The following is a 144,179-nucleotide window of genomic DNA, read 5'->3' on the forward strand; positions in this document are numbered from 1 at the left end:
AAATATGATGTTAGAATAGCCAGCCTTTCCTTTCTGCTGATACTGCTTATGGCCTGAAAATCCTTATGTATTAAATTCCTCCATCTTTGGTGTAGAGCCAGGCCTTTCCCTGGCAGGGGCCTCAGCCCCCTTTGGAGCACAGCTTGCACTAGGATGGCATATACCCAGAGTCCAAATCACCCTCCAGAGTATTGTAAAACTGGCTCCTGTGCTCTGGAAAGTGCTTGTTGAAGGTCCTTTGAACAACTTGTGCACTTCTGAACAAATGCTCAACCAGCATTGCAGGTATGCAGGTAGAAAAACCAGAGAATTACCTGCAGAACTACTTAAGTCTTAACATTCCCTCTACTGACAATTCACAGGCAGAAAATCTGTTAGCACCTTGACAAAGTCTAGCTTGTTTGATTTTGAGTGAAAATCCATGATAAATCTTTGCTAAAACAAATGAGATTTTAAAATATTCCCCAAGTGTTCAAGCAAAATGTTCATAAAGATATTTCCCCCTTCTTCATAATCTGTGAGTCCCAGAAGAAAAATGAAGAAAATATCATCTTACTGAAAGATTCCACTAAATTCGAGCCAGGGTTTGCAGGTGTACCTTCAAATTCAGCTTCATTATGGGCCAAGCAAGTGATTATTCTCATTCAACTTCACACAATTTTTAAAATTTAACTGTCAATATTATAAATGAGCATTGCAAAGATTTTCACACTTTCACACTCTGAGCTTTATTTTGTAACTTATATTGGGTATGGTATTAATCTACTTGGGCTGCCTCAATCAACTACCAGACTGGATTACTTAAACAACAAACATGTTTTCTCACAGTTCTGGAGACCAGAGGCCCAAAGTTTACATGCTCACAGGGTTGGTTTCTGGTGAGGCTTTTCTTCCTGCCTGACAGAGGACTACATTCTGTATCCTCATGAGCCCTCTTGTCTGTTTAAAAGTGGAAAAAGATGGCTTCCTCTTCTTATAAGGCTCCAGTCCTATTGGATTAGGGCCCCACCCCGATGACCTGATTTGTCCTCAGTTACTACTTTAATGACTTCATCTCAAAATACAGTCATATTGGGGGTTAGGGCTTCAACATACGAATTCTAGGAGAATTCAGTCCATAACTGACATTTTGTTTATAACTATGTTAGCTTTGTACTTGACAAAAATTATAAGCCTAGATTTCTCACAAGCATATTCACTCATCAGTCTTTGCTGGAACAAACAACAGGTTCTTTATAATGCTTGTGGCGGATAGAATGTCTTTAAAATCAAATTCATCACCTTTTGCCAGATTCCCTACAGAAACCATTACCTAATGGTTTCTATCTAATGAATCAATTGGCTTGTATCTCAGGAATAATTCTATACTTCAGGTCAGTTACTTAGAGGTAAATTTGCATTTAGTTAATCATGGAGAATTCATCAGGAAGCAAATAGATATTTCAGTGCATTTTCCCATGGCTATGGTGAGTGAATTTAATGTATGTTTAAATAAACAAACTAATTTTTATCATGCTCTATGATATCACGAGTCCTCACCCACCTATTTGTGTTAGACACAGGTTTTCTGAAGACAGTCAGGCTCTATTCATCCATAGTCCATAGCTCACCCAGCCCTGAGTTGTTGCTTTGCATCAAACGACCCTCCCCTTACCTTGAATGTCTGGTGGTCGCGCATGATCTAATTTGGCAGCAAAATGTATCAGGAAAAAACAACATCATTTGTAGAGTTTTATTGCCTTTTACTCCACAGCCTTTGCTGGGATATGTGTGAACAATGACGTTTGAACTCAGCATCAGCTTGAGACCATGTTTAGCTCCTCTACACATGCTCACCAGGGAACCTAACTCAGAACCCTCAGCTGCCCTATTCTCACATGAGCGGCTTAAAAAAAAAAGAGAATAAAGGAAAAATATGCAGAATATGTTGTCCACCCTTCCTGTTCTAAATGTTACTCCTTTTTCAAGACAGATCATTATCAACCTGGATACATTCATAGAACTGCTTTGAGTGGACTCTGCCTTGTACTGATTTTTGGGTTTTCAGGCTTGTCTCCAGCTAAGGCTCTGAGTCTCCTTAAGAAAAGTTCTGTGTTCTCTCCTGCCAGGACTTGGCATTGTACTTTGCACAAACCATGTCCTCTACATAGTAGCTCTTGACTTCACTTACTTTGTGTTTTGGTTACCCAGTGTGGAAATATAGAGAGCATTTGGCTGTGAATGAGGAGGCGTTAGTTCTAGAGACACAATCCTCCCTCCATCCTGCCCCAGTAACCAGCAGCACAAGCCTGGCCAAGGACTTGACCTGTTTCCAAATATGAAAACTATACTGAATGATCTTTAATGTCTTTTCAGTTTAATAGCTTTTAGTGGCCCCCAACATTGACTACCTGTCAATACTTTTAATGGATAGTTGAAATCTGTTGAAATCATTGGTGTTCCTCTATAAATAATACACTAATATTACTTTTGAAAAGACATTTTACCTTCTTAATAATACCCTGAAGTTTTAATTGCGTTTATTTTGAAGAGGACAAAAATGAATCTTAGCCTTGAAATGATCTGTCATCCAAGAGTAAGAAGCTCCAAGTTCACTATTTCAAAATGACTGAGATGTTTAATGACCTTGAATTTATTTAAATCTATCTCTACTGTGTTTCTACATTTATTCTTACTCTTAACAATTTTTTAAATTGGACATAGAAGTTAAAAATAGCCCAAAATGAATAAAAATACTCATTTTTTAACTTCATTTGTGTTTATAAATGGCAGGTGCCATGTTTTTTTTTAAATCAATAATCAGATAGATTTCACCTAAATAAACCACCAAGGAACATAGATGAGACATTCTGCATTTCACATAGTTGGCTTTGTGAATGATTATTAAGAAAAACAGTATATTATCAAGATTAGACCTTTGTCTAAATCTAAAGGTCACACTCCTTTGCCAGCCTTTCATATGTGACTCTCAAATGCCATGAGATCTGTGAATGTAGTTGAAAAATTGAGAAGTTCTCACTTCAGCAGTTTATTTCAGAACCAAGGATACAGAGCAGCCCACTCACTCCCCTTTCTAGCTTTCCTTATTTCTGCTTCATGTGCTGATTTCCACAGTGTTTTAATTACACAGGCCAGGCACAGAGAAGCTCTTAAGGAAAAATTGACTTGACTCATTCTTCAGCAGCAATTGATTTGACTCATTCTTCATTTCAGGGTGACACCACGTAGTTCAGCCACCCATTTCAGGGTACCTACAGTACATGGGAGCCTTGTTTTCAAACAGTGGTCTGTCTGGTGGCCCTTGTCCCTCTTTCACCTGAGAGTGTTATATATGCAGCACAGTAATCATGACTTTGTTGTATGCTCTCCTTTTTTAGCTGAACACCCACATCTTTTCTCTTCTTCCTCATTTGCCCTGGTTTCCTTCCATATCTCTTTCTGGTCACTTTGCTTGTATTACTTCTGGATTGTCTATTTCCCCCCTTTAAATATTTAACCCAGAGTTAAGTAGGGTTTCCTGAACTCTTTTTTTTCTTCTTTTTTTATTATTAGTTGTTGAAAGCATTACATAGCTCTTGACATATCATGTTTCATACATTTGATTCAAGTGTGTTATGAACTCCCATTTTTACCTCATATACAGACTGCAGAATCACATCGGTTACACATCCACATTTTTACATATTGCCATACTAGTGTCTGTCTGAACTCTTGTTCAATATGTTGAGTGAAGTGAGATTATCTACGTCCCTTGCTCTGGACCCTAAATCTGTCATCCGATCCCAAAATTACTTTTTTATGCTTTTCCTCCAAATGACTATTTGTCTCACCTTGGAGGAAAATATGAGATGCAACCAAATGAAACCTCTGATAATTTTTTGTTCACATAAACTTTTGTTAAACCAAGCGTCATCCATCCAGTAGATATATGCCTAATTTCTTAAAGCTGAACTGAAGAATTTATATTGATCTGCACTTTATCTTCTTGACATTAGTCTAAATTTTTAGGGTTTGGGGGATTTTTCTTTTTTCTTGCATTCATTCAGGTTATTTACTTTAAGGCCAATGATACAGAATAGCCTCCCACCTTTCCAACTTTTCTTATTTCCTCTTCATGTGCTGATTTCTATAGTGTGCTTTAGATACACATGGCAGGCCCAGAGAAGCCATTAGCGAAAAGTTGAATTGACTCATTATTATCAGCAAGGAGATTCATTATAAATAATCCTTTTAAACTATATTAATTAGACAAATTTGACAAGAATACATTCTGAGTACTTGATTGACTAAAATGCTGAAGAGGTCAACACCTGACAGATCAGTACCCTTATATATCTGCAGAACATTTTTTCCAAGTTGATCTCTATTTTAATCAAGATTTTTATTACAGTTTTTCAACCAACTATGGATTTACATAACCATTATCATCCAGCTCACATTTCTCAGTCCATAAGTTTGTCAAAGATTTTTATTGAATACTTCACTGAAACTATTCCCCTGGTCAAGGCTAATCAGTTCTACCAAAATGAGTCCAGAATGCCCTGTTGCTCCTTGCTCCTACTGACCATCGTTCCTTGCCTTCAGTGTCTTGATCCTTTCTAGTCTTTTTCCGGAAACTGATAGTCTGTTACATCTAGAATCTATCTTTCCAATTATTTAAAAGTTAGAAAAAAAATTAGCCAAGCTGAGCATGTTGGCACACACATGTAATCACAGCAGCTTAGTAAGCTAAGGCAAGAGGATCGAAAGTTCAAAGCTAGCCTCAGCCATTTAGTCAGGCCCTAAGCAAATTAGTGAGACCCTGGCTCCAACTAAAATATAAAAAAAGAGCTGGGGATAGAGGCTGAGGTTGTGGCTCAGCAGCAGAGTGCTCGCCTAGCACATATGAGGCTCTGTCACCTACCACATATGAGGCCCTGGGTTCAATCCTCAGCACCACATAAAAATAAATAAATAAACTATTGTGTCCAACTACAACTAAAAAATAATTAAAAAAAAAGAGTTGGGGATGTGGATCAGTGATTAGGCATCCCTGGGTTCAATCCCCAGTACCAATACCATTAACCATGATTCTTTAAGTATTATGCTATACCAACATACTACCTAATATTTATGTAATACTTTTCAAATATTGTATCCTATTTGAATCTCACTAGGATGCTATTGTGGTTTAGATATGAGATGTCCCCCCAAATCTCACATGAGACAATGCAAGAATGCTCATAATCTAATGAAATAATTAGATTATGATAGGTGTAATCTAATTGCAGATTTATCCATTAATATGAATTAACTCAGTAATAACTATAGTCAGGCTGTGGCTGGAGGAAGGAATCACTGGGGACATACATTTGGCGATTATATTTTGTCCCTGGTGAGCAGAGATTGCTCTCTGCTTCCTGTTGCCATGATCTGGTTTCCTCCATCAGGCCCTTCAGCCATAATGTTCTGCCTCAACTCCAGAGCTATGGAGTCAGCTGACCATGGACCTCTAAAACCATGAACCAAAATAAACTTTTCCTCCTCACTGATCCTCTTGTCAGGTCTATTGGTCACAGCAACACAAAGCCAACTAAAACAAATGCTTAGAAAGTTCATGCAAATAAAGATTAAAAATACATGAAATAAAGCATCCCCAAACATGGACATGATAATTAATATGAACTTGGAGTGGGTTTTGAGGGAGGAACCAGGAAGACCAATGAGTACAAAGCAGTAGACCCTAGAAAGAAGAGCAGTCTGGCAAGGGTAGAGAATGTGGCATGAGGATTTGTAATGAGGTTGCAAAGTTGAAGTAGATTATAAGGACAGAGCAGTAAAACCAACCATGGGGGTCCAAATCTGAAATTTGTAGATAAAAAGGGAGCACAGGTAGGTTTGTGGGAGAGGAAACATTCAGGATATTTGAGAGCTAGTAAGTGCTTTTTAACTATAGTTTCTAAGAGCTCAGACATGGTCAGAGAACATGGTAATGGAATAAATCTGTTGTAGAATATTTCATTGCACTTGGGGATAGTTTGAGTATAAGAGGCAAAAATAAAGAAAGGAAATTATGGGGCTGGGTTGTGGCTCAGTGGTAGAGTGCTTGCCTAGCATGTGCAAGGCCCTGGGTTCGATCCTCAGTACCACATAAAAATAAATAAATAAAATAAAGGCATTGTGTCCAACTACATCAAAAAAAAAAAAAAAGAAAGAAATAGAAACGAGAAATGAAATTATGAACTCCAGAGCAGAGCACCTAGAGATCTGAGAAGACACATGGTCACTGATGCAGGTGGGAAAGTGATGGAGAGGCAAAGTTGTAGAAAATAAGGAAATAAGATCAGCTTTTAGAATTAACCTTTCTTTCCAATTACACAAATGGTATAAAAAAGTGTAATTGAGCTTGGAAAAATTTTTTTAAAAAACTCATGTGTGGTCATAGGTCTGAACAGTTACTGTCATTTTGGTGTGTTTTCTTCAGAAACTTTGTAGGTGGTTCAGCTTGCATGCCCTTATGTTATGTTATATGTAAGATTGCACATATTTTTCATATATCAACATGGAAGTGAACTATTTCAATAATATTTTGGTATTTATTGAATCAATGTATCAGGAGTTACCTAACTCCCCTGTTATTGGTAATTTAGCTTCCCTTCAATTTTGGGAGGGAGACAACATTTATGCTTTTGGTTTTCCCATTTTGAATTATTTTCTTATGATGGATTCCTAAAATTAGAATGCCTGAGTCAATAAGTAGGAATATATTTCATGACTCTTAAGACATATTATTAATGTGCTTCCAAAAGAGGATACCAATTTCCACTCTCACTCTCAGTGGTCAACATTTAAGTCTGAATATTAATGGGATCTTTGTATTATAATGGCACCTTGATGGTTTAGAGTTGAGGAAAATTGGAACTAGCAATAAACATTTAGAACATTTTGTATGGAGATAATAAACAAAACAAACAGGCAAATTCTATAAGGGAATGAATACAGAGAATCATGTCAAAAGTTGGACCTTAAACGAATATTTGCCATCTTCTCATTTTGTAGATGAACACAGAGTTTAGTAATTGCAGAAGGTCTTGTAAATGATAGGTAAGGAGGTGGGGTGAGAAGTAGAGAAAGAAAGGGGAAGGAGGTAATGAAAGACAATGACAGAAGTATAGTGCTACAGAAGAGAAATTGAAAATCTTGTCCACCAGAAGATGACAGCACCATCATGTCAAGCAGCAAAGAGATTTATTTTTTCAACTGAGAGTGGAAGATGGACTCTTGGATTTGGGAGAGGGTGGTTTTTGACTTGCTGATTTTCCTCTGATCCTCCTTTAGCTCAGAGAACTGGTCAATACCCACCGTCACAGATGGACATGTAAATATTTACGAGCCCACAAACTTTATAAGCTGCCTAGTTCTGCCCCAGGTTATAGTCTCATGCAATAAAATAAATAAATAAATAAATAAATAAATAAATAAATAAATAAATAAATTTTCATGATTCTGTCTGCCTATAAATTATTGCTACCTCGGGTTTGTGAACTATTGGAAAAACTAGACCAATTCACTTTTTTTTTTATTTTTTTTATTTTTTTTTATTGGTCCTTCATAACATTACATAGTTCTTAATACATCATATTACACGGTTTGATTCAAGTGGATTATGAACTCCCGCTTTTACCCCGTATACAAATTGCTGTATCACATCAGTTACCCTTCCATTGATTGACATATTGCCTTTCTAGTGTCTGATGTATTCTGCTGTCTGTCCTATTGTCTACTATCCCCCCTCCCCTCCCCTCCCCTCCCCTCCCCTTCCCTTTTCTCTCTCTACCCCTTCTACTGTAAATCATGTCTTCCATTTGTATTCTCTTGACTTACCCCTCCTTACCTCTTATATGACATTTTGTATAACCCTGAGGATCGCCTTCCATTTCCATGCAATTTCCCTTCTCACTCCCTTTCCCTCCCACCTCTCATCCCTGTTTACTGTAAATATTCTTCTCAAGCTCTTCGTCCCTACCCTGTCCTTGTTTACACCCCTTATATCAAAGGAGTCATTTGGTATTTGTTTTTTAAAGATTGACTAGCTTCACTTAGCATAATCTGCTCTAATGCCATCCATTTCCCTCCAAATTCTATAATTTTGTCATTTTTTAATGCAGAGTAATACTCCATAGTGTATAAATGCCACATTTTTTTTATCCATTCATCTATTGAAGGGCATCTAGGCTGGTTCCACAGTCTTGCTATCGTGAATTGAGCTGCTATGAACATCGATGTAGCAGTGTCCCTGTAGCATGCTCTTGTTAGGGCTTTAGGGAATAGACCGAGAAGGGGAATAGCTGGGTCAAATGGTGGTTCCATTCCCAGCTTTCCGAGAAATCTCCATACTGCTTTCCAAATTGGCTGCACCAATTTGCAGTCCCACCAGCAATGAACAAGAGTGCCCTTTTCCCCGCATCCTCTCCAGCACTTATTGTTGTTTGACTTCCTAATGGCTGCCAGTCTTACTGGAGTGAGATGGTATCTTAGGGTAGTTTTGATTTGCATTTCTCTGACTGCTAGCGATGGTGAGCATTTTTCCATGTACTTGTTGATTGATTGTATGTCCTCCTCTGAGAAGTGTCTGTTCAGGTCCTTGGCCCATTTATTGATTGGGTTATTTGTTATCTTATTGTCTAATTTTTTGAGTTCTTTGTATATTCTGGTTATTAGGGCTCTATCTGAAGTGTGTGGAGTAAAGATTTGTTCCCAGGATGTAGGCTCCCTATTTATCTCTCTTATTGTTTCTTTTGCTGAGAAAAAACTTTTTAGTTTGAGTAAGTCCCATTTGTTGATTCTATTTGTTAACTCTAGCGCTATGGGTGTCCTATTGAGGAATTTGGAGCCCGATCCCACAGCGTGTAGATCATAACCAACTTTTTCTTCTATCAGATGCCGTGTCTCTGATTTAATATCAAGCTCCTTGATCCATTTTGAGTTAACTTTTGTGCACGGCGAGAGATAGGGATTCAGATTCATTTTGGTGCAAATGGATTTCCAGTTTTCCCAGCACCATTTGTTGAAGATGCTATCCTTCCTCCATTGCATGCTTTTAGCCCCTTTATCAAAAATAAGATAGTTGTAGTTTTGTGGATTGGTTACTGTGTCCTCTATTCTGTACCATTGGTCCACCCGCCTGTTTTGGTACCAGTACCATGCTGTTTTTGTTACTATTGCTCTGTAGTATAGTTTGAAGTCTGGTATCGCTATACCACCTGATTCACACTTCCTGCTTAGTATTGTTTTTGCTATTCTGGGTCTTTTATTATTCCATATGAATTTCATGATTCTTTTATCTATTTCTACAAGATATGCTGTTGGGATTTTGATTGGCATTGCATTGAACTTATAGAGAACTTTTGGTAATATCACCATTTTGATGATGTTAGTTCTGCCTATCCATGAGCAGGGTATGTTTTTCCATCTTCTAAGGTCTTCTTCTATGTCTTTCTTTAGGGTTCTGTAATTTTCATTGTATAAATCTTTCACCTCTTTTGTTAGGTTGATTCCCAAGTATTTTATTTTTTGGGGGGATATTGTGAATGGAGTAGTTGTCCTCATTTCCGTTTCAGAGGATTTGTCGCTCATATACAGGAATGCCTTTGATTTATGCGTGTTGATCTTATATCCTGCCACTTTGCTGAATTCATTTATTAGCTCTAATAGCTTCTTTGTAGACCCTTTTGGGTCTGCTAGGTATAGAATCATATCATCTGCAAATAGTGATAATTTAAGTTCTTCTTTTCCTATTTTTATGCCTTTAATTTCTTTCGTTTGTCTAATTGCTCTGGCCAGTGTTTCGAGGACTATGTTGAACAGAAGTGGTGAGAGAGGGCATCCCTGTCTTGTACCAGATCTTAGAGGGAATGCCTTCAATTTTTCTCCATTCAGAATGATGCTGGCCTGTGGCTTATCATAGATTGCTTTTACAATGTTGAGGTATGATCCTGTTATCCCTAATTTTTCTAGCGTTTTGAACATAAAGGGATGCTGTACTTTGTCGAATGCTTTTTCTGCATCTATTGAGATGATCATATGGTTCTTATTTTTAAGTCTATTGATGTGGTGAATAACATTTATTGATTTCCGTATATTGAACCAGCCTTGCATCCCAGGGATGAATCCTACTTGATCATGATGTATAATTTTTTTGATATGTATTTGAATCCGATTCGCCAGAATTTTATTGAGGATTTTTGCGTCAAGGTTCATTAGAGATATTGGTCTGTAGTTTTCCTTCTTTGATGTGTCTTTGTCTGGTTTCGGAATCAGGGTGATGTTGGCCTCGTAGAATGAATTTGGAAGTTCTCCCTCTTTTTCTATTTCCTGAAATAGCTTGAAAAGTATTGGTGTTAGTTCCTCTTTAAAGGTTTTGTAAAACTCTGCTGTACACCCATCCAGTCCTGGGCTTTTCTTAGTTGGTAGTCTTTTGATGGTTTCTTCTATTTCCTCTATTGTTATTGGTCTGTTTAGGTTGTCTATATCCTCCTGGCTCAATCTGGGCAGATCATAAGACTCAAGGAATTTATCTATGCCTTCACTATCTTCTATTTTATTGGAGTATAAGGATTCAAAGTAATTTCTGATTATCTTCTGTATTTCTGAAGTGTCTGTTGTGATATTGCCTTTTTCATCCCGTATGCTAGTAATTTGGGTTCTCTCTCTTCTTCTCTTCGTTAGCATGGCTAAGGGTCTGTCAATTTTATTTATTTTTTCAAAGAACCAGCTTTTAGTTTTGTCAATTTTTTCAATTGTTTCTTTTGTTTCAATTTCATTAATTTCAGCTCTGATTTTAATTATTTCTTGCCTTCTACTTCTTTTGCTGTTGTTTTGCTCTTCTTTTTCTAGGATTTTGAGATGAAGTATGAGATCATTTATTTGTTGGTTTTTTCTTTTTTTGAGGAATGAACTCCAAGCAATGAATTTTCCTCTTAGAACTGCTTTCAATGTGTCCCATAGATTCCGATATGTTGTGTCTGTGTTTTCATTTAACTCTAGGAATTTTTTAATTTCCTCCTTGATGTCTTCTAAAACCCATTGATCACTCAGCAACCTATTGTTCATTCTCCAGGTGATGCTTGCTTTTTCCTTTCTTCTTTTATCATTGATTTTCAGTTTCATTCCATTATGATCAGATAAGATGCATGGTATTATCTCTACCCCTTTGTATTGTCTAAGAGTTGCCCTGTGACATAGTATATGGTCTATTTTTGAGAAGGTTCCATGTGCTGCTGAGAAAAAAGTGTAGCTACTTGATGTTGGGTGGTATAGTCTATATATGTCAATTAAGTCTAGGTTGTTAATTGTGTTATTGAGTTCTATAGTTTCCTTATTTAACTTTTGTTTTGAAGATCTGTCCAGTGGTGAGAGAGGTGTGTTGAAGTCTCCCATGATTATTGTATGTTGGTCTATTAGTCTCTTGAACTTGAGAAGAGTTTGCTTGATGAATACAGCTGCACCATTATTTGGGGCATATATATTAATGATTGTTATGTCTTGTTGGTGTATGGTTCCCTTGAGCAGTATGAAGTGTCCTTCTATATCCCTTTTGATTAGCTTTGGCTTGAAATCTATTTTATTAGATATGAGTATGGCACTCCTGCTTGTTTCCGCGGTCCATATGAGTGATATGATTTTTCCCAACCTTTCACCTTCAGTCTATGTATATCTTTTCCTATCAGATGCGTCTCCTGTAGACAGCATATTGTTGGGTCTTGTTTTTTGATCCATTCTACTAGCCTGTGTCTCTTAATTGGTGAGTTTAAGCCATTAACATTTAGGGTTATTATTGAGATATGGTTTGTTCTTCTATCCATATTTGTTTATTGATGTTACTAAACCTGATTTGTTATCCTCTTTGACTACTTTCCCCCCTTTACTGTCCTACCTCCCATTGTTGGTTTTCAATGTTGTTTTCCATTTCCTCTTCCTGTAATGTTTTGCCAAGGATTTTTTGAAGAGATGGTTTTCTAGCTGCGAATTCTTTTAACTTTTGTTTATTGTGGAAGGTTTTAATTTCATCTTCTAACCTGAAGCTTAATTTTGCCGGATACACGATTCTTGGTTGGAGCCCATTGTCTTTCAGTGTTTGAAATATGTTATTCCAGGATCTTCTAGCTTTCAGAGTCTGTGTTGAGAGATCAGCTGTTATCCTGATTGGTTTACCCCTAAATGTAATCTGCTTTCTTTCTCTTGCAGCTTTTAAAATTCTCTCCTTATTCTGTATGTTGGACATCTTCATTATAATGTGTCTAGGTGTGGATCTCTTATGATTTTGCACATTCGGCGTCCTGTAGGCTTCTAGGATTTGGGATTCTGTCTCAATCTTCAATTCTGGGAAGTTTTCTCGTATTATTTCACTGAATAGACTGTTTATTCCTTTGGAATGGAGCTCTGTGCCTTCCTGTATCCCAATGACTCTTAAATTTGGTCTTTTGATATTGTCCCATAATTCTTGGATGTTCTGCTCATGGTTTCTTAGCAGACTTGCTGAGCTGTCTATGTTCTTTTCCAGTTGAAATACTTTGTCTTCATTGTCTGATGTTCTCTCTTCTAAGTGATCTACTCTGCTGGTAGTATTCTCAATTGAGTTTTTAAGTTGGTTTATTGTTTCCTGCATTTCTAGAATTTCAATTTGTTTGTTTTTTATTACCTCTATCTCCCTGTGAAATTGATCTTTTACTTCCTGGATTTGTTTGTCAATGTGATCTTTCATTGTCTGATTTTGCTGTCTCATGTCTTCCTTGAGACTCCAGATCATCTGAAGCATATATATCCTGAACTCTTTATCTGATATTCCATCTGTTGCAGCTATTACCTCTTCTAAAGTTGAGTTGACCTGCATTGCTTGTGGTCCTTTCTTTCCTTGTCTTTTCATACTGCTCGCGTTTCTTTCTGCTTGGTGCAACTGTTGTGTTTTGAAATTTACCCCCTATTTATTTATGTTGCTCTTGTATACTTGAAAAGTCTCCCTTGCAGGTGCGGGCGGCGGCTGTGCCCCTACTCCTATTGGGGTGACGTGTCTACCACGCTGGCGGCTCTCTGGGCCTGTTCCGGGAGTGGAAGGCGGCTCTGCTCTGTCCCTATTCCAATTGGGGTGTCGTGACTACAATGCTGGCAGGACGCTGGGCCTGTTCCGGGCGTGGGCGGTGGGCTTGGCTGGCGGGATTCCACCTAATGGCAGTCCCTAACCTCCCTGCTTGCTAATTAATGGCTTCTCTGAGGCGCCACGCCTTCTGTAGCTTCGGGGGAGGCCGCGCGAATCAGTTGGCCTTGATCTCCTGGGTCCTGCTGCTGGCTGTTTTGATGTTGCAAGCTATTAGAGAGTGGTGGTGTATTCTTCAGCTTTCCCGGATGGTGGCCGCTGACTGCCTCGGCGGAGTGTCCGCTGTGGGGGATGGGACTGTACCGCTTCCTTCCCCTTCTGAGAACCCGTGCTCGGCCCAAGGGTCCGTGTGGGCTTGGCTGGTGGGATTCCACCTAATGGCCTTCCCTAACCTCCCTGCTTGCCAATTAATGGCTTCACTGAGGCGCCACGCCTTCCGTAGCCGCAGGGCAGGCCACGCGAATCAGTTGGCCTGGGTCTCCGGGGCCCTGCTGCAGGCTGCTGGGATCCCTGGCACTCTATCCTAGACCAATTCACTTAATACCACATCTAATTAAATATTTTCTTTTCATGCATTTAGGTACATCCTTACCCAGCACACAAATAAAAAGAATATTGGACCAATAAAATATAAATTTGTGTTGGAGACATAGAGAATCCAACGTCAACTTCTCTTCTTCTGCAAGTCCAGCCCTTTAGATATTTTATCTCATGCCACTATATGTGCATGGAGAAGTCAAAATAAAGTACCTTACCTTAAGGATTTCAGGAATAGAAAGGTCAGTGTTCCTACAAGTGTGGATAATGCAGGCAAACATGGACGAGATGAGGGTGAGTCTGCAAAAATAGGAAGCTGTGACTAATTACCTGCTCTGCGGTTTTCTGCTTCTATATCTCCATCTTCATGGTCTCCTAACAGTGCGTACCTCTGTGCCTGTGGCTTATGACTCATGTCACACTTTTCTTTAACTTTGGGAATTCTTGGCATTTTCTCTTGAAGGCATATTTCTCTCTTGCTTAAATTGTCACTGTATTATGTTGATCTCATCCTGCTAGATGCTGAGAAAAACCCAAAATGTAGGGTTGGGGGTGTGAAGTGGGGGAGGGGGGAGGGACATTTGCTGGGTAGGTGGGTGGAGAGGATGCCAAATTTCAATTCTATGTGAAAGAGAGCAGGATGCTTTTTTCAATATCTATTTTATTATTACCCTTCCCACATCATGAAATTCTATTTTGTTTTTTGAGCTTATACAGACCTAGGTTCATGTTTTGCTGATCAGTTCTATTTTTTGACTATAGAGTTTTTAAACATTGCAATGGAGATTTCACTTGTAAAAAGTTATAAGGCCTTTACTATTATGTTATGTGTTGTATGTATTATATTATGTGTGCACACTTGTGTTTTATGTTGTGTGTTTGTATGTACATATGTCCATATATTATATATGATGAGCGCTCATGAAAAAATGGATCCAAATATTTTTTTTATTCACGTGATTTAAATGGTTTAATTTAAATTGGTTAAACAGCTGTTGAGGATTGTTTTAATATGTGAACGAAAAAGAAGGTTAACAGATCTGTTTGTTTACTTTCACCTTTCCTTTTCATTATATTTAATAATTCTGTTCAAGATAATGTAAATTGTTCAGAAAATTGTTTTCTTTTAGTGTCTTCTGGAATGTTACATAATTTTTTCTTTAGCCATTATTGCCAGAATTCCTATCTTCATCCCAGTGCTGGTGAAGACAAAGATAAAACCAATCTACAGCTTCTGCAATTGCTATCACTGAACTGCTTGCAGAACTTGTCTGGACTACGTATCACTTGTATGCATTGTGAACTCACTTATATGCATTGTGAACTATCTGTTGATGCAGTGACTTGTGGTATTGTTGGGGTATTTTTGCTGATGGTGTCATCGGTGGTACAATTTTTCCAAAAGGAGCCGTCAATTGGCTTGGTGTATCTTCCTCCCTTCTGCTTGTGATGGTCATTCAGCTAAAATTTGGGGGCCAACAGAGGTGAGACAAAGAACCTCACACCCCCGCTGGTACAAAGACCTATCCACAGGTGTGGCTGTATGCTGGACCGGTAGTCAATGAAGGGTAAGATCCAATTGCAATGGTACCAACCTAAGACAGTAGGCTGATGCCTTGAGGTCAGCTCATCCGGTTACGGGTAAGGACCATATGTAGTATTGGACAACCTAAGGCAGGCACAGTCCCTAAGCCACATGCTGTTGTTTAAACAGAGAGGGGGAGATGTTGAGAGCCACAGCCAAAGGGGCCCCAGCAAACTTCCAGCTGCCAGCAAACTTCCAGCTGCCAGCTGATGATTGGCTCACAGAGGCCCCAGCAAACTTCTAGCTGCCAACTGATTGGCTCCTCTGTGGTGATGCTCATTGGGCTGTTTCCCGGCCCTTTCAGACCACAGAGCTGCTCATTGGGGGACATTTTTGGCTCTGCCCACTCGACCCAGCCAATTAGCCTCAAGAGCAGGAGGAGTGGGGGAGGTTGCGAGGCTTGTGGGAAGCCGGTGGTGGCAGTTGGGCTCTGAGGGTTTTTCCTGAAGAGCTGTGTGGTGCGGTGTGTGTGTGTTCTAAAAATAAAGTTTGTTTCTTTTGACAAGTGGCTCCTGAATTGTGCCCAGCCAGACTGAGGTGAAAGTTCATTGCATTAAGCTCACTCACTAACACGATAGAGAGTCAACAAATAAACAACCTAACATTACATCTCAAAGCCCTAGAAAAAGAACAAATCAACACCAAAATGCTGCAACCTGCACAACCATTAATTCAGAAAGCCAACAAAGGGTGATGGTGGCCTGGAAAAGACAAACAGACATATAAAGAGAGAAAAAGCTGAAAACAGGTGGATCGTCACACTCTGATGGAGATATAATGACCCAGAGGTAGCTCAGCACGTTTATTATATAGGGTTTAATATCAAAAGGATTTTTTCTAGGAAAGTTTCTCCAAAGCAGGCAGGGTAAAGGATGAACGTCTGGACAGCCTAATTATAATTATCAACTTGCACTCATAATTCTTTACCCCCAGAAGCTGGTGTCTGAACTCAGTGTCAAGACTGATAGTCCCATGACTTGCATGAAACCTCCTTTGTACAGGGCATCACCATAGCAACTGGATAATCTCAATCTGTGCCTTTCCACAAGGAGTTCCCAGCAGAGGCATGCTCCTGTTGCCAGAGAACCAGAGAGTAATTCAAATCACCACTCCCAACGCCAAAAGCAGTAGAAGACAGGAAAAATAATTAAAATCAGAGCTAAAATCAATAAAATTGAAATGAAAAAATAATAAAAATATAGACAAAACAAAAAGCTGATTCTTCAAAAAAATAAATAAAATGGATAAACCTTTGCCAAGCTAATGAAAATAAACAGAGAGAAAAATCAGCAAAATTCATGATGAAAAAGGAAATATCACAACAGATACAGCTGAAATACAGACAATAATCAGAAACACTTTTGAAATTTTATTCTCTAATAAAATAGCAAATCTTGGGCTGGGGTTGTGGTTCAATGGCAAAGTACTTGCCTAGCATGTGTGAGGCACTGGGTTCAATCCTCAGCACCACATAAAAATAACTAAATAAATAAAATGTAGGCTGGGATTGCGGCTCAGTGATACAGTGCTTGCCTCGCAAGGGTGGGACCGGGGTCAAGCCTAGAACCACATAAAAATAAAGGCATTGTGTTGTGTCCATCTACACCTAAGAAATAAATAAATATTAAAAAATAAAATAAAATGTCTATCAACAACTAAAAAAATTTTTAAAAATAGAAAATCTTGAAGACTTTGACAAATTTCTAGAAACCTATGACCTACTAAAATTGCATCGGGAGGACATAGAAAATTTAAGCAGATAATTTTTAAGCAATTATATTGAAGATGCCATTAAAAGCCTACCAACAAAGAAAACCCCAGGCCCAGATGGATTCTCAGTCACATTCTACAAGACCTTCAAAGAAGAACTAACACTAATCCTCCTCAAATTATGCCATGAAATAGAAAAGGAGGGAACTCTTTGAAAATCATTCTCTGAAGCTAGTATCACGCTGACACCAAAATCATAAAGAGACACATCAAGGAAAGAAAATTTCAGAGTATCCCTGATGAACATAGATGCAAAAATTCTTAATTAAATACTGGCAAATTGCATACAAAAACATATTTAAAAGATAGTGCACCATGATTAAGTGGGGTTCATCCCAGGGATGCAAGGTTGGTTCGACATACAGAAATCAATAAATGTAATTCATCACATCCAGTGACATAAAGACAAGAATTACATTATTATCTCAATAGATGTAGAAAAGGCATTTGACAAAATACAGCATCCATCCATGTTCAAACAACTAGAAAAACTGGGAATAGTAAGAACATACCTCAACATTGTAAAAGCTACCTAAGTTAAACCCAAGGCCAACACTATATTAAATGGAGAAAAATCAAAAGCATTCCCTCTAAAACCTGGAACAAGACAGGGATACCCCCCTCTTTTACTTCTTTTATGAAACAATGCTGGAAACTCTAGCCACAGCAATTAGACATAAGAAAGAAATCAAATGGATACCAATAGGAAAAGAAGAACTCAAACTATCTCTATGACATGATTCTATATTTAGAAGACCCAAAACACTCCACCAGAAAACTTCTAGAACTCATATGTAAATTTAATAATGTAGCTGGATATAAAATTAACACCCATGAATCAATTGCATTCCTATATATCACTGATAAATCCAATGGAAGAAAAATTAGGAAAACTATCCCATTCACAAGAGCTTCAAAAAAATAAAATGTTTGGGAATCAATCTAACAAAAGAGGTAAAAGATCTGTATAATGAAAACTTCAGATCTCTTTAAAAAGAAATTTAAGAAAACCTTAGAAAATGGAAAGATCTCTCATGTTCTTGGATAGGCTGAATTAACACTGTCAAAATGGCCAAACTACCAAAAGCACTATACAGATTTAATGCAATTCCTATTAAGGGTCTAATGATGTTCTTCATATAAATAGAAAAAATTAGTCATGAAATTCATTTGGAAAAATAAGAGACCCACAATAGAAAAAGCAATCCTCTGCAGGAAAAGTGAAGCAAGAGGCATCAAAATTAACCAGAACTTAAATTAGACTACAGAGCTATCGTAACAAAAACAGCATGGTATTGGCACCAAAACAGACATGAACACCAATACTACAGAACAGAAAACACAGAGACAAACCCACATAAATACAGTGCTCAAATACACTGAAGAAGAAATAGTCTTCAGTAAATGTTGCTGGGCAAATTGGAAATCCATATGTAACAAAATGAAATTAAACTACTCTCTCTCACCCTGCACAGAACTCAGCTCAATGTGGATCAAGGACCTAGGCAATAGACCAGAGAACCTGTGCCTATTAGAAGAAAAAGTAGGCCCAAATTTCCATCATGAAGGGTTAGGAACTGATTCCTTAATAAGACTCCTAAAGTGCAAAAAATAAAATAAAAAATCAATAAATGGCATAGTATCAAATATCAACCTAAAAACTTCTTCACAGCAAAGGAAACAAGAACATGAAGAGAGAGCCTACAGAGTAGGAGAAAATCTTTGTCACCTGCACCTCAGATACAGCATTAATTTCCAAGATTTATAAAGAACTCAAAAAAGCCAGGCATGGTGGCACACACCTGTAATTCCAGAGGCTCAGGAGGATGAAGCAGGAGGATCGTGAGTTCAAATCCAGCCTCAGCAAAAGTGAGGCACTAAGCAATTCAGTGAGACCCTGTCTCTAAATAAAAGACAAAATGGGACTAGGGATGTGGCTCGGATGCCAAGTGCCCCTGAGTTCACTCCCTGGTACAAAAAAAAAAAAAAAAAAACACACAAACAAACTAAAAACTAAAAACTTAACACCAAAAAAAAATAAATAAATAAATAAATAAACCAAATAACCCAATCAATAAATGGGCCAAGAAACTGAACAGACACATCACAGAAGAAGAAAAACGATCACTCAACAAATATATAAAAAATATTGAACATCTCTACCAAATTAAAACAACACTGAGAATTCAAATATTGAACATCTCTAGCAAATTAAAACAACACTGAGAATTCATCTCACACTAGTCAGAATGGCAATGACCCAGAATACAGGTTAATACAATTAATGTTGGTGAGGATGTGGGGAAAAAGATTCACTCGCACATTGCCGGTGGGAATGCAAAATGGTGCAACCACTCTGGAAAGCAGTATGCAGATTCCTCAGAAAACTTGGAATGAAACCACCATTTGATCCAGTTATCCCACTCCTCGGTTATACCCAAAGAACTTAAAATCAGCATACTACAGTAAAAGAGTCACATCAATGTTTATAGCAGCTCAACTCATAATAGCTAAGCTATGGAACCAACCTAGGTACCCTTCAACAGATGGATGCATAAAGAAAATGTGGTACATATACACAATGGACTATTACTCAGCCATAAAGAATGAAATTATGGCATTTACTGGTAAATGGATGAAACTAGAGGCTATCATGCTAAGTAAAATAAGCTAATCCCCAAAATCTCTCTGTTATGCAGACACTGACTCACAATAAGCAGAGGTTGGGGAGCAGTTCACCAAATTGGAGGGCATATGGGCAAAAGAGGGGGAGAGAATGGGAACAGGAAAGACAGTAGAATGGATCAGACATAACTTTCTTATGTCCATATATGAATACACAACCATTGTAACTCCACATTGTGTACAACCATGAAAGTGGGAAGTTACACTCTATGTATGTGTGATATGTTAAAATATATTCTACTGTCATGTATAACTAAAAAGAACAAATTTTTAAAATTAGCTGGCTACAAATACGTGGGTTTATTTCTGGTTCTCTATCCTTTTCCACTATTTGTGTTTCATGCTGTTGCAGTTACTCTATCTTTGTATTGTGTTTTCAGTATTGTGATACCTCCAGCATTGTTCTTTTTGCTCAGAACTGCTTTGGTTCTTTGAAGTGTTTTGCAGTTTCAAACAAATTTTAGGATTGTTTTTTCTATTTTTGTAAAGAATATCATTGACATTTTGATAGGGAGTGTCATTAATCTATAGATCTCTTAAGGCACTATAGACATTTTAACAGTATTAATTCCTCCAATCCACAAACAGTGTTTGTGTGTGTGTCCTCTTCTGCTTCATTCATCAGCAATTTATAGTTTTCATTGTAGAGTTTTTTTAATCTCCTTGGTTAAATTTATTCCTAGGTTTTATTTTTGTAACTATTGTTAATGGAATTTTATCCTTGATTTCTTTTTCAGCTAATTCATTGTTGGTGAATTGAAATGTTAATTTTTGTATGTTTATCTTATGTCCACAAATCTCTAAATTTATCAGTTTAAAGTATTTTGATGAAGTCTTTAGGTTTCTCTATTTATAATGCCATTTGCAAACAAGGATAATTTGACTTCCCCTTTCTATTTGGAGGCCCTTTCTTTTTCTTGCCTAACTGCTCTGGCCATGACTTCTAAATTGTGTTAAATAAGAGTGACAAAACTGAGCTTCCTTGACTTGTTTCAGATTTTACAGAATGTTTTCAGCTCTTCCCCATTTTGTATGATGTTAGCTGTAATTCATCACAAAGAGCTAAGAAATTATATTCTGTCTATATCTGATAAGATTTTTTATCATAAAGGAATACTGAATTTTATCAAATACTCTTCATGTCTATTGAGATGATCATATGGTTTTTGTCCTTTTGATGTTTAATATGCATATGTTGAACCATCCTTGCATTCCTGAGATAAACCCACTTAGTCATGGTGTATAATCTTTTTTGATGTGCTGTTGGATTCAGTTTGCTAGTATTTTATTGGGAATTTTTGCACATATTCACCAGGGATATTATTGGTCCATAATTTTATTGTTATTCTTATCTGGTTCTGATAACAGGGCCATTCTGGCCTCATAGAAGGAGTTTGAAAGTACCCCCTTCTCCTTTAATTTTTTTGGGGGGAGATTTTGAGAATTGGTGTTAGTTGTGCTTTAAATTTTGGTAAAATTCAGCTATAAAGTCATCAAGAGAGATTTTCTTCACAGAAGAGGGCACATTACAAGCAATGCCACAGAAATTCTTTTAAAAGATCATAAGGGACTATTACAAACAATTATAGGCCACCAAATTTCACAACCTATAAGAAATGAATAAATTCATTTATTCATATAAGCTACCAAGATTAAATCAAGAAGAAACAGAAAGCCCAAACAGAACAAAAATAAATGGGAATGAGTTAGGAATTTTAAAACTTCCAACAAAGAAAAGGTCAGGAACCAATGAGAAAAAACACATGAACTAGAAACAGTGAAAACAGGCAGCTAAAGGCTACAGAGGGTGAGGAACAGCCAGATTACTTTGGACATTATACATCACATTAAAGATTTTCTCTTTATCCAAAAGCATTGAATAGGTCTTAGGTTTGTGACACCATCAAGAATAGGATTTTGAAAAATCACTCTGTCTACTCTGTGAACAATGGGAAAGGACAGTGAGGTGGGTCACAGGAGCAGGTAGATGATCTCAGGTTTGAGATATAGGAAGAAAAAAGTGATATAGGAAGAAGTAAACAGATTCAAAATATATTTCAAAGAAGGAATTAGTGAGACATTGTGTTTGCAGGGTGAGTGTGAAACAGTGGGAGTTATCAGGATGAACAAGCTTAGAAGTTACAAAAGATAATGACTCTATAAAGGTAAAAAAGAACATGTTGGAGTTAGGAGAAAGGAAACTCGAGAGGTATGAGAAAGAAAAAAATAGGGGGAGGAACCTATTTTGAACACTGTTCACTGCTGCACATAAAAACTGTGCACTGGGGGCTGTGGCTGTGGCTCAGTGGTAGCACAGTTGCCTGGCATGTGTGAGGCACTGGGTTCGATTCTCAGCACCACATATAAATAAATAAAGATCTATTAGCAGCTGAAAAAATATATTTAAGAAAATTGTGCACTGGGTGTAAGAAAGAACAAGAAGTACAGCCATAGTGATTCGCAAACATCTTGCTTTCACTGGCACAAGTCAACTTTTCTTATAAAGGAGCTGCTGCTGATACTGCATTTTTGTTTTCTCCTTCTAAAAGCCAGGTGCCTCCACAGGAACCTCTGTCTCAAAGCCCTTTTGTGTGGCCTCTGAGATGTTTCTAAGTTCCAAGCTCATTGGTAGAACCTCTAATATTCATTCATTCTATCAGCCATGCTTAGCCACCAGGTGCAGCACATCATAAATATGACAAGATGTTTTTGTTTTTATTTATTTATTTTATTTGTGGAGCTGGAATTGAACCCAGGGCCTTGTGCATGTAAGGCAAGCACTCTTACCAACTGGGCTATATCCCCAGCCCAAATAAGACAAAGCACTATATAAAGCAGTCTCCTCCCTCAAGCCTATCATCAATGGTGTAATCTAAGGCAAGGCAATGAAACACAAGTGACAGGAACAGAGTTCTAGTTCATTGCCATGCTTAAAGACATAAGACTAGTGGAGTTGGACTATATGGAAATTAGTAGGAGGGAAGACCCAGCTATAGAACAAGTCTCCAGGACAGAATGACTGGCAAGGAAAGGAAACTGAGGGCACTGTCCTCACCTTCTAGGCAGCAGAACTAGAGAATCATTCTAAGTTTACAAAAGCAGTGTATTTGATGCCGAGACACAGCTGAAAGGTACCCATGAGGCCTTGTGGGGAAGTTCCCATTCTTCCCAGGTTTTTCTTCCATGCCTAGATAGGTTCTTTGGAGGAAAAGTTTCCTGAAGATATTCTTCTCCGAATAGATCTTAGCTCCTGTGCATTCCAAATCATTGTGATAGTCTTGAAACACTGCCATCTACTTGCAAAATCTTTTTCAAGTTTGGCAACCTCCAAGATGAATTTCTTCTCATGTGTCCTGCTAGGAGCACGTGAACCCACTCCCTCTTCCTCCCTGATGGCACAGTTTGCATCCCCCCTCTCCGGAGCACACTCCTCTCCTTCCTCTACCAGCACTACTGTCTTGCCCAGCCTCTCCAAACACATGCTCTTGATTATATACTTCTGCTGTCTTAGCTACAGAATCAACTATTTGCCCTATGCTTCTTCCTCAAGCACAGTCCATGCATTAAAAGAGAAGCCACTCTCTTGATTTTGTAGACTTATCAGCAGAGTACCCAAAAGCTCACAACCCACCCAGAGTCAGCACTGTACACTAGTCCCAATGCAGACAATGGAATAAGGACAGGAAGGTTGTCATCTACAGCACACCTGAATGATTTTTAACAGATGACACATGTGTGCATGCACACAGAGATGGTTCCTAATACTAGGCCAAGTTCCCCTGGATTTTCAGTCCCCTTTACTGAAAACTATACTATATGTAATTCATTCTATCACTTAGAAAACAATTATTTAAAAATCGTCATTTATCTTAGAAACATTCACTAACTTCCAGTGTATTGGTTCAGTGTAGTCTTAAAATAACTTGGAGGTGAAGATTTTATTGTCAAGAAAGGGAAGCACTAAGAATATAAAGGCTAGCATATATCCAACCAGTTATGACCACTCTGAATTTGATAATAAGAATATTGTTCCATTTTAGTCACCTTTTCTCTTCCTTCCCTTTCACTTTCCCTTCCTGATGTAGGTAAATGACCTTGCTTTTCCAGAACTCTGTCACTCTCATTTGGATATGTGGCTGGGGCTTAGTGGTAGAGTACTTGCCTATCACTGTGTGGGGCACTGGGTTCAATTCTCAGCACCACATAAAATAAATAAATAAATAAATAAATAAATAAATAAATAAATAAATAAATAAATAAAGGTGTTGAGTCCATCTACAACAAAAAATATTTGAGAGAGAGAGAGAGAGAGAGAGAGAGAGAGAGAGAGAGATATTTTGCTGGCTTCCTACCACTCCCCATACTTTGGCTGTTCCTGCTGAGACCTTCTGTTGGCCCAGAGGAGTCCCTGGTACCTTCCAGACCAAGTCACCTTGCTGCAGGTATCAGAAAAAGGTACTGATACTTTGTTATCGTCTGCCTAAAGCGCCTGCACATTTTGGAAAACATTTCACACAGAAGAGTTCAGAATCCTGGGATTCAGTCCGCATTTTATTTTACACTACATTCATGTAAGTTCCTGCATTTCCAAGATAACCAGATCACATTCAGGTTAGCACTGCTGGTAACAAAATCATACAACTTCCCTGGCTTCAAATACAAGATAGGGCAATGCACATTAATACTTACTTCCCTTTAATACTGCAGAAGATAATACATCACACACACAAAAATCACATGCCTTTTACAATCCAGTGTGAAGGCATTTTATGTTAAAATTAAGCCATGTGGAACATGGGCACAATAAGAGTTCCAAAGTTCCCTAACATTTCCAACAATGCCATCTTTCTCTTAACTGACAAGGATAAGATTCAGCTTCAATGCCTTGGGAAGTAAGGGATGGGAAAGCAGAGGATTACTTAATTCTGAAACTCATGGCTTTTCAGGCTACTTCTGTGAAAATTATTTAAATAATCTAAAATTGTAAAGAGTTAATATGAATAAGGGATAGTAATATAGGAAGCACCTGGGAAAAAAATTCCACCAGTCACTGATGGGAAATTTAAACTGCAGACATTTCACAAAAATGGAAAATCTGTATCACATCCAGTAATATGTAAATTCTCAAGATACATTTTCATTTTACTGAATGAACACACTATGATCCATGTTCTGGTCTTGAACAGTTCAGAAAAATCCTCCATCTGCAATATTTACTAAAAGCCATCCTAGATCATTACCCATCTAAAAATACAACTGACCAATATACCCAACCCTTACAAACTGAGCTATAATAAAAACGAAAATAAGATATGTAGGAGAAAAATCAGAAGCGTAGGAAAGCAAGTTAGACTTGTTTAAGTCGTGTGACTAAATAAACAATTTCATTATAAAATGGTTCAGACCCTGGTCCAACACAGCTGGAATGATGAGTTACTGACGATACAAGCCCCCATCCAGAAAGACACTGTGCTATGCAGCATCTTTCTCCTAAAAGTTCAATGTGCTTTAGGTAAAATCATTACTTCACTGCATAATTAAGTACATGATTCAGAATATCTTCAGACTTGCTGTTAACTCCAGTGACTAATGAGCCTCTGCCACTTGCTTCCAAGAAGCTGCTGAGTCCTGAACGTATCAGGTTCTGAACAAAATCGATATGCATATTTGTTGATCCTGAAAGAAATCCCACCCCTTTCAAGGCAGAAAAATATGATGGAACAGGGAATAAGACATTTCTTAGGAAAGCCACAAAACAACTTATGAAAAACCAGAGCCAGTGCATATTTTACAACCCCTAAAGAAAGCCCCCATAGCAGGGTGGGCAAAGGGAGCAGTGATGTTTTTGAAACCAAGCTAATTGCCTAACAGTAAATTCACAGAGTAAAATGCAGAATAAGTCGACATATAACCAAGGTTTACATTATATCTAGAAATGTTTTATGCTTTAAAAAATTGCAATGCACTCCAAAAAAATTTTTCTGATAATTCATGTACAACAGAAGGCACTGTTATCCACATAAATCCATGGATTCTGCATGGCAAAAACCTGAGACCTGCAAGTCAATCCAATCCTCTAAAAACCACCATAGGCTGTCAGCCTTTGGAGCGTATGGTTTGTCCTTTTCAATGCAATGATTCTGTTTTTCTTTAATTTCATACATTACAGTAGCTGTTGAAAATATATATTTCAGGGTGAGAAAGGTCAAAGGTGAAAGGGAGAGTGGATAAAAGTACTGCCTAATGCCAGATGATAACTGGTGCAGCAGGAGGGCCCTGAAAAGCAGCCCCCTAATTTCTCCCCTTGACTCTCACACTCCCTTTGTGAAATTGTGAGATAAAACACAGCGAAGACGTCTGGTCAGCTGATGTCCTTCCTTCAGTTGTTGCCCGGCACAGTCCCAAAGTTAAAGGCAGAGAGAACTCCTTTGTTTTCAAACATGAAACCTCCCTGTTGTTCAATCTTCTTCTTTGCCTCTAGCATTTTCCAAAAAAAAAAAAAAAAAAAAAAAGAGGAAGAAAACAGAAGAATCCATAAGGCACAAAGTTGGAAAGAATCTCAAAAGGGCCAGATTCTTTACATACTTAGAACTGAAGAACCCTGACTTATGGTATTTGTTACCTGGCCAAATTGAATGCCAGCCTTTAGCAGGAGCACATCAATAAATAATTATGTTTACTATCACAGAAAAACATTACTACAGTAAGTGAAATGAAAACAAGTCTCAAGCTAGATTCCAATAGCTTCACTGTCTCTACTGCTGAAAAGGCACCAGACTTCTCATAGCAGGAGGGTCGATACCAAATCCGAAGACCTAAGTCTGTGCAGAAGAACCAGAGTTCTCAACTCTAGATGCCCGTCCACAATGTTTTCTACCAAAATATTTTTGTGATCACAAAGTCTTTTCCATTGTTAATCTAGGAGTGACCATAACGATCTCAACATAAAAATAAAATAATTTCTTTAGCTTAAAAACTGAAAATCAACATGAGTCACCAACACAAAAAGCCCAACAAATATAAATGGAGAGCATTTGTTACAGTTTGGATTGTAAATATCCCCCCAAAGCCTACATGCTGAAGGCTTGGTTGCCAGCCTTGGCACTCCTAGGGGGGGATGAAACCTTCAAGAGGTGGGGCCTAGTTATGGGAAGTTAGGTCAACAGGGGCATGCCCTTTAAGGGAACACTGGGCTTTGGCTCCTTCCTTCCTCTGTTTCCCAGCCACCTTGATGAGCAGGTTTCCTCCACCACAAACTCCTACATGATGTTCAGCCATACCTCAGGCCTAACAGCAACAGGGCCAAGTGACCATGGATTGAAGACTCTGAGACTAGAAGCCAAAATAAACTTTCCTTCCTTATAAGTTAATTTTCTCAGACATTTTGTCACAGCAACAGAGAGATGACTAATGTAGTATTTCATTTCCAGGAATACAAGTTCCTTGCAAGAATTCATAAAGAGACTTTGGTCTACCTGTGGTTAAGATGTTTAGGTAGGTGTCCATCTGATTAAGTCTCTCTCAGCAAGATTCATGCCTACCCTTACTTTTTACCTATACCTCCAAAATAACATAAGGATCTGAATGGGAATACCACTAACAAACACATAATGGACAGATTTTTGCAAATCTAAGATATTGGAAATGATTAAAAAGAACAACCATTCAATGATGACAACTCCTCATTATCATAAAGGGTTGGTCTCTAAAAATTTAAAAAGCATATTTAGGTGCCCCCTAGGACACTGAAAAAGTCTGGCTGCTGGCAGTCTAACACATGTGAAAGTGAGTGGCTGACCTGCCACCGTCCTTCGGTGCTCTGCCAATGTGTTCACCTCCTGCAGTGTTCTCTTCTGGTCCTCACTGAGAGGGACTAACAGCAACTGGTACCAGGCAGCATCCCGATTCTGCACAGCTGTTGCATTTCAGGGGTGTATAGGAAAAGGGGAAAAAGATAAGAGTCCAATAACAACTATTACCTCAGAGAAAAACGAGTGGCATGATCAAATTACAATGAAATTACTTCAGATAATAAGGGACAGGATGATGAAACTTAACCAAGGAATAAATTGTTCTTCTTTCTAAATTTTACCATCTATAAATGTTCCCTAAAATCCAGATCATGGGACATACACCTGTACTCACTTGTTACCATTTTCCTCTAGAGTTTTCTAGAGGAAAATGCAGCTTCAGCATTGTTTCCACAACAAGGACCCACATCTGTGTGCATTTAGGCAAAGTCTTCCCCTTAGCTACTGGACTTTCCCCCTTAGATAGCTCATCTCAAATTCTACACAATAAAACCAAATTCAGCACTTTCCTCCCAAACTCTGTTTATCTCCCTATTTCTATCACTGGTTCTATTAGTCTCCCAGGCACCCATCCCAAGCCCTTACCACCTCTGCCCACATTCTCTTCATGTCGAATCCTCTGAGACTTGATGTTTTCTACTCACATGATTCTTTCCATTAAATCCCATTCTCTACTCCAGGACCTTATTCCTCCTACTTTAACAAAATAATCTCAGAATGCTTGGCTCCCTCAGCTCTTTTTACACATTGAACACCTGGAAACTCCCTGAAGGTAAACTACCACATGCCCTTACAGAAAACACTCAACACTCTACTGGGGAATGGAGACCAGAACTCAAAGCCACTACAATCTCGTCCTGTTTCCTTCCTTCACTGAGGCTTTCAGCAGTGGTCATTACAAACTAGCCCAAAGCTGGGTACCTAACTATCACTTGAGGAGCATTTTAATAATACCATACGTGCTGGGCACAGAGGCACACACCTATAATTCCAGATACTCAGGAGGCTGAGGTAGGAGGATCACAAGTTTCAGGCCAGCCTCTGTAATTTAGCAAGACCCTATCTTAAAATAAAAAATCAAAATGACTAGAGATAGGGCTCAGTGGCTAAACACCCCTGAGTTCATTCTCCAGTACCTAAAAATAAAAAAGGGGTGGGAGTATAGCTCAGTGGTAAATCACCTCTAGAGTCAATCCTCATTACTGAAAAATTAAAAAATGAACTACATCTTTTGAGACTCCACTCAATACCTAAAAGTTTCATTGGTGACTAGGGTGCACACCCATGTCTGGAAAAAACTATCTTGGTACACATCATATTTCCATCTCCACATTTATGCTTTTATTTTCCTATTGCTTTGTAATGACATTCTGTGTACTCTCTTTAATTCCTGTGAAATTTCAATAAAAATATTTAGGTAGTTTTTAATCTTCATCAATGGTATTTGCAGCAACACTAAATGATGCCAATATTATGCTAATATTGTCCCTGTCAGTGAAAATATTTTATACAGAAGCATATCCACTTTAATATCACTTATAATAACAAAAAAGTAGAAATAATACTAAATGTCCAACAATAAAAATAAGTTGTATTATGATACAATCACAGAAATACCATCTAACCATAACAGAATGTACATTAGTGGGATTTTTCTTATAATTTCTTTAATAATTTTCTAAATATTATCATTAGTTCATCATTTCTTTTGCGGGAGGGACTGAACTCAGAGGCACCCAACCACTGAGCCACATCCCCAGCCCTATTTTGTATTTTATTTAGAAACAGGGTCTCACTGAGTTGCTTAATAACTCACTTTTGCTGAGTCTGATTTTGAGCTTGCAATCCTCCTGCCTCAGCCTCCAGAGCTACTAGGATTACAGGCGTGCACCACTATGCCTGGTTCATGTATTTTTATTCTGTAAAATTTCCATTTCCCATTTTTATACTAGTTCATTAGTCTTACTCATTTGTAGAAGGCTTTTGGATGTTGTGCATCATAAGCCTATGATACATTTAGGAAGTCTTCTCTCCCAATCTTCAATGAGTCTTTTAATTATATTTGTGTGTCTTGCTGTATAAAATTGGTAAACTGTTTATGAAGTAAAGAGCTACTCTTTGTTCCTTCCCTCAGGGACTGTGAATAACTAAAAGGTTTACACCATCATTTTTAAGTAATATACATCTGAAATACTTCATTCTTTTCTGTAAATGCTTGCTCAATTTTTGCCTAAAGGATCAACAACACAACCTGAAATTGCTTTCTGTGAGGATAACCTACAGGCTCACACTATTGCTTTAAAAATGATGAAAGATGCTAGGACTGGGTGATGAGAGTTTCTTTATGCTAATCCCTTTCATTTTGCATATGTATGGATATTTTTGTAACAAAAAATTAAAATTTTAAGTGTCTATACCGATTTTTAGTCAGATCCCAAAACAAGTAACAGAAAGGAATGAAAAAAAATTTCTAAGAAATAGCTCAAAATTCAGGGAGTAAAGACATACTTAACAGAGCTTGTGTAAAGAACTGATATTCATCCACATTATTGTCAAGGTCAAGTGGAGTGCTGAACCCCTCAAGGGCAGTTTCTTCCAGCACTTCTTCATCCCAGTCATCCTCCTCTTCCTCCTCGTCTCCACCTCTCCCGTTATTTGCCTGCATGGCTTGAGCAGCAACGTTTGTATCCTCCTCATCACTGGAAATCTCCTCTGTGGATCCATTAATTATTTAAAAGGAATCAAAATATGCAAGTGTAATAGATAAATTTCCATGAAAAAGACTATTTTAAAAATGTAGAAATGGTAAACAACAATTTTACATAAATACATAAAAATAAACCTTATGACTACTCTACAGTTTGATCAATTGAGAATGGCTTTATCCTTCTCCCTAGATCTGCGGGTTACCTGAACATTGCTAATGTTATACTATAGCTGACTCTTTAACTTGAGAATACTATTTAACTGCATTTTTCCCATAATTTTTGTTAAAAAAAAGACATTAAATGATTTTGTAATCAGTACATGTTTTAGATAACAATGACCTCCCATTGAGAATTCAGGTCTCTCATTGACTAAACAGATTACCAAGTGTTCAGAAGTACCAAAATGAGGAGGTCATTTCCTTTAACAGAAATAGTAAAAATGCAAAAAATGTAAATAATAATAAAGTAGTCAACTACATGTGGCTTGAAAAGTTATAAGCCAAGTTACATATGACCTATTTTCATTGCTGCTCTGTTCCAAGTGGTTAGATGAATATATAACTGGAATATTGTAACTAGAAGGCAGCAAATGCAGAATAAAAATCAACTTAAAAGGAAAAACCTAGAGTAAACCAGGCAACATCAATCTAAAACTAGTTCCATAAAACACACCACACTGAAACAGTTGGATTAAACTAAAAGACAGAGATAAAACAAGAAACCATAGTTTGGGACCAGACATGTAGTGGGGGAAAGTGGCAAAGATACAATTACAAAGATAGCAAGAAATACCTTTGCTAGTTAATAATTCTACACTTTGGTAGGAAATTCAACAAGTCTTGGAATATTACTAGAAAAATTTTTTTCAAGCCATATTATTTATAAGCCAAAACCCAGCAAAACATGAAGTTAGAAAGAGATCATAACAAAATGAAAAAAGAATTTGTAATTCTTGGCATATGCTTAGCCCCCTCCAAAAAAAAAATAATAAAGAGGAAAAAAAAGTAACTTCTAGAAAGAAACGATTTCAAAAGATTTAATCAGAAATCATAAAAATCAGAAACTTTTGTGGTAAGAGTGGTGAAGGGTAGCTTAAAATACCTTATATATGAACAAACTGGGATACCAGTTAAAACAAAAAGTGTTTTAAATCTATACCTGCTGAAATCACAAAGTTTAGCATCAAAAAATAGTTTGTTTTTTTATTTGTTTGTTTGTTTTTGTTTCCTGGCAAGAATTCTGATTTTTCTTAGCTAAAGATAAATGGCTGTTTTAACCAGAAAAGGAAAACCTCCACTCAGAATTAAATAGTGCTACTTCCTGGGCCCTAGCAAGTAGCTTTACAATCTCATTATTAAATGTCTAATATTCTTGATATTGACAATCTTATTCTGACTTTAGATTAAGCAAATCATCTTCATTTCTGAACTTTATTCTAAATGTATATTTAGACCACAAATACATCTCTCATTAATAATTTTGGAAAATGAATCACCTACCAATCCTTATTTTTTAAATCAATCTCCACTGTTCTTAATCTAGTGTTTCACTTAATTCATGGCTGCTGCCTTCATTGAGTCTATTTGTGGGAAGCCATTCTCACACGTGATCGGGTGCCTCCCATTGAGGGTCTGAGGCACTTTGGCATAAGTCGAAGTTTTTCCCGGCCCTCTCCTGATGAGAGAGCCCATCCGTGTGGGGGTGTGCCTGACCACTGACCCCGGGGACCCAATCGCTGACCCTGACTTTGGAGTACAGCCCCCCCTCAACCTTCATTGGATGGAATTCTCCCCTGAATCTCTGGTTCCCTAATAAAAGGCTACTCCTCGGCGTGCTCGCTCTCTCTCTCCTGCTAGCCCTGAGTAATCCTTGCTGCCCTGCTGGGCGGCTAGAGGAGCGAACCAAAGAGGGGAGCCGTCTCGGACCTAGCAATAGAATTAAGGTAATTGAGTCTTGTGTTTTTATTTCGATCTCGTCTAACTAACTTTATGCCTAGAACCTCATTAATGAAACCACTGCGAAGGCCGCGTGGTAGATCTATTAGCATTAACAAGAAAATAAAATACTAAGTTGTTAACATGTATCAAGACCATTCTGTTACAAATATATTTACCAGGTATAAAAACATCCATTAGGCTCAGGTTTAAAAATAATTCAGTTTACAGTTTCAAGAAGTACACAAATCTGTTATCCCACATGATACAATTAACAAGTCAATCAAGTCCAAGATATTTGTCAAATGTTCAGCAAGCCAAAGAATGTAAATCTGTTTAATGAAGCCAAACAGACTAAAAGTCAAAGAAAACAATGCTCAAATCACAATCAATTCTAGCACCGTATAAGACTTTACCATTTTCTTCTATGTCAACTTTCTCTGCTTTTGAGCGATCTTCCCGGTTTACCAGTTGCCTAGTGGCACAGACCTGCTTTAGGCCAAGGTAAAGGAAAAGTATAGAAGGGACAATCTGTCCCACCACAGCATCTACTGCAGGAGGTCGATTTTGCAATTCAAAAAGGATACTCAGTCCTATTATACACATCTTCCGATCATGATGCCTGCAAAATTTAAAGGGAAAAAAATGTAGACATGAGAAGTGCAATAAAGGACAAAACCCAGAGAAATTACAAAAAGAAATGTTCAAGGCAAACTCTAGGGTTTATTCATTGGGATTGTACAGAAATATCTCCAGTTTTCTGCTATATGAAATCTTACATTAAAAAAGTTTTATAAATCATTATCATTAAATACCCATGGGAGTCTGCAATTAGCATGGTGAATCTTGCTGTAATACCAACTTATGACTAATGTAAATGCTACATTTCAGTGTTGGCATAATGGGTTTTGTTAAAGCAGAAAATTCTTATACAATGGAAAACATGGAGAGTTCCCCAGACTCTTCCCATTAGTCTAGTCCTCAAGTTTTCTTGGCACAGGTATTGTACACTAACATCAGGTGCCAAAAGCTATTTCAAAAACTCGACATCCAATAAGCTAAGCTTAATAGATCTAAGTAAATCTACTAGCATCCTCTGCTATAACACGGATAAGGAACTCTTTTTATTAAATTATTTATTCTAATTTGTTATACACAATGGCAGAATGCAATTCATTTCATGTTACACATATGAAGCACAATTTTTCAAATCACTGATTGTACACAAAGTATTTTCACACCATTCATGTATTCATACGCGTACTGAGGGTAATGCTGTCTAACTCATTCCACCATCATTCCTACCCTCATGCCTCCTCCCTTCCCCTCCCTCCCTTTTGCCCTATCTAAAGTGCCTCCATTCCTCCCATCCTCCGCACCACACCAGGAAAATTTAATTCTAAAGGAAAAGATGTTTGACCAATTTATATTAGTCATATTTTTCTATATATTCCCTTTAAATTGTTTAAAACTAAAGATACTAAGAACTAAAAGACTATTATATTAGTATAACCACTTAAAATTGCAAGCATGAACAAAAAAAATCACTTGCAGTGGTTCAATTCATTTAAAATGAGATTATAATACAACAACCTCATGAATACTTTACAAGCTTCTGTTATTCCTCATTATTTGCATTGCTTGCTTCATTTGAGTTACTAATGGCCAAGTTGTATGACATAAGAGGAATTGTACTTGACCGAAGGCTTTCTCATTCTCATAGTATCAAACTAGTAGTGCATACCAGTCAAGTGGATCATAGCAGGAAAGACGATTAACCAGTGGGTCTCTAAATAATCTAAGGAAGCACTCTCCAAGGATGCCCAGTGTATGCAAAAGCTAAAAAAGACTGTCTTTGAAAAACTGCTTATTCATGTTGACAAAGATATAAGAATACCAACTACATAACTTTGCATGAACAAATCTCTATTCTAAATCTTTGTCAGAGATAACTTTAAGCACACTTTCTGTTTTTTTTTTTTTTTTGGGGGGGGTGGTGGGGGCGGCTACCAGGGATTGAACTCAGGGACACTCAAACACTGAGCCACATCCCCAGCCCTATTTTGTATTTTATTTAGAGACAGGGTCTCACTGAGTTGCTTAGCACCTTGCTGTTGTTGAGGCTAGCTTTGAAGAATGTTTTTCCCTTGAAAGTTTTATAAACAAATATAAGTGAGGGACAAATTCCAGGCTTCTACAAGTAGAAAACAGGCAGAGCATCCTGTAAGTGTGTTCACTCAGTCCTACTCTACCATCCTAACCCAGGCCTTCACCATCACCCACACACATGGTAGTGTACTGATCATTTCTACCCAAGTGTCTACTCCCTTCAGCAAACTTTTCTAAGTAATATCTTACAAAACTTAAAAAATGTTCCCAAATTAAGACAGCAAGCAAGCTCAAATTCTAATATAATATGGCCATCAACATGTGTTGGGTGACTTGAGATGGGCATATAACAACGTAGGACCTTATTTTTCCTGTGTTTGAACCATGCCCCCTGCCTTTTTTTTTTCTCGCAATACTGAGGATGGAACCCAAGGCCTCACGCATGCTACGCAAGCACTCTACCTTAGCTATATCCCCAGACATAATTTGTGTTTTTTTTTTTCTTTGTGGCACTAGGGAATGAACCCAAGACCTTGTACATGCCTTGCAAATGCTTTACCACTGAGCTCCATTTCCATCCCTATGTTTAAAAACTAGGAGAGTGAGTCACAGAAAGCCAACCTCCTCTACAGAGGCAATCTCTAAGCTAAAATTAATAATCTTTCTGACCACATTTGAGAACAGGCTCCTTTGAGAGCTGCAAAGAGCTAAACATCCCAGGACAGTATGTAACATCTTTGGCAGACTGGTATCCTCCTTAGAAACCTGATTGCCCCTAGAATGTCTGCCCACAGACACATAATAGTCATAGCATTTAGACCCTTAATTTTTGCTGCCTAAGATAACAATGACACACAATAATCAAAAACAAATGGGAAGGGGTTGGGGATATAGCTCAGTGGCAGAGCACTTGCCTAGCACATGTTGAGGCACTGGGTTTAATCCTTAGCCCACATAAAAATAAACAAAATAAAGGCTTTCTGTCTACCTACAAGTATTAAAAAAAACTTTTTAAAATGGGAAGAGGCTTGAATTCTTTTCACTAGATTGTACTGTTGAAACACATTCATAACACTCTAAAAATTAAATATCATGTTACTAATATACCAAAAATAGCTCCAATGATATGAAAATTGATTTTGTACATGGTATCCTACATATATATATATATATATATATATATGAAGTAAACTTTCCAGAAACAGAAAGTCAATATGAAGTCCAAAGGCACACATACCCAAGAAAATAATCTGTATCGTTCATCCACTGGTTTATAAACTGTACAGTGATAGGTCCAGGGTTGTGAGGCAACTGAATTCGCTCTAAAGTATGTAGCAGCAAATCAGGGTTATAGTACAAGGCAGCAATTGTAACCTGAAGACACATCGTACGGAGTTCACTAGTTTTGACCCCTCGAGTTAATCTCTCCAAAACAAGTTGAACAAAGAGAGGAATGCACTAAAGAGTAAAAAGAAAAGAAGAGTCAACCATACACAGAGCAACCAAGTAACTTACAGAAAGCTAATGCTGGCAAAGAGTAGTATCAAAAAGTCAATAAAATGACAATAAAATTTTTGCTTAAATTGTTTTTAGATATTTACAAGATTTACATGTTCATAAAATTCACAGAAATTAAGTAAACAAAACAACAGTCCTTCAGCAATGCCAGGAAATCTGCTTTCTTAAGTGAACACTGGAGTTCATGCAAGACTGTCCAGTAGAGTCCACACTCAAATGGTGACAATAACCCATGGGTAAACTCAGCTAGATAAAATGATGAAGGTGGACTTTTCTTTGATTAATCAAATTGAAAATAAATGATTGGGACTAAAAATAAGTATGATAGTCTCAGTATGTCTCTTGAAAACAATTTTACATGAAAGATGAAAAAGAAGTGGTGAACCCCACACATTAAAATAAAATGATCTAATTCCAATGCTAACTCTGTTTCTTACTCAGATGCAGAATATTCCTGGTTCTAATGTAATAGCACAACACATATGATTTTAAAATACATTAAAAATTATTACCCTGGCCAAATAACTGGTTGAGAATCAGTGAAGTCACAATGGAAAACAAACCTGAAGAGCTCTTTTTGAGAGGTTTTAAAAGTAAATTTTAATTTTAATTAAATTTTTTAAATTAATTTTTACTAATACATACAAAGCCAAGGGGAACCAAAGGAATCTAAGTTTTAAACTAGTAACACTAAAATTATCCCCTTTACAGTATATTAAGACAAAACTGATTATGGAGACAGGTTGGACAAGTTACACAAATCCACAAATAAAGCACGGTGCAACTACAAGAGCAGTGCAGGAGATCTGCGCGTACCACTGCGGAGGGTGGTCACCAAGAGAAGAACAGTGAAAAACATAGGTAGAGTGCACTGCTGTGTATCTAAGAAGCAAGGAAAGAATGAATTTAAAATGGAGGGAAATAGGGAATTGCAGTAAAGGTAAAAGGATCAGTGATGGAGGCTAGACTCCTCTGAATACACCTTGCTTATTAAGTTAGACTTTAAAACTGTGTATATGGTCTATATTCGTTAATTTTTTTAAAAAAAGCAATCCCTAAAAATTCAGATTAATTGAAGTAAATGAATAAGCCAAACAGGGATTATTTTAGTGACTTTAAATTTAATGATTTGACTGTATATTAACTACATGTATATATTTATATAGTCCTAGAGTATGGACATACCTTGGGTGAAAAGAGCTACCAAAAAATCTTGAACTGTTAATAGTAATCACATTTTTTTAAAAAAAGAGAGAAAGAGAGAGGGGAGAGAGAGAGAGAGAGAGAGAGAGAGAGAGAGAGAGAGAGAGAGAGAGAGATTTTTAACATTTATTTTTTAGTTTTTGGTGGACAAAACATCTTTATTTTATTTTTATGTGGTGCTGAGGATCGAACCCAGTGCCCCGCGCATGCCAGGCGAGCGTGCTACAGTGTGAGCCACATCCCCAGCCCAACAGTAATCACATATTGATGATAATAATGATAGAATTATTCTGAGACTATTGTTTATATTAGTGGAATAAAGCACATAAGTAATTATGATGATAACCTAATTGATCCTATCTCCTACACCAAAAATTATAGTTAACTAAAAATAAAGAAGCCCTGAATTTTCATTGGAAATTAGAAACATCTACATATCTATGTGTACTAATGATGCTCAGACTAAAAAAAAGAAAAAGGTATTTCAGCTCTTCTTCATAGAAACAATGACCAACTCAATATTGACGACTATACATAAATAGCAGTAAGATATATATTATATATGAATGTTAATATATAATTGATGCATATTACATCATCAACATACTAATATAATAATGATATACTACATCTACATAGAGAGAAAATGTCAGGACAAGAAATCTAAACAATGAGCCTGGAACAGCTAGTCCTACCTGATAATAGGAAATCTACCAACGACTATCAGAGTTAAGTTAAAAGGATTCACAAGGGCTGGGGTTACAGCTCAGTGATAGAGTGCCTGTCTAGTACGTGTGAGGCACTGGGTTTGATTCTCAGCACTGCATATAAATAAATAAAATAAAGTCCATCAACAACTTTTAAAAAAATAAAAAAAAAAAACAAAAACCAAAAAGGACTCATAAGACAAATTCAAGAGGTTCCCACTGGCCAAAGATGACACATCTTTGTATACTTGGAATATATTCAAATACCTCAACCAATTTGAATTCATAAGTTCATAATGATACAAATCAACAGAATGAAACAAAAACAACATAATAAAACACTTCATTGGTCATCTCTGGAAGACGTCAAGAAACAAATGTATTATCTTGCTGGGCACAGTGGCGCACACCTATAACCCCAGCAGCTGGGGAGACTGAGGCAGGAGGATCGTGAATTCAAAGCCAGCCTCAGAAACAGCAAGGCACTCTGTCTTTAAATAAACTACAAAATAGGGCCAGGGATGTGGCTCAGTGGTCAAGTGCCACAGTGAAAGTTCAATCCCTAGTACCCAAGATAAAAAGTATTATTTTGAATCATGGCAGAAGAGAGAATTAACACACTTAAATACTCAAACTTTCTCAGGATAATCTGATAATTTATGAGAAAACATTTCGTTTTATAGAAATATTTCATGTACTAAAGGAAGAAGGAATGGTAATTAGAATATCACTTTCAACACCACTAAACTCAGAGGATAGGAGACAACTAGACCTACTGTGCTTCCTAGGAGAAATACACATCATCACCCATGACTTGTTCTTGCCAAAAAAGTAAAACCTGAGTCTGACCCAATCTCTAAATTTAACTACCACGTGACAGGAAATTTAGAGAAATGGAATGCCAAAGTAATGTGTTCCTTAATAGATAGTGAATGCACTGTGTATTCGCAACCATTAGAAATCCTCTTAAGTCCTCAGCTTTCTGATTAAAAATTCTCTAATACTATCTTCCCAGATCCTTCTACCACCCAGTTTTAGGAGTAGAAATTGACTATATCACTTTAGAGATTTTTGGTTGCTGACTTTAAATGAACCTACACAGATAAAACAATCCTCTTATTCAACTCTTGATTACCTACCATACTGCTCCAAACCGAAATTTCAATTTTTTGCACTTTTACAAGTCTTCCTAATTTGCTGATAAACAAAGCCAAGATAGGCCAGTAGTTCAGCAGAGAAAGCCCTGGAAGGAGACAGCCAAGAACAACTTTCCTGGGGAACAAGAACAACCCTCATGGGGACAAGACAAACCTCAGAAGAACCTGAAAACAAAAACTCAGCCATTACAAATGCTTAAAGAATAAAGGAGGGCTGGGGTATAGATGAGTCTAGAGTGCTTGCCTAGCAGGGGAAGCCCCTGGGTTCAACCACCATGAAGGAAGATGAAAACATTCCTAAAGGAAACTTTGATTACAATACCTCAAATATAGAATAACAATAAAAACAGACATTTTTGTTTGGTTCATAAACCGGCACTGATGGGAATTTCAAAATAAGAGTTTCTAAACAATGTTGAGAACTGCAAAATGTATAGAGTTAAATTTGTGGCCAAGATAATTTCAAATGGCCTCTTTATTAAAATGACAGCCACAGTACTCAATCTTCAGAATATATACATACACACATAAATTTTGTGATCACTGAATCAAAATACTGAGAAGTATGTGTTCTCCTTTTTGCATTTTACAAGAAAGTCCTCCAAATGTGAACATACATTTCATTTTATTACATTTTTGGGAAAATCTGTTTGTCCCCCTTGGAGATTGGTGCACGGGGGTGGGGGCATATTAAATAAATAGTTTAAGATGGAAACTCAGTTTTGAATTCTTTACAGCGACTGTCAAACGGATCATCACCTAAAGCCAAAACTGAAGAAACAGTTCTCAATTGCGTGGATATTCGTACACACAGGGAAAACAGCTTATGGTGTTTCAGAACACATTGTAATGAAGATACGTTCTCAGAAAAAAGAAGGAAAAAAGAACCACCCCTCAAGATGGCATATGGGGATCTGAGATGAAGAGGACAGGAGAGGTGGGAAGGGGTGACTGCGAGTGGGCTGCACACAGGAAAGTGTGCCAGAAAGGAAAAAGAACCTACTCATGGATGACAGTGTTCTGCTTTGGCAGAGATGAGACAAATATAATAATTCAAAAGTATTCTCCGTCCATGAGCACGTTCTCATGTGAATCAATGACCTCAGTGCACACCTACTTTACTCTCTACAGAGAATGTTCAAATCGTTATTAGTTGTTGTGCTCAGGTCTTTTTCATTCCTACTGATACATTTACAAAGATATGACTGCGCTTTCAAAGCAAGACAACTTATTCTTTTTAAGAACTCTCCTTTCTCCTTCCTTTTCTATAATCATATGTTCATTTTATTCTTATTTCTTCCCTCAATATACTTTTCATTTCACTTTTTTTCCTCAACTCCTCAAAATCTTTTCCATCTCCTGTTGTGTGCTCTATGCCATTCTCAGAAAAAATACACACTCACACATACATACACTTAAGTCTTGAGGACCAATAAAATGAGTTATTCGCCGAAGTCCAACTCAACAGATTCCAAGGACATAATCAACATGATCAGTCACTGGTCAGGATGAAATAATCACTTCACACCCACTGATCAAGTCACAATAAAAAATAGATAATAAGATAGTAAAAATTACTAGTGAAGATGTAGAGTAAGTGGAACATTCCTATGTGACTGGTAGGATATATCGACTGGTACAGTCAGTAGGGGAAAGAGTTCAACAAAAGACAAATTTATGCTCTGTATGTAAGTTGGCATCCCTTCTCCCAAATTAAAGAACTTGTATGGGAATGTATATAGCAGAATTATTCATAATACCTTAAATTAAAACCACCCAAATGTCCATAAGTAAAACGTTTATAAACAAAAGACAAGAGAATACTACATAGCATTAAAAATAAATGAAAGTACTTACACATACAATAAGGAGAACAAACCTCAAAAACATTATGCTAAATTAATTCTGACACAAAAGAACACATACTTTATTATTACATTTATGTAAAATGTCTAGATGAGGCAAATCTACCAAGACAGAGAACGAATGGGTGGTTGCCTGGGGCTGAGATTGAAAGTGAGAAATGACTACAAATGCCCATAGGGGCCTTTGAGGGATGGCGGGAATGTTCGAAGACTCCAGTGTAGTAAAATATGCACAACTTTATAAATCTATTTTAAAACACTGTATTGTACATTTCAAATACAGATTATATAGCATATAAATTATACCTCAATAAAGTTTAAGAAAGAAGATATTCTATTAGTATCATTTTCATATGGTAGTGATAAATATTATCATGACAAGTTGTCTATTCAACAGATAACATTGTAAAGTTAGAGAAATATTTTCATGAAAGAAAAATCTGACAGCCTGGACAGAAAAGGGTTATTAAAATGCCCAGCCAGATTTATAGCATGTTAAGTGTTATACTTCTGTTCTCTTAGCACTCATACAGCAGACTGAAATATGCCCTTCATGTAGTTTGCTCCAGGTTAAAAATTCATCAAATTTAAATCTTTAGGATATTAATTATATCCTTTTTATATATTAATGGGTATACTAAAGTAGCTTATTTTACATAAATGCTTTAAAAGTATAAATCAAGAAATCCTGGCAGTTTAACACTGGCATTGCTAAGAAAAAGTGGCATTTTCCCCACATTCCCATTGTTTATATTTTTCTGTATACATTTAAAAGACCTTTTCACACTGTACCATAATGGTACCATCTCCATGTCTGACTCACTACATCTGTGTAAGGTTCTTGCAGGAAAAAGATATTTTCTCAATGACTTGTTCACAACTCTGATTGTTGTTCAGTGAATCTCTGTTGAGCCATACACACATTACTTTCCCATGTCTGCTATAATAAATTACTGCAAACATGGTGAACTAAAAACATAGCAATTATTTTCTGAAGTTTCTGAAAGCCAGTTCAGAAAAGCTCCAAGTTGGGGGGCCACACTCCCATTGAAGGCCCTAGAGAACACTCTTTCCTTGCTTCTTCCAGCTTCTGGTGTCTTTAGGCACTTCTTGGCTTCCTTGGTTTGTGGCCACATCACTCAGGCCTGTGCACTGCCTTCTCCTCTGTGTGTCTATCTTCTTCTCTTCAGTCTTTCAAAAGGACACTCTTTCTATTTATTTTTTAAGGTGTTAGATGGACGGGATGCCTTTATTTTATTTTAATGTGATGCTGATGATCAAACCCAGTGCCTCACACATGATAGGCAAGTGTTCTACCACTGAGCCACAACCCCAGTCCCAAAAGGACACTCTTGATTGGAGTTAGGGAACACTAAAGTAACCCAAGATGAGCTCATGTCAAGATCCTTCACTTAATTACACCTGCAAAAACCCTTTTCCCAATGAGGTTGCATTCACAAATCCCAGGATTTGGATGTGGTCCTGAATCCAGGTCTCAGGGTACACAGGCTCAACCTCCCCATCCATCCCAGCCACTTGGCTCCTGATACAGCTTCTGCCCTGAAAGCTCTTTTACCTTCCCACAGTGCACCCCACCTCCCTCAGTTACACTGTAAGCCTCTTTCTGCATCCCCAGTGTCCGTCCCCATGAGACTCACAATTCTGAAAGTGTCTGAGGATGACAACGATGATTGGGATAGAAGGTCTTCTCTAATATTTAAGGGCTATAATGTCTGAAGTGACTACCTTTTACAAGTGACCTAGTGTATTCACCAATGTTCTCCAGAGAAACAAAAGAGAACATGTGGGTACATACACAAGGAGATTTATTTTAAGGAATTCACTCATGTGGTTATGGAGGCTAACAAGCCCAAAAGATAAGGGAGTCAATGTCCCAATTTGGGTCTGAAGGCAGGATGATCTGATTTTGCAGATGAAGTACAAGGACCATCTGCTAGAAGGTAATTCCTTCTTGCTCCAGGGAGGCTGCCGCAGTCTGGCTGGGCACAAATCACGAGCCACTAAAGCAGGAACAAATTTTATTTTTTCTACTGCAAGAAAAAACCTCACACACGCTCCTGGGGAATCCTCCCGAAAAGCCACGAGGCTCCTCCAGCAACCCCCAGCCGGAAATATCTCTCCGGGAAAACCCTCCTCCTGCACTTCGCCAACCAATGGGAACTCCCGGGGAATCCCCGTGAGAACTAAAAATAGCGCGAGAACTCAAAATTAGCGCTAGAACTCAAAAGTAGCGGCAGAGGCGGATATTAACGCCTTGCCTGTCAATCAATACTGTTGGCAAAATGCCAGGGGCCATACAGACTCGGCTGTGGCTCTCAGCATCTCCCCCCTTCTGTTTAATTAAACAACAAGTAATGTGGCTTAGGGACCGTGCCTGTTAGGTAATCCAATTCAACATATGGTCCTTACCCGTCATCGGATGAACTGACCTCTAGGCGTCAGCCTCCTGTCTTAGGTTGGTACCACTGCAATCGGATCATACCCGTCACTGACTACCGGTCCAGCATACAGCCATACTTGTGGATAGGCCTTTGCACCAGTGGGGGGGTGAGGTTCTTTGCCTCACCTCTGTTGGCCCCCAAACTTGTCCTTGGTGCCAATGGGGGGGTGAGGTTCTTTGCCTCACCTCTGTTGGCCCCCAAATTTTAGACCATCACTAGCTGAAGGGAGGAGGATATAATAAATGCCACGACACTAAGCCAATTGATGGCTCCTTTGAAAAATTGTACCACCGGTGACACCATCAGCAAAGATGCCAGCATTACCACAATTCGCTGCACCAACAGATAGTTCACAATGCATACAAGTGATACATAGTCCAGGCAAGTTGTGCAAGCAGTTCAAAGTAGAGGAATCTGTCAATATGTCCATTTCCTCCCAAAGTAAATCTACTCCTTGATTGAGCATTACTTGTTGAGTTATTATTCACTGATGCATCAGTTTATACAGTTTGTTGATAGCTACCAAAGAAGCTGTAGTTTGGTTTTATCTTTGTCTTCACCGGCACTGGGATGAAGATAGGAATTCTGGCAATGATGCTAGGAAAAAAATTATGTAACATTCCAACAGGCATTAAGAAAACAATTTTTTGAACAATTTACATTATCCTGAACAGAATTATTAAATATAATGAGAAGGAAAGGTGAAAGCAAACAAACAGATCTGTTAACCTCCTTATTTGTTCACATATTAAAACAATTTTCAACAGCTGTTTACCCAATCTAAATTAAACCATTAAAATCACGTGAATAAAAAAAAATTCGGATCCATTTATTCATGAGCGCTCCTCATATAAGATATATGGACATACACACATACAGACACACAACACAAAACAGAAGTGTGCGCACATAACATACAACATATAAGACAATAATAAAGGCCTTGTAGCTTTACCTAGGTGAAATCTCCATTGCAATGTTTAAAAACTCCACAGTCAAAAAATAAAACACAGTCAAAAAACAAAACTGATCAGAAAAACATTAACCTAGGTTTGTATGAGCTCAAAAAATAAAATAGAACTTTATGATGTGGGAAAAATGCAATAATAAAATAGATATTGAAAAAAGGCACCGTGGTTAATCACTGTCGCAGATGTAAGAATAGCCAAGCTGGAGCTCTGGATATCAGCTGTTATGGATTTCAGTCAAATCATCTTCTTTTTCTGTAGAAATTGTTTTGGTTAACCTCTCTGGAATCCAAATCGGCTGCTGTTCTCCCTGTGGGAACACACAAACGGAACCCCGACTCCAGACAATAACTGGGTCGGGACCTTTCCATTGTCCTGTTAGAATATCTTTCCAAAGTACCTTAGGCTTATGTACATTTTTCGGATACATATGTCTTTCCGCAGCACTAAGTCCTGATGAATCCAAATTTAGAAAGTTTAGAGTAAAAAGGGTTATTTTAAGTTTATCTTTGGGGGATATATACCCCTTTCCAATTCCCTCTTTTTGCTTTAATAAGTACGTTTTAATAGTTTGATGAGCTCTTTCAACTATGCCTTGTCCCTGTGGATTGTATGGGATTCCTGTTATATGAGTAATACCAAAAGATGAGCAAAATTGTTTAAAAGAGTTAGAAGTGTAACCAGGACCATTATCAGTTTTTAACTGTTTAGGAACACCCACAGTGGCAAAATTTTGTAAGCAATGAGCTATAACATCTTTAGTTTTTTCTCCGGAATGAAGGGAGCCCATCAAAAATCCGGAAGAAGTATCAACTGTAACATGTAAATATTTTAATTTTCCAAATTCTGGCAAGTGTGTGACGTCCATCTGCCAAATATGGTTAGGTATCAGTCCTCTAGGATTGACTCCAAGATTAACTTGTGGTAAAAAGGTCACACAATTTTGACATTGTTTTATTATATGCCTGGCTTGTTCCTTAGTTATTTTAAAACGCTTTTGTAAAGTATTAGCATTAACATGAAACCTTTTATGAAAATTTGTAGCTTCTTCTACAGTAGAAAAAATATGTATATCATGTGTAGTTTTATCTGCTAAATCATTGCCCAAACTAAGGGCTCCAGGCAATCCTGTATGTGCCCTGATATGTCCTATAAAGAATGGGTCTTTTCTATCCCAGATTAGACTTTGTATAGTGGAAAACAAAGAGAAAACAGTAGAGGAAGGGGAAATCCTACCAGCATCTTCAAGGGATATTATAGCATTAACTATATACTGACTATCAGAAAATAAATTAAATACAGAATCTTTGAACATTACAAAAGCTTGTAAAACTGCATTGAGCTCTACCTTTTGAGCTGATTGTTTGGGAACTAAAAATGTAAAAGTTTGATCAGGGGTAACTACTGCTGCTGTACCATTATTAGACCCATCAGTGAATATATTTGGAGCATTCACGATAGGTGTTTTTCTTGTCATTTTAGGAAAAACTACAGGATGCTTAGACCAAAAAGACAACAAAGGATTAGATGGTAAATGATTATCAAATGAAACATTTGATTTACACATGATTATTGCCCATGTATTTAACTCATTAGCTAACTCATCAATTTGCTCCATAGTATATGGAGTAATAATTTTATTGGGAGAAATTCCAAACACTCCCTTTGCTGCTTTTATTCCTTTCAGTATTAATTGTCCTACAGCCTCAGGATACCTAGTAAGAATAGTGTTAGGAGAGTAAGATAAATGTATCCACAATAATGGACCTTCTTGCCAAAATACTCCTGTAGGAATATTTTTTGTTGGTATTACAATGAATAATAAAGGCAAACTTATATCAATTCTGTCCAAATGCATATTTTCCATATATGTTTCAATAATTTTTAATGCCTTTCTTGCTTCAGGAGTTAATATGCGGGGTGAATTTGGATCTGATGGACCTTTTAGGATATCAAATAAAGGTCCCAACTCTCCTGTTGGTATGCCTAGATAAGGCCTTATCCAATTTATATCTCCCAACAACTTTTGAAAGTCATTAAGCGATTTGAGTTGATCTACTCGTATTTGAATTTTAGGTGGACGGACCATGGTTGAGGATAATAGAACTCCTAAATAATTAATTGGAAAATTTAATTGTACTTTATCTATTGCTATCTCTAGATTATAATTTTTTAACAAATTTGTAAGTGTGGCATAACATTCCAACAATGTGTTTTTATCTTTGTGTGCTAACAATACATCATCCATATAGTGAAATATTTGTAGTTCAGGATTTTGATTTCTAAGTGGCTGGATTGCTTTATTAACATAAATTTGACACATAGTTGGGCTGTTAGCCATCCCTTGAGGGAGCACTTTCCATTCATATCTCTGATCAGGACCTTCATGATTCAGTGCAGGGATAGTAAATGCAAAATGTGGACTATCCTCAGGATGAATTGGAATTGAAAAGAAACAATCTTTAATATCTATAGCTAAAACATACCAGGTTTTTGGTAAAGCAGACAATTGAGGAATCCCTGATTGAGCAGGTCCCATAATAACCATCTCATTATTAATGGCTCTTAAATCTTGTAATAATCTCCATTTACCAGATTTCTTTTTAATGACAAAAATGGGAGTATTATAGGGAGATACAGAAGGTTGTATATGTCCCTCCGCTAATTGTTGTTTGACCAGGTCATGGGCTGCTTGTATCTTTTCTTTAGTCAGGGGCCACTGAGAAACCCATACTGGTCTATCTGATTTCCAAGTGATTTTTATTGCCTCAGTGACCCCTTCTGAAAACCCAGTCCATGTCTATTTATTCTTTGATCTATTTGTATTGGTGCTGCTATACCTTGTTCTTGTTTTTCTAATCTTTTTCCTTTCCTAAAACCTTGTCTAGCCATAATAGTGGGTGCATTTTGATTGATATTATTTGTTAATGTCAAACCTAATTGATCTAAGACATCTCGTCCCCATAAATTTACGGGAAGATGATCCAATACATATGGCTGTATAGTTCCTTCACATCCTTCAGGATCCTTCCAATCTAAGACCATTGCACTTCTATGGGGATTAGTTGCCACTCCTAGGCCTCGAAGCGTTTGAGTGGCTTGTTGTAATGGCCAATGTTTTGGCCATTCTTGACGAGATATGATGCTAAGGTCTGCACCTGTATCCAGTAGCCCATTAAATTCATGTCCTTGAATATTTAGTTTTAGCATTGGGCGAGAATCTAAATTCAAAGACAGCATAGCCCAATCTACACCTGTGGAGCCTAAACCCCTGGAACCTCTTTCCATAGTAGTACTGGAAAATTTATCATGTAGGCTGGATATTATTAATAACTGTGCTATTCTATCTCCTGGTGAAATTACTGATATACCCTTTGGAGAACTAGCTATAATTTTTATTTCACCTTCATAATCGGGATCAATTACCCCGGGACTTATCATAAGTCCTTTTAGCGTAGAAGAACTACGTCCTAACAATAAGCCTACTGTTCCTTGGGGAAGAGGTCCTTTTACTCCTGTGGGAATGATTTGAACTCCCATCTCTGGAGTTAGTACTGCTCTGGCGGAGGCGCAGATGTCCAACCCTGCGCTCCCTCTGGTTCGTCTGATGAGAGATCGGATGGATAATGTGTCCTGGGTACTACCCTGATGGGGTTGCTGGGTTCCTCCATGGTTTTTCTGGGTTCCTCCAGTGCCCCGTACATTTGTGGTCGTGGGCCCCGGAGCATTGGGCCCCCCTGTCCGTTTTTTGGCAATGGAGCCTGATGCCTTTCTCCACGATATCGTGGGTAACCACCTGGTCCTTGTCCATTTTTTGATAATGGAGTACCCTCTATGGTGGTTTGAGAACGGCATTCATTAGCCCAGTGTCTCCCTCTACGGCATCGTGGGCAAATATCTGGTGTTCTATTCCTTTGATACCTAACTTTGTTATACCTTCCTCCTATGGGGCAACTCCTTTTAAAATGTCCTGTTTGTTCACAATTGTAGCATGTTTTTGGCCTGGCATCTAAAGCCTGTTGTACTGCTGCCAAGACTTGTCCTTGTTCATTAATGTCTCTACATAATTTAATATATGTGTTTAAATCTTCATGTTTCCATGGTCTAATGACCTCTCTGCAGCAACGATTTCCTTGGTCATAAGCCAGTTGTTTTATAAATGGCATTGCTTGTTCTGTGTCACCAAAAATTTTGGAGGCTGTTTGAATAAGCCTATCTACAAAGTCAGCGTAAGGTTCATTAGGTCTCTGTATTACCTTAGATAGCTGACCTTGTAAATCTCCATGTCCTTGTAAAGTCTTCCATGCCCTAACTGCGTCTGCAGCAATCTGTGCATATACAGCAGGATCATATTGAATTTGTTGCCGCTGACCCTCATAAGGTCCTTTTCCTAGCAACATCTCTAGACTTCTTTGAGGGTAACCGGCTGCTGCATTTCGTCTAGCTGTCTCCCTGCAAAATTCCTCATTGGCAACCTTCCATAACAAATATTGTCCTCCATTTAGCACAGATCTACACATGCTAGCCCAATCTGCTGGAGTCATGTCCAAGTTAGTAATGGATTCGACCATGCTTACAGTGAAGGGTGCATGAGGACCATAGGTTGTTACAGCCTCCTTTAATTGCTTCACTGTTTTGAACTCTAACTCACGGTGAATTCGCTGCCCTCCTGCCTGCTCAAGTACAGGGCATGCTAATCTTTGAGGTCCTGTCTCAGGATCCCATCTATCAACTACGGGGGTTGAGGGGGTTGAGGGCCACTCAGCTATCTCCATAGGTGGAGCTGTTGGCTGAATTACGCCCTCTGGTGATAGATCGGTGTTAGTAGCAGCCTCCTGTTGTTGCTTCCCCCCTGATAGCTGTTTCTCCTCTAAGCTTTCTTCCTTTAAATTTTCTTCCTCTGTCTGACTAGCTTGAGAGACCTTCTCTTTTGCTTGATCTAAATTGTCTTTCTCCATGGTTTGAACCTCTAACAATTTATTTAACACTCTTTCAGTTTGTTTTTTACTAATTTCTAATCTGTTACAAAGATAACGCAACCCAAAAAGATAACACAAAACAAGACCGAAACAGAATGAAACAAAAATGGAACAAAAAATCGTTGTATCAATTTTCCTATTTTCTGGACATGTGCATTTGTGGTCTATTTCTATCTCTTCCTCAGGGGCAAACAACTTCAAACCTTGAGCCAACCATTTTTCCCAGTCTGCCTGAGAAAATTCTAGGGATAGGCAGCTTGAAACAAAACCAAAACAAATCAAAGCAAGAACATATTGTTTTTTAAAATGGTCACCCATTCTCTTGCCTTCCCTTAGGGGTAAGCAATTTCACTTACCCCGAAGCTTCAGACGTTCCCCGTCCGGGCCGCCAAATGCCGCAGTCTGGCTGGGCACAAATCACGAGCCACAAAACAGGAACAAATTTTATTTTTTCTACTGCAAGAAAAAACCTCACACACGCTCCTGGGGAATCCTCCCGAAAAGCCACGAGGCTCCTCCAGCAACCCCCAGCCGGAAATATCTCTCCGGGAAAACCCTCCTCCTGCACTTCGCCAACCAATGGGAACTCCCGGGGAATCCCCGTGAGAACTAAAAATAGCACGAGAACTCAAAATTAGCGCTAGAACTCAAAAGTAGCGGCAGAGGCGGATATTAACGCCTTGCCTGTCAATCAATACTGTTGGCAAAATGCCAGGGGCCATACAGACTCGGCTGTGGCTCTCAGCAGGAGGCCAGCCTTTTTCTTCTGTGCAGGCCTTCAACTGATTGGATGAGGTCCACACACATACAGACTGCTTGACTCAAATTCACAAGTTTAAAAATTAATAGTATCCAAAAACACCTGTTCAGAAACATCAAGAATAAGGTTTGATCAAATATTGTAGAGTACCCTGGGATAAGTCAAGTTAATAAACAAATTAACCATCATACTTAGTATATGAGTCTCATCATGTCTGCTCTGGAGATGTCTATAAATTAACTGAATCCATCATTTCCATGTTTCTAAGTGGCAGAATAACTTCCTAGGATAGCAATAAGAGACTTTTGTTCTTTAGTTGCTCCTGTAAACTATTTGACTGACACCCCCAAACGCAGGCACATTTCAGTACCTAATACTCTTGCCTGAAACAGGAACCCCTGGAATTACTCCTTTCTAAATCCAAGTCAATGTCTCACTAGTCTTTCTGCCTGACTTCTAGGCCAGGGGTGGGATTGACTATCTTTAGTGAACCCCAACAAACCAGGTCTGTCCACTTGCCCCAAACATCAAGTGAAAAAATAATGATGAAGTCGGAAAAGAATTTACTTAATATACCTATTTTGGGAAGACTATGGACTAGTGTCATCAGCCCTGTCTTTGTGGGTACTAACATTAGCTTCAAATTTAAATAGGGAAGAACTGGGGGAGGGGACAAAGGTCTGAAACAGTTTTGGTCAAACAGTGGACTGGCTGATCATTATCTCAGTTCTGGTTCTGAGACCATCCTTATCACTTAAATGAGCCATCCCATTCCCACTGTGAGATGACTATCACTGCTTAGCAGGGTCAGCTTCATCATGGGTTGATGTGTCTACAAGGTTCACTGTCTCTGGAAGGTTTAGGGCAATGGCTGAGGACTTCTAGGTGCTGTTCCAGGGGTCTGGGACAGAATGTTGTAAAAGATAGCAGTTGACAATCTGTTGATTATTATGTCCTGCAAATCCTGAATATAACTTAGTTACTCTTATTTTGGTGACTTGATCCTTGAAGGGAGAAGAGACAAGTCAGGTAAATATAGGAATAAACAACCTTGTCTTGTTGACAGACATTTCCTAAGTGATTTACTTGTTCACTGTGCAGAGCGGAGCAGGAATCTGACTAAAAGTTTAAGGTAATAAAGGAGATGCCAAGCTTTTATCCAAGCTTTTAGTCACCCATCAAGCATCAAGAGCCCAAGTCAGAGTCAATGCTTTCAGGAAAAGCAGCCTCTAAGTCTCTGTTTTGGTTTTGCCAGAGTATGAACAGATCTTCACAATGCTACAAATCTGAGTGCCTGCACAATTCTCTGGAGCCCAATTCTTATTTTTAAAGTCAAGCAAGAAATAGGGAAAGAGAGGGTTAACATCTCATTGCTGAAACCAACCCTCCACTCTCCAGCTGTGAACAATTAGGCTTGTCAGCATTCCCTCCAGGAAACTCCTGGTGCTTTATTAGGATGAATGGGAAACAGGATTTTGACTTTTTGATAGGTGAGGTTATAAATCTACTATCAAGACTGGGAAAAAAACAGCTAGGTTTATGTGCACAAGCTGAATCTTTAATGATGGACCCCACGAGATGTTCAACTTCAAAATGCCCTAATATGTTCCAAGGCAGAAGTGGAAAGAGATGGAGGGACCAAGTTTGTGTCTAAGGATTTACATTATTTTAATTGAATTATATAGAAGAGCAGGTAACAGCTGTGCAGAACAAGGTCCCTGAATATCCCTGGTGTGTCAACTTGGAATTATTTGCTACACACAATTCTTTTCATGCCTTTGCACAATTTTATAACTGTCTGAATTTCAAGTTTAATTTTACAATAATCTTTGATATAAAAATGGATAATCCAGTTCTGACAAAATAGTATGGGACAGGCAACTTAAAATTGAATTTTGGTGCATATTATTTAAAATACACACACACAAACACACACTATATTTTATATATATATATAATTTTTTAAAATAAAAAGTTCCACTAAGAAAAACAAAAATCTCTATGACTAATTTGAATGCCACTATGTAAGGATTCCAAATTTGATTGAAAAATATTAGAAAAACTTAACTGATTTCACATAAGGTAGAGCAGAAACCTTAGACAATAATGCTCAAACGGTTGTTTTTGAAGTCAGTCCTTTTACCAGCCTATATGACCTCCCTGCTCAATATAACTCATTTTTGGAATGTGTGATGAAAAGGTTTTAAATTAGTGAAATATTTGGTCAAAACCACTTCCAGTTGTTCATCTGGTGGCTTTGTTGCCTCTTCTTCAAGAGGCACACATTTGTGTTTAGTAAAATTCACTCTATATCTGACAGTGTTTTATCTGGTCTCCTTACATCCAGTTTGCCCCTCACCTTTCTAGTCAAAAAAGAAATGCAAAGATGATTAAACACTCAATTTTTTGTACATTTTGGATAAGAGCATTAGTACCGTATTCCTCACAGTACCCTGTTCACAGAAGTTTTCAAAAAGTGTTTACTGCATTAAATTCAAAGTCTCTCATTATACAGAATCCAGTGCCCACTGAGAAACTTAAGACATATCCTTTCTGTACCTCCTTTTTCTCTTCTGTAAAATGAGAATAAAGGTATTGGACCAAAATATGTGACTTATTAAACTCAATGCCAGGCACATAATCAGCACTCGGTAAAGGTATATATGTATGTATGTATTCAGGTACCAGGAATCAAACCCTAAGCCTTTCACATGCTAGGCAAGCACTCTACCTCCTTGTTACATTCCCAGCCCTTTTAAGTGTTTGCTTTTAAAGGACAGGGTCTTGCTATAATGCCCAAGCTGGTCTGAAACTCGAAATCCTCTTTCCTCAGCTTCCAAGTTGCTGACCTTATAGATAAGTGCCACCATGCCCAGTCTCTGTAAAGGTTATTTTTAAACAAAACTTTTACTATTCACTGTCATGAGGAGAAATTGATAAAATATACAATTGCATTAAGTAAGTAAGGCTCAGACACTTTACAAGAAAACTTCTAGAGCTAATAAATGAATTCAGCAAAGTAGCCAGATATAAAATCAACACCCATAAATCAAAGGCATTTCTGTACATCAGCGACAAATCCTCTGAAAGAGAAACAAGGAAAACTACCCTATTTATAATAGCCTAAAAAAAAAAAATAAGATACTTAGGAATCAACTTAACGAAAGAGGTGTGCCACAGTCTGGCTGGGCACAATTCAGGAGCCACTTATCAAGCAGAAACAAATTTATTTTTAGAACACACACACACACACACACACACACACACGCCACACCACAGGAGCTCTTCAGGAATTCCCTCAGAGCCCAACTGCCACCACTGCTTCCCATAAGCCTCTCCACCCCCCCACTCCTCCTGCTCTTGAGGCCGATTGGCTGGGTTGCTTGGGCGGAGCCAAAAGAGTCCCCCAATGAGCAGCTCCGTGGTCTGAAAGGGCGGGGAAACAGCCCAATGACCATCACCGCAGAGGAGCCAATCAGCTAGCAGCTGGAAGTTTGCTGGGGCCGCTGTGAGCCAATCACCTGCTGGCATCTGGAAGTTTGCTGGGGTAGCTGTGAGCCAATCATTAGCTGGCAGCTGGAAGTTTGCTGGCAGCTGGAAGTTTGCTGGGGCCCCTTCGGCTGTGGCTCTCAACAGAGGTGAAAAACCTCTACAATGTAAACTGCAGAACGCTAAATAAATTAAAGAAGACCTTAAAAGATGGAAAAATTTCCCTTGTTCTTGGATAGGCAGAATTAATATTAACAAAATGACCATACTACCAAAAGCACCATACAGATTCAGCACAACTCCAAATTCCCAATGATATTCCTCATAGAAATAGAAAATGCAATCATGAAATTCATCTGAGAAAATAAGAGACCCAGAATAGCCAAAGAAATTCTTAGTAAGAAGAGTGAAGGAAGTGGCATCATGATACCAGACCTTAAATGATACTACAGAGCAATAGTAACAAAATCAGCATGGTATTGGCACCAAAATAGACTGGTAGGCCAATGGTATAGAACAGAGGGCACAGAGACAAACACACATAAATATAGTTATCTCATACTAGACAAAGGCACCAAAAACATATATTGGAAAAAAGACAGCCTCTTCAACAAATGGTGCTGGGAAATCTGGAAATCCATATGCAGCCAAATGAAATTAAGCCCCATCTCTCACCATGCACAAAACTCAACTCAAAGTAGATCAAGGACCAAGGAATTAAACCAGAGACCCTGTGCCTAATACAAGAAAAAAAGTAGGCTCAAATCTTCACCATGTCAGATTAGGCGCTGACTTCCTTAAGAAGACTCCTATAACACATGAAATAAAATCAAGAATTCATAAATGGGATGGATTCAAATTGAAAATGGTATGCAAAGCTTCTTCTCAGCAAAAGAAACAATCAGTGAAATGAATAGAGAGCCCATAGAATGGGAGCAAATTTTTACCACACTCATATCAGATAGAGCACTAATTCTAGGATATATAAAGAATTCAAAAAACTTAACACTAAAAAAACAAACAATCCAATCAGTAAGTGGGTCAAGGAACTGAACAGACACTTCTCAGAAGATGATATACAATCAATCAATCACATATTTTCATAAATATGTGAAAAAATGTTCATGATCACTAGCAATTAGAGAAACACAAATCAAAACTACTCTAAGATTTCATCTCACTCCAGTCAGAATGGCAGCTATTAAGAATACAAACAATAATAAGTGTCAGTGAGGATGTGGGGAGAAAGGCACACTCATGCATTGCTGGTGGGACTGCAAATTTGTACAACCAATATGAAAGCAGTATGGAGATTCCTTGGAAAACTTGGAATGGAACCACTATTTGACCCAGCTATCCCCCTCCTTGGTTTATAACTAAAGGTCTTAAAAACAGAATACTACAAGGACACAGCCACATCAATGTTTACAGCAGGACAATTCACAATAGTTAAATTGTGGAACCAACCTAGATGCCTTCAATAGATGAATGGATAGAGAAACTGTGGTATATATACACAATGGACTATTAGTCAGCATTAAAAGAGAATAAAATCATGGCATTTTCAGGTAAATGGATGTAGCTGGAAAATAACATGCTAAGTGAAGTAAGCCAATCCCCCAAAACAGAGGCCAAATGTTTTCTTTGATAAGTGGATGCTGATGCATTATAGGGGTGGGGGGAGCATGGGAGGAATAAAGGAATGAACTTTGGATACAGCAAAAGAGAGGGAGGGGAAGGAACAGGGCATGGAGGTAGGAAAGATGGGAACATGAGATGGACACCATTACCCTAAGTACCTATATGAAGACATGAATGGTGTGACTCTACTTTGTGTACAACCAGAGACCTGAAAAATTGTTTTCTATATGTGTACTACAAATTGAAATACATTCTGCTGTCCTGCATAACAAATTAGAATGGATAAGTAAATAAAGAAATAAAATATGGTACAGGAGGACTGGGGTTGTAGCTCAGTGGTACAGCACTTGCCTGGCAGGTGTTAAGAACTAGGTTCGATTCTCAGCACCATATATAAATAAATAAATTAAATAAAGGTCCATTGACAACTAAAAAAAAAATTGTTTTAAATGAATAAGTAAAAATAAAACACCATAAAATACTGCATAGTGTGTGGCTCCGTAGTAGAGTTGCTCACTGAGCATGTGAAGGTTCTGGACTTAACCCCCAGCAGGGGAGGGAGGGATGCAAATAAAATACCAGCCCACCCAAATAATCTCATGCAGATCACATCTTGATTTGTATGTGTGTTTGTGTGCATGTGTGTTTTGTTTCTGTTTTTATTTAAAGGATTGCATGTGGCCCGGTAGTAGAACATTTGCTTGCCTAGCGTAAGGCCCTGAGTTTGATCCCCAGCATCCCCAAAATAGATAAAGAAATAAAACTATGCTCAAAAAGAACTGGGGAGGCCATGAAAATATGCCACTGAGACCTCCTACTTCCTCTGAGTGCATGACCTGGTTTTCCTTAATTAGGTTACATTTCCCATGGGGCTGTTCCCATTCAATAACTAAGCAAGACTTCAAAATTACAATGGGTCCATTCCTCTAAGAGGTGGGGCTTCCCTAACAGGCAATTTTGTCTCCAGCAATCACCATCAGCCTGGGCACAACACTGCTAGAACTGTATGGCCCTAGAGCCTGACACTCTTCCTAACTTACCCCATCCTCCCCTCTCTCCTTCACAGGGATCAGACAGGCATGGTCTTAAGGTTCTATCTACTTCCTCATTTCTATCCTCCCCTCAAAACTTTCCCCCAGGGGCTAAACCAGAGGTTAAACTTTCCACTCAGCGGTAGAGTGCTCACCTAGCATGTGTGAGGTGCTTAGCGCCACATAAAAATAAATAAATAAAATAAAGGCATTGTGTCCACTACAAGCAAAAACAAAACAAAACAAAACAAAAAACCCCACCTTTCCCCCAATATATAAATCTCTTTTATGTTTAATCCTATCTTGACATCCCAAACCAACACTAGAATTTTGAAGAGAAATGTCTTATTAAATGCTTGCACTCCTTGTCAACCAACTACAGGCTGTGGTAACCCCAGTAGTCAATGTGGAAACCCTTCTACACTCTGTGGTACATGACAGGAGAGAGGCCTTAATAGGGCCACATTACAATTGAATTCATCCCATCAATAACTTCAGGACAAGAAAATAAATTCTTAAGGCACCTAATTAGAAAATAAAGTAAAAAACGGCTCAGGAAAATTTTAATAATCCTAATGCCAGTTCTCTAACCGGGATAAACTATGTGCCATATTGAAGATGTTTTTCCCCTAATATAACTACAAGTTTTGTTTAGGATAATGTTGAGTTAACTATTTTCATCACATCCATTTTCAAAATAATATATTAAAAATGATATGAAAAATATATTTTACTTTCAATAGAAGAAGATGTGCCAGAAACCTAGATCAAACCATAGACTAATTACAAATCTTTTCTAATTTCTTCCTTCATTAAGTTAGTCCTGTTCCTTTTCTAACATGAATATCGTCTGTGTGATTTTTCTGATATGAGTATCACCCAAGAATCTTCTTTGGAATTTTAAAATCTGATTACTTCATAGCAGCAATATCCAGAGAAAAGAACATGTTATCCATTGAAAAAATTTATTAGTTATCTATTTGTGTATAACACATTACTCTAAAATGCTGGCTCAGAAAGGGAATGATGGGTTCTCAGCTTATTCATGTGGACCCCAGCTGAATTTAGTCCTTTGACACTGTTGGACTTGGGCCTCAGCTCCCTGCCAGCTGTTCACTGGAGGGCTCCCTCATTCCTTGTCACATGGGCCTCTCTTTAAGGCAGCTGCATCCAGCACAACAAGTGAGCAAGCAAAAGAGTAAAAGGATACCGAAGACAAAAGTTGCAGCCTTTATTACCTATTCTCAGAAATGACCTCTACCACTTCTTTCCACAGAACTAAAGACACTAAATCCAACCCACACTAAAGATGGCACAAGATCATGAATACTAAGAACAAAGACCATGGAGCAATCTTCAAGTGTGCCCACCACACCATGACTGTAAAAATTCATTTAGAAAATGTTTTCCTCAAAAGCTTACTGACCGGCTCATTGAAATAATAATAATAATAATAATAATAATAATAATAATAATAATAATAATAATAATAAACAACAATTGAGGATTATGGCCTTTTTTTCTGTAAAAAAATAATAATGAACTGAAAAAATGGCTAGTGTTCTGGAATGTACAGAATGAACAGGTGGGAGAGAAAAATCAAAGTAAGGATATCTTTTGAAAGCATGAAAGAGTCATGTTGGGAGCTCAGAAAAACAGTGCTTTGTTCATAGTATCAACCTAGAAAATCCTCCTTCAAAAGGGACGAATTTTAAATGATGAAGCTCAGAAAAAGTTTGAAGTATGTTAGTATCAAGAGAAGGGTTTAAAACAATAATTTATTTCACCACTGGTTTCCAAGATTGATTCAAAGCTTCTGACAGTAATTTATTCTGGCAGAATCTGATTCATCCTGCAAAATACTGTAAACTTTATCCATTACTGATTTAGAATAATTTTAAGGGAAATCTAATTGGTTTTTTTTTTTTCCCTGTGTGTGTATGTGTGCTTGTGTGTGTGTGGTGCTGGGGATTGAACCCAGGGGCTTGTGCACCTCTACCAACTGAGCTATAACCTCAGCACCTAATTGGTTTTTTTAAGATATTACTAGTTTATTAGAGTATGCCCAATGCCAAGCTGAGTTTTATTTATTTATTTATTTTTTGGAGAAAGACAACCACAATGTAACAGAACTATAAAATTATAGAAACTTAAGAAACTTATTCTGCTGAGAAGAATTTTAAAACACATCTAGTTCAACCCCCTTGTTGCTTTCACTCCTGGCTATCAATCTTTTTTATGAGAGGTTACCTGGGGTTGAACTCAGGGGCACTAAACCACTGAGCCACATCCCCAGCCCTGTTTTTTTTTTTTAATATTATTTTTTTAGTTTTAGGTGGACACAATATCTTTACTTTTTTATTTTTATGTGGTGCTGAGGATCGAACCCAGTGCCTCATGCATGGTAGGCGAACACTACTGCTGAGCCACAACCCCAAGCCCGACCCAAGCCCGACCCAAGCCCGACCCAAGCCCTATTTTGTATTTTATTTAGAGACAGGGAATCACTGAGTTGCTTAACACCTGGCTTTTTGCTGATGAGACGTTGAACTAGCAATCCTTCTGCCTCCTCCTCCGGACCTACTGTGATTACAGGTGTGGACCACTGCCACTGTGCCTGGCTCTGAGTATCAATCTTGAAGGTTACCTTAGCCTTATGTTGGTCCAACTACCCTTCCAACTTTCACAGTTCAAACATTTATAAATTTGTACAAACTAGTGATATGTTTTTTAAAATATAACAACATTATGCCAAGTACAGCTTTGTAGCATAAAAAATAACATGGCTCAATTTGAAGCCATGCACCTAGACGTTGTAATAAATAAATAAATATATGAAGTAATGATAGAAAATCATTCATTCTAGAGACACCTTCAGGATGTTCCTGTTAATCTTCCAAATCATGTGTTTTACTTCTTACATTACTGAAATATTTTAATCCCTAAGAATTAATCCCTTTTGCTTTGGGCTGTAGGGAGAAAAAAAGCACCATTATATAAACTAAAACAAGTTCTTTAAAAATAGCTCATGCCAGGAAAGCTGTGCCAGGTGCCCTGATACACACATATAATCCCAGCAACTCAGGTGGCTAAGACAAGAGGAGTGCAAGTTCAAGGTCAGTCTGGGCAACTTAAAGAATTTAAGAAAATCAATATGGAAAGGAATATCTGCGGCATGATGTCATTTCACAACGCTATGTGAACATCTGCAGCTGTTAGGGATGTTACAACTTTGGGGGTAGGAGGGGAGATGGCAGTAGTTAGTAGGATGAGGAACACAATCAAAACCCAAAGAGATCTCACACTGGAACAAGAGACCAAATCTGATACACCAAAATTGATTAGATAATTTTTTTGACATCAAAATTTAATATTTTCCATCTTTACAAGGTAGAAGGCAGAAGTAAAAGAAAATGAAGCTAAACATGAATATTAGATCTTGGGGAGTGTGCTGATGATACATTTACTGCAATACAAGGGTTAATCTGTCTGCTTCAAAAGATTTGACAAGGCTGCATGAACAGAACCCAGTCCATAAGAAGAAAAGTGCTGTTTCTACAGCCGAATCCAACTTCTTAGAGACACTGATTAATCACCTCATATCTAAGGAAGAAAAACCAAACTAAAAAGAAAACCCAAAACTGTGTCATACAAAGAAAAGCTAAAGAATGTGAAGGTGTTCATTGTAGACAAGAAATGTTTGAGGAGGACAAATGTTGCCTGAAAGTGTCTGCAGAACTACAGCTGCAAGAAGGGCAGGAAGGTATTCCTCATCCAAGAGCAATCAGCTCCCCAGGAAGCAGTGAGTGCCAGTCACTCAGAGTCAGAGTAAAGGCAAACACAGGTGTCAGCACTATGTTGGACAGAGTATAGTGGGGACAGTTAATGATGACCACCAGGGCCTCTTCAAATCCCGAGTATAAGCTGGCCCACTGCTCACATTCAGACAGCTTTTGGACTACCAGCAATTGCTAGTGCAGGAGACCAGGATGTGCCACTTCAAACTATGCCTCCTTGGCACAAGGATTATTTTAAGCTGATTAGTTTTAGAAACTGTAGACACTGGGGAGAACTCTAAAAATAGAAGAGAAATAACCCTTTTGTAAAGAAAATCTGTTTGTAAGGGTGTCTCCCTCTCTGTACCAGGAAAAGGAGGATGACTAAATCACTAGACTCTTATCGAAGGAGAAAGCACCCACTTGCGTCTGCAATGACAACCCTTAACCCTTGTTAACTGGCTTTTCCTGACCCTGTGTTCATTATCTGGCTTTCCCACACACTTCTTGATTCAATGGACTGTGGGATTTAAGCCTGAATTCAAAGCCACCTTTTTGAGATTCACTCATTTCTCAGAGTATTTCCTATATATACATATTATCCAACTTCTGTTTGTTTTTCTCTTGTTAATCTGCCTTTTGTTAAATAAGTCCGCTCCAGGATGAATTATAAAGAATAGAAAATAATTTTTCTTCCCCTACTCTAGGCCTAATTTATCTAGAGACACTTTCAGGATATGCAGGTTGAACTCCCAAATCATGTGTTTTATTTCTTACATTATTGAAGCTTTCTAATACCCAAGAAAGCTTTGCTTTGAGCTGGAAAGAAAAAAAAACCTAATTGTCTAAACTATAAATGATGCACACATATAATCCCAGCCCCCCAAGGGGCTGAGACAGGAATATTCCAAGCTGAAGGTCAGCCTGGGCAACTTAACAAAACCATGTCTCAAAATAAAATTGAAGGAGTTAGGGATGTAAGTCAGTAGTAGAGCTTTTGCTTAGCCTTTGCATGGCCATGGTTCAAACCAAATACAATCAATCAATACTATAATTCTAATTTATTTCTTACCCCATCAGCATGGATTCCTCCAGAATGTGCTTACTGGAAATAAAATAAATCTACTAAGGGTGTTAGTGGGTATAGCACATTGGTTCATAGGGAAACAAATTTTTGTCATGACACATATGAAATCAGTATATGGTGTCTAAACAACAATGCCACCATAGTTCAGAGAAAGATACACTAGAATACTCAGGTAAAGCATCAAGGAGAGGCTGAATTCTTACCAGAGTCAACAAAGAAGGGAAAGGTTTAGAGTGAAGTGTGCATTCCCAAAGGGCAAGGGTTTTAGCAGCAAAGAATCAAAGACAAAGATAAGAGCAAAAGCAATGAGATCCTCATCACTATCTCTGTGTGTTTAGACAGAAGAACTGCATTTTCCTTTGGCCCAACTACTGTACTCTCATTTTATCTCTGATCTAAACTAATTAAAAGTATATCTTGGCTTTTGAATGAACCACAATGCTAATGAGGTAGCACCATTAGCATCAGGGCTGGGAGGTAATTACTTCTATCTACATTTTGGCTTTTTTTTTTTTTTTTTTTTGCTGAATATGGCAATGTGAAGAGGTGATTATGGAAATATTCTAACAGGGTTTGGTGCAGATGCTTTCATCTGAACACTGACTCCAACAGTCTTCACCACTTGGGAACAGACATTTGTAGATACAAGTATTTTAATACTGAACAGCTAGACTCAGTTCCATGTTTACTGTTAATTTTATTGATAAGTTAGTACTTTTTAGTAAAATTTGCCTTCTGTGCTGCAATTTCTATGACAACATTTCATTGTCGGTGCTGATGGATTTGCGAGTGTTTAGGAGAAGGAGTAAGGTAAAATCAAGACTTAATAAACAGCTGTCAAGGTGAAGATGGCTGGCAAAGGAAAGAGAGGATGGAAAGCACCCAGTGGGAAAATGTGCTTTATTACAAGTGAGAAACATGGGATTCTGGTGATGGCAGAAGGTGAGAGTTTCAAACCTTAAAGAAGAGAATTAGTTCAGCCTGGAAACCTTAGGTCCTAAGGAACTGTCAGACCTCACAGCAAACAATGACTAGGTAGATGAGTAACTCCCAGCAGATTTGTTCCTTTTGACTTGGTGGATGCTGAGCAGTGGCTTGGGAATATGCTGAGACCCTCTCAGTTTTACAATCATGGTACTGGACCCTCTATATCAGCAGCCCACCCAAGCCCCCACAGTAGGCATCATCATGTCCCTTCCTTGAACCAGCTCCTATCACAGCTGTCATCACTGTGGTCTCCATTTGTCCCCAAGTCATGGAAGCAGCCAGGCTAAACTGTATTTACATTTCCTTCTAGAAAAGGGATTGCTTGGCTATATACAATTTATTTCCAAATCTTACCTTGTCCCACACTCGTTCCCATGCTCTGCAAACCTCTACCCCATCCTCTTACCCTCTTCTGCTCTCCAGCTCCAAACAGCCTTGCCAAAAGGCCACAATGTTCAGGGGACTCCAATGACCCCCAGCATTTCCCTTTCTCCCTTAGGAAAACTCCTTCCAGTTGGCTCTGACATGTTCTCTCTTCCATTCTCCTTCCCTCAAGTCCTCCCCCCATCTCTTTTCTATGAGGCTTTCCTGATTGCTGCCCGCTCCTTCTCTCTGGTTTTGACTTCCACAGCATTTACGATCAAGGTTTCCAATCTAGTTTGCTCAACCCTGCTGTGCTACAAACAAGGTCATTGAGGTTGGGGATCACACAGTACCTTCTGATTCTACCCCTCATCATTCAAAACCAAGTCGAACACTCAAACTCCCTCAGCGACTACTTGTTCACAACGCATGTGAAATGAGCCCCTTTTGAGACACTTGGCCCTCTAAGGAGACATGTGTTCATTCAATGAATACTGCCCATGATCCTCTCACATGCCAGGAAGTGTGCCCAGCCAGCACTGTGGGATCCATTAGGCAGGAAAACCCACACAAGCCCTGACATTCTCCTGAGGAGACAACAAACAATACATAATTACAAAACATGATGACAGTTAAATGGGAAGGCACTGGATCGCATAATGAGTGTATAATGAGGTGATCTGATTTACTCTGAGGAGACATGGCCTGCTTTAGGACTTGCCCAGAATAATACCAACTTAATAAGTAAATGAGTAAATGAATGAATACAGCTAAGGAGAAGAAATTAAAATTATAAAAGCGACCAAAAACTTAGCATACATTATTAAATAAATACATATGAACAGAGAAATAATATATGTATTCAATTAACTAATCCATGTAAACAGAGAATTATCCATGTAAACAGAGAAAAATGTAGTTAAAACAGGTAGAAAAAAATCATAGGAACAATTTGGTTGAACGCCACTATAGAGATCACCTAAAGACAGTTCTTAAACACTGAATCCCCTCTGGAAAAAAAAAAAAATTAAAGACAAAAACAAATGTTCCACACAGTTGTGGGGGGACTCACTAAAGCCTATGGACCCCAGGTTAAGGTCTTCTAATTTAGAGGCATCTTACCCATGAGGCTCACTTCTGGACAGCACTACATGAAACATTTCCACGCAGGTCATTTCCACGCAGGTCTCTAATAGACCCACCCTGGCAGGCCCTTTGGAAAACTTGGGTTTGTTCAGAGCATTCTAAAGACAAGGTAGTTTCCATGTCAAAAATACACAAACAAGCCCAAATATAAACCTGGCATGTGCTCTTTTGAGCCCTTAGACTAATACCTATTCTCAGGAGGCACCTAACAGAAGACAGAGCCTCTGCAACAACAGAGATCTCAAACTCTGGATTTCTGCAATTAAAATCTGCATCTTACACCAAGAGCCAAGTCCCAACAAAATTTTCCCTCCATTTTTCCCCAAGAAAGTGAAGGGATTTGTCTTGTAAACACAGGAATATAAGAGAGTATTGTTTTGCCAAGAGCATATCCCTTTCAGACTAGTTCTACAACTAGGGAAAAAGCATCAAGAAGAATATTGAACAAGTGTCAAAAGGCAATATGAGGAAAATGCATTTTTAAAAGTCATTTCCTTTTATTTATTTTTTATTAGTTGCTCATGACAGGACAATGATCTTGACATATCATACATTTGATTCAAAAGGGGTATGAATTCTCATTTTTCCATGTGTACAGGTTGCAGGATAAATGTCATTTCTGTTTCTTTTTGCACCATTAGAAAATAAAAATTTCTATTCCATCTATAACACACATAACATGCAAATTTCAATATTTGAAGAAAAGTTTCAAAGATTAGGAAATAATTTTATACAATAGATTTAAGAACATGGACGATGTAATCAGAGTACCAGAATTCAAATACTGATGTTAACAGGTATGACCTTGAGGTAATGGTATTCATCCTCAAAGCCTTAATTTATCTTATGTAAAATGGGAAGAGTAAAAACACTAATAGCAACCTTGCAGGACTGTATATATATTCAATTAAATAATTCATGTAAATGAGCTTTAGTGCAATACCCAAAGTTTTCAGAAAACAAACGAACCAAAAAAAAAAAAAAAATGTAGGCAGGAGAGTGAAAAGGAAAAAAAAAAAAGCAGAGAATGTTTCCTTGTTAAATACAAATAAGAACCAAATGATATATTTTCATGTTTTACTTTTCAAAATACAAGTATATTTAGAAGAAATTTTTTTGAATAAAAAATTCATAGATTTTCAAAAGAACTGGAAATCAAAGAAAATCCCCCCTTTCCTGAGTTTCTTAGCCTTGCTTTTCTCTGTAGAAACTAGATGTCAAATAGTAATAAAGCCAATCACAAATGGAAAACACTTTTTCAGATAAACATTTTCTCTCCAAAATGTGCTTAGAATGTTTGGGGGGTAGTGTGGGTGGTCCCAGGGGTTGTACTCAGAGGTGCTCTACCACTGAGCTACATTCCCAGCCCTTTTTATTTCTTATTTTAGGACAAGGTCTCACTCATTGCCAACCTGGTCTCAATCTTGCAGTCCTCCTGCCTCAGCCTCCAGAGCTGAGATTATAGGTTTGTGCTCTCACACCTGGGTTAATGTGAGTCTCTCTCTCTCTCTCTCTCTCTCTCTCTCTCTCTCTCTCTCTTTTTCTGCATTGGGAATTGAACTCAGTGGTGCTTTACCACTGAGCTACATCCCCAGTCTTTTTCCTGTTGTTGTTTTGTTAAGTTGAGCCAGGGTCTTGCTAAGTTACTGAGGCTGTTCTTGAACTTGTGATCCTCCTGCCTCAGCCTTCCAAGTTGCTGGGATTATAGATATGTACCACTGTGCCCAGGAGCATTTCTTAATGATATCTTTAAAATTGTTTATTTTTCAAAGGTTTTTTTAATCATTTCAGTCATGTGCTTTCCACTCACCAATTTCCTTGAGGTTGTTATAGGTGTTTAATGACAGAATGTAGGTAAAGTACTCTGGCAAGCTTGGAGTACTTTCCTATTGTAGAACACAAGTCTCATCAGCATTGCAGACAACAAGAAAACAATGCTGAGAGCCAACCCACAGCAGGAGGGCAAAAAAACCTTGAAACAAAGGGGAGTGAAGAGCCACAGTATCCTGTGCTAATGCTGTTGAACCCTGTTGTACTTGCTGGTATAACAGGTTTCCATCCCTACTCAAACAGAATTTAGCATCTATTTCTGTTCTCTCATTCATTTTCCTAATTTCCACTGAACAGTCAGCAGCTGCCACAGTGTAAGTATTTTCCTAGCCTATCACCTCCTGTTTACTAATGCAGCAATAATCAATCAACTGTGCTCATGAAAGCAATCCATTCACAATAGCTGCAATAAATGAAGAAATAGCTCAGGAATGAGCTTAACTAAGGATGTGAAAGGTACAAAACTCTAAAAAAAAAAACTGAACACAAAAAATATGGAAAGACCTCCCAGGTTTGTGGATTGGAACAATCAATATTGTTAAATGTTTATGCTGCCCAAAACCATCTACAGATTCAATGCAATCCGCAACAAAATATCAATGACGTTCTTCACAGAAAGTCCAAAAGAACCCCAAGAGCTAAAGCAATCTTGAAACAAAAAGAGCAAAGCTAGCTGTATAACAATACCTGATTTCACAACATACTACATAGCCATGGTAACCAAAACAGCATGGCATAAAACAAGACACACAGACAAATGTAACAGAATGGAGATTTCAGAAGTAAAACCACAACCTCAGCCAACTGATATTCAACAAAGGTGCCAAAACTTACACTGGAGAAAACAATAAATGGTGCTGGGAATGCTAGATATTGTTTGCAGAAGATTAGAACTTGACTCCTCTCTCAATGTTGTACAAAAATCAACTGAAGACGGATCAAAGATCTATGATCTAAGACTCTAAAACCACTAAGAGAAAACTTCAAGACATTGGTATAGGCCAAGATTTTCTGGATTGGACCCCAAAACACAGGAAACAAAAGCAAAACTTGACAGATTGGATTGCATCAAACAAAAAAAATTTTCTGCACAGCTAAGGAAACAAACAAACTACTCACAAAATGGGAGAAAATATCTATCAGCTGTAATAGAATATGCAAGGAACTCAACAACCAAAAAAATAAAGGGCAAAAAAGTAATCTAATTAAAAATGGGCAAAATATCTTCAAAGAGACTTCTCAAAAGAAGAAATAGCCAACAAATATTTAAAAAATGCTCAAAATCATTAGGAATTAGGAAACTGCAATTCAAGACAACAAGATACGATCTTACCCCAGTTAGAATGGCTATTTTCAAAAAGCAAAACCAAAACAAACAAAAAATAACGTTGATAAGTATATGAACATATATTGATGGGGATGTAAATTAATACAGTCATAATTATAGGGAGGTTCTTCTAAAAACTAAAAAAAAAACTATTATGTGATCCATAATTCCAATGAAATGAAATGAAATCAGCCTATGAAAAGAAATATTTGCATGTCCATATTTACTGCAACACCAGTCACAACAACTAGGATAGGAAATCAGCCTAGGTGTCCATCGTCTGGTGAATGGACAAAGAAAAAGTGGTAAGATTGCACAATGGAGTATTATTCAGCCATAAAGTATAATATGGTTCCTGTCATTTTCAGCAAAATGGATGGAACCAAAGAACATTATGTTACCTAAAATAAGACAGACACAAGAAAGACAAGTATTCCGTGTTCTCTCTCATATGTGGAAACTAAAAAAATTCAACCTGAAAACAGAAAAGTGATACCAGGGATTGGAAAGGATGCAGGAATAATGGGCAAAGGTGTTTGGATTTGATCAGTGCACACTATTTACATATACAGAAATATCACACCAAACCCCAATAATATGCACATTAATTAATTAATAAATGTCAATAATATGAATAAGTAAAATTCACAAACCTAAAAAAATTTCAGAAAACAATTGTGCTACAGATCTCTTTACATTTAAAAATGATACTAAGGAAAATAATTTTAAAATGTGTTATAACTAAAAGAAGGGAAAATATTTTTAATTTATTGATTCATTAAAATAATAAGTCAATTGCCTACTAATAAACATTGCATTTACAAATCTAGATTTCCTAAAACCGAAATAATTTAGTGAAAAGAACAGAATTTTAAAAACATTTTTTTGCAAATCTCTTTAAATATGTGGCTTACTAGAATAGAAATCAAATTCCCCTATTTCCTTCCACATTTAATCTATTCCTATATGTTGTTTTACTTGAAGTATATGAAGAAAATCCACTTTTGCTTAGATGTAGTTGGATGGGCTGTGTTAATAACTTTCTAGATAACTGTTGTGTTAGAATTCTCCAGAAGACTAGAACCAACAGTATGTATACACATATATATGTATGTATGTATGTATACACACACATTTACATAGATACATTTACAAACTATCCATATGTATATAGACACATATATAGCTTAACTGTATTATATGATATTACTATAAGATGAGACTTATTACATTGGCTTACACAATCAGAGGCTGAAGTCCCAATAGTTTCCCAGGCTGGAGACCTTGGGACACCAGTAACTACTCAGTCCAAAAGTTGGAAGCCTTAGAACAAGAGGGACCCATGATGCAGCCTTGATCCCAGGCTGAAGGTCTGGAAGCTTCCAAGAGGGTTGCTGGTGCACATGATAGTCTCTTAAAAGCTTAGTTGCAATGTAGATTCTTCTGGTCCATCTTCAACACTAAATAAATTTTTACCCATTGTGATGGCTAATTTTGTTTCACCTTAGCTAGGTTACGGTGTTCAATTGTGTATTCAAAGACCAATGTATGGGATGCTTTGAAAGCATTTTTTAAGTGTGACTGATTTTTAAATCAGTCAACTTTGAGTGAAGCAGATCACCCTTAGTAATGTGGGTGGGTCTAATCCAACCAATTGAAGGCCTTAAAAGAAAAAGACTCCCAAGGAAGAAAGAAGAAGAAATTTTAAGAAGGAATTCTGCCTCCTGACTACAACACAGATATTTTTCTATCTTATCAGCTTTTAGACTCAGGACCACAACATTGCTTGAATTTCTAGCCTGACTGCATGCCCTGAAGATTTAAGACTTGCTAGCCTCCACAATTATATGAGCCAATTCCTTAAAATAAATCTCTCTACATAGGAGATGGAGATGGAGATGAAATCTCAGTTCAGTTTTCTGTAGAAGCTGTTAGAGTTTGAATCTGAAATGTCCCCCAATGGCTCATGTGTTACAGGCTTGGTCCCCAGCTGGTGGCACTACTGGAAGGTGGCAGAAACTTTAGAAGGTGTGGCCTTGTTGGAGTGGGTAAGTCACTGGGGACATGTCCTTGAGGGGTATGTCTTGTCCCTAGTTCCTTGCTCATTCTCTATTTCCTAGCCACCATGAGATGGGCAGCTGTGCTCTGCTTTGTCCTTCCTGCCATGCTGTTCTGCCTCAACACAGATCAAAATCAACAAAGACCAGTGACCACAGACTGAAATACCTGAAACTATGGACGCAAATGAATCCTTCCTCCTCCAAGGTGGACACGATGTTCAAGGCACTATCTTGGAAGCAGGGAGAGACTAGTCCTGTTATGACACAGATGTGAGGTATTCCCCAAAAGCTCCTGTGTGAAACCATGCAAGAAGGTGTAGAGGTGAAATCATTGGGTTATGAGAGTCCTGACCCAAATCAGTGATTTAATCCCCTGATAGGGATTAACTGGATGGTAACCGTAGGCAGGTAGGGTGTCCGGGCATGCCTTTGGGGTTTGTATTTTGTCCTTGATGAGCAGAGCTATGTCTGCCACCTGATGAACATGTCCTGAGCTTTCCTCCAGCACACCCTTCTGTCACGATGTTCTGCCTCATTTCAGGCCCTGCAGAACAGAGCCAGCTGACGAAGGACTGAGACCTCTGAAACTGGAGCTCCAAAATAAACTTTCCCTCCTCTAATTGTTCTTGTCAGGTCTTTTGGTCACAGCAGTGAAAAAGCTGACTAAAAGGAGTCTCTAACCTACTGGAAACTTGATGATGAACTTTCCAGTGTCCATCCCACTGAGAAAATTCATTTCTATTTTTATAAATCACCAGGAGTGGTATTTATATTCTCTTGTAGCCACACAAAACTAGCAAAGTAGTTTGAGTGAATCTTTCAATCAAAAGTGATGTTTAATTTTTAAGAAATACAGAACAATACAGCCAGCTCAGCTGCAACTCAGTCACTTGAGAGCTCTTCCTGAAGACAAGTTCTTTGTGCGTACTGCTCATTTCATCACACAGAATGTTGAAAACAACTCAACTTACGTGTTGGTATTTAATAATAAAAAAAAATTCTTACTGATTCATTAAGGATATTCTCACCAGGTGCAGCGACTTGTAATCTCAACTACTAAGGAGGCTGAGATAGGAGGATTGCAATTTCAAGGCTAGCCTCAGCATCTTAGAAAGATCCTCAGTAACTTAGCAACTCCCTGTTTCAAAACAACAACACCAAAAATAAATGTCCAGGGATGTAACTCAGAAAACACCCTTGGGTTCAATCCCCAGCCCCCCCCAAAAGAAAGAAAAAAACAGAGTTTGTTTGATTTAAAAATCCACTTGTGTGTATCTGTATATACAACAACTACTTGTACAATTAGTGCTGCCACAATGATTCACAATAAGGGCCAGTGTTACCCACTATTGCTATTAGATTCTGGGCAAATTATCAACACAGTGAAAATAGAAAATGTCTTTATAGTACAATTAAAACAGCTTTCCACAGACTACCCCAAAAAAGTATGTGGGGCACCCCATGGACCTGGGAGCTAGTTTAAGAACCACAACTGACTGGCTCTCTCCCAAGCCCACATGCCAACAAAGATCAGAACACAAATCTATTTTATAGAAAAGGGGTCTACCAGTTCAGATGGCAAAGGGGAAAAGGATGGCCCCAAAGCCATGACTGTTAATTTGGGGCCATCCTTTTTCCCTTTACCAGATCCTTTATGTATAAAATACCTTTGTGTTCTGATCCTTGCTGGCATGCGGGCTTGAGAGAGAGAGATGCACTAGGGGTACACAGAGACTTTTCAAAATGGATTTATTTTGGACAGGGTGCCATCTACATACCACTTCTTGGTTCTCCATCTCAACCCTTCCTTTCATATTAGCTCTTACCCCCTCTTTTTTAAACAAATTTCTTACCTTGTTTTACAACAGCCTACTGTCACGCATCGTAAGTCCTCTCAGAGCACCCAAAAAGTGATAATTAGAAATGCTCGTATTGTTTTCACAAAAGAAAGTGACTATAAAGAATGGACAAAAATCATTTTCCAATTGAGGTGATTTCCAATTTAATATTTTCAACAAAAGTGAAGCAGAATCTAATGAAGCCATTCACTGAAATATCATTAAAAATGATACCTATAATATATCAGAAAGTGGTTTTTGGCACATAATCCAAAAGGAATTCAAAGAATTGGTTTTTATATTGTCATCTTACTTGTCTCTATAAAAAGGTTTCTCATCATCAAAATATAGATGAAAGGAAATATATATGTAAAAAGCAAGGCTAAGCTTCATGATATAGAATATGTTTTCAAGTATTTACATAGTATTTTAATTAAGCATTACAAGTGTCATAAATTCTATTGCTTAAAAACCACTATTTGTGCAGAAATATTCAATTTTTGTTATTCATCTGCTTATGATTATTCTGGAAAATGTAAGCTATTGGGATAAGGTACAATATTTTTATTTTTAGAAGGGTTATAATCTGCTGCTCTGGGAAAAGGAAAGCACTCTGCCACAACACCAGGCACAAAGATTTCTGAACACAGAAATCTGTTAAATTTTGAAATATTTGCTTTCCTTATGGTTGTTATATTTTCATCCTACTTTTCCCAGAGACTCCTATCTGTTTCTCTGTTTTGCTTTGAGTTGAGGCAAGGTCTCCCTATGCTGCCTGCTGAATTCATGGGCTCAAGCTGTCCTCCTGCCTCAGCTTCCCTGTGCTTGACTCTGTATCTTGGTATTTTGTACTTTATTGGTCAGACTTTTATTCTTCTCTTAAAATATGTATATAACCTGAAATTAATTTTAAAGAAATTAATGTCCTATCAGAAGCTAGTTGTAGATAATAACTTGACTAAACAGTTTACCTTGTTCTGAAAATAAAAAAGAATTTAACCTACAAACAGGAATTAATGGGTGTCATCACATCACCATGACACATTATGTAGCAACCTGCAGAAAAGGCAGTACTGAAATACAGAATGCTATGATTGCTAACAGGGTAAGTGGGATAGACGTTGACCTGAGATTCCCTGTGAGCAATCATAGACTGTGATATGGATTTTTAGCCTACAAAGTCCCCAAGATGGGGTGCTTTCCTTAAGACATGCAACTTTGACTCAAAAGCCACTCAGCTGTCACATAAAGAAGCACAGGGTGATAAGCCACATGATGTCTGCTTTAAGACACAGGAAAAGACAGTAGTGAATTTCTTGTTCTGGCAGCATTGCAGCTGAATTTTCTCTAGGAAAAACAACTGAAACTGCAAGAAAAAAACATTTCTAAAATCCATTTTTTAAATATATTGATGAAAGTAGAATACCCAAAATGTGGTATAAAAAAAATTAGCTAAACGAGGTTGTGATTGATCTTTCCTGTCCATGGCTCTGCACATGTTGAAGAATAAAACAAAGCCCAGGGATCATCCAAGACAGAGTCATTCCGTCTCCTGCATAAAGCTAGTATTCTACAGGGTTCCACCCTCACTATAAGGGCATATGCCAGGAAACTTCACTGCCCTAAACACTGACATGGACTAGGGGAGGGAAATAAATCTTCCTTGAGAACTTACAATCAGACTATCCATAAAGGATTTTGGCTTGAATTCATACCACTGTTGGGTTGGTCAGCTTTTTGTTGCTATGACCCAAATACCTGACAAGAACATCTTAGGGGAGGAAAGATCGATTTTGGCTCATGGTTTTCAGAGTGCTCAGTCCATGGTTAGCCAGCTCCATTGCTTTCAGCTTGAGGGAAGGCAGAACACCATGGTGGGAGAGTGTGACATGGGAAAGATGCTCAGCTCATGGCAGCTGGGAAACAGAGTTTGTAGGTGGAGAGGAAATGTCCCCAGAGAAGATATAATCCCCAAGGCATACCCCAATGCCCTATTTCTTCAAGCCATGCCCCACCTGCCTAGAGCTCCCACCACCTCTCAGTAGTTCTTTCAGCTACAAATGGATTAATCCACTGATGAGGTCACAGCCCTTATGATATAATTACTTTTCATAAGCCCCACCTCTGAACATTACAATGGGACTTAAAGTAACCTCCCCAAAGCTATGTGCAAGATGAAGCAGGAATGTTCAGAGTGATAAGATTCGAGTATGGGAGCTATAACCTGACCAGTGGATTAATCAATTTGATGGGTTAATAATTTGAAAGGACTGCTATATTGAGTGGTGACTACAGGCAGGTAGAGTGTGGCTACAGCACATGGGTCACTGGGAGCAGGCCGTTAGGGTTTATATTCTGTCCTTGGCAAGTGAAGCTCTCCCCCTCTTCCTCCCGGTGGTCATGAATGGAGCAGCTTCCATTCACTTCCACCCTGATGTTCTGCCTCACCTTGGGCCAGAGCTACGGAGTTGACTAATCCTGGACTAAATCTCTGAAACGGTGCAACAAACTAAACTTTTCCTCCTCTAAGTTGTCCTTGTTGGGTATATTGATCACAGTGACACAAGGCTTACTAAAATAGGGACCATGCCTTCAACACATGAGCCTTTGAGGGATGTTCCAGATCCAAACCATAACAACTATGTTCTCCAAAATCCTTCAAGTGAAATTTAACATACTCCTGGGGTTATACTGTCCCCAGGCAAGTGCAACAAATGCAGACCATGCCACACGGGCATCTAAGAATGCACAAAGTTCTAAGAATTATGAGTTCAGAGCTAATAATAAAAAATACACAAGTAAACAAAGTATCATGAAAGAAGCAACAGCTAAAACTCAAAACAAAACAAAAACCAGCCAAAATTAGACCCCTGAAGACTTCATAAATAGGCATTATCTGAAATACAGTTCCAAATTTCATTAATTCTATAATGCCATTGATTTTTAAATGCACTATTATTTTAACACAAGGAGAAAAAATAACAATTACAATTGTAAGCTGCACCCCAATTTCAGAGAAGACAAAGTGGGGAAAAATAAATGTTTATTTTAGGAAGAGTGATATTTAGTTAATATGTTAAAATGACTGAGCACTAAGAATCATCTTGTCTAGGATTGATTCTCTGAGGGCTGGGAAATTTCCATGAGATGTCTAAGGCTGAGTGCTTTCCCCCAACAATTCTCACAAGGTACCAAGGCAACAAATCCAAACTATTAATGTGCTACATAATTGAGTTGTATCCACAAGGCTTGGACACCAGGCTTCTCTTCTTGCCAATGGAGAATGGAGCTGCGTTCCCCTGACTATGAAAAGTGAGGTGGCAGAGCAGAGATAGGGCCAGGTTTTGTTATGTCATAATGCAAAGATATGTAAAAGCCATTCATTAATCCTGCTAGCAGCAGAGTGGTATTGTCCCAGTCTTGCAGCTTAAACTTTCCACAGCCTAGATTGATACTCTCTCCCCTGGTATCTTACAATTCCCCATGCTAGACCCCTGTGCATGATCAATGGACAGGTAGGTGAGCACATCTGCATCAACTACTATTTCTGTGAGTTTCCCCCAACAAATACAGTGCCAGAAGAGCCTACAAATATACCCTTAGAAACTTCATATTTCATTGCTCTAGGATATCTCAAGAATTTGTAAATTAAAAAAATATCATATAAAAGGACTAAGAAGATTGGAATAAAAAGCAAAGAGTACTTCTAGAAATAAGGAGCATGACCAAAGAGTTAAACTCCAAGGACAGGTTTATGAACACTACAAATAAAAAATGAAGAACTGGTGAAGTGGAGTTAGACCTAATTAATTACCCAGAATATAATAAAACGGGACAAGAAGGAACACAAAAGCGGGATTAAAAGAGTGAGAAGGCTTACCACATTTCAGTAGAAGATCAAGAGGGAAAGTCGAAAAAAAAAAGAATAAATTAGGGGTAATAATAAAACAGGTAAAGGCTACAGATTTTCCAGATTAGTATGAAGCCCAATCCACAGGTTCAGGACTCCAAACATATCACAAGCAGAACAACTAAAAAGAAATCCACATCTTGTCTTTGTCTTAGTAAGATCTTAAAAACTAAGACAAGATCTTCAAAGCACTCAAAGAGAAAACACAGATTTTATACCAAGGTGGGGCAGACTGGTATCCCCTGAAATCAACCACAGAAGCTGAAGTCAGATAATGTCTACAATGAACTAGGAAAAAATAACTGTTAATCCAGAAATGCATGCCTAAAGAATCTTTCAAGCATTAAAGTGAACAAAATATCTTTCAAACATGCAAAACCAAAGTGTATGTACCATCATCACATGTACTTCAAGAAATATATTCTAATATAGGCTTTTCAGAAGGAAAAGTGATTACAGATAAGAGAATTGAGATCCAAAAGAAAAGAAATAACATCAAATAGTGGAGGGGGTGTCTGTGTCTGAAAAGATTGTAAAATACACACAGAAAAAGATGGAAATAAAATGTATAACAGGATAAATGTCATGACAATGACTGCATTTTTGACATTAAGTAACTTTCAACTTTGTTTATAAGAGTCATACATGAAATATGAGCTAAACCTTTAGAATGATACATTAGGCTAACAACCCAAAGAATGCCTGAGTAGCTACAACAATTTTAGACATAAGATACTTTAAGAGAAAAACCATTGCTTCACTCTTATTAAACAACTTGCACACAATAGGAAGGCCTGAGTATAGAGAGAGCAAAACTAACAGAATTGCAAGGAGAAATAAACAAATCAACACTGACAGCAGAAATTCTAACACATCTTTCAGTAACTGATAATAGACTGAAAAATTCACCAAAAGAGAAACAGTAATGACAAAATATCAGAATGATGTCACAGACAAATCTGATCACAGACCCAGTCTTCTCCTTTCTACTCCTGTAGCTCCCTTTCTACCTCACACTGAACAATTACTGAATATACTGAAACAGTTTTGCCTATATGGGTTATTTCTGTTGATATTTACTACATAAGAAATGAAAGGCAAGAATTTAAAATATTCATTTCTTAATAACTTTTTTTCAGAAAATGAAAAGGCCATTGCATATTAACTTATATAACTTGCATGAAAAGTACCTAAGACCAAAACAAAAAAGTTCAGTGATGAAAGGTCTTTGTTTTCCATTTTTGTAAATGTGTTTAACATCTGGTGTAACAAATGACTGCTGTATTCTTTTATCTGCTTCTGTATTAATTTTGTTGCAAAATGTAGTCTCTAGGAAACTCTACTACACACTCATAAGAGAATGAGATGGAAAAGCAAACAATATTTTGGTATTATTATTACAAGAACAATGTGGACCTCAAGGAGCCTTTGACAGGTACTGGGGTCCCTCAAGGTACCTACACAATATTTAGGCAATGGCTAACATATCATATGCAATCATTTGAACCCACAATGAAAAAATACATAAAGCTTTCACAAGTGTTAATTATATACAAAAGGGTGGCAGACTCTCAATATAATTCCATTTAGAAACTTCTAAAATATTAAGACTAGATAGTAGCATGGTGACCTATTGGCTTTTTTGTCTCCATACTGGTCCATACATAAAATAAATCTAAGTAAATTTTAAAGGATTTGCATGTGAAAAGCCATGTTGTATGATGATGGTGCAACTGAGTTGGTAATAACACAATCTCTTGAAGACTGGGGAATTACATAAATTCCTGTTTCACTATTTCTTTTCAACCGTGTATTATAGGACAGAAGTCTAAGGCAGAAAAAATAAGCACAACATACAAAGGTAGAAAGGAAGAAGTGGATGGAGATGATATTATTGTATATGTAGAAGACCTAGAAGATTCTATATAGAAAGAGTCACAACTAGAAAGTTTAGCAATGTGGCTAAATATGAAAAATATAAAAATGAATTTTATTTTTATACATTAGGTAGCATAAAAATGTTGAAAATGCAATTTTTAAATAATGTCTTTTGTAAGAGCATCAAACAAGGAACAGTTTAAGGAGATGTGCTTCATATAGAAAACTGTAACACAGGCTGAGTGTTGTAACACACACTTATGATCCAACTAGCTGGGAGGCTGAGGCAGGCACATCAGAAGTCTCAGGCCAGCCTGGGCAATGTAGTGAGACCATCTCAAAATAAAACCTAAAGAGGGCCGGAAGAGATAGCTCAGTCAGAGTACTTGCCTTGTATGTACAAGGTCCTGGGTTCAATCCCTAGCACCACAAAATAAATGAATAAATAAATCAATAAATCAACCATTACATAAAGAAATTAAAGAAGACCTCAATAATTGGATAAATATATACAATTTCTTATCTATGATAAGAAAATTCAATATCAAGATGCCAATTCTCCAACTTTGATCTAGACTCTCAATATAATTCCACTCAGAAACTTCTATAATATTAATAGAATGGTAATAGGTTCATAAAATAACCAAGACAACTACAAAGAATTACAGAACAGTTACTATGGCAGATATTAGAATTATTTTAAGACCATAACAATTAAGACTAAATAGCATCATGGAAGACAAATGAACCTAGTAGAGAAACCAGAGCTGACTCATATACATACAGATTTAATTTATGACAGTTTTAGTGGCTCTGTAGATTAATGGTAAAGTACTGTACTTCACAACAGATAAGAGACTGAGACACTTGGTTATTCATATGAAAAACAAGGAAAAAAGTAAGAAAGGAAGTGAATCTTAAATATAAAGGTCAAATGTATGTTTTAGAAAGGTTTAAAAGCAATTTGGAACATCTCATGACTTCAGAAAAAATGACAACAAAGGTGCAAACCAGAAGAGTAAAGACTGATAAATTCTACTGCACTGAAACTAACAGTGCTATAGAAAAGTCAGCAAATGACTCGAACAAGCACTTCACAGGAAAAAAACTATCCCCAAGTGGCTAATAATAATCATATGGACACATGATAAATATTATTAGTACTTAGGGGAAAAACAAACTAAAACATAGTGATAAAGTATTTCATGCACACAAAATTTGCAAAATATTGGCCTAACCATATCAAGTGATGACAAGAATGTTATGTATACTCTGGTGACCACAGAGTATATTGTCACAACCAGTACAAGGAAAAAAACCAAAATTTTGGTGTAATTAATAAGGATGAAGATATGCATGACCTATGATCTGAAAAATGTCATTTGTAAGAATATAACCTAGGGCAATCCGTATACCATATATCAGATGTGTAAAGAATACTTACAAAAAATGATTTGTGATAGCAAAAATGATAAACACAATTTTCTTTCCATGTTATTCTGGATAATAAATAACAGAACAATTCTATAGCTGATACAGCATTAGACAGAGTATCATGCAGCTAAAATATGAATGGAGCAATAAAAACCAGTATGAGTGAAAAAGCAAATCACCAAATAATAGGTATGATTAATTTATACAAATTTATCATTTAGAGATACAAATGTGATAAAATCATAAAAGTAAGAGAAAAACACAAAATTCACAATTCTGTTACCTCCAAAGATACTCAGAAAAGGTGTATTGGAAGAACACCTAAACATTGGAATCATGTAAACTTTATATAAATTTCAATAACGTTTTATCAACTCAAAATTACCTTTTAAGGTAAACCAAATAGATTATATAAAAATGAACCAACAAACATGAGCTAAAATGCCACAGGGTTCAAGCCTTTTATTACAAAAATTCATTATAAACCTTGGCTGTATCTCTGCCAAGTTCTTACTCTAGCAATTTCTCATTCTGAATTATCAGAACATCATGTTATAAAGGCAGACTATCCCAGTGAATAATTGTGTTTATGAAACACTGCTCCAGAAAAATGACAAAAATACTATAAAATATATTATTTATTTCTGGTTCATATTTAATTAGATGTCCTACAGAGACAAGATGCTTCAGAAGTAAATTACAAAAGTTACACTGGGTTTCACTAAGTTGCTTAGAGCTTTGCTAAATTGCTGAGGCCAGCTTAGAACCTGTGATCCTCCTGCCTCAGTCTCCCAATTTAGCAAGGCTCTAAGCAACTTAGTGAGGCTCAGTCTTAAAAAAACAAAAAACTTTAAAAAGGGATGGAGATATGGTGCAGTGGTTAAGCTCTCTTGGGTTCTTTTGTAATTTGGGGAAAGTTATCTATTTGATCAGCTTTTTCAAAATAGTCTATTATCTACAACAACATTCAATTTTCTATAAATAGCAATTCAAAGTCATCACTGGACTTCCAGAGTAAAATCAATGACATTGATGACCTCCAATTGTTTAAACCTATTATTCAAATTCAAAACTTTATCTTTTCCCTCTGCCAATAATCTAATGAGACCTGAAAGAAATACATCAGAATCTGAAGAACAGGCTGCCTGCTGGAAGTTGAATTCCATTTTGGTTTCTCCTCTTTTTTTCTTTTTTCTTCAGGGCTGGGTATTGAACCCAGGGCCTTGCAAATGCTAGGTAAGCACTTTACCCACAATCCTTTTTATGTTTTATTTTGAGACAGTGTTTGCTCTCGATAAGTTGCTAAGGTTGGCCTAGAACTTCAACCTTCCCAAGTAGTTAAATTTACAGGCATGCACCATCACCTCCTGCTCATCTCCTCAGTGTTTTAAGACCTAAGCCTTTCTATACAGACCCACCTAAGACCTAAGCCCAGAATTCCACAGCTCAACTGAGTTGGTTGCCAAGTACTTGGTCTGAGCAGAATTTAAAAACACACCTGGAGCCAGGCGTAGTGGTGCATGACTGTAATGCTAGTGGCTTGTGAGACTGAGGCAGGAGGATCACAGGTTCTAAGCCGGCCTCAGCAATTTAGCAAGGCTCTAAGCAACTTAGTGAGACCCAATCATAATAAATGAATGAATGAATGAATGAATGAATGAATGAATGAATGAATTTCAAAAGGAATGGCGTGGTTAAGCTCTCTGAGGTTCAATTCCTGGTGTCAAAAAAATTGTTTTTTTAATAAAATAAAAACACACACCCACTGTTCTGGTTCATCTAACACTGCTCTGGAAAACAACAATGCAGGCTCAGGGGACACAGCCCAATCCCAAGAGCCTGGGAGTCACACAGCCTGTGCTGCTGGGCTTCTGAGCCAGAGGTGCAGAGAATTAAAGAGGGGCAAAAAGGAAGCAGCCTTTCTCATGAAAACATCCCAGATTTCTGCTCACTACCTGTATCTGATATCTTTACTCTAAGACAAAAGCAATTAACTTGGAAGTTTCCCTTCACAGACACTAGGGACATTTAAATACAATATTAACTCTGTTAGTAACATATCCCAGGATTTGTCCCAAGAAATTCCCTAGATAAAGTCCTCTCCAAACTTATGATTCCATGAGTTCAACAGGAAATAAGGCACGTGGCCAAGACAAGCATATAAATAGAGCAACAGACCAACTGTGCTCTTGCAGGAGGGCAATCAACCTGAAACTCCCTTCAACTGTTTTTGTAATTCTTCTTGTCTTCTCTCCAGACTCATGGCCAGCTTTATAATAATATCTGACACTACCACAGCTCTTATCCTTTAACAGTCCCAGAATGCCATCCCGGTTTAAATGCTTGCTATACCAATGCAGTTCATGCAAACCACAACAGGTATCAATGGCACATAAAGAAAAAACTCCTGAGAACAGGCCAGGAAAAATTAGACAAGGCAACACCCTCCACACTGAGACCATTCTAAAGTTACAAAGACTTGTTTAGATTGAGACATTAAATGTACACACAAAGACTCTTCCAAATATTGTATCTACATGATTTATGCGTAGCCCTAGATGTAGTTAGGAGATAATGAATGATGTAAATAGGGTAACAAGACAGCAAACAACCTCCTCCTCAACCTTCCAGGAGGCTCTGCTGTACAGTCATCACAACATTTATGTTGTAGGGTTTTTGTGAGGGTCTTTGGTAATTTTTAATTATTGTTCAAAACTATGTCAGAATGTCTGCTCACTCCTGTCTCTACTAGGCTGGTTGCTCCTCAGCAGCAGGGAATTTCATCTGTACTGTGTGTCTCTTCCATTTTCCATCCAGATGCTGTCGGCTCCCTTTTCTTTACCAGAAGGCTGGCCTCTGTGGTCTCCATCAATGAGCTGTCCCACCCTCTAGCTTCTGGTTTCATTCAAAATGGGGAGCCCCGGCCCCAGAACAGAGATGGGAGGAGCTGGAGATCAGGGAATATACTCCCCAGACTCCCTCCCTGATGGGTCAATTCAGATTTGCTGGTGCCTGGACCAAAGGTTCTTTTCAAGATAACCTCTCCTGCTGGATCTCTTCTTTTTCTGCTGTCACTGAAGACAGTGCCCTGCTACCTGTGTACATAGTTCCTTTGTAAATAATCCTCCCCCAATTATCCTAATGTGAATGTGCCATCTCTCCTTTTGTGACTTACTAGGTTTCCTTCCATGCATCCACTACATATTTCCTGCAATGTGCATTGCTACTATGCTGGGTGCTAAGGGTACAAAGGTAAAATAGAAATGACAAAAGTCTCTGCAACCATAGAATTCATATTCTGGACCTAACACCATGTCAGGCACAGATAAAAAATGCTTCCAACTGGTTAAATAGAATTTCCTCTTTTCATTAAAACTACTTCCCAATGCTGGATCAAAAGAACTTGTCATCAAATATACCAAGAGCCAGGTAGTATATATACAGCAGATATGCCAACAGAAAGTCGGGAGGCTTAGGTAACAAGCCACACAAGTGACTCTGAGACTTGTGGATAGGAACAGCTAAAACAAGCACAATGTGGATTTGAATCCAAATCTACTCATTTTCATCCAATAAAATCAAAGACCTTGAAAATATTTTACTGAGAAAGTGAGATTTTAAAAATAAACATGGGAAGGCGAGTTTTGTGCTATTTCCATGAAATCAAACCACTGTGTAGCCTAATCAGTCCCCCACCAACCCATATCCACACACCAGACAAAGCAATAGCCCACCTACAAAAATTCTAGAGTTTTTTTATTTTAATGTTTATTTTTTTATGTATTTTGTAGAAACCAGCCACATTTCTTAGGAGGCAGATGGATTAAGCTAAATATATTACTAGTAATATGTGTCACTTAAAATTCTGAGCTTGAGGCTTTGCAAAATCATCTTTCCACATCTGCTTGAGAGTTTCATCAAAGTATTACCCATGTCTAGAGACCAGAAAATGTTACTGATTCCTTTCCTCCACTCTTCCTTCCCAAAACGTCAGATAAACTGCAAGCAAACAGATTCTTCCTACATTTAGAACCATCCCCAAGAAGAATCACCAGAGGACAACAGTGTTGCCATCTGTAGTAGAGATGGCAGTATTAGCAATAAGACTATTTAATTATTTCCTGATGCCAACAAAGGTATTCACCTGCTCCTTCTTCAGCTGTTCCCAATTAGAAAGTAAGCCAGTAAACCCCATAACAACAGTCCTTAAATTTCAAAACCATAATGGTTAACTCAGTACTAATATATCCGGAGTAGAAAAAGGGAGAGAAATCACAATGAGAAAGTACACTTAGTATGTGTTCAAAAGTGGAGAAAGGTTGAGGTTGATGTTTTTGTTAGTATTTGTCAGTATTAAGCAGAGTTGTTTTAGTCCCTACTTTATGCAAGGTACAAGTGGTTCAGTAAGTTTTCCTGCAAAACCCATTCCATTAACATTAAGTGAAGCAGGAGTATACCACACACTGGAATTTTGGGGAGTGGTGACTAGTTAAAGTCAAATCAGTGACAGTCTATTTTTTTTCAGTTTTCTCCCAGTGAACTCTCATTCTTACTAAAAGAGAATTTAACTCAGCATAAAAATGGACAGAATAAGAATCTGAAATTCTAGCAAAGGGAACTTTTTAACAACACAAAAGCAAAGTGGTAGAAAGTAAATATGCCATACAAGCATACTCTTGGAACAAAAAATTTAATGAACAAACTGGGAACTGCCCACTACTTTTTAAGCAAGTATAAGAAAATGTAAAGTCCCTGACTTCAATATTAATCTTATTTTCTCCCCTCATTTACTTGATAGAAGTCAGACAACCAGGTGAGATCGATACAAAGATTTTCATGTGTTTGGATCCATTTAAACACTCAAAAACAAAATGCCATGTCTGGTTATACAAATGCACAAGGATTGTTCTGGCTACCACACTTACCACATCTGGGCATACACTTAAAGATTTTTAGTACAAATTGATCTAATTCTTCTAAGCCAGAATATCAGCTCCCATGTGGTTCCAGAATACCCTTTCCATTATTATACAGTTTTTCTTGGCTACAATTTTCTCCTGATCATTTCTTTCTCTACTACAACATTTAAGGAAGTTTATTCTAATTCCCATAAATTAGGATATGTATTATGATTATTTCTTTTTATTAGAATATTATTTTCCTGGAATTAGTCATTTGAAGAATATGTATGAACTTTAAATGATATGTAATACGCTGTATTAAGCACTGTCAGGATCAAAAATTAAAAAAAAAAATTAAAAAAAGATACCATGAAGACTTTAAGGTATTTTTGAAGTTCACATAATAAAGGTTACAAACATGTGGTAGCAACTGATAATCACAAATCACTAAAGCAACAGTAAATGCAATGGGCCCTCAGATGAAGGGACCCAGACTAGCTGGATGCCCAGGAAAGAGTATTTAAAAGGTTTGGCTTTAGGCAGGAAGAAATGCCTGAGTGGATCAGGTGAAGGCATAGAGATGCATGACGAGAAAGGAAAACCATGGCAACCAGAAACACAAGGTACATTCCAGGGGAAGTGTGCAGAGCCATTTGACTTACGTAAACTCACAGTCATAGGAAGGCACTGGACAGGTGGACAAAGAAAGGGCTCAAAGTCAATCAGTCTATAAGTACCAAGAGAAAAGCTCTATGGCCAGACAACGCCTGTTTTAAGCCTAGTGCTAGATTTGCCTACCTGGAACCTGCCTACTAAACTGGGTTTACAATAACACTAGGTATCTCAAAAAGGTTCTTTAAGCATTTAAATATTTAAATATTATCACAGTGCTTAGGACATACCAAATGATTAAAACAATATTTTTACTTTGTTTTCACTATGAAAAACCCTGAGGGGTCTAGATCTTGTTGAGTCACCATTAGAGGGGTCTTGATGTAGAGTAACATGACAAATTATTCATCTGGAAAACAACATCCTTCACTGTGTCCAGATAGAAGCCACCTCTTCCCACATCCCTTCATAGCCCTCCAACACGGATGTGAACTGGCTTCTTCCCCAGCCATGTCATTCCATGATACCCAAGGCCCTCCAGAACCAAGTCCTTCACATCTGTTCATACCAGCAGACTCCCAATAATGCTCTAGTACCTTCTCTTATATATGCTGAATTTTACAGTACAGTGAACAGGAGTTAGGTCAACACATTCCCATATTGATTCCATGTTGTACTCTTGACCAGTTATTTTGTCTGAGCTCAATTTTTTGACATGTAAAACATGGAAACAATAAAACCAATCTGGATATGTTAGAAGGAGATTTAAAGATAAAAGAAAATCAATCAGCAATTCAACACAGAATGCTAGACACTGAGAGTTATCTAATTAACTCTGAAGGCAATTCTGTGAGGTGAATGTTGTAATCACTCCCATTTTACTCATGAGGAAACTGAGGTTTAGAAAGATAAAGAACTTGCAGTCACCCCTGGGGAGAGTGGCAGAGCTGCATCTGAACCAGAACTCTGACTCCAAGACTCTTCATCACCCTCGCCATCCCCATGGTCTCAGAATCTGTTGTGGGCCTGGGGGCCAGCCCAGGTTGTCCCTGACCTCAGTGCCTTACCTGTGAGAATGACTGGTTGACAAACAAGCCACAAGCAGCAGGAAATCCCTAACACCTTCTATAAAGTTGTTTATTTACTATCAAGTTTTTAATCCCTAATGCCAAAGTACTGGCAGCCACTTCGGTGGTAGAGGGAAGCCACAAGAGTCAGGCTAAGGTCCCAGATGCTCACCACATCACATCTCTTTTCCTTCCAGAATTAACACATTTTAATGAAAATTTCCATCTCCTGAACACATTCTGTCTTCTCCCTCTCCTGGATGCAACTTGACAAAATTTGCAATCAGGTTGGCTTTATGCCTCACGGTGAGTTTGAATTTCTTTTTTTTTTTTTTAATTTATTTTTTAATGTTGGTTGTTCAAAACATTACATAGTTCTTATGAGCTACTTCTTTATTCATTCCTCGTCAGTCTTTCTGTTTCTATGCCATCAATAATTTTCCTGTGCTCAACACATCATGCTCTTTTCTTCACCTGTTTCTATATTGTTCTGCTCACTCTATTGTATTGCTTGGGAAGCTTCCCATTTCTTTATTTTGACAACTCAAGGCTATTTTTTTTTTCATGGCAGTTTCCACGGCGCGTTAATGCACTTTAAACTGTTTACTTACTGTTCTTTAAAGACCAGCATCCAACACCTCACTGGGAAAAATAACTTGCTTCTGATAGTACTGCTTGTGTGTCTGCACCTTTCATAATACAATGGTCTTCTGTTTTCTTTTCCTTTGCCCAGGTACAGAATGTGCCCTAAAATGTATGTTGGGGCCTTGGCTTTTTCACTGAGCAGACAAAAGGTATATATTTAAACTATGACCCCTTCTTTCCCTAATGAAATGTTGCCTTTTTTCTCTCATGTTTTGATGTGTCTCTTAAACATCAGGAAAATACAAGTCTGACATCCACAGGGAGGATTTATATCTTCTGAGACACCTTTCTGAATTTGCCTCTTTAGTAAGGCATGCAATTGCATGCCTTTACCAACCTGAGGAAGGACTGGCATGCTCTGATTTTTTTCAAGTGGGATATAAGAAATGCAATAATTTCTCATGTGGATGAACCTCTGTCCCCTTCCCAGGACACCAGTCCATCCTTCCTTCTGCATTTCCTAACATTTGACATACCCTTCTTTGGGCTGCCATGGTAAGCACATGGGTGACCTGTATAAATAAGCTGGAGGATCATAAGTTATTTTGACAGTTTTACAAACCAAACAGATTATATATTTGAACAAAATGCTTTCAGAATGTACCACATTTCCCATGTGCTTAATACTGGTCTGCCACAAGCAATTGTTCACAAAACTTTTTTTTTTTTTTTTTTTCACAATATCACTCCCTTTTACCCTAGTTTCAGTGACTAATATTTTGGACTTCTTATTTTCTTTTTTTGTGTTTTAGAACAGAAGTCACCATGGTAGATATTTCTTGGAGGCATGAATCCTTCTGCCTCAAGATATTTCTTGCCACTTTAAACTGTACTGTGATTAAGAGGATTGCCTGGGACCTCTGGGGCTGTTCCAACTCTGTGTAAACATAGTCAGAACATAATCTGGTGGATCTGTTCTGTGAGCTGTGCTTCATGACAGTATTTGGCTTCTGTCATAAACATTAGCCTCTTGCAGGTTAAAAATATCTAATAGTTTTAAACAACCAATCACATACCAGCTGTGATCTCATTCAACTCAAGAACCAAACTGACCTGGATTGGTCAGGCAGAGATAAAACTTATGACAGAAGGAAAGAGTAACACCTGCTCAGAAAGCTGAACCCTCTGAAGGCATCTAACCCTCTGTGTTCTTCAGGGAGGTGCTATCCTTAACTGACAACTTAGTCATTTACTGAAGGTCTGAGATTTCCCATCAAACTCAGCCTTCTCCTACAGTGAATTGATTTTAAAAGCAAAGACTCAGGATTTGGGCTACAGAGGTGTGATTTCCAGTTCTCCATTATTAGCTGAATTTTTTCAGGGCAAGTTACTATCCCCCTGTGTCCCCATTACTGAATCTGTAAAATCTGGATAATAATGGTGCCAAACACATGGAGCTGTTATGAGAGTAAGTAAATTAATGTATGTAAAATGTTTAAAACAGTATGCAAATATAGTAAATAGTCAAATTTTAGCTATTATTACAAATTATGCTCAATATATTCTGGGGGTCACTTAATGGAATTCATTATTATATCCAATGAGAGAACTATTACCTCATCTTCTAGTAGGTGTTTAATAAATACTTATGAAAATACACTGACTGAGGTAATGAGATTTTATAAAACCAGCATAAAAGTCAGTGGACATGGAAGAAAGTTGACTACACTTGTTACTTAGGGAAAAAAAAAAAAAAAAAAAAAAAAAAAAAAACAACAACAACCCTCCCAAGGTGAGGTGAGCATAGCTAAGAGTCACTTTTGGCTCAGATGGATCCAGGACCAGGAGGTCAGCAGAGACATATCCACCTCTCCCTGGCTGAGCGCCCACTGGGCAGCAGGTGACAAGAAAGCAAGAGAAAAAAAGACAAATCTCTGATACTCAGACAATTTAGAGTTTTCCCAGACTAGATTTCTCTGTGTTATCCCAGATTCAAAGAGATCTCTCAGCTCTGTTTCAGCCTGTAGTGGGTTAAGGAGATCAAGACAAGAAGAAACCTCAAGATTACCCTGGTTATCTTTTCTTCCTGCCATGTAGATATTCTAATTCATTTCCCATGTGGAAATCAATCATGTGACCAGATTAACCAGAGGGGGAAGCCCAGTTTATGTGGGATAAATATAGTGTCAGAGAGCAGCCTCCCTCTGGGAACCCCAGGACAGGACTACTCCCAGGAGACACCAAGGGAAAGAGACCAGCAGCAATGTCTAGGTAGACAGGCCTCTAGCTGTAACAGTTCTGCTTCATTCCTCAGGGAAAGCAAAAAAAGGCTGGAAAACATCTGACTAAAAGGGAACATGGATTTATTTTTCATATTCTTCCTCAATATTTTTAATTTCTTAGGCCAAAGGAAATCAATAAAAACAGAAAAGCAATCATTTCCTATGATTGTTTTCTCTTAACAAAAAAACAAAAATAAAACACTAATGGCATGCTAGTATAGCAAAGAAAAAAAATGCTTTGGCTTTTAGAAATATGAATTAACTTTGAACCATAAAGGTTCAAAACACACACACACACACACACAGCCACACACACACACACAGCCACACAATCACTCAGAAATGTCACACACAGAAAGTTTCACAACAAAGCAGCACAACCTTCCAACATGAAACCCAGTAGGTACCATTCAGGGGCCCAGGACTGTATCCACATCATTGAATAGCTACTGCACTGCTGCTTTACAGAGCTTTCTAAGAACCATATTTAATGACAGCCTACAGATGAAATGTGACACATCCCCTTCACCTTAAGGTAAAGAATGTCTTACTGAAAAGTGCTGAGCCTGGTGCACCGAACTGAGAAGCCCACTCACCTGCAGCAGGAGGATGACAGTCTGACAGCCAAGCAGAGAGTCAGCACCTGTTTTAGCTTTTTTGCTGCTGTGACTAAAAGGACCTGACCAGAACAATTGTAGGGAAGGAAACGTTTATTTGAGGGCTTACTGTTTCAGGGGTCTCAGGACATAGAAGGCTGGCTCCATTCCTCAGGGTTCAATGCGAGGCTAAACATCATGGCAGGAGAGGGTGGCAGAAGGAAGCAGCTCACATCACGGTGATCAGGAAACAGAGAGAGATTCCACTCTCCAGATACAAAATATATATCCCATCAGATATTAATGCACCGATTGGGTTAAGACTCTTTCAACCTAATCACTTCTCCTCTGAACTGTCCTGCATTGTCTCATAAGTGAGCTTTTGGGGGGCACCTCGCTTCCAAACCATAACAGTACTCAGTGGGTAAAAGCCACTTGGACCCCAAAAGAGTCAGTCAGTGACACAGGGAACAGAAGAATGCTCCTAGGATATTTCTGCTTTCCCCACAACAGGCCTTTCTAGAAGTTGCTCATAAATCCTTCCCAAAAAATACTGTAAAAGGCTTGACCTCCATATCCTGGGAGTTCTATCCAGTGCATCAGATGAATGTGGGTTCTAATCTATACAAATTATGCAGCCTTTCTGAGCTCTATCTTTCAAGTGTGTAAATGTGGTGGAAGACCTACTGCCCAAGGACATGGTGACAGTTAAAGAGCTGAGTCATACTCGCCTCCGGACATTCCATACTGGCTCCCTTTCATCTCTCAGTGGGAGACAGATAATGATAACAAAGCCCAAACTTCCAAGACATGGAAAAGTAGCAACACAGATGTATTAAACCAATGGCTCAACTGCAGAATGACTAGACATCTCCATATAAGTGTGCCATAATAAGTGCCAATTGTGTACTTTACCTGATTCATGTCATTTATAATAATTATTAGTTATTTTAGTGATCTGGGAGTCAGTCAATTCAAATTTTTACTGCTACTAAGTGAAAAATCTCAGACCTAAAGCTCCTCTGTGTGACTCCTAGGATCCAGGTACCCAACCACTGAGCATACTACCACTTCACTGTCATTAAAGGTAAACAATGAGGGAAACTCTACAATTACTTTTGGAGAAAATTGCATCCTAGGGTGCTTTGAATCAACATAACTATTTTCCTTGTGTGAACATTAAACTGTTTATTACTATTTATGTTCTAGGACTCAGAATGTGAGATACAGATTTGGTCAGAATTTATGTTGGCCAAAGTGAATTCCTGGCAGTTAGTAGCTGCTTTCTGATGTTGAGCCACACTTATTGCATCGCTTGGGAAAATATAGTCAATATTAGGTTACAGAGCTTCCAATCGATCAAGCCAGAAAAAGATATTTACTTTGCATCTTCTCATTTTCTTTGCCATGTAGAAAAGTAATCATCTGTTCCAGTACAAAACATAACAGCTGCTTGGACACAATACACACAAGAAGAAATGATTATTTTAATCAGAAACTGGAAATCAAAATTATAAACTTAGCATACTGAATGAATAATAGGAAGGTATTAGCAATCCTGTGAGGTTGCAATTATTTTCTTTTTTTTTTCCTGGAAGACAATTGTAAATTGAGAAAGCTTAAACCAATTAGCAGATGTGGATAAATGACATGGTTTCTCCATGTAGAGGGCTAAGAAAACACATCCTTGAGGTTCCTGTTAACTTTTCTTAAATATGAAAACTACAAAATTATAAAACTATAATAAGGGATAAAGAAAAGTCTATAAGGCTTGGGTTGTGGCTCTGGGCTGGGGTTGTGGCTCCGTGGTAGAGCACTCACCTAGCATGTGCATGGCCCTGGGTTCGATCCTCAGCACCACATAAAAATAAATAAAATAAAGATATTGTGTCCAACTACAAAAAATAAATATTAAAAAAAAAGAAACGTCTATACAAGAGACCATCTTAACAGAAAATATAGAGCTTTCATAAATATGCAGGATTCAATTATGGGAAAAATCTCAGAACTACCATTATGTCACTCTCAAAAACAAAACAGTACCAAATGGTTTGAATTTTCTCATTATCACACTTAAATAATATGCTCCATCTGGTCTTATGAGCAGACTTTCCCACAGAGGAATCTAAATCAGATAAGCATGCCACTGCACTGTTTCCCTTCCTCTACAGGATCAAAGTCCCTTGGCATGACTCCCAGCCTCCTCCACCACAGGACTCCTGCTGGCCTCCCCAGTCTCATCTCCCACCACTCATGTCCTGAGCTGCTGTAGTAGCATACACTCACATACATGCACACATGTGTGCACACTCACGCTCTGCTGTCACATACTTCTGTGTCTTTGCTCATGTTGGGTTCTCTGCCTGCAGATGGTTCTACCTCTTTCATCTATGAAGACTCAGTCTGAGCCAAAGTTACCAGGTTAGCTAAAATAACATCTCCTTTATATCCCATAATTCTATCATTGCATTTGCCAGAGAAATTATCCTTTTATTTGTAAGATTTCCCTACCATTTAGATGTAAGCTAATCCATGCTGGGCCAATGAGAATCTCTTACGGAGAATTTGGAGTGAGGACACAGCAACTGTAGTTCACCTCTTACAGAGAACTGAACTGAGTGGCTGTATGAAGCTAGAGTTAAGGCAGTTCTGCACTTGTCAAATTAACCCCATCTTTTAAAAGAGGAGAAAAGGAAAACAATATAAATTTCAATTTTTTTCAAAAGCAGAAGAGAGATTATGAAGACTATGAAGTCCTTAAGAGACCAAAAAAGAAAAAAAAAAAAAAGAGTAAATGTGTCAACTTATCTAGTTCTAAGACCAGAAACCAGCCTCATTATACACCCGTGGGTGATAGAGATTTGGGTATGTCCTACCAATAAATAACCCAAATTGCTTAACAAAGTTTTATTTATAAATTTCTGGGCTTGGGAATAAATGATCCTTAAAACATTTGTATATCATAACTGTTTAATAAATGTTAATTAAATGTATCAATGAACTTCCTTTTAAGAATCAACAAGAGTCAGTTTGTAAATGTACAGTTTTGACAACCTCTGGGATAATCCGGCTGAAAACAACATGCATTTAATCTTAATAAATATTGACTTTTTCCATCAATATATTTGACCTAAGTTCCAAGCACTTAGGAGTCAAAAAATCCAGGATGGAAAAGGAAAAGGGAAAAAAGACACACTAGCAAAATGTCCTCCACAGTCTGTTTAGTGTCTCATGAGAACCTGTCATTACGATATCTCATTTGAGAGTCAACCTCCACCCTCCAACTCCCACAAAACTTCCAACTGCACGCATGCCAATGGATTATGGCAATTAAACAAGAGGAAACATGACAATGCAGTTTCATGCATGTTTGAAGAAAAGATCATAGACACAGTATCAAGTGACATGAGACCACCCTCCCTTGTCTCCCCTGTATTATTTCACAGATAAGAAAAACCAAGATCCAGGGAGGTAAATAACTGGCCCAAGAACTACAACTTAGAAGCCAAGAAAAACCCAGTTTTCCATCAGCTGGGCTCCTCTCCATTCTGTTTTCTCCTTTCTTTATCTCCAGGGCAAGCCAGAAAAAAGCTATTCTCTTCCAAAAAACAAGCAAACAAAAAAGACAAAGAAAGAAAAACAAAAACTAATCAGCAGTGCTGCATTATTCCAGTTCTTCATAAACAACAAGGGAGGAGCAACAATGAGAGTTTAATGCTCAGGACATTCTGTTCTCTTGGTCTTCAACCATAATCACACTGCTATTGTCTGCTTCTAAATGGCTGGAGATTGGCTGCCAATCTCCACATATCTGAAAGGTTTACCTGTCCTTTGCATGCTGTAAAGAAGAGAAAAATATACAACTTCTCCTGAACTTTGCATGACAACCCAAACTACTGTTTTATAATTAAAGAGACTGCTTTTTTTAATCAAAGCTTTTTTCATCATAATTACAGTAGGGATCATTATTCCTTTTACAAAGTCACATTCCTTTCACAGTCACAAAGAAAAATCACTTAACAGAGCCAAATGCAAAGTATGAAAACTTAACTGTCAGGAACAAAACACTCCAGCAGTCAAACACTGAAATACAACAGTTATTCATTACCTACCCAGGGCATGTCCAACTCTTAGCATAAAACACGGACAACTCCTTCCCTCCATGCCATCTGAGTTGTCTGAGGTTAGTGGGTTTTATTTATTTCATTTTTCCAATTATGATATGTTAATTGCCTTCATCCCCTAAAAATCCATACTTATGTTCCCTTTAAATATTTGACCAATATTGTATAGGTTAAGTCGTTAAAGGGCAAATCTTGAATGCTGGACCCCTCCTGGGAACAGTAGCTTAGGGTGATTTAAAAATCAATAGCATTTCTAGCTTATGAAGTAATAAAGACTATGGTTTGAATACTATAAATAGCATTAAAAATGCATTAATCTGTAACAAGAACTATATCTTCCTATATGGTTATAAGATTATCTGTCTGAAAAGCTACTAAAATAAGTCTTCACTACTTTATTGTTTCAAACTAATGACTTATTTATAAAGTGATGCTTTATATGATAGTCATTCTAAATACATCAAAAGATTTCATTAAAAAGAAGTCAACAGTCTCAGAAGCAAAGAATAGCTATGAATTGGGGGACAACTAATAATGAGGATGGCATTCATCAGTTCAGGATACTGATCACAAGCACTCTATCACCTTGCCACACTTTGATGGACTTTCCATCATTGCCACAGGAATGCTTTCCATTTATAATCTATTTTCCTCTAGAATATTGTAAACTCACAAAAGGAAATTAACCAAACCCTATAAACAAGTCTAATGGAGGCTATACAACTCTCCATCATAAATACAGCAAAAACAGGGGGAGGGGTTATGAAGGGAAACAATTTCTAAACAATCCTTCCACAGTGGCTTCTGCCTAAAATAAACATGGGGGAAAAGGGTTAAATCTCAAAATTTATGAAAACTCACAATTAAAAGCTATTATAAGCTCTTTTCACATATTAACTCATTTGCATTAACTCATTTGTTTGTCACTATAACCCCATGGGGTAGGTACTAGTTCTACTGTTTTTTTAACATAGGAAGAAGCCAGGATAGAGGGTGAAACAATTTGCAATGCTCATACCTGGTAAGCAGTGGCACACAATCAGAACCCAAGCACTCTGGTAGAAATCCATGTTATTTACTACTATATAAGCCGCCTATCTCAAAGATTTTTGTAAGAATTAATATTGTAAGGTGTGTGTAACACTTGTTACATGGTTCTGGCCACTGGTACGTGTTACAGGGGTACTTGCAGTGTTGATCAGTGTTGATGGAAATCATGATCAGAATGCAAGCTTCGGAACTATAAGAGAATTTTCAAATCATTTGCACTTCTACAATTCTGTTTTCCTTCTGCTGAACCAAATGTCCCTCCAAACTCTTCTTGAAATTTTTTTAAATGTTTCTCTCAGGCTGTGTATATTATTAAAATCTGCCACATTGAATCTATAATCCGCAAATCTAGATTAAAACGTGTGCCAATTTTCGGGACAACAAACTGGAAATCCCACCAAATCATCTGAAACCACAGTGATTTATTACCCAGCATAGAGTAACATCCTCCTGAAGGAATTATTTATATATTCCCTGAATGTTTACAAGATGAACTCATGCTACTTTTACTGCAATCACTCCAAATTCTCAGCAGGTTACCTTGAAAAAGAGGATGAGAGAAAAAAAAATTAAAGTGGGTGGCAGTGGCATTAACCACAAGAGCAAAGAAATGCAGCAAACCCCCAACAGTACCCTAAGGGCTCTGACTGTTCTGCAAAAGAAAGGAGAGCTGGTTGGTGGCCTTGAAGTCACAGCTGTCACCCTCCAAGCAGCACAGACCAGAAGTTGAGGATTCCAGATGGTGTCTGTTGAGGTGATAGGAAAGCAGGAGACCTGAGATCCTGTTCCAAGAGCCTACTGTGACACTGAGGGAATTTCATGCCAACCAGAAATGCCTACATTCTAATAGCTTTCTCTTTCAACATATGTCCCTGTGCATCCTGTTGGAGGCAGATGCCTAAGCTTGATTGCTCTACACTGAGGAAGGAAAACACCGGAGCATCCACTGACTGAAATTCACAGGGGAGTCAAGATTGCCAAGAATCAGTACCCAATCGAGATTAAGCAGAATGAACCACGAACCAGGAACTGTCAGCAGTTAGAAACTCCACTGGCTGCTATTCATAAATTAAAAGGAATTTTGCCTTCGTAGCATGTGATTTATTTGGAAGAAGCTTTTAGTGCTAACTTCTGAATGAAGCCAAGAAACACTTTATTGAAATGATCTGCTCTTCTACTAAGCTCAGTTCAAGAATCAAATCAGAATTCAATAAACTTTTGGATGAACTCAGCAAGGTAATTCTGGCCTTAGCACACACTCTGGGTCTGATTCAGAAGGAACAGTATCACTCTCAACTAATAGAATAAAACAAACAAACAAAAAAACTTATCTTCACATTCTTTCTCCACCAAAGAAAATGCTTTTCTGCTAAGTTGCATATTTGAGAGAATAAAAATGACTAAAAGAACTTGGGAAACCAGCTTGTCTATGTCAACCGACCAAAGAACATAAAACACACACTAATGACACTATCCCAAAAAACACAGTTACCAATTAAGAAGCCTTGCAACACTAACTGATACACTCAGTTTATTTTTAAAATAAGTGCTTTATGTATTTTTCAAAATAAATTTCTCAGCATTTCTATTAGTCCTATAGCAGACATCACCATTTGCTCATCCTTGCCAGTAAAATATTTCCTTCTCTATAAAAGGACAATTGTCTGCAATAACCACTCACTTCCCTCCTCCAGTGCCTTAACATTCCCTGAGCACACCTGTAACTCAGAATCATCAAAGGGTACATATTAAGTCTTTGCAAAAGCTATTGTCAACAAATTATGAAAAAGCTTGGGGTCTATATGGGGCAAAGATCAGAACAGGATTTCATTTTAATCTTATGTTTATATGATAGCACCTTGGTCATAAACTGTTCTAACGTTGTTTGGCAATAAACATCTTTAATTATGCCAGTTGGTTTGGTCATCATTATGTAATACGGTCTGAAAGTCATTGCTTTCTTGGGTCTGTCAACACCATGCTCCTACCTCCCCCAATTCCATCAGAGTTACAATCTAATGACTGAAGGGTTTATACCAATGAAAAACATTGATTCCATGACAAAATGTGGCCCAGGTGTTTAAACAAAATAGCAATTAAAGAATTTGCATAACCTCTTTAATGTGAATCTAGGTTAATGTCTATGTCCAAGAGGTGCTTGGTGTCTATGAGGTGCTTTGTGTTCTTAGCATGCACTGATCACTGAGGTTTACACTTTTCATAAAGAGATTTTAAAGTAAGGGATGGGAGAACTATTAAATAAATATACACTCCATTTTTAAATGTTGGATGTATTTTCTGTGTAGGCACATTAGTTAACTCCACATCTTTTCATACAGTCATTCCATTTATGAAAGCAGGAGCTGAATGAGACTGAAAAATGGCCCATCTGAAATCAATCAATGGCAACAGTGTACAGGGGGGAAGAGGAAGAGAATCCAGTTATTACTCATCAATATTACAGACTTTTAGAGCAGGTTTTTTTCTTTCCTGTCACCTGCAAATCTCACTTCACTAGCTCCCTGAGCTACTCTCATAGCCAACGTGAGGCTGTTAATGATGATCTAAAACACTTTTGCCTTCCTCACAGGACCATGAGTGTGTGGCATAAAAGTTCAGAATCCTATCTCAGGAGTTCCATTTGTACAGCATTTCTTACTTTGGGGGGGGAAAGTATGCAATGCAAGATCTACAGAAATAAAGCATTAAAATGACACTTAAAAGATCAGTTACCCATTTCATCAGTGAAGGTCACACAATATTTATATGCCTCTCCAAGTCCCCTGAATTTAATTACCTTACAATTTCACTATAGTGCCAAACTCTTCTCTAGTCTTAAATCTGAATTGGTTCTTTTATTTGCATCCTTATGTACAAGGTTATTTATAAGAAAAAGTTTTAAGACCTACTAAAGTGAAAATAGAACTATAGTCTGACACACTCCTTGAGAGTAAAAGAAAACAAGTCCATTTTGAAGCAAAAATATAATGATCATCACTCAGTGGAGTTCTATGGGGGCAGGGTTTTGTTTATTTCACTGCTAATTTCTTGGCACTGAAATATAGTTCTTGGCACCAAAAATAATGCCAGGAACACACAGTAGGTTCTTAGCAAGTATTGTTGAATGAATGGCTCATAATAGACATGCAGGGTCACAGAGAAAAAAGGAAACATACAAGAATTCATCATCTTCAATGCCTATAGTGGTCACTGCTATTTACATATTAAATGAATCAAGAATATGAACACAAGATTTATTTATTTATTTATTTATTTATTTATTTATTTACTTACTTACTTACTTACTTACTTACTTACTTTTGCAGTGCTGGGGCTGCAACCCAGGGTCCTCATATAAGGTATGCAAGAGCTCTATTTCTGAGCCACACCTCCAGCCCAGGATAACATTCAGAATTCACTGAGCTTTCTAATGTGAAAGGGAAAGTGTGTCCGTGTATGAATTTGATGTTTTGAACAGGGTGGGATGAGGAGGAATGTTTACATACAAAATATTTCTCTTTTAACACAGAATAATTCAGTAAAAGGTAGTATCAACTGAAATGCCATCTGATTCCAGAGTATATATGCTCAGTTAAAGATTTTTTCATTATACTTTCTACTTATAGGACAATTACTAAATCACACGTTAAAACAGGGAACTAAATAAATAGCTTCCATTAGGATTTCCCTGAGTTTGAATTTTTCCTGTGTTAGATAATTTCTGAAAAAAAATAAAAATAAGAAAAAACACTTCACCTGATAGTGGTTAGCCCAATTTTTTGTTAGCCCATACCAATGCATGCAACCAAAGTTGCAGAAGTTCAACCAAAAAACGAAACTCCCATACAAACTCATTCCCTGAAGGCTCATCACTTGCACAATACATCCTGGGGATCAGAAACCCACATGAGAGTAATAATACAGTATTCACAATACCAAGCTAATAATAAAACCATGTTGTCTGCTCAGTGGAGGGCCATGGTAGACCAGGAACAGATTTACATGCTTGTGATACACACTACTTTTGATCCTGACAACCAATCTGAGAGTAGTGTGCTACATGTAGGCTCACAGAGGTAAAATAACTGGTTCAGAATCAAGTGATAGAGCCATGATTTAAATGCTCTATCTACAGAATCAGAGATGGTGGAATAGGATTGCATCTTTGAACTTTTTCTTGATTTACCTGATCACTTTCTGACAAAGGCATAAGCATACTGTTCAAAAAAATTTTAATACTTATCACACTTATATATAAATATGTGGCACTTTTCTTTCCCAAAGAGGAAATCTATGACAACTTTTATTCTCAAGGAGGAGAAATGGTCCTTGCCCAGAAACACATTAACTTGGTAAGAATCTGGCCTACTTCTGGATGTGCAGTCTATGGCTCTCCACTGCCCTTTTCAAAACAGCCTGATGCTTAGAGTTGAAAAAATAAAAAGTAACCTACAAAAGCACATCACTAAACTCCATGTGTTAGCACCCAAACTCTCCCCAATTCAAAGGTACCAGCACCAATGTCCAAGCAAATCATGGGGTCTCATTTGTGGACACATGGATGACTGCAAGAATCATTCTACCCATGAGAGTTCAACGGGAACAGCACCTTGCAGAATGATAGCAGAGTCTACTTCCACTTCAGAGCTAAGTCCTCAACTGTGAACTTCAGAGCCTGGCAAGAGGCAAAGCGCAGGTGTAGGAGTCAAGGAGCCTTGGTTCTAATCCCGACTCTACCACATACTAACTTTGTAAATTGGACCAAAGTTTGTTAACCGTTAAGATTCTCAGTTTGCTCACAGTAGTGGGAATTACAATATCAACGCTTGGCAGATACAGTGATGGTGCGTGGGATAACACATAGATAACAGATAAAAATCTTCTCCCACTCCCTGAAGGGCCCTCTTCATTGGTGTTCTGGAACAGCTGTTATGCTGAATAATACAGGTTACTGCACAACCTGCATGAGCTTTGGAGCCATGGTCTCTGGCTCAAATCACAGCTCTGCAGTTAACAAAGAAGTGAGAGAGCAAGTTATTTTACCCCCTGTACTTTGGTCCCCTTATGTGTGAAATGGGAGTCTAGCATTACGGGGGGCATTGAAGAAATGACTTATTACATGTCAAGTGTTTATCATCACATTATTATGAGTCAAGAGTTTTTAGGTGTTCTATACACAAAGCAATCAGTAGATAATTAATTATATCAAAATATAGTAGCTTTTTTCTCTGGAAAGGAAAAACAAATATTCTTCACATTTTAATTTTCTTTTTGCTAATTAATATTTTAAATTTACTTTCCATGAGCATGTGTTAGATGAAGTTATTTTTTCTCAGTTAAATCTCCAATAGAAATTTTCAAAAATTCTGTAGTGGTATAAAGTCTTTCTTTCCACCTTACAAAATACAATTGACCCCAAGAAATAGCATTGTTCTCTTTGACAGTTGTCAACCCTGGGATCCTATTCTTTTAAAGTAAAGGCTAACAGGGATGCTGCCACATCGATGTTCATAGCAGCACAATTCACAATAGCTAGACTGTGGAACCAACCCAGATGCCCTTCAATAGATGAATGGATAAAAAAAATGTGGCATCTATACACAATGGAGTACTATGCAGCAATAAAAAATGACAAAATCATAGAATTTGCAGGGAAATGGATGGCACTAGAGCAGATTATGCTTAGTGAAGCTAGTCAATCCCTAAAAAACAAATACCAAATGTCTTCTTTGATATAATGAGAGCAACTATGAACAGAGCAGGGAGGAAGAGCAGGAGGAAAAGATTAACATTAAATCGAGTCATGAGATGGGAGGGAAAGGGAGAGAAAAGGGAAATTGCATGGAAATGGAGGGAGACACTCATTTTTATACAAAATTACATATAAGATATTGTGAGGGGAATGGGAAAAAAGTAAGGAGAGAAATGAATTACAGTAGATGGGGTAGAGAGAGAAGATGGGAGGGGAGGGGAGGGGGGTAGTAGAAGATAGGAAAGGTGGCAGAATACAACAGTTACTATTATGGCATTATGTAAAAATGTGGATGTGTAACTGATGTGATTCTGCAACCTTTGTAATGTTTTGAATAACCAATAAAAAATTTTTTAAAAAACCCCTCATGTATGAGACAATGCAAGGTTTAGAGAAATGATGAGACTTAACCCAGTGAATTAGTCACCTGATGGGATTAATTGAAAGCAGGTGGGGTGTGGCTGGAGGAGGTGGGGCATTGGGGGAGAGGCTTTGGGGTATATTTTTGTATCTGGCAAGTGGAGATCTCACTCTCTGCTCTCTGATCATCATGTGACCTGCTTCCCTTCACTACATTCTTCTGCCTCACCTCAAGCCCTTAGGAATGGAGCCTGCTGTCTATGGATTGAGACCTCTGAAACTATGAACCCATAAATAAATTTTTATTCTTTCAAAATTGTTCATGTCAGGTCTTTTAGTTGCAGCAACTAAAAAGCTGACTAAACACATAAGACAGGAAGAGATCACAAGTTCTTTCCTCAATGTATTAATTGAAGGAAGCCTCCTGTTCCTTTAGAAGGAAACTCAAGGGTATGTATGCCTCAGGCATGGTGGATTCTGATGTATGACAGTATTCCTGGTTTAGGGTTTTTTGTTTGTTTGTTTGTTTTCCTTTTTGGTACCAGGGATTGAACTCAGGGTGCTTAACCATTGAGTTACATCCCCATCCCTTTTTAAATTTTTTTATTTTGAGACAGGGTCTCACTAAGTTGCTTAGGGACTCGCTAAATTGTGGAAGCTGGCTTTGAACTTGAAATCTTCCTGCCTCAGCCTCCCCAGCCACTGGGATTGTAGACATGCTCCTATACCCAGCTCTTATTTTTGTCCAAAGGAGAAAAGGGCAGGTGAGAGAATAAGTTAAGAAAAGAGAACCAATGTGCCATCTTCCCTGCTGGTGTGTTCTTAAACGATCGACTTTGGGAAAGTGTCTGCATGCCAGCTAAGGCTCTGCAAAAGACTCTTTTAAAAAAACTGTGGGGCCATGTACTCTTGGAAAAGACATCCTCTGCCTCCAGCAATGTACATGAAATAAACTAGCTATGGTTACTAAGATGTAGAACAAGGGAGTTCAACAATGCCACCTCATTCAGTGCATAATTAAGTAAATATTTTAAAGGGGCCATAGATCTAAACTATCAATAATTTCAAAACAAGAGTTTTCATCAACAACAAAATAACTACACCTCTTATTAAATAACTTGGAAAATAATTGGTAAGCCTCCTAAGTCTCTTTCTAACATTAAGTCTCTTTCTAACTGTTTTTGGTCCTCCTCCAGCTCTTACAGTTCTGCTTCACAAATATTATAAATACAAAGCACAGTGAGCAAAAGTAAAACAGAAATATAGGGCAGGAATAATGACTTAGCATGACAAGTATCTCAACATGCCCCTTGCTGTTTAAAGACGCATTAGGATTTAAATTTTCTGCAAATAAAAAAACTGACCATGTACTATTACTTGGACTAATAATAGTGGCTATTTTAAAAGCAGTTAAATCCTCAAGGTGCAAAAAAGTCAATTTGAACATTCAAAAAGAAAAGTGGTCAAGCAGAATGATTTTTATATAAAGATAAACACTTCAGTAGAGCTTTGAATTCACCTGGTTTTGAAAGGAAGAAAAAAAAAAGATCAGTTAAGCTGATACATACAAATACATTTGTTTTGGTTGTTATTTCATTGAGTTCCAATTATACTCACTGCCTCTGTGTGAACAGGATGCACAGCAAAAAGTAATGCCTTAACAAAAGCAAGTCCACGATTCTTGAAGACGGTTTTATCACAGGTGTACATCAGCATGAGGGTCACTAAGCAGTGTAAAATTACATTTACTGCGTGAAAGTAGAATGGGTTCATGCCAGTCAAAAATATGTTTAGCCTGTAAAAAAAAAATTAAATTAAAAAATAAAAACCTGTGCTAACTTCAAACACAACACAAGCACAAAGAAAGCAGACAGATTCTATCATTTATACTGATATGCTATTTGAGTAATTATTTTTAAATGACTCCCAACATTTCATTATTTGATAGATTTGAGTATGAACCACTTTTTTACTATCTCCAAATTAATCATCCTATCTGCAGAAATCAATGCATATATAATACAATGTCACTTCAGGAAATTTTGGCCACGCTGAGGCAGCAAAAGCAGGTGTTCAACCTGTATTTCCTGCACCCGGTGGATGATATGAACCCCTCTCATAATATTCTTGTTCTCACTGCCAGCTACTCCAAAGTGGCCAAGTGTTCAAATGCAAGTTCACAGTGCTGTGGGTCAGAGCCACAGTCACTGCAGATGAACAGAAACCAGGAGCCTGTGACTGTGGCCACGGTTCAGACAAACCAGACATGAATGTGTTCTCTCACCTATGGTACCACCAGGAGCCACATTTCCATATTATGCATGTGACGGCATCATCTAATTACTATCCCACAAGGGGATCTTTGGGGCATTACATACTATTACCAGCTGCAGCTGAAATAAAAAACATGAGCAAAACCATAATGTTTCAGAAATCTATACTAGATATTTTTAATGCAGATTCCCAGATCTCAGAATCTGATTATTAAGACTATGACAAAGAAACAAGAAGAGAACCACATAGAGAAGGGAAGTCAGTTGTTGAACATCATTAAAAAAAATACTTTCATGAGACAGAAATGCAGAACAGAGACATCCGAAGGTTGCTTTAAATTTAGTAACAGATCATACGATTGAGTCTATGGGATTATACGAAAAAATGCACTGGTCAGGGTCTAGATGTTTTAGAGGAACATACACACCCTTAGTCTCCAGTCCATCTTACAAAAGAAGTAACCCTAGGTCATTCTTCACATGTCCTTGATGTTCTTCTCTTACAGAAACAACTCCTCTGTGCCAAAACCACCCAGACTGCAGAAGTCAGCTCTAGCGATGACATATGCATATTCTAAATACTTGACTTGATTCATGCACAGCTTTCACCTACAGAATTTTAATCATCTCAAGCTTTATTTGGGCATATGAATTCAAATGTCATACTTACTAATCAACTCTTCCTTCACTCCCACTCCCAACAAAGTAACCATAATTCAAAACCAAACCTGGAAAACATGGACTGTTATATGGGATTCAACTAAGGGCATTGATGCAAGGTTGGACCCAGCTGTGTGTAGGCAGATCCATGAGCCTGCACACACCAGCACCTTTCTACAGACTCATGGTGGGAAATAATCCAAACGAGGGGAAGAGGAATGGGCAGTAAACTAGGGAAACAGGCAGGTTCAAATAAAGCAAGAACAGCACCACATTCCAAGGAAGGAGGACCCCACATGTAGTATCAAAGTTGCCAGAAATCAGAAAGCTCCAGTCTGGAGATGTAAGGTAAGACCAAGGTGTGGTTCTCAAAGAGTTGGACACAGTTGCTATAAGTCCATCCTCCTGAGGCTGATTCCTCACTGAACATTCTAGAACAACTAAACTATCCATTTAAAATTCATTCATATCAGTGATGATGATGAGAGAAAACATCATCTCACAGGCATTTGCTGGGTATCCAAATTGGATCTCTGACAGGCAGTTCGCATGAAAGCCTTTAAAAAGTGTATACTCTGACAAAAATTCTCATTTCTAGGGATTTTCATGAGGAAATAACCAGAAAAGTATTCAAAGATCGTGTGTGGGCAAAAATGCATCTCACCATGCTAATTATAAAAATGGCAAGATCTGTTAAAAAGTCTAAAATGATGAAGAATGAATTCTCCAAACTTCAGTCAAGTTACCTTGAGACAAAATGTTAACAAATTTTTAGGACATACCCCGTTTGCAAGAATCGAAAAAAAGAAGATCTGATTCTGGGAGCCAACAGGGGTTCACAAAAAGAGGATTTAACTGATGAACTTCCTAATTTAATAGAAGCAGGAGAGTGATAGATACATCACATCTTTATTTTAACAAAGACATTTATCAAAATCTCCTGCAATCTCCTTGCCCAGAAGATAGCCTAAGATGGATCTGTAGCAAACACAGAGTGGTGAGTAATAAATCAATGCCTCCTTGGACTGAGACCTCCTCTGTATGTCACAGCTTTCCAATATTATCTCTGCTTTGTCCAATATTTTTATCAAAGATTTAAGTGAAACTAATATGTATGCTTATCAAGATTATAAAAATACCTGTATTGGGGAAGGAGTGCTAATATGCTGGAAGACTGATTGATATTCACAGAGTTTAAATGGGTGAAATTATGAATTTTAATAGGATTAAACTGAATAGTGGTAAGAGTAAAGAGGGGACGTAAAACAGAACAAAATGCTGCCAATCCAGATTAAAATAGTGTACCTGGTACTGCCCAGAAGTTTTTAGTTCCCCTCAACTTAGAGACTCAGTGTGTCTTGGGTATCAAAACGCACCAAAACATCAACAAAAAGACAGGGAACTGCTGGGAAAGGTAGCAAACACTGTAATCCCAGCGGCTCTGGAGGCTAAGGCAGGAGGATCCAGAGTTCAAAGCCAGCCTCAGCAATGGCAAGGCACTGAACAACTCAGTGAGACCCTGTCTCTAAATAAAATACAAAATAGGGCTGGGGATGTGGCTCAGTGGTTGAATGCCCCTGAGTTCAATCCCCAGCAAAAAAAAAAAAAAAAAAAAAAAAATTGGGAAACGTATAAATCAAACTCTTTTTCATTTCCATGTACTCCAACAGGACTTATCAAACACCTATTAGACATCAGGAATAGTTCAAGGCCCAGAGTTACAAAGAGAAGATAGGGCATTTGCTTTTAAATGGTTGACCACATACTAGGAGCAAGAGAGGCAGTTAGTCAGATAAGTAATAGTGACAGAATTCTAGCAATGGAGAAACTACCAGGTGCAAAGATTTTGGAGAAGGTAATATTCTACCTGTGGACAGGAGAGACAAGGTGGGTGGAATCCAGCATGGAACAGGAGACCTCCAGTGTGCTTCTTAACCCTAGAGCACCTTCACAAGAGGGCTCCAGGAGTAGAGGAGGGAGAAGCTCTCTGTAATGAGGTCTCAGGAAGGTAGGTTCGTGGAAGGGGGTGTTCAACCTGGGGATGATGACAGAGAGAAATGATACCAAGTTCTCTGGGGGGGAAGATCTTGGTCATATTTATTGCTGGACCCCAGTGTCTAACACATTCATGGTTGTAGCTCAATATATTTTTTGTATGAATAAACATGACGAACAAATGAAATACTGAAGCAAGGCACTTACTCTAAGTATATCCCCAAAGGGAAAGTAAGATCCAATAACAACATTGTAAACAGGCTGTCTAAGAGCCAGGTTTATCCAGTAAATTGTTTTGTTTCACCTTTATATCTTTTTTCTTTTTAAAATTTACCAATATTTTACAAAACAGATGGTTATTTGGATAAATTTCCTGTTCACCTTGAAACGTTATTGGACCTGACAACTCTGGGGTTATATGGCTATGCAGAAATATTTGGGTGCCCATTTCATTAAGACAAATGTTCACAATTTGCCATAGTCTCTGCCAATTTCTACTGTATTCCTAACCTGATGCTATTCATCTATCATCACACACACACACACACACACACACAATTTTTCTTTTAGTAAAAAGAGAGTGCAATGTTTCTTGGGCCTATATTACTATCACAAATGGGAAATCAAAAGACAGTCAAAATGACTGTTTGAAGAAAAATGGAAGAAAGTATATTTCTGGAAGAGGAGGATATTCCCATATGCCTACTATGCAAAATTCTATATGTCAAAGAATATAACCTCCCATCCGGCTCAATTCACTCAATTACCACATCAGCCAACCCTTTCAGGATTTGAATTTTCAACCATTAGTATACAAAATACTAAGAGGACTTAGCTCAAAAAAAGAATTAGCACTTCAACTAGTAAACATCTGTGCATTTAAACTATATCAAGTGGGGCATGGTAGTACACACCTGTAATCCCACTGGCTCAGGAGGCAGCAGGAGGATCCGGCCTCAGCAACTTAGACCCTGTCTTCAGTGGGAAAGCACCCCTGGGTTCAATCCCCAGTACCACCAAAAAAAATAATAATAATGTAATAACAATTATACTAGATCGACTGCTTTGATAACCAGAAACATGCACACAGAAGTTCCAGGCAGGATGACAGTCCACCTGGAAAAAATTCTCAACAGCAGTGTCTCATTTTGCACTTCACCCTGAAGGTGCCTCTGTGATGGCATTTTACCACTTTCCTAAAATTCACTAGCTGTATTACTCAAAAGTCATGAGCATTTTTTTTAATTGTAAGAAGCTAATTTCTTTCCATTTACATATCCAACCAGTTCAGCACACACTATATTCTAAATGAAAATTTACTGAATGAACAGATGAATTTATATAATGTTAGAAGCTGAAAAGATCGTCATTCCTTTTCAACCCTAAGAATCTCTCATTTTATTTGGTCTAGCCTTCATTTTTTTTTAATTTAAAACTATGCCAAACAGTAGGAAATAAAATATTTTTTTCTGAAATAATCCTAATAACCATCTCTGTCTGCAAACCTTCCATAGTTTGACAAATATGAGCACAAATCGACCCTTCTCCATCTGAACTCTCTCTGTCTTCTTGTAAAACTGCCCAGAAAGGTGGGGCAGTAAGCTCACAGAAATCAGAGTTGATGGTTTCCAGCATGGCCACATCCATTCCCAGGAAAGGTCACAGGATCTGGAACCAAAGGGGAGGCAAGGGAAGGGCTCTGAGCTGTCTGCCTCTAGGATCTCACAGCCAGGAGCTCGACATAAACTCCATCACTCTTTTTTAATTCTCTGCTTTGAAAATGGCTCTGGTTTACACACACACACACACACACACACACACACACACACACACACAACAGGCTGTATCCCAGAAAGAGACTTATACTGGAGGGTGGGGAGAAAGTCCTCAGAAAGATCCCAATTCCATTTCAATCAATCAGCTCCATCTTCACAAGCTGGCACAGGTCTGGAAACTGGCTAAGACATCAGAAATCTCCACTGTGGCAACTTGAGCCTGATCCTGGTCTTGCACCAATTTTCCGCAGCATATAGATCAAGCAACATTTTAGAGGCCTATCTATTTCATTCCTAGGAACAAAACATGATTCACCACCTTGATGCCTTCAGGTCAAAACTTTCTGATGCCCAATGCATTCCCACTGTTCCTCATGATATAAACTGCACCCAATTGGTCTCTGGTATTCCAGGATCTCATCACTCCACTGATGCCAGAGAGCCCAACTGAGCAGCATCTCCACACATATCACATTCAGCCTACACAAGGCAATCATCAGAGCACATCCCAGAGCTGCAGGTGCTCCTAATAATGTCATTCTCAATGACTCCATGAAGGCAAAGCCATCTGCTCTCTCCAGGAATATTATGGAGGGGTAGAAGAGTGTATGTGGTTTGCACATAATAAATGCTTCCCAACATTGCTATCTCAGTGAGCCTTTGGATTCATTTCTGTGTATTATGCCAGGGAAACTGTGGCATCTCAGTCTCACTAAACATAGGCCCCCATGGAGTCCCAGTGGTTTCCAAGTTTCTTAATCACCTTATGCACTAATTATGCTGCTAATTTCCTGATTCCATCCCAAGATACTCTAAGCCAGTAGATCTGAAATGGAACCTGGAAATCAGCCCCAAGTAATCCAAGTAATTTAAGGCAGGAGAGTCTCAGAACAATAAGACATAGATCTCAAAGCTTTGGGAAGTTGGGTAGGATTGACAAGCTTAGCAGAAAAGTTGTTTTCTCAGCATAACACAACACACATTCTTTTCCCAGAAGAACTAAAAATGAGGGAAAAGGAAAAATTGACTATATCTCTTTTATGATGTTTCTCAGGTCTCAAATGATATTTTCTCCAAAACTTTCTGGTGGATTTCCACAGCCCAATACTAGTACACATCACATCCTCCTGTCTTCCTCTATTGCTGTTCATCTTTCTTCTTCCCCACCTCTTGCTATCATTATAATTCTCAAATACTTGTAAGTGGTTTCCATAGTCGTCTTAGATCATTCAACCAATAAATAACATCTGGTTCTGCTCTGTTTTTCTCTAAGGCAAATCCCTTTGGCCCTCAATCATTTTGGTTGCTATCCTTCTGCATTCCCTCCAGTACCAGAACTAAATAAGCAAATCATCATCACTTAATGTATCTAAAGTACCAAACGATGCATTTCACAGGCACCAATGCAGATAACAGCACAGAGGAAAAGCAAAATTCCTGTTGATTTGAGCTCAGTGCACCACAGCCTCACCTGCCCATGAAGGGGCAGCAAGTGTCATTATGACTTCATTTAGAATAATGACTGTATCAAAGGAGTCAGAGAAACTGAGGATACGAAGATCAGTAGTGATACCCAGAAGACAGCAAGTCCCAGAAGAAAATCCTTAAAAGGAAATCAGAAAAAAGTAGCCCAGTGTCCCAAATACCTTAGTTATAACTACAACTGAGCTGTCAATTTTTAGCAAATTCTCCCTCTTTTTTTTCTTCTCTCTCTTAATGGTGTTTGTTGAGTACTCGGATGTAATGCAATTCAGACATCAACAATCCAGCGTTATTGAAGACATCCAAGATTGCAAGCAAAGTACTCTATAAAACTCTTGTACTTCAATTATTAGCAACAAGTTGAAAAGTCACCAAGCCATCTGTACTTCCAATCAACTGGCTGCAAAGTGGGGGCTTCCCACAACTCTCTCAAATTCCATACTTCACTAGAATGACTCACAAGAATACCACTATACTTATTGTAATTTGCTTATAAAGGACACAAATCAGAACCAAAGAAAAGATTATGGCGTAAGGTCTAGGACAGTCCTAAACACAAACATTCTGTATCTTCAGGATGCATCTCTCTCCCAACACATCAGTATAAGATTACCGACCAGGGAGCTCAAGCAAGATTGGAGGTCCAGTATTTTTAATGAGGTTTCATTATGAACACATGATTGATTAAATTATTAGCTATGGGTTGAACTCAATCTCCAGCCCCTTTTCCCTCTCAGGTTGGGAGTCAGAAGCTGACAACACATGGCTCACAGCCCCAACTCTCTATAGGCATGTGATTGGTCTTTCCAGCATGGCCAGTCCTCGTCCTGAAACCATCTAGGAGTGAGTCACCACCACTCCCTCACAAAAATTTAGGTATGTGGTTACATTTCTATCCCTTAGGAAATTTCAAGGGTTTATAAGGTCTCTCCCAGGAACCTAAGACAAAGACCCGACAAATTCTTTAGTATACAACAATGGGAGAGAGAAAGTGATAGCCACATGAATTCCTTTGATAAAGTAATGTACTCTATTTGATCCAACAGAAAATATTTCATGTTACATGTCATTGACTAAAAACAAAACAAAACAAAAGGTCATTTCTTATAGAAAGCAGGGCACTGGAATTGATGAATTTTAGGGCCCTAAGTGCAGGTTGTAGGAGAACCCGTGAAATTCTGAGTTTTGTTTTGGAAGTACAGCTGCTATCTCTAGCTTATAACTTTGTAGCAAGCATCCACCAACGATTTATGCTTCAATGCCATTCAACAGGAAGAAGATCCCAAACTTCTAAGAGACTCATGATCTCCCAGCAGGTTTCAATGGAGAGCCATGACTGCCCCTTTCAAAATCCAAGCTGCCTTTAACCTCACAGTAAGCAGGACCCAATGGAATCCTCTGGGTTGGTCAGAGGAAAGACCAGCTCTGCCTTCACTTTTCCCTTAGAGGAAGTAAGAAGGAAAATTAACTAAGAAATAAATCAGACTTTTCTACATTTTAAAAGGAGGCCTACCTTAATATTTCCCCAAAAGCAGGCATTCATAAAAAATGGTATATGCATTAATTTAAATTGTCTATTATACTTATTACATTTTTAATAACATAGCTCTGTTTTTTTTCTAATTCTTTTTAAGTTGTTGATGGACCTTTATATTTTATTCATTTTTTAATTTTTTTTAATTGTAGATGGACACAATATCTTTATTTATTTATTTAAATATGTGGTACTGAGAATAGAACCCAGGGTCTCACATATGCTAGGCAAGTGCTCCACCACTGAGTCAATCCCCAGCCCCTAATTATTGCATTTTAATTTACAAATTAATGGGGTTGACTGTGACACTTCCATTCATGCACATTCTCATATCCTGCTTTAATCCTAACCATCCTACCAACTATTCTCCCTTCCTTAATACTCCCTCTTCTTCATTTTTTTTCCCTATATGAGAGAAAACATGCAATATTTGGCTTATGATTAACATGATGACTTCCAGCTACAATGATTTTTCTGCCAATGACATTATTTCAGTCTTCTTTGCAGGTGAATAACACATAATGTGTGTGTGTGTACGTATGTATGTATGTATGTATATATACATACATACAGCATTTTCTTTATTCATTCATTCATCTGTCAATGGGCACCTAGGCCGATTCCATTTCTTAGCTATTGTGCATAATACCACAGTAACATAGGCACAAAGGTCTCTCTTTTGCGTGCTAACTTCATTTCCTTTGAGTATATAGCCAGGAGTGGTAGAGCTGAATCCTATGACAGTTTTATCTTTAGTTTTTTGAGAAACCTCCATACTCTTTTTCCATAGTGGCTGGGAATTCACATTCTTATCAACATTGTATAAGGGTTCTTTTCACCCACATTCTCATTGATATTTATTTATTTAGCCATCCTAAGTGGGATAAGATGGAATCTCAGTGAAGTTTGATTTGCAAGTCCCTAATGGCTAAAAATGTTGAGCATGTTTTCATGTTAAATGAATTTATTTTTAATTGTCAATAAAATACTCATTCTTTCTTTCAGCAGTAATTCTTAGGCCGCTACTATGCAAGCCAGGCAGAGTCCTAGGTGGTAGGACAGAGCGCACACTGTCATGACAGGATATTAAAACCAACAACAAAAATACAGTGCCAGGCAGCAATGAGGGACGTGAAGGCAAAGCAGGGTGGAAAGATAAGGGTGAAACATGAGGGAATGTTTGCTGTTTAGTTCAAGAAAACGCCCTGTGAGGAAGTGGCATGAGCAGATACCCCCATGAGGCAATGAGAGAGCAGGCCGTCCACAGAGGGATGGGGAAGAGCATTCAGGAACAAGAAACCACAAGTGCAAAGGCTGCTGGCAGCAGCAGGTCTGGCCTGTACAGGAACAAGGGCTCCAGAATGCCCAGCTGGAGACTGACAGCCCAGAGGGCAGAGAGGGAGCCAGGGGTCAGGCTGAACAGGACTCTCTAGAACAGAATCCCGACCTTACCATCTGGAAAAGGAACATGGCCATGACGTTGGCATAATCAAGCCTTCCTCATCCCTCTTTTAAAGTGGGATGACACTGGGCACGGTGGCACGTGCTGATGATCCCCAATGCTCCAGAGGCTGAGGCAGGAGGATCATGAGTTCAAAGCCAGCCTCTGCAACTCAGCAAAGCCGCACTCAGCAAGACCCTGTCCCTAAATTAAAGAATTTTAAAAAGGGATGGGGAAGTGGCTCAGTGGTTAACACCCAGTACCAAAAATTTTTTTAAAAATAAAATAAAGTGGGATGACTACACACGAAAGTCTGGAAAAACATGAATGTGACTCCAAAGGAAGACAGAAAAGACATTAGTTGATAAGAAGAGATTGCTTCAGAAGGTGACTTCCAAGCCTCCATTCAGGGACTCATAAAAACCCCCAGGATCCAAAAATAATTCCTCTCATCTTCCAGCCTCCTATGCTACCAGACTGTAGGTTGAGCTTATCTGGCATCTACAGTGCATCCTACCAGGCCTCCTCCTCTGAGGTTTCTAGGATAACCTGAGTTTGGTATACAATTTTCAAAGCCACTTTTTCATTTTTCTCTATAAAATACTGCCTCCAAACCTGTTTTTCCTTTGCTGTTTCTATCACTGAATATCCCAGACTGCCTAGGCAAACATTCTAGACTACCTTCGCTTGTCTCCTATGATAGACTTAAAAAACCACCTTATCAGCCTTGGAGTGACAGACTGTCTCAAAATGAAACTCCACAGAGGTCAATCAAAAGGAACAGAACCAAAAGAAACATTTCACCATTTCTTTAAGGTTTTGGGCATGGAAACTAGTGCTTATTTTCATGGTTGGCATAACGCTTGTGACTATAAGATGCAAACTACTGAGAAAAACTCAAGATCAAACATTAAAATGCTGCAAATTCTTACAGCTGCACATATTAAGATATTCTATTTTTTAGCTCTGACATTTTAAACCACCCACTTCACTCTTATGGTTTATATTACCATCAGAAGCCTTCAATAAAATAAAACTTTATAGCAAACTATGATCTAATAGCCTAAACATGGAAAGAGAAACATGAGTTTAAGTTCCTTTGATTTGCCTTGGGTTCCTCATCTTAACTATGGGAAATCATTAGTTCTTTCTGCTTGAAGCCAACCTCCACTCTCTTAATAAACAGAATGATACAGTTAATAATTCCACAGGAGCTTCTTCTCAAAAGGAAAAGGAAAGGGGGTAAAATTAAAGAGCTAAGCACCTTTTAAATCAACCAAAGCCACTTTTTAATTCATTTATTAATTAGGTATATATGATAGCAGAATGCATTTTGATTCATCATCACAAAGGCAGCACAACTTTTCATTTCTCTGGTTATACAAGATGTAGCATCACACCATATGTGCAGTCATACATGTACCTGGGGTAATGATGTTCATCTCATTCCACCATCTTTCCTGCCCCCATTCCCCTTCCCTCCCCTTTGCCAAATCAAAGTTCCTCCATTTTTCCCATTCTCCCCCTCCCCCGCTCCTTATGGATCAGCATCCACTTGTCAGAGAGAACATTCGGCCTTTAGTTTTTTTGGGGGGTTGGCTTACTTTGCTTAGCATGATATTCTCCAACTCTATAACCAAGGCCATTTTTCAGGGGAGAGTTATGGACATGGTGGGATTTGGTTCTGTGTCATTTCAGTGTCCACAGAGTAGCTTAATACATTCCTCCTGATTTCAAAGCTCCAAACAGAACATGACCAGTAAGGGATAAAGAAACAAAATTTAAAAATGGTTACTGCTGCAGATTAAGTTTCACAGATGTTTTGATTCTGCTCTACCATGGTCTAAAAATATTCCTGCATGCTCTTGGACATGCTCTTAGGAAAAGATGGAATGTAAGATTTGATTAGAAATACAAATTCATCAGAATTCTAAATTCACCTGAAGGAATACAAAGAAATGACTATTTGTGTCTGTGAGAGTTTTACAAGAAAAACAAAGCCACCAGGAGTGATCCTGAAGAAGGGATTTACTATAGAGATCTGACCTTTCACAACAGTGGGAGCTGGTTAAATAACCCCAGGAAGTCTGATGCTTCTGTATCTAAAATGGAGGCTGCATGCCAGCAAGGTGGTCTCTCCGCAAGCGGGGATGGGTACACCAGAAGTAGGGAAAACAAGGCTGAGCTGGAACTCACAGGATAAAGTGCGTACATACCTGTGACCATTAAGACTCAACTTCAATGATGTGAATGGCTTGCAGAAAGGCTGGTGGTTCTCTTCTTCAAAGTGAAACACTGCACACACACACACACACACACACACACCTGACTGCAAGTAGCTGAAGGAGGAGCTCTGGAGAGTGCAAGAGGTGCTGTGGGCATGGCTGCAACTGTACACCACTATCAGAGCAGCCAGCACTTCTTCCACAATCTGCAAGAGGCCCCACAGCACCAAAACCTCATGTACATGAACCCTCTCAGCGTGATCATGACTACTTCACTTCCACCTTCTAAGTCCTGCAGAATTATCTCCTATGGACAGCCCTAATGCAGAATCATTCTGGGAAGGGAATTCTGGGAAACAGTACTAACTTTGCTAAACTGATGTAATACAAAACCACCAGGTCTTGGTAAAATGCCTTGATGTTTCACTGCCCTGTACCTCCACAACTGGTAACAGTAGATGCTCTGATAAGTCATTTCCTTGTTTCAACTTTAGCTCATTTCTTATGAGAAAAATTGTGATTAGTACCTTTACTACATAAGTACCTTAATTATTAATTAGTACATAAACACTTTTATAGTAAAAGCATTACACATCTAAGGATTATATTTATTCTTATGTGATTTTCTAGCTCTCAGTATGTGTGACATACATCTGATGAATTGAAATTAACAAATTTACTTTGAATAAAAAGATGCATTTAAATTCTACACTAGGAACAACTGTGAAGACAAAAATATAAGCTACATAGTGGGGAAAAAACATTTGCCAACAGCATACTTGACAAAGGACACGTACTTAGAATGTATAAAAAACTTTAAAACCCAGCACATACACACACAAAATTCATTTAGAAAATGGACGTAAGACACAAGGGCACTTTTTTGCCAAAGAGGAAATACAAAGGGCAAACAAGCACAAGAAAATACATGTAATAGTATTGGCCACTAAGAAAATAAAAACTAAATGTAGTGATATACTAGTATCACTACAATAAGAAAAGGAGCAACAATACCAAGTGCTGGCAAGGAATCTAGCAACTGACTTAGTCATACACTGCTGGTAGAAATGTCTGGAAAACAGTTTGGCAGTTTCATATGAAACTAAACATGCAATCTCCATACGATGATGTTGTACTCCTATACATTTCCTCCAGAGAAATAAATATTTATGTTTACACCAAAACCTATAAATGTTTAGAGCAACTTCATTTTAAATATCCAAAACAACTTAGATGTCCTCAACAAATGGTTAAATAAACTGTGGTATGTCTATGCAATGGAATACTACTGAATGGTTAAAAAGGAACAAACTACACACACATGCAACAATCTGAATAAAGCTCCAGAGACAGGTTGAATCAAAGAAAGTCAATCTCTAAAAATTATATACTATATGATATAAACAATATTGAAATGGTAAAATTACAGAGGTGGAAAACTATTGGTTATTATGGATTAAAGTGGGGGGAGTTATGGATTTGGTGGTTGTTATAGATTAGGGGTTCATGGCTATGGTATGGACCCTTGTGATGGAACTGTTTTATATCTTGGCTGTGATGTTACTCTCAGAAATGTACAAATCTGAAAAAACTGCATAGTACTTAACAAAATTTAAAGAGTACATGTGAAACTGGTGAGAGGTGAATAAAAGTAGATGGTATCAATGTCAATTTCCTGGTTGTGCTATTCCACTTCAGTTACGTAAGATGTTACCATTGGGAGAAAATGGATAAGAAGTATATGGGATCTATATTACTACTTAAAACTGCACAGGAATGTACAATTTTCTCAAAATAAAAATGTTTTCTTAATGAGTTTGAAGTCTCAAAGATATCTGCTCAAACAAGCATAATTTAAGATATGGTTAAATGGTTTGCACATATTTAAAGAGCCACCTTAATTGTGTTTTCATCATCTATCTAAAATAAATATCATAAAGACATCATTTTTGTTGTTGTTGTTGTTTAGGGTACTGGGGATTTAACTCAGGGGCACTCAACCACTGAGCCAAAGTCCCAGTCCTATTTTGTATTTTTTAGAGGCAGAATCTCACTGAGTTGCTCAGCGCCTAGCTGTTGCTAAGGCTAGCTTTGAACTCCTGATCCAATGTAAAGTGTCAAGGTCAATACTTGGTTCATACTGAATAGCTAATAAATGTGACTTTCTGCCCATCCTTGCAGCATTAAGAGTTGTGTGAGACTAAAGTCACTGATGCTCTCCAGCTTTATGCTGTTGCACTAGGAGATGCCATTCCCCCCCACATTGTGTGAAGAAAGCTGTCTTATCTTATTTAAATCAATGCACATGAATAAAGAAAGACTAGTTACTTTTCTCTTTCTGAATAGGCACCTATCCATTTCCAACTAGCACCGTTTTGCTCTCTATGCAACTCAGTCTTTGTAAAAATAATATATATATATATATATATATATATATATATATATATATTATAGCAAGGAACATTAAACAAAGAGCAATGAATCTTATATACCAACCTGCTTTTTCTAATCAAAGATTATTAGAAAGGAAAAGTTTCTTCACCTCTTTCCCTTCTTTGCCCCTATTCTGCCAACCCCATTACTTCTCTTTATCAATGGCTTTGCCCCCTTGCTTAGTCCCTTCCTCCATCCCTCTCTCATCTGTCCCTGCCATCTTCACTATGAATTTAAAATTTTTAGGAAGACCTGAAAACATTCTCCCCCACCTCCAGCAAGTGGATAAAGGAATTTAAACCTTCCTTTTTTTTTAATGGAAAATGCTCAACCCAGGGACCAGGGCAGTGGTTTTATAAGTCTAGCTTACCTCATACTTAAAATCTATCAACAATGCCCACATAATAAAATTAAGGTCCATCTAAAAGTGAAACATTTATATTTGGGCTATCTAAAGAAATTGTAAGAAATATTTGGAAAACCAGAGAGGGAGGAACTTAATGGCTAAAGTTATCTTTCCATTGAAAACCACTACAACTTTTCAAGAGGTCAGTGTTTACAAATTATTCTCTCGAGAGTCAAATGTGTATTTTCTCACCCTCTTTAAAACATTAAACTTTCAGTGGAAGGATTAAGTCAGAAGCCCATGAATTGTTGCCAATTGCCATGGTTTCCTTTTCTAAGTCTTCAGAGCCACCTGTCAAAGGAAACCTAGTCCAGCAGGCCAGAACAGGCTTTCAAACTCCAACCCAGTCTCAAAGGATCATTACCATAAACCCCAGTTCCTATTACACCCGTTGGAAAACACTTAAAATGCTGATAATACCGAAACAATATTATTTCAACAGTTTCTGTCCAGCACATTGAAACAAGCTTAAGGGGCTGGGGATGTGGCTCAAGCAGTAGCTAGCTCCCCTGGCATGCATGAGGCCCAGGTTTGATCCTCAGCACCACATACCAACAAAGATGTTGTGTCTGTCGAGAACCAAAAAATGAATATTAAAAAAAAAATTTCTCTCTCTCTCTCCCCTCTCTCACTCTCCCCTCTCTCACTCTCTAAAAAAAAAGAAACAAGCTTAAGTGAGTGCTGAGCCAAATTATAAGGGGTGGAGTCATCAGCTAGTGATGTAGAAGATAGCACTTCTTTCAAATCAGCCCTTCTCTCCTTTCTGTACTAGCCCTCTTTTTAAATTCAAGAAAATACTCTCCCTATAAAATCCTGGTGTACTCTCGCTTCCCTTTACACTTATTCACACTAGAAATGCTGAATCATGACTCTGGGTTGTAAAAGAAAAACTATTTCAGCGGGGACTCCAAGATCCCCCAGGGATTCCACGCGTCTGCATTCCTTTGCTTTGCACCTCCTCAAGTCCATTTCCAGAGCTGCTTGGCAGACTGGAGAAGCTCTGGGAGCAGACAAGAGGGAGAAGGTCGGGGTGAGGTGGCGTGAGGAGAATCTTCTCTCTCCCCTGCTTTTTCCCGTACCTACGCAGTCCTAGCAGCTCAAGGCTCCCTCCTCCTCCCATCTTAATGCGTTCCCAGAGGGGCTGACACACTCCTCCTCGGCAAAGCTACTGAGAAATTCCCAACTTGGAAGCATCGCCAGCACCGCCACCCCTCAGGAACCCAGTGGACCAGCGCTGGTCCCATTTGGCAGCCACAGGGCAAGGACTGGGATGCAAAGGGGCCTCATTAGTTGGCCCCTAGCATGAACCAGAGAAGCCCGCCAAGAGTGCACACACTTGAGAAACTCGATCCCAACTCCCCAGCTCTAGCCTCCCGAACCGCCCCAGGAGCCCAGAGAACGGAGAGCAGGACCCGAGCGCAGAGTAGTGTGGACAGGCTGGAGAAAACGGAGGCGTGGAGGGAAAGGGTGGCAAAAAAGAACGCCCGCCTAGCCAGTCCTGGAACTTCTCCTGGCCCGGAGAAGCAGTGAGAATCGGGGAAGGCGGTAGCAGCGAGCGCGTGGTGAGGGACTCACTTGAAGGTGAGGACGCACAGCGGCCGGTAGGACTTGTGGCTGGTGTTCTCGGCCATGCCCTTGCCCCAGAAGTCGTTGGTGAAGATGCCCCAGCGGAGCGGGGCGCCCGGCCGCACATCGGGGTTGTTCACGATCGCCCACACGTCGTCGTGCACGAACTCGCCCTGCAGGGAGCGGCCATAGCACAGGCAGCTGGCCCCCGCCAGCAGCGCCGCGGCCCCGGCCGCCGGGAGGGCGCGCGGTCCCCGCCGCCTCGGGCAGAGGTGTTCACCACCATCGCGCCGCCTCCGCTGCTGCCCTGGCCTCTCCCGGGCGTCTGGCATCCTCCCCTGTGGGGGCCCGCGCGGCGTGCGGCGGCAGCCTGGAGGTGGGCTCCTGCATGGTGCGGCGGCAGCTGGACCAGCCGCTGGCGCCCCGCGCTCCGCCGCCGCCTGCGCCGGGGAGTTGGCCCAGCTGCAAATAAACAGCAGTCCCCCCGCCTCCCCGGGCCATAGCCACCTCCTCCGCCCCACTGCGCGTGCCCGCTTGCTCTCGCCTCCGCCCCCCCACTCCCGGGACTCGAGCCGATTTCCCCCAACACCCGGCACCTACGTCCCCCTCCCAGGCTCTCTGCTGGGCTCAGCCCGCTGGCGCGTGCGACCCTGACGGCGACAGTTCACGAATAGGTAAGCTGAGGTCGCGTCGCCGGGCCGCTTGGAAGGGCACCCCCGGGGACCTCCCGGTAATCCCAGCTCTGCACGCAGTCCCTCTGCCCCATCCATCTCTCCCGAACCTGGTTAAGGAGGGCAGATCTGGCGGGCTTAGCAGGTGCGCAGCCTGCAACTCCACACCCACCCTCCGAAATACAAGTGGCTGCCGCTTCCCGGGAACTTCCCAGCTTTTCAGCACCCAGGACAAGAGCTGCCGCGGCGCAGGAGAAACGCTCCGGGCCGGCTCTGCGCTCGCGTCCCGCCGCCCTCTAGGTCATCCCCCGCCGGGACTTTCCCTCCCGCCGGGCTCTTGGTCCTGCAGTCCCACCCTCCGGGAAACCACTTCCAAAAACACCTTCCCAAAGCCAGGAGAAAGGGTGTCCCTGGCCAAGGACTTCCTGCCCGCCCTGCCCGGGTTTGTTCCCAGGCGCCAGGGCTGTTTTTTCTTTACCGCCCATTTCTCTGCCTGTGTTTATAAAAAGCCTTAGGTTCGATTTTTGATTTGGGTCTGGGAGATGACTTGGCTTCTGGAACATTTCTCCTCGCTTTAGATTTTGCTTAAACTCTTAAGATAATTTGGGAGTTGCCGAGCAAATTACTTTTTCTTCCTTTCTAACTGGACCTCTTGGATCTGATTTTTTCCTGGTCTGTGACAATAAATTAAGTAAATACTTTTTAAAATAAATACTTTAAAAAAATCAAACAATTCTTTTGCAGTGTTTGAACTATTCCTGCTCAGTCGACATGAATTTTTAAAAACTAGAGGAACACATACCCACAAAAACTGTGTATGAGGACTTTGGCATTAGCTTCTAAACAGCCTTTCTGAATAACTGTTCTCCTTTTTAAAATACTAATTATAAAGCATAAATGAATTTCATATCCCAGGGTGATGATTAGTAGAATTTCTACAAGGATCAATTTTCTGGCCCCTTGTAAACTTCAGCTGTTTTACTGTTGAAGTCACCAGGATTTGACACATCCAGACAGAACACACTAAAATAAAATGTCACCATTTGGGGCTGGTTTTGTGGCTCAGTGGTAGAGTGCTTGCCTAGCATGTGTGAGGCATGTGGATCCTCAGCACCACATAAAAATAAAATGAATTAAATAAAGGTATTGTGTCCATCCACAACTTTTAAATTTTTTTTAAAAAAGTCACCATTTCATTCCTTTCCTTCCAAAATCCTTTTAAAATCTCATTGATCTGAAACTAATAATAGTAAAATACAAAGCAGAAATTGTTCTTCTCTCTGACCATTTGGTGGCTCTTTACTACACCAACTTTTTAAAATTTTAAGATGTATCTGAATGTTGAAAACTCAGTGAATTAAGACAAACATATTCCAAGACAGAATATGGTTCACCCCTTTTCACTTTGTTTTTTGATTTTTTGTTTTGTTCTCTTTTGGTTTGGGTTACCTAAAATGAGTGACTGAAAAATCCTAACCATTGATATTTTCATCCTTTCATCAAAACTTTTTGACCCTTGTCAGCTTAAACATCCAGACCACATTTTATTTCCCCACACCACACAAAACAGCCCTTCCTATTCACTTAATAAAAATATATTGAGGTGTACTTTGTGCAGCAATGTGCTTACCGAACAAAACTGCTTAAATATGGGGTGGGAGCCGTTTAACACCATAAAAGTGGAGCTTTCTAAGTTAAAAACTAAAAGGAATAGTGAAGTTGTCCTTGCAGAAATGATATTAGATATAACATTATTCTCACTGATAGGCCAAGATGTCAATCTTACCTATAATTAACAAGGAACTTCTAGAGATAATATCTTTACCCTATAGAGTGACCCTAATAATAGATTTTTATAAACAGCAAACTTTTTCTCCTCCTTAAACTCACCTTTATAGAAGTCACATCCTTGCCCACTTCCTTAATCTTAGTTGTATTCTTTTTTAATTGAAAGAAGTATCAGAGGGGTCCATGAAAATGAAGAGTATTGAAGAAGCAGTGAGAGCCAAGAAAGGGGATGAGAGGGATCCTCAAGTCATGTTCCAGGTTTCTGAGCACAGAGTTGCCTGAAGCTTTCCTCCAGGTGCAGTGCCATCTCTATTCAGTTCAGATGATAAATTTTGGATTAACTCAAAATATATATGATCCCTGATTCACGCGATGGTTCTACTTAAACTCTTTCAACTTGAAGTTGGTGCAAAAGTGATACATATTCAGTAGAGTTCATACTTTGAATTTTGATTTTGATTTTTGATTCCAGTCAGCCACATAGTCAAATAGGTGAGCAACTGATATTCTAATATCAGCTAAACTATTCACAGCTAAAGTATGATGTTTGGTAGTTTGAGTGTGCTAATTGTTTTTGAACTTACATCTTCAATTTACTGTGCATTAATTGGGACATAGCTCGTTGTCAGTCAGGGAGCATCTATAGTGAGATATCTCAAGTCTTCTCTAGGACAAACCAATAAATAAATACTTTTTTAAAAAAATCAAACAGTTCTTCTGCAGCCCCACCTTCCCTCATTTAATGCTCCTCTGTGTTGCAGAAAAAAAAAAAATTGAAAGTACTGGTGTCAGAGACAGATTTACATTGGTATGCCAGCCCATGAAGATATCTACTTCTCTTTTAAGGTGTAAAGCACTCATCTTGACTAATAAAGGAGCCCAAAAGGAAATTAGATTTGATTCTTGTTACTTAGTCTCTGATTATTTTTAAAGGATTGGTAATTAGAAGAATACTACCTTATAAGACACCTTTGTCCACTCCGAGCAATTTAAAACATAAATTATTACAGAAGTGCCTCTCCGAGGCTCATACAGATTAAGTCACTCATGCAAATTAAATGGACCATATTCCTGAAAGAGATTAGGACACAACTAAAAATAAATCAAGGGCAAGTAGGTATTTTAATAAAACAAATTTCAAATGACTCAAGACAATTTTTTTTTTTCTTGGCCAAACTTCAGTTGGGCTCCTTAACATTTTCCTAAGTCCTTGGAGAAGGTAGCCTTCCTGGTAAAATCCAACTGTGGCAAAGAACTCTCCACCCTTGTTATCTGGTCAGTGTTGGGTAGGATTCTTCATTCTCCACCACTCCCCAGGTGATGTCTGACAACCCTGGCCTGTCTTAATGAAGAATCCTGTTAGGTCAGTTTAACAGATTCTTTATCTGTAATATTTTCTTTTAATAATTTTCCATCCGTTGACTCACACTTTGTCTCTTGGTTGCAAATTTCTGCTTCCCCTTACCTATTCAAAGTTGAGCCCACCCTGTCGCCTCCACTTCAAGACCACAACAGTCCTGTTAAATTTAGTCTGCCTTGGGACTGGGGTTGGGGCTCACTGTTAGAGTGCTTGCCTTGCATGTATGAGGCACTGGGTTTGGTCCTCATCACCACATAAAAGCAAACAGATAAAGGCATGTTGTCCATCTACAACTACAAAAAAAAAAGAAAAAAAAATTAAGTCTGCCTTACTCTGCTTTAATGAGTATCAATGAGTAACTCTTTCTTTAATACTTTGATTGTACTTTTTTAGCCTAATGATACATACACCCTGTTCAGGTTTATAAGTGATCGAGTGCAATGTAACAAAGGCAGAAATTCAGCAAAATGATTGGGAAAAATTTATATTAAAAATATTTTTTTGTCATCTAATTATTTAAATATTGCCTGTTCTTAAGGAATTATTAAACAGAAAGAAGAATAAGAACATTCAAATTACCACACCACGCTCTGGGCCCATAGTACAATAGGCAACATGTGTTCAAAGAATTTGACCCAACATCTGGCAAGACAGGTGTGAGGTAGTTTGGGGTGCCAGATGGTTGGAGGGGATGGCTGTGGCCATCCCTGGGCCCAGACTTGTGGCAGAAATGTGGCAGCAGAAGTTGCAACCCAGGAACAGACAGAGGGGACTTCTTGAAAGAAAACTGGATCCTCCTTCCATCCCTGGATCCCGTCTTTGGCATCTTCACAGAATAAAAAGAATATCAAAAATATCTGTGATCTTGCATTTCCTGTCACTAGACAATGAACTCTGTTTACACGTTAGTACAAGGTAGAGGCACATGTGTGTATATTGCAAGAAATCATATTGTGAGGGTGCAGAGGGGTGTCTTTTTCCTGTTACCCTTTTTTGATTCTTGGCTTGGGTCTGTCACAAAAGATAGAATAACAAGAAAAATATATAAATGTGTTTAATATATTCAATCTAAGTTTTACAAGATACAGGAGACTTCATGAGGAAATGAAGTTGGAAGGAAACAGTTAAAAAACCTGATTGCTTTTATACTAGGTTTGGTGAAGGATAAAGAGTCAGGGGAAAAGGTGTAGCACAAAAAGGTTATGAACTGAGAGAGTGAACAGGGGGAAGTTAGCAAGGCCTATTCAGATTCCTTTTGGTTCCCCCCAGCTTTGGAGATTAGGATACCTTCAGGTATATGGAGGTCACCCTTCATATTCTTCTTGAAATACCTTGAATCTTAATTGTCTCCCAAAGGTCTATGTGGCAGAAGCTTGTTCCCCAGGTTGGTGCTATTGGGAGGTGGCCTTTAAAAGGTGGAGCTTCGTGGGAAGTTTTAGGTCACAGTGAGTATGCCATGGAAGGGGATAATGGGACTGGGGTCCTTCCTCTTCCTGTCTTAGGCTTCCTAGCTATGAGGTGAGCAATTGTGCTCCTTCAGGTGCTCCCACCATGATGTGCTGCCTTGTCACAGGCCCAAAGCAGCAGGGTCTACTGATCATGCACCAGAACCTCCAAAACTGGAAACCAAAATAAACTTTTTCTCATTAAAGTTGATTACCTTGGGTGTTTGTTATAGTAATAGAAATCTTACTAACACATTGGTCTTTCTAACCTGCTTCAGGGAAACATCAGGAAGTCCTTTTAGCACCTACTATTTCTTGAATTCCTTTAGTTTAAAATATTCAGTATCCCAAGTTGCCATATTTTGAGGTTATATCCTAAATACTATGAATAAAAAGGGCTTATTGGAATTCTCCAAGGAGTTTAGAATCTCAGGTTTTGAAAACTGCTATAACATTACAAAGTAAATATACCCCGAATTAGAGATTAAATTTTAGCATTATTATGCATAATAGAAAAGAACACTACTTTCCTATGATAAATTTTTAATGACATATATTTTTATTTTTATTTTATGCTTAATTACAAATAAATCCTAAAACTACTTAGTTTCTTGTTCAATCTCCACAATTTTTATAAAATGTCAGAAGAAGTACTAGAGTGTCATTGTATAAATTTACATTTAAAATTAAAATCAGACTTACACAAAACAGATTTGTATGAAGAGTTAAAAATTTTTAGAAAAATGTTTTCATCTGACTCATGAGTTCTAGATGTACTTTCTATTTTGAAATAATTTATCATACATTTAACCCAAAGTTGCCATAACCTTTAAAATACTATTAGCAGCTCTAATAACAACTGAATCAGCAGAAATATGCTTCTCAAAATCAAAGACCATCAAAAATGTCCTGATTCATAGCATTTGCTGATTTTCATGGTATGAAGGTATGACTAGTCTTGCCACAACCAATTTAATGTTACCAATATAATATCACTGAACATAAAAATGGGAAGAAATACTGTTTTAGTCAGCTTTTTCAATTCTGTGACCAAAAGACGTGACAACAGTTTTAGAAGAAGAAAAGTTTATTTGGGGCTTGCAGTTTCAGAGGTCTCATTCCTAAACAACTGGCTCCATTGCTCTGGGCCCAAAATGAGGCAGAAGATCATGGCGGAAGAGTGTGGTAGAGGAAAATGGCTCAGGACATGACAATCAGGAAGCAGAGAGACTGCCCCATTCACCAAGAACCCCAAAGGCATGCCACCCAATGACTGACCTCCATATCCTACCTGCCTACATTTACCACTAGGTTAATTCCTACTAGGGAATTAATTCACTGGTTGGGTTAAACTCTCATAACACAATCACCTATGAACTTTCTTGCATTGTCTCACACATGAGGTTTTGTGGGACACCTCATACCTGAACCATGACAGACGTGTAGTAGCATGTCATTCTACAGAATTTTCACCAGGCAGATAAAGTGGATGTAAATAAGATCAAGAACATACTAATAGTAAAATAATTATAAAGGTATGGGTTTTGAACAATAAGTTATTATTTTATCTAATTAATTGATAATATAATTATTAGTTTATACAACTTAATTTTTAAATAATGGCTGTATTTAACAACTGGCTTACAAAATTTCCAAGAATTGTGAACAATCAGTTTTCTTCCTATTGTAAGTTGCTCTTGTCAAGTCTTTTAGTCACAGCAACACAAAGCTGATTAAAACATAAATTGGTACCAGGAAGTGGGTTAATTATTGTAACTAACCTGACCATGTGGTTCAGAAGCCTTTGGAAATGGTTTGTGAAGGAATGGTGAAAATTCTAGAAATATAAGTTGGGAATGCTTCAGATGTTATAACTGGAGTTTGAGGGTCATTCTGGTGGGAGCTTAGAAAATCAGAATGCTGATAATACTGTGGACAATAAATATTGGGCTCTTAAGGCTTCAGAGGGAAAGAAAGACTTTTTTTGAAACTGGACTAGATGCCAGAGACTTTCTGTGAGGTTGAATATAAAGGTTATGGACTAATTAATCTGGCAGAGGAAATTTCAAGGCAGCACAGCATTTAGGCAGTGGCATGTATATCACTGGAGACTTTTAGCCAAGTTTATGTGACAATTAGGAGCAAGAAGCAGAGTAGAAAGATTTAAAAACTTGAATTTTTGCCAGAAAAGTGCAAGTAAAGCTGGGCGAAAGGAAGATGTAGTTATTAAAGAGATCACATCAACTAAAGAGATTCTAAGTACTTTCCTCAGAAACAATAGGAAATATGGCTTTAGGGCATCTCAGAAATTAACAAGACCATCCTCATCTCAGACTCAAGGATATAAAGTTCAAAATTCCTTTAAAAAGAGACCATGGGAGCACCCTGCTTGCACAGGGGACCTAGGAAGTTGTTTCACCAGGCTCAGTGACCCAAGGACTCAGAGGCTCCTAAAGCCATGGTCCCAGGAGGCTGGTGCTGGTTCTACAGGAATTTAGGATATTGGAGTTAGGGGATTATGGAGGCTTCCACTGAGATTTCAGAGGAAGGCATTTGAGGTCAGGCAAAGTGTAGCAGGTTTAGAATCCTGGTAGGCATCCTCTGAGAGGGTGATGTGAGAAGGAAACTGAAACTGCAGAGCAGACCTCTGTTATTAAGAGATGTCAGTAATATGGAACGTCTTCCAAAGGAAGCTGCAAAAATTGAGCAGAAACAAGCCAAGAGAGAGGTCATGTGGGCACCAACCAGCAAGGCCACAGAGGTGGAGCTACGTAAGCCCTTTGGAGAGAACATCATGATGCCATGTGCTCCTGATGCTGGATGTGGAGCTACAGACCTTGTTTGCCAAGATGGATTTCATTTCTGTTTAGGTCCTATCTCTTCTTTCTATGCTACTATTTCTCCTTTTAGAATGGAAATGTTCACTCTTTGCCATTATATATTGGATATATGTAACTTGCTTTTGATTTTGACAGGAGCCCACAGCTAAGAATTTGCCTTGAGTCTCAGAAGATATTTTAGACTTGGACTTTGGGGCAATGCTCAAACTATTTAAAATTATGAGAACTCTTTGAAATAGATTAAATTTATTTTCCATTGAGAGATGGGCACAAGATTTCAGGGGCCAAAGGTAGAATGTTATAGTTTGGATATGTGGTGTCCCACAAAAGCTCATGTGTGAAACAGTGCAAGGGTGTTCAGAGGTACAAAGATTAGATTTTGAAAACTGTAACTTAATTTGAGAATTAATCCACTTAAATTGATTAACTGGGTGGTAACTAAGTGGCCAGAAGAAGTAGATCACCGGGAGCATGGCTTTGGTGCTAATATTTTTTTTCCTGGTGTGTGAAGTTGAGCACTTGCACTCGATGGCTCTCCTGAGTGTCCTCTCCCCACCTCCTCACTCTCTCCTTCCTGGAAGTCATGTCCTGAATTGTTTTCCTTCACCATTCCCTTCCACCATGATGTCCTGCTTCACCTTAGGATCCAAGTAATGGATTCAGTCAACCATGGACGGAAACCTCTGAAAATATGAGACAAAATCAACTTTTCCTTCTCTAAGTTGTTCTCATCAGGTCTTTTGGTCCACAGTGGTGCAAAACTAACTAAAACAGGTTGGTTAGTAAGGTATGTTATGCAGGTAAGAGTCATGTAAGATGACAAGAATTCTATCTGGAGTAGTTCCCTTCCTGGTTCAGGAGGAGATATCTTTATAAATGGAAATGTATGCCTTAATTTTAGAAGATAAAGAGCTAATCACTTTCAGATCAAAATAATCCTGATGCCAAAGTGGCATATTTTCAGGTGGCGCAGCCTGGTTCCCTTCACATCTTTAGTTTCCAGTTTTTCCAGAAGGTAGAAATAATACAATGGCCTAAAATCTCCATCATAAATTTTATTGTTAGAATGTCCATTGGTCCAAATGCCCAGCAAAGGATCTAAGAATTTTTCACTACACATGTAATGACCCCCACTCCAATATTTATCACTCAAATTCAAAATTATAAAAGTAATACTGGCCAACCTTATTTCATCTGATAGTGTGTTGGAGAGAGAGAGAGAGAGAAGGAGAGAGAGAGAGAGCGAGAGCAAGCACAAGCGCACTTCACTCACCAGAGACAAAATATAAACCCCAAAGACACACCCCCAGTGATCTGCTTCCTTCAGCCATACCCCACCTGCCTACTAGGTTAAAATATCCAAATGGATTGACTCAGTGATTAGGTCACCGCTCCCGTACTCAAATCATTTCATCTCTGAACATTCTTTCAGGGCCTCACAGATGAACTTTTAAGGGACACCACATATCCAAAGTATAATACAACCCTTAATTATCATATATTTCCTTCCCTCATTCTCATAACTTTTCTTTCCTTTTCTTTGTTTCTAGTTTAAGAGGGTATATAAGTCCCAAATTTAACTTTGTCCTTGAGTCTCAATTCTTCCAGAGCTACCATGCATTTATATGTAATTAAATCTTGTTTTTTCTCCTGTTAATCTGTCTTTCTTCATTTTAATTCACTGGGTGCCCAGCCTCTGAACCTAAGAGACCAGAGGAAAGTTTTTTTTCCCCTATAGGTATTAGCCTGATCCCTTGAGTGTTCTGAAGACCAAAGGTCATCTAGGAAGGCAGTATATAATGGGCCCCCATAATATCTCTGAGTACCAAAGCCTTGGATGAGTTACCCCAGTTGGCATGGTCCCTGCATATTGTCACATATGAAGAGTGACATGGTATTGGAGACTAATATACCCCAACTCCATGGGAGAGGACAATAGGAAATCTGCCTAGTACTTTTGGATTCTGCCCCATGTATCACTTCCCTTGGCTGATTTTCATCTCTGTACCTTCCCTGTAAATCCATAACTGTGAGGATCGAAGATTTCAAATGAATTCTGTGAGCCCTTTTCACAAATAATCAAAACTGAGGGTGGTTTCAGGAACCTCCCAAATTTGCAACTATTGTCAGAAATGAAGGAAGTTTTGTGGGGACTCTGACGAAATCTCTCTTTAATGCTATTTTTCTACTTTTAAATTTTTCTAGACTACAAAATTTGTTTGTTGTTTGTTTTTTAGTGGATAACTGTTCTTCCCCCATCCCGCAAGAAGAATAGAAGCAGCAATAGCTACTCCCAGTGTTGTAATGTTAACCCTTTTCTTTTCTCCATTTAGAGTCTCCAGAAAAGGTTACCAAAACAAATGAACAAAACCAAAGCCAAATAAATAAATAGTAAAACCAAAAAAATCTAGAATCACTGCATGAGAGCTGCTGGGGAGTTAACATGGGAACTCAGGTATGACTGTGAGTTTGTAGATGAAACTAAATACTTACGGATGCTTTAGAAAAGAGTGAACAAATTATGAGGAAAATCTAAAAGTCTGATCTGTCTACATAAAATATTCATGACACTCATCAATATTAAGTGTTTTATGTTCTCTGCTGTACAGAAACAATGTGTTTTAATGTGTTTAATTTAATATGGCACTATTTTACACTCTGTTGAATTATAAAAATGATCTTGTTAAGGAATTCACCATCTCACAAATGATCCTGAGGTCCACTCTGTCCCATCCGTGCACCTTTCAGTTCGGCTGTATCATTTGTGAGGCCCAATGTTAAAATCAAATGAAGGAACTCTTGGTCCAAAGGTATTAAGAATTTCAAGACTGTGATGGAAAATCTTCAAACCAAGAGTGTGCTCACTCAAGAGCAGGGTACTTCCAAATGTTGAGTCCATGTTAAGTACAGTCCCATCTGTGACTGCCCAGGTTGCACACCTACGAAGTCTGTCCTGCTTCTGAGGGACGACTCTGTTCACATAACTCCTGCTAGTTTTGACAACCAAGAATCTTGAACTAGATGTCTTAAACTTCTTGTCTTGGGACAGCCAAAATTAAAGTGCACAGGGCACAAAGGCACTAATAAAATACTTGCCACCAAGTCCATAATATGACTTTCTTCCAGTGTTATTACAAAAATTGGAGAACCTATCATATTAGGCTTTCTTTGCCAAAAAATAAAGATTATAACTGGAAATAAACAGTTTTCCTTGAGAAATAACAATCACCCATCTTTTCTCACTTTGTTACAAAGCCTTATTTCTTGGACTCTTTTTCCATATGCTACTTAATCTAAAGGGATACAAGTGAATCTTTTTAAACCCCACTGTAGCTTACAAAAAGATGAAAAATGTCTTTTAGTTTTCATTTTTAGGGCCAAGTTATTGTGAATAAGGCAGCCAGGTTTTTGTGGTAGTGATGTTGTTTTTAAATAATTGTAAGTCTTTTCACATCTTGGATAAGGGCAGAATAATGTACCCTTTCCAGTTGGTAGAAACAGTTTTGCTTCAAAGTCAGTTTCACATTCTCTGTTTTTTCATTTCCTATTTGCTCAGTGATTTTTGCCTTTCCCTTTGATGTAGTTTGACAACCTTTTTTTCAAAGAATGAGTGTTATACTCACCTTCTAACAAACATCCATTGTAATGCTGCTATTGCTGACCCACTTATATTTACGGAAATACCCAAATGTTAATTTTTTTTCCACTTACACTTTGCCCAAAATTCGGATGTACACAGATGTGTATTTATTAGAGGTGTGTAGAAGTAGTGCCAGAAATGACTGTGTTGACAAACCCCTGGAGTGTGCCATAAACCCTCTGTATTTCTGTGCCCATAAAAAACTGGATAAAAAATTGTGATAGTCTTTCTCCTTAACTCCAGAGGTGACCTTAGAATCTCTCTCTACCCGGCCATCTGATCTGCCTTCTGTGGTCAGAGGTGGGCCTGTGAGTTGAAATCCCTTTACCAGATCTGGTAGAATATGGCTGAAAGGGGGCATGGAACTAAAACATAATAATGCATCTACCATGTAAGTGAAAGTGAATACTTCACAAAGTGTCTGCATATGATCAAAGCCCTGTTTCGATCTCTGACACCAAAAAAGAAAAAAAAAAAGTGTTTTCATATCAATCTATATGCCTTTCCACTATGGACTATCTATCTTCCATTTTCTTAAGCTTTAGATTTATCACTTTCATTTGAATAAATGCACTTCTGATAATTTTTTAAGCAGAAATAAAAAGATTCTACCTTTTGTACTATGGAGTATTTTTTAAGGAAGTTTCTGTAAGAATTTTTACTGTTCTGCGAATATACTATCAGATAAGTGAAAATTGCCATACAATGATTAAATTATCATGTTAGAGTATTTCTATGAATAAAATGCCTAGGAAATGTGAAAAATCTATAAAGAAATACTATGAAGAGCCATTTTAAAAGAGGTTTAGGTACAAAGAAATGCCTATATAGCTAACAGTTTTAGCTACAATTTATCATCACTAAATCTACTCCTGGGTTTTTATGTCCCCAAATTAAAAATTATTTATTTATAGATAAAGGAGGATTCCATTCTGTTTCATTAGTAGTAGCCAATTACAACCCTCCACCTCCTCATACCTGTTCCTGAACTCATAATAGCTTTCTTTTGCTTCAAATGGTTTCCAAGCAAGATGTACACAGAGAAACAGGCTTTTCACTACCAGATCAGCACCAGACTGTGTTCCAGTTTTCTAAACTGTTAAAAACTCAGAGGGCAACAGTGAAGATTAAATAAGCAAAAGCAAGAGCTTTGAAGAATGCCTAACACCTAACAGGGTTTGCTCAGTAGAAGCCAAGCTTTGATGAAAGATTGTGATGGTGATGCTGATGTTTTTCTGTCTTTTCTCTCAGTAATTTTCCCATGACTTCTCTTTCTCTCCATGATAGTAGAATGGAAACCCTGCAAGTATTAGCTATCTGCTTTCGAATTCCTGATCATTTTATTTTATGTCATTATTTTATTTTATTTTTGATACTGGGAATCAAACCCAGAGCCTTACTCATGCTAGAAAAGCACTCTACCACTGAGCTACATCTCCAGCCCTATATCCATTTATTTTGAAGGAGAACATTTCATCTATATTTACTCTGGACAACCATAATCCATTGTCCTTACATTGCCTCATCATAGTTGTGGAGCAGAGATTATAAACCTTCTCTATTCCTGGCGCCAAAGAATGTCTCCCTTACCAATGAACTACCCAGCTTCTCTGTTTTTTCCAGTTTGAATTCTGGCATAAAATCATTTCTTGACAAAACATTCTTTCCAAAATGTTAACCTTTATGACGTAGCTTACATTTCAAATGATTTCTTCAGAGACAGGTTTTCATGGTTCACCATGGTTACAAAGGAATCACATACTATACTGTACTTACCAAACAAAGGTATTTGGCTATTTTATCCCTTATGTTTATTCCCTTTCCTCAATCTGCTTAATTTAAAAACAAATTTCCTTGTGAAGCTGGAGTATTTGGTGAATATGAACTAGCAAAAAAAATAGTAAGAAATGAGATGTAAAATGACATTTTTCCAAAGATATTCTTTTGTTGGGATTTTCAAGTAAATCTTGGGACTCTTTTGCTTTAAAATTGCAAGCCTTGGGCTGAATCTCCTTTGTTTTATTTGTAATATCTAAAAGGTTAGAGATAGTGAATTTGTTCCCTTGTAGAAACAGAAATGTCATGGGCTTAAGAAAAAGTGAGGAAGACTTTTGCTCCCTGTAACATAAGGGCTAGATAATTCCAGTAAATTCCCCATCTTAATATTTTTTTTAAAAAGCCAGATTAAAAAACAATAATGACATCAACATTTGCCTCATAAAAGCAGATTACTAACAATAGAGAAATAAATATGTCTGGCCAGGAGATAATAAAGCCTAAGCCCAACATTTGGGGACTTTTGCCCCAAAGACAAGTGAGAAGCTGAGTAGAGCACTAATAGTTTCTAAGGAGCGGAAGAGTAGGAGCCCAGGTCTACCAAAGATGCTGCCCTGGTAACTGACCACCATGTGCATAGCAGTATGTATTAGGTATCCATTTCTATATATTAAAAAAAAAAGGTACCTAAGTGAGATAATCAATTATAAAGATCAATTTCTAAAGAGAAAAGGCTTGTTTTGGTTCACAGTTTTAGAGGTTTCAGTTCATGATTAGTTGGCCTGTTACTTTAGATCTGTGGTGGCTCATCATGGTGGGAATGCATGGTAGAGCCAAATTGCTAATTGTGACTGAGAAGCCAAGGAGAGAAAGAGGAAGAGACCAGGCACTCACAACTTCCTTTGAGGGCATACGTCCAATGACCTCCCACCAGGCCCCACCTCTTAAAAATTTCCTCAGCTCTCAATAGCATCAAGCTAGGGATGGATCAAGTCTTTAACACATGGGCCTTTGGAGACATGCCAGATCCAAATTATAGTAGAGCAGCACCCTAAAAATTAGCCCCCTGGACATGAAGAGAAATTAGAAGCTGGTCACCACTTTTACTGGTCCAGCCCAGTTTCCAGGAATCTAGACAATGTTGGTAAATAAAAAATAAAATAAAATAAAATAAAATAAAATGTACTAACAAAAGCAGAAAGAGTTTCTCACCAGAAAACCAATACTAAGTGGACTTCCAACAGAATTAAAATGATTCTGGAAGAAACCATAGAGACAGAGGAAATAGTAGAATGCAAGTTAAGGGGTAGATATGATGATTTATGATGGAATGTAGTTAATTACCTTCTTACAAAACAGTAGAAACAGAAAGCAGATTGCCAGGGTCTGGGAGGGGGGAAAGGAAGTGACTGCTAATAAGCACAGGATTTCTTTCTACTGTAACAAAAATGTTCTAACATTAAATTATGGAAATTGTTGCCCAATACTATGAGTATACAAATGTCCATTGAAATGTAAACTTTGAAATATGAATTTTATAGTATGAAAAATAACTCTTATAGCTTTTTGAGAAAGAGATAAACTTATAAAAATAGTAAAGTAAGAGAGCAGACATGGAGTTAAAGTTATTAAATAATAAAAATTATAGAAGGCCATATTTCTTAGCTAAGCTCTTACACAAGGCCCCAGTAGACAGATTAAAATTCAAAATGTAGTCACTCATGCTCCAGTCACCAAACCCAAACTGTATTTAATTGAAAGAGTGAGGTAAAAAACAAATTTCCCAGATACAACTGTTTTCAATTGGTATGATAATGATGTTCCCATCTTTTAAATCCTTACCAAAAAGATAACCTGAAGCAATCTGATGTTAACAAAGCAGTTAGTTTTGAACAGTTCTGTCTCCCATCCCTGCCTTCCAAGGAGAGTAACTTTCAAATAACCAATCTGCTTTCATTCTTTTGTTTCTTCTATTATCATCCTTTCCCTGTCCATAAAATCAATGTCTTCTACTCAGATCGTTGGAAAATGTATTCTATTTTATGTAATGTAGTGTTCCTTCATTCTAGAATTATAAAATAAATTCAGGATCTTTGAACTAAATGTGTTGTAATTTTGTTTTTTGACAAAGTGTTCTGGGATCATTGAATTATTTGGGAAGAGAACAAATTAAGAATTAGTTGTTAGGCTACAAAATTATATCTTATGCACATTGTATAGGTATGTCATCTCTCACACATGCACACATTTTTGACAAAGAATGAGAGCCAACCAAGTCAAAGAGTTAATACCAACAAACACTCCATTTTCCTAGCCAGTTCCTTCTTAAAGGCTCCTAACAAAATAGTGATGCAGTTTTCAAGTAGACAGAGAATGGAAAGATAAAACTCTTATGACTTTTTCTTCAGGTGATATACATAAGGCAGTAATAAAATAAATCTGTATAAACTTAGTAAACACAATAAATAAAAATCACCTCAAGTGATGAAAATATAAAGTTTTAAATAATACTACTAACATAGAGTAGTAATACTATGACTTTACAAATACTTTTCTGTTTTATAAATGCTAATTGTTCCAAACATTTTCTGTAGGCTTGAACTATTAGGGCTATTGGGTATGCCCCATAGCTGATCAGATTTCCAGCACACTGTAATAAACAATATAACTGTTAATCATGGAGTGAAGAAATGTGTGAATGTATTCACAAGTGGACAGAAGACAGGATTTCTGCAGCTGAATGTTTAGGATCTCCTGGAGGCTGGATGGTAAATCTGCTTTTTTCCCCTATTACAATATATATTATAATTATCTTCCAAGCTTAAAACATGTATTTATTATCATCCTTTCCCTGTCCATAGAATCTTATAACTTTTTGAGTGAAATTGAATAAATTTATACCCAGGAGGCATGCACCAGTTATCACTAGGCATAGGATTCACTCACAGGATTCATAGTTTTTCTACTGAGTGGTATGGACCCTGACTTCTGACAGAACCATTTCCACCTTCTTTGATTTGGGCAGGAATCTTGAAGGGTCAGTACTCTTATTCCAAACAGCCTTGTTTAAAAGTGCTAAGAAAATCTTCTAAAAGCTCCAAAGTGAGAGGTTTCTTTACTCTAAAGTTTCTCTTCCCTAAGTTTTTCTTTTAACACTAATCTATGACTGTTATGGTTTAGATATGAGGTGTCTCCCAAAAAGCTCATGTGTGAGACAATGCAAGAAAGTTGAGAGGAGAAATGATTGGGTTATGAGAGCCATAAACCCATCAGTGAATTAATCTCCTGATGGGATTAACTGGGTGGTAACTGTAGGCAGGTAGGGTGGGGCTGGGGGGATGTGGGTCCCTGGGGGCCTGCCTTTGGTGTATATATTTTGTACCTGATGATTGGGATCTCTCTCTGTTTCTTCATCATCACATAAAGCACTCTCTGCTTCCCTTCAACACACTTTTCTGCCATAATGTTCAGCCTTACCTCTAGGTAAGAGGAATGGAGGAATGGAGTCGGCTGCCTGTAGACTGAGACCTCTGAAACTGTGAGCCCCCAAATAAATTGTTCCTCCTCTATAATTGTGGTTGGGTCTTTTAGTCGAGCAGCAAAAAACTGACTAACACAATAACCATAGTTTAAAATCAATTCTCTTTACTCATCAGTTAATGGAGAACTAACAAATCATCCCCCTTCCCGCCCTGCATTTCAACAGTAATCTTTTCCATATACTAGCATCTCTTTAATTTGAAATGAACTTGGCCCTTTTTAAAATTCAACATACCCAGCTTTCATTTGAGGGGTTTAACTGAACTGGGTGGAGGTTTCACGGTATTTAAGTTGCATCTCAGAAGAAACTAGCAGAGAAAATGTTGGTTTAGCCCCACAAGGTTTGGCAAAAATGGAGTACAGTTCTAACTGGGTCAGGGATGGGATCTACCATTGTCTAAGGAGGGTCTGCAGCAGAGAGAGGAATAAGGAATTAAGACAGAGTTCACAGGAGAAAAACGCCAGTGGTCCTTCAAATACCAGAGCCACAAAATCAGAGTCTTGGAATAAAAGGGTCTTAAAACAGAAGGAGAACAGAATATGTGTACATCCAGATGGAAGCAGAAGGGGTTCCAAGATCACCACCAGGACAAAGCTCTCTTCCTGAACCCAGGGTGAAGTTGGCAGCTCTGCACAGGGAGCCTGTGGTCCCAGCACACTTCGGTACCCAGCAGCTTCTGATAAGCAGTGAGACATAAATCAGAGATAGATGGGGAAATTGTTCTAAACAGGCAAGTCTGCACCAGAAATAGGAGTCCTAAGAGGGAGATTTCATCCCACTGAGGAATCAGAATCAGATGGTTTGATCATAAAAAAAATTAAACAAAAATGCCAAATTTCATCACTCTTGAGAAGGGAGTAGGAAAGCAACATCAGCATGATATCATCAATGTAAAATCAGCTTCAGTTAGTGATGAGAAAAGGGTTTAGAAAACTATAACAAGTGTTCATTAGAAGAGAATAATGTCCTATGTTTATTTTAGAAGAACATTTTCTATATTTTGATATAATTTTATTTATTGTAATATGAAATGTGGATTAATGTTATTTTAAAATACTATTTTATAAACAATACTGATACTGTATACACCTATAGCCAAGATCTAAATGGGTAAATCCCTTGGAGGATATTGAAAATTCTATATCCAGCAACTCGTATGGCATAGACAGTGACCAAATTGGACCAATCAGGACAAACTTGGCCTGGGTTCTCCAGCAAGCTTCTGGAACCTCCTAGCTGTGTTGGGCATTAACCCTTTATTGCTAGGGAGTTGGGGAGGGCGGTGCAGGCTGAAGCACCAGAGAGGCACTTTCTGTCAGTACTTTACAGAAGTATTTCATTATGTTAACAACCTGTTTTACAGCTCACACTGATGAGTATGGGCTCTGGTTTCAACTTGTGCTAACTCTGACCAGAGGTCTGAAAGCACAGTGGTGAAAAGCATGGCTCTGCAGCCAGAATACTGGAACTAAATCCCAGAATTGAGATTTACTAGCTGTGTGACCTTGGGAAAGTTTTTGTTATATGTAAAACGCTTTGATGTGAGGATTACATGAGTTTGCTTCTGAGAAGTCCATAGAAGAGAGTCCAAAACAGTGAACACTCAATTTTTAGCTGTTATTATCTATTGATAGTAATTCTTTGGAACACTGTGGCTAGGGAACTTGTAGTGGTAGTAAAAAATGTTCTAGATTTACCAATTCTAGTCCAACCCTAGAACTTATTAGCAGCATCATGACATCAATGATAAACAAAAGGAAGAACTCTAACAAGCCCATTTTGTTTAGTTTAGTCCTAAAATCAGAAATCTGAATGCCAGTCACTATTTTTTAATCCAAGTCCTGATGACAGACAAGTTTAAAATCTTAGGCCACTGTGTCTCAGAAAATAAACTTTGCCTTGGATGACCATCTGGAAGCATTACAAGTTCTATTTTTTCCCCTCTGCAGTCTTTGTGTTCCTGAGAGTTGGTACCAAACGCAAATCTCCCAGAAACCTCATCTACTGAAGACTGACAATTGTTGCATCTGTTGTTATTAATGATTATTGAATTCTGGTTGAGGTCTTGGGACAAGAGGTGAAAAACAACACATGTAACTGTGGTTCTATGCCATAGTAATGCCACTCAGGTCAGACAGCTTCCTCTGATATGTAGTCTTACTATAAGCTAAATCCTTATATTTACCTTTACAAAATGGCACAATTTCATTGAATATGGAATGTAAGTGACAACTTTGCTGAACTTTCAATATGATTGACATGGTTTATCTTAAAGATAACTTGGAGTGAAGAGGCAAGACAATTACTAATATTAAATAGTTTGCTCTTAGAAAGAAGAAACTTCTAACCAAAATTCTGACAACAAATAGTTTCATTTAAGTATTCTTTTTCCAAAGCTAGTGAAAAATGTGGAAAAACTTCAGGTCTTTTGATTCGACTAAGAACTTATTATTTCCTCTAACCCATCTTAACTCTTCTCTTTTAAATATATCCCACCCCATTAGCTGCCAATTTCTTCTGTTTCTTATTCTCTCCAAAATCCTCTTTTCTTTCCCTCAAATCCCTCATCTGACACATTCTCCTGCTTTGCTTCCATCCTCAAAGTGGAAGTTATTCTACAAAAGAGTCTACCAAGACAGAATGAATTAGATCTTAACCAGCAAAAAATTCCCCAAACCCTGAGAGAAAAGACAAACACTTGCCAGGAATTTGGAATACCACCAAGAATCTATAATCACAGATTCTAAATCAACTTGACCATGTTAGTAGATTCTTCAGATGTTAAGATCTGACTCTAAAATGTTGAGTAGAAGGATCAGAAAATAATCTAGCTATTTCTGGTTCATTTACACAGAATACACAACAAAACAAGTTGTGGGCAGGCTAGTGTACTGGGGTCATATTTGTTGCATTTACATTAAAGACTGACTTGCTATCCAGTTGAGAAAGGGGAAACCCATAGGAGATTTTGAAAACCATCTTTTCAATTCATTCTGACAACATCCTGGGTAACCCCATAGGCAGTAATTTTTGCTGTATTATCCTCTTATTTGTATATAACTTTAAGATAAAAATAGGAGATTTGGTTTATAAGCCAGGGCTAGAAAGGGAAATAGCTTCCCTGGTACACTTACCCAATCTGGCAAATATTTTGAGATATTTTTAGAACAGAATAAAAATAGGTAATAGTTTTATAAATTAAGTAAGGTAGCATTTAACTATTACATTGTTTCACTTGTAAGAAGTATCAATGAATATTAAGAGAAAACTTACAGTTTTCTTATAGATATGAGTGCTACACTGTTAATAATAAACCTTATTACAATATTCATTCATTTACACAAAAATAAATCAAAGATTCAAATAGTAGCCATCTATAACTGCCTTTAGAAACTTCTGTCTCCCATATCATTAAGTTTATCCTCCATTCATGTAAATTCTGAACAGTAAAATATTTTTGCAAAAATAAAAATATATTATCTCTGAGGCCTGGGGATACCACATAAGTAGGAAGAAATATTGGAACTATGCTTTCTATACTCATTCTCCTCCAAGAATTTTTCAACTTTAGTAAGAACTCTGCCCTCCTCAAGGTACAGACAACTGGGAAGCTTCTGTTAAGGATCTTCTAGCTGTGTCTATACCCTTTAGAATACTATCTGCAATGTGGACACCAGGTCTTTACATGTCAATTACACACAAATACGATTTATTACTATGAGATAATATTGGAAATGTTCATATATTCCAGGTTCCTACATTTCCTTTGAACTATACCTCACTGAAGTATGTGTCTAGGAAGTATAAAATGAAGCATGAATTAGGCTCTGAAGATGTACCTTGTTTTTATGGACACCATTCTATAGTGGGAATGCTATATTTGGAAAAGCCATCAGACAGATAACTTGACCAAAGTTATAAAAGATATTTCCACAGCAAAACAAGTGACATTAAACAATCAAATAGCTTTAGACTTCCCATTAGCCAACCAAGGCAGTGCTGGTGCCATTGCTAACCATTTGGGATGCACTGGTCACATACAAAATTCCATCTCAAAACCAAAGGAGGTGACATCTGTAGCTCCGTAGTGAGGCCCAAATGGACTTGGAGAGGTGTATTTGGAGAACTGTTTCACTGATTTGGGATTTTGTCTTGGAAGCATTCTACACAGGCGGCTCATATACCTGTTTTTATTCTTGGTGTGTACTTATTCTTGTCAAGTACAGAACCCCCACGGTTTTAAGTGCTGCTATGCAGTCACTGTCATTTGACAAAAGGAGCAATGGTGTCAGATTTTGGTCTATGTTCAAATACTTATTTCGAGATGAAAAAGTCATCCAGACAGCATGACAGTGTGACAGTGATCTGAAGCAAGATTGCTTTTGTAGCCAACTTCTACACTAGTCAAAGAATGGCCAGCAAGAGGGATCTCAAGCTACAGTATTATCCCCATCCTCCATTCAGTTGCAACCTTAGGATGTCCTGCCACTCACATAGCCCTTCCTCTTCACTTAGAGTCTCATTTTGCCTGCATTGACCTTTTCTTTAAGATGGCACTCACACTGATTCAAGTTAATCTATTCAATTTGAAGACTCGCACTGTTTCTGTCATCTTTTTGTTGTTGTCATTGTTTTTTGTTTGTTTGTTTTTGTAAGTGTGAGTGTGTGTGTGTGTGTGTGTGTGTGTGTGTGTGTGTACGCTAAGCAAGTGCTCTACCACTGGGGCATATCCCAGCCCTTTTTATTTTATTTTGAGACAGTGTTTCTCAAGTTGTCCCAGCTGGCCTTGAACTTGTGATTCTCTTGCCTCAACCAACCTAGTCCCTGAGACTGCCCCTCAGTGCCCAGCTGTTTCTTCAACTTTCCTTAAGAATTTTCAGGGGGGTGGGTGGGGCTGGAGCTGGGGCTCAGTGGCAAAGTGCTTGCCTAGCATGTATAAGGCACTGGGTTCAATCCTTAGCACCACATAAAAAAATAAACAAATAAAATAAAGGCATTCTGTCCATGTACAACTACAAAAAATTTTTTTTTAAAATTTTTTTGGCCAAACTCAATGCAAATTAAGTCCTAGGTTGGTAGATAGAAGTGAAGAACAGAAATCAATTAAATAGATTGAAATAAATTGAATAGATTAACTTAAATCTATAATTTAAAACATTCTTACAAAGAAAACTCCAGGCCCAAAGGATTTCGTTAGTAAATTCAATAAAATATTTATGAAAGACATAATAGCAATACTAAAAAAAAATTTAGAAAGCAGAAGAGGAAGGTATACTTCTTACCACTTCTCTCAGCCTAGAATTATATTATTACCAAAACCAAAGATCTTGCATATGAAAAATATTAAAACAGAAACAAAAAGCTAGAGACCCAAATCTCACACACAGATGCAAACGTTCCAAATGAAATATTTTAAAATCAATTGCATGTCTATATGTAAATATATACACATATATACATGAAAGTAAAATATGATCATTTAATATTTATTCAAGAATTCAACATAAGTTTAGCATTAGAAATCAATCATTCAGTTAACATAGTTCACTCTTTTACCATAAAAGAAGAAAAAACATTATCATCTCAAAGGTGCAGAAAAGGTATTTGAAAAATTTAACACCCATTCAAGATATTAAAAATTCTCAATAAGTTAGGACTAGAGGGGAACTTCATTGAACCTGATAAAGTGTGCCTATGTAAAAATCACTATTAGCATAGTATTCAATGGTTAATGGTTATTTCCTAAGTTTGGTACTTAGTAATTATTTGTGAATAATTACTATCTTACCATTATTGAATCTGCCAAGTCATGAACATAATATATATCTCCATTGTAAAATTTATTATTTATAGAAATAATATGTACATTTATCAGAAAAGATGAAGTAAAAGTGTCTTTATTAGCATATTACCAGGTTTTATGCATAGAAAATCCTTAAACATCCTCAAAAAGCTATTAGAAAAATAAGTGAATTAGCAAGGTAACATTCTACAGACCAATTTTTAAAAAATATTATTTCTAAATACTAGTAGCAAAAAATTGGAAAAGTAAGAGAAAAGTAAGAGAAAACAGTTCCAATGACTTCAAATGACATGAAATAGTGAAATTTAACACAATGCATTCTAGATCTATACTAGAACAAACAAACAAAAAACACCCAGAAAACATTGTGGAACAAACTAAAGACATAAATTGAGAAATGGAGATATATATTATGTTCATGAGTTGGCAGATTCAATAATGGTAAGATAGTAATTATTCACAAATTGACCACTAGTTCCCCTGACCCCCACATCCCCAATGCTGGGGCTCAAACTCAGGGCCTCACACATGCTAGGCAAGTAATCTACCACTGAACCACACACCCTACCCTGACCAGTAGGTTTACCATGACTCTAATGAAACTACTAGAAGACCTTCCTTTTGAGATGAAAGGTAGAATTTGACAAACTGATTTTAAAATTTATGCAGACATTAAAACCAGGAAAAATCAAACAATTTTGAAAATAATGAACATAGTAGCAGAAATTCTACTACTTGAATTCAAGACATATCATAAAGCAATAATTATTAACATACAATGTAGTATCCTCTTAAAGATAAACCTGTTGATCAATGAAGCAAAATAAAAGAGTCCAGAAATCCACACATATGGGCAATCTTTGAAAAAGGTGCCTAAATAATTTAATAGTAAAAGGTAGTCTTTCAACAAATAGTGCTGGAATAACTTGATACACATAAAGAATAAAAATGATACTATAACAAGAATAATTTCAAATTGATCATAGACTTAACCATAAAACTGAAACTATGAAAGTCTAGAAGAAAACAAGAGAGAATAGTTTTGTGACTTTGGCTGTGCAAAAATTTCTTATAACATGAAAAAAATAAATTTATTTTTGTAAAATAATAAATGAAGAACTTCTCTTTGGAAGACATCATTTAAAAATGAAAATAACATTTTTGGACTTGAATATATATGTTGATCCAGTGCTCCTTTATAAAATATATAATATACTAATATTACTATATTAATAATAGTAATAATAATAATACAATTAATGCAATTAAAATTTGGAAAATAATAATAATACAATTAATGCAATTAAAATTTGAAAATATATTTGAACATATACTTCACCAAAGGTTTGAATGGCCTGTAAGATCATGGAAAAGTACTAAAATTATTGATTCATCAGAAAATGCAAGTTAAAACCATAATGACATACTACAATGCACACTCACTAGAAAAGCTAAAATTAAAAAGTGTTTTATCAAGTGTGGCAAGGGTAGAGCATGTGGGAATCACATACATTGCTGATTGAAATGTGAAATGGTACAAACAACTTGTAAAATAGTTTGTCAGTTAAATATGATCTAGCAATTCCACTCCTAGTTATTTACTCAAATGAAATATATTCACACAAAGATTTGTGCACAAATATTCATCTTTGAAACACACCCCAAGTGGAATCAATTCAAATATCTAATAGTTAGTGGGTAAACAAACTGTTATATATCCATACCACTCAGCAATAGAGAGAAAGGAAACACTGTTAAATGCGATAATGTGGATGAATACCAGACATACTCGTCAGAGTAAAACAAGCAAGACATCAAAATATACATGTTGTTACTTAATTTTCATAAAATTTTAGAGATGACAAAGCTAGTGTATAGTGGTTGAAAAGTTAGTCAGAGGATGGTTGCTTAGGACAAGGAAATAGGAAGCAGAGATTGACTGGAAAGGGACATAAAGAAATGTTTCAGAACTTGGAATGGAATCACCATTTGACCCACTTATTCCACTCGTTAGTATATACTCAAAGGACTTAAAATCAGCATAACTATAGTGACATGGCCTCATCAATGTTTATAACAGCTCACTTAATAATATCTAAACTATGGAACCAACCAAGGTGCCCTTCAACATATAAAGAGATAAAGAAAATGTATATATACACAATGAAATATTACTCATCCCTAAGAAAAATAAAATTATGGCATTTGTCAGTAAATAGATGGAATTGGAGACTATCATGCTAAGTGAAATAAGTCAATTCAAAAAACCAAAGTCTGAATATTCTCTCTGTTATCTGCTAACACACAATAAGCAGGGCCCCGAGTAAGGAAGAAAGTACTTTTTATTAGACAAAAGGGAATGAAGGGAAAGGAGGAGTGGATGAAAATAGAAAAAAACAATAGAATGAATTGGACATTACTTTCCTATGTTGAAATATAAATACATGACCAGTGTAAAGTAAAAAATCATGAACAACCATAATAGGGAGTTATACTACATGTATGTATAATATCTCAAAATACATTCTATTGTCATGTATAACTAAAAAGAACAAATAAAAAATTTAAAAAGGAAATGTTTCAGGAGATGCAAATGCTTTCTGTCTTGATCATGTGGTAGTTTCAGGAAGTGTAGACTATCTTTGAAATGTACTCTTGAAATGGGTGCATTTTATAGTATGTAACTTATAGCTCAATGAAGTTAGTTTAAAAAATAATTAATATTTGGCTGAGCCAGGGAAAACTGCAGATATTCAGCCAATTTTGACATATGAAAACATACATTTTACAGATAGTTTAATATATTATAAATGAACAAAGCTATTACCTGTAATTAATTCAAATTGAATTTTGAAAAAATGCTTTTACCATGAATTATATTTGATTCATAATGAGTGTACCTTAAAAAATGAAAAAAATACATCCCTCCTCCTTTATAAATCACTGATAGAGGGCCACTGTTGTTGATGCATATTGGAACTGGCTGGAAAGAGAACATCATTAAGGGCTACTTTTATTGTAAATTATAGGGTCTCCTATATCAAGTTGATTAACTCCAATTAAGAGTGCTGTAGCCCTATCTACCTCAGATTTCACTCTGTGAAGCATAATACTCTGAGGGAAATTTTGGAAATTAACTTTTAAAAGTGATAAAAGTTTTCACAAGTCAAACATACATTTTTCTTTGCTTCTTAATGGGAAGCTAGAAATACTAATTTCTTAGAATGAAAGCAATCTTTAGAAAACTTAACAAGGTGAAAAATTTTAAAAATCAAATTCAAGATGCTCACCTTAATATTAAGTGCAGCAATGTCACTTGCCTAATTCAGAGAGCATATTTTTTTAAAGCAACAAGTTTCCAAAAAAAATTAGATTAATATAATCAATGAAATTCTCATTTTCCTTCTTCTGAGAATTTTATTTTATATGTTTTAATTGACACAGTCATTGTACATATTTATGGGGTACAGTGTGACTTTTCCAACGCATGTACACAATGTGTAATGCTTAGATCAAGATCCTATACACCACTTCAGATATTTTTCATTTCTTTTTGTTTGAATAATTCAAAATCCTCTCTACCAACAATTAATATGCAATTAATTTTTGCCAGTCATAGTTATGATTCTGTGCTATAGAAGATTAACATTCATATCTTCAATCCAACTGTACCCCTGTACCCATTAACCAACTCTCTTTCCCTTCCCAGGCTTTAATACCACTGGGATTTTTTTAATATGCTTTTTTTCAGGTGTGTTCATGTTTCTACTTCTGAATGACTAAGAAATTGGCTGTGGTAGACTTGGAAAAAATCTATTAAGGTATGCTATTGCAAAAACAGAATAAAGAACAACAAGTGGCAAATTGTGGCACTCTGGAGAGCAATCACAGCATAGTCAACCTTTGCTCTGCCTTAGTTTTTCTTAACATGTACTTTGCTGATATCCAGATGGTTACAACTGTCTAATGGTAGTTGTTCTTCAAAGGGCAAGCCAGGTTGTTTCATAAGTACTGATGTGCCACATACATTGGAAACATTTTGGGTGAAATCCTTCTTTTGTGTGTTTGGGATGGGGTCTCCCTATGTTGCCCAGGTTGGCCCCAAACTCCAAGGCTCAAGCTGTCCTCTTACGTTATCCTGCTGAGTTGTTGGATTACAGGTGCATGCCAGGGCACCCAGCATGAAACGGGTCTTGTGGTAAGATTGCTAGATACAGTAAGGTATGGCTAGTTAAATTCAAATTTCTGATGATTCTTTTCACTTAAGTATGTTCCAGGTAATATTTGGTTTTTGTCTGAAAATCAAAATTAACTGGGCATCTGGTATTTTTATTTGCTAAATCTGTCAACCCTTTCTTGATCATGTAATGATTAATATAATTCAATGAGATAATAGCCTACAATTCATTATGTTTTATAAAATATGCTTGTAATATTCCAAAATTAAAAAGGGATTGGACTAACTGGGGGAGCCCAATCTTTCAATTAAACCACCAATGCTGTTTTTGA

The 144,179-nt window shown here is 37.9% G+C and overlaps 1 protein-coding gene across 1 annotated transcript; it reads right to left on the reverse strand.

Moving 5' to 3' along the window:
- Nucleotides 1–25,664: 25,664 nt before the first annotated feature.
- Nucleotides 25,665–117,207, reverse strand: LOC113177346 (importin-8-like). The gene is made up of 7 exons (XM_077798949.1): nt 116,816–117,207; nt 100,634–100,811; nt 35,509–35,729; nt 32,579–32,784; nt 30,029–30,232; nt 27,508–27,624; nt 25,665–26,186 (listed from the first exon to the last, which is right to left on the reverse strand). Exons 1-7 carry the CDS (start codon nt 117,136–117,138, stop codon nt 26,089–26,091), a joined length of 1,347 nt encoding a protein of 448 aa, XP_077655075.1. The 5' UTR covers nt 117,139–117,207; the 3' UTR covers nt 25,665–26,088.
- Between the last annotated feature and the right edge of the window lie 26,972 nt (nt 117,208–144,179).

Source organism: Urocitellus parryii, chromosome 5 (genome assembly GCF_045843805.1).
Source record: "Urocitellus parryii isolate mUroPar1 chromosome 5, mUroPar1.hap1, whole genome shotgun sequence".
Taxonomy (NCBI): domain Eukaryota; kingdom Metazoa; phylum Chordata; class Mammalia; order Rodentia; family Sciuridae; genus Urocitellus; species Urocitellus parryii.

Bases quoted from the DNA above. Each gene is read 5' to 3' on its own strand.
- LOC113177346 (XM_077798949.1), bottom strand. From the start codon at position 117,138: ATGCCAGACGCCCGGGAGAGGCCAGGGCAGCAGCGGAGGCGGCGCGAT. The intron at 35,730-100,633 runs GTGAGTATAATT...TTTACTCTTTAG, and splicing joins ATCCTGTTCACACAGAGGCA to TGCATTCCTCTCTTTGTTCA. The intron at 27,625-30,028 runs GTATGTCTTTAC...GAAATGCAACAG, and splicing joins CTTTACACAAGCTCTGTTAA to CTGTGCAGAATCGGGATGCT.